This window comes from Eptatretus burgeri, chromosome 2 (assembly GCF_056783735.1).
Source record: "Eptatretus burgeri isolate ZD-2024b chromosome 2, Ebu_testis_v1, whole genome shotgun sequence".
Lineage (NCBI taxonomy): Eukaryota > Metazoa > Chordata > Myxini > Myxiniformes > Myxinidae > Eptatretus > Eptatretus burgeri.
The window spans coordinates 145756161-145887510 of NC_140962.1; the positions used below are offsets into that span (position 1 = coordinate 145756161).

A 131350-nucleotide genomic window follows, 5' to 3' on the forward strand; every position below is an offset into this window, starting at 1 on the left:
AAGGATTCATGAGGTGTGGCAAATGAAATGCAATTATTTACAAAAAGAAGACAGTGCAGAGCTAAACCGACATAAGACTTCTACAATCTTCTTTTGCAAACATTACAGGTGCCATCAGACACACACCCGAGGAAATTTTAGATAGTTCAGAAAGAGGAGAGGCAGTTGAGGAGTTTTCGACCTCATCCAATACCTGACGTGGCCGATGGACCTACGCTTTCCATTCACTTAGGATGGGGTTGGATGGAAGAAAACTGGGGGTGTTTATAGTGCGTGAGTGGGAGGTGTAAATGTGATGTAGAAGAGGAGGTATGAAGGAGTGTGAATCAGTCATGCTGTTTTCTTTTCTGCATTTACAGTAGACGAGACAGTAGATGGATGAGATAGATGCACGAGAGGATAGCTTAACATGGCATGTGTGGAAGAAAATAATTATATTAATGTATGCTATTAGTCGAATTGGCTGTCAGTGTTCCTTCCCTTTGGCCAAGAGTCTTTGCCCTAAATGTTGACAAAAATTGTCTTGTTATGGAACGATGTGACCTGGGCTGACAACAGCAAACTTTTGCCGTAATTACATCATGTGCTTCTCACCTAGAAGACACGTACTGCAGTTACAGTTAAGAGCCCCCACCACTCTCCCATGAAAAGCATATAAATGCCTTGAAATGTAATCTTGTTTTTGTGCAAGCACGTGAGGATGTATACCATCTCAGTGGGTTGCACTCCAAGAGAGTGCAAGCACCTGTGGATGTATACCTCCACAGTGGCTTGTACTCCTTGTTACTTAAGTTGCTACCAAGTATAATAAAACTCTCTGATGTAATGTACTTTCATGTTGTGGAAAATAAATTAATCTGAGTCTTTGATTTGAGTCGGTTAAACGGTTAACTAAAAAAGTAAGATAAATAAAATAAAACGAGTTAAAGTTCCACAACAAAATTGAGGAATTATAAACGATCACAACGAGACTTCAGAAGTCAACAATCAGGCCGAATAAAATCCTCAACAGTTGGTGCCGTGCTGAATCTGCCAAGGCTGTCCCTGGAGGAATGGCAAGTGCTTGAGCAAAGGTAAGCAGAGAGCGTTCTTGGACAGTGGGCCGGTCTTAGCGGGTAACACATTTCGAACAAAGGAAAGTACATGTCAGAGAATTTTATTGATAGAAAGAAGAGGAGTAATTAAAGTAAACGATAAGTGTATATATCGTTGTTTTAGAAAAGTGCTGGAGGAGAATAGGAGTAATTAGGTTCCTCTTGGCGATAAAGGTCAGAGTGCAGAGGGCACAGTGCAAGAAGAGGGTCGACGAGGAGCCAGAGTAATTAAATGGACATGACGAAGCGACATGCCACAGACCGAGCAGAGGATGCGCCGGCTGAGAGAGGCCGAGGAGCATCGGCTGAGAGACGCCGAGATAGGGTTAGAAAGGACAATGGTGAAGTGGAAAATAGATAAGTATTATAAGTTACCTGTTTGTAAGAGTTATAAGAGTTACCTGTTTGTTCATTGAACTCACTGGAAGTTTGTTTGCAGTGAGGTTTGTTATATTGTATGGTGTGGAGGTTTTACGGATTTGTAAATGCAATGATTTGCACGAAACGTTTTGTAGGGTGCAGGAGACGATTGACCGCCTGGGAGCGTGGCTGGTGATTTGCATTGATCTGCATGTGGTGCTGAGTGAGTGGAGAAACGGAACGTGTATGAATCCAATAGATTTCACTGCAATGAAACGTGCTCTATTGTGGATTCTGGTTTTGAAATGTTTGGGAATGCATGTGTGATGGAATTTGGATATTGAGTGTGAGAACCCCCAATGGTTTGTGCTCGTGCTGCGTTGACCGGCTGGGAGCGTGGCTGGTGAAATATGCATACTCAGTGGAGGACACCCTGAGCACTGAAGTAGTCGGCCAGAGTGGGCCATGGGTCCAAGCGACCGAGTTAGTGTAAAGTTAGTGTAATACTAAAGTTAGTGTAATACTTTTAACAACTAAAGAAACTTCAGGCAGAGAGTTAAGGCAGCCTGGCTGTTCGTGGTTCTGGTGCTTATAAAAAAACCCAAGGTCACGAATCTCTTTGAGATGGCTTTCTCACTGTTTCATAAACTTTGTATGCTGTTTTGGCTTTGAACACTGTATGTTGCATTCATGATAAATGGATGCTCTCCTCGGAGCATCATTTGAATACCTGTAATAATAATAATAATAATAATATAATAAAAATAATAATAACCAATTGTACTTTAAAAATGTGATTTAAAATGATATAGAAACGTGATTTGGAATGATTTTAAATAATTTGATGATGTTTAGCACGTGGGGCGATTCACGGAGAATAGATGATGCCCTCGGATGGACGTTTTTATTTTTTTATTTTTTTGTATACCTTGTCGAGGCTCGTATGAGAGCTAACATACAACGCACATCAAGGGGGCATGAGACAGGAGGGGAGCGAGTGGGAAGGACAAAACAGTGGGGAACAGACACATTAGGAGATCTGTGGAAGGGAGAGGGATGGGATGGGGAACATGGGGAAGAGAAGATGGACATTACAGGGACTTTCAGGAAGGAAAGCAGGGGAATTGAAGGAAGTGGATTATTTGGGTGGATTATCGGGGGTAGAAAAGATCAAGGATTTGGATGGGGGATGATAAGAGGTTGTGGTAAACAGCTGTTTTGAAAGCCTGGAGGGAAGAATGGGAAAGAATAGAGTGAGGGAGTTTATTCCAAAGGTGGGGAAAAAAAGGAATGAAAGAGTGAAGGTGAGCAATGATTCGTGATTTTGGTAGTTTTACCAGAAGGGGGTTGATGGCGGACCTTGAGTGCCCTGTGGAAATGTGGTGGGGACAAATCGCAGAGAGAGCAGGGGGGCAAGCTGGAGAGGAGTCGGTAGAAGACACAAAGATCACCGACCAACCTGCGGTGATTGAGTGAGAGGCCCAAAGACTCAGCTTCATTGCGGGAGATGCCAATGATCCGAAATGCCCTGGTTTCGACAGCGTGAAGCCGAGAAAGGTGGGAGGCAGGAGCACCAGCCCAGAAGGGAGAGCAGTACTCCATCAGGCTACGGACTAAAGCTTTGTAAGTGGTCAGGAGCTCAAGAGGGCCAAGGAAGGACTTTGCACGATGGAGGATTCCCAGTCGGCAACTGGCTTTGGAGGCGAGGTTGGAAATGTGACTTTCCCAGGAAAGGTAATGGCAGATAGTGAGACCCAGAAGCTTGAAAGAAAAGACTTCTTCCAGAGGATTGTTGAGAAAGTGGATGGGGGGGGGGGTTTCTAAATGGTCCTTTCGAAGAGACATAGTGAGAGTGTGAGATTTGTCTGGTTTGAAAGACATGTTCCACGTGTTGGACCAGTTTGTGATTTTATCCAGATCTGCAGTGAGCGAAGAAGCTGCTGCTTGCCGGTGTGAGGGATGACAGATGGTATGGCTGAGGGTGGAGTCATCAGCAGAGACATAGAGGATTTTCCAGAGAGTCAGAGAGATCATTGATGAAAACCAGAAAAAGAACAGGGCCCAGAACGCTACCTTGAGGAACTCCAGCCTGGACAGGAAGAGGGGATGAAGGAACTCCATTTAGGGCCACACGTTGACTGCGACAGGAGAGGAAGTCTGCGAGCCATGAGTGGAGATGGCCTTGGATACTATGGGAAGAGAATTTGGTGAGTAGGGCAGGGTGCCAGACTGTGTCAAAAGCACGTGATATGTCCAGGGATACGGCTAGGATTTCCTGTCTGGCATTGAGGCCCTCCATCCATTGATGGGAGAGCAGAAGCAGCATATCCAAGGTAGAGTGACCTGGTCTGAAACCAAATTGAGGATCGGAAATCAAGCCATTGGAGAAGAAGAAGGATTTCATGTCTGAAGCAATGATGGATTCAATAACCTTGCGGATGATTGGGAGAAGGCTGATTGGTCTGTAGTTGCAGGGAATTGTTTTTGCACCTTTTTATGCAGGGCAGTGATGTTTGCAGATTTCCAAGCAGATGGCAGATGACCTTGAGCAAATGAGAGGGTGAATAGAACAGAGAGAGGGTGAGCAAGAGCAGAAGAGCAGGCTTTGAGGACACGTGGGCTGATGCCGTCTGGACCGGTTGCAGAATCTGAGTCGAGGTTTGAAAGCAAGCTCTCCACCTTGTCAGGAGAAAAGGACACAGAGTCCAGGGACAGTTGGGTGTGACTGGGTAAGGTGGGTTGAGAAAGTGATGGGTTTAGGACACAAGATTTAGCTGCAAACACCGAGTTTAGGCATCAGCTTTTTCACGTGCGGTATCAGCAGTGCGGCCATTTGAGGTAAGGGAGGGAATGGAGGGGAACATACACCAGAAACAGGTTTTATTAGACGCCACCAGGATTTTGAGGAGGGAGAGAGGTTTGAGAGTTCAGACTTGAGATGAGAAAGATGTTATTTTCTCGCTCTCCTGAGGGTAGATACACACTTGTTCCGAGCTTTGTGGAAGGAACTGAAATTGCCCTCAGTGGGTTTGCTTTCCATAAGGCAAAGGCAAGTTGTTTCAGGACAACTGCCTCGCCACAAGCTTCAGTAAACCAAGGGTGGGAGGAAGGGTAGGACAACTGAAGACGAGAGGGGATAAATCTGTGCATGAGGGAGAGCAAGTTTCTTTGAAAGAATTCCCAGGATGAGTTGATGTTTGAGAAATTAGTGATAGGAGACCAGTCTATAAGTTTGATGGCTGCTTGGAGACCCTGCCAGTCGGCTTGAGTGAAATGCCAGACTCGACGGCGGTGAGGTGGTTCTCTGATAACAGCCAGAGAGATGTCCATTTGACAAGGACGTGGTCAGAAGAACCGATTGGAGCGGAGAAAGAACAGGAGATATTGTCAGGGAAATTTGTCAAAATCAGATCCCGAATAGATGGAGCACCATTGGTTGAGATCCGGGTCTGGAAGTTGACCGATTGAGTCAGTCCCAATGAGTCGCAGAAAGCTTTTGCTGAGGTGCCATGACAGGTAAGAGAGGTACCTACACTGAGCCAAGTGGCACGATGACAATTGAAGTCACCACATAAGAGGAAGAGAGAGTTTGGATGAGAAGATAGAAGATGGTCCATGTTTTCGGATAGTGAGGTGTAGATGGAGTCATCACTGTTAGGTGGACGGTACAGTACACATAGAAACATGAGGTGGGAGTGGAGGGGAAGCCGTAGCCAGAGGTATTCCTCGGGGTGTGGGGGAGTGAGAGCAGTGCATGGAGAGTGAGGAATAGAGTCTTTGATGAAGAGAGCAACACCTCCACCAGGACGAGGCTCAGGTCTGTCATACCAGAGGAGGGAGTAACCGGGGAGAGATACTTGGGAGTCAGACACGTCTTGGGAGAGGAAAGTTTCTGTTAGGCAGATTATGTCTGGTTTGTCAGTGGCAGCCTGTATGGAAAGATCTGAAAGGTTTGAGCAAAGGCCCAGATATTTGAGGTCCACACTTTTTATGAAGAGGTAGGGGAGGAGGCTTTGGGTGCAGGGGGTGGGGGAGGGGGAGGGTAGGACAAGGGATGAGGGGGGAGGAGGGTTGTTGAAAGAGTGTGGGGGATTGCAGAATAGCTAGGGGAGGGGGCCGAATGAGGAGGAGAAAAGGCTCTGTGGTGCTGGGGGAGAGAGGGGGACAAGAGAGGGGGAAGAAGGCAGTTGAGGATTTGAGTTGGTGGAGTGAAGAGATGGAGGTGAGAGGGCAGTGGAAGGAGGCAGCTTAGTGGATGAGAGGGGGGAACTTGAGATGAGAGGGGGAAATGAGAACTTTGAGAAGGATGAGTGAGGGGGATGAAAGGTGGGAGAAAAGTGAGGGGGGAATTTTTGAGAGAGGTGAGAGGGAGGCTTGGAGGGAGAAGAGTGGGATGGTTGCCTTCAGAGTGAGAGTGAGGGGTGAGAGGGGTGAGTTGGCACTGAAGTTGGAAATAAGAATGGTTGTTGGAAAGCGAACATTCATAGCAAACTGGGTTTTTTTTTTTGAAGTTTTACGTCAGAGATGCGATTTAACACAATTCTTGATGGATGCAATGAAGGCGAATCCAGAGAATGGAGAGAAGAAACGCTGTAACAGTTGGATTTTTTCGGCAAGGTATGAAGGAAAGGTCGAATTGAGAGCAGTCTGTTTAAATAGTAGAAGAGTAGTGCATTATGATACAGTAGAGTACCACATGTGTGAAAGAGGAAGATGAAGCATTATAAGAGATCGTTTTTATTATTATTATCATTAATGTTTGAGAGAGTTTTCAACAGATTAGGTCATGGAAGTGTTGTAGAAAAAATAGAGTAAGAAGAAGGAAAGGAGAGGAAGAAGAAGAAGAAGATGAAGAAGAAGAAGAATCGAGAGTCATGAGTGAGGAAGGAGAAAGGTAGCGTTTTTTTTTTTGTTTTTGTTTGATTTAAGATAAGAAATATAGTGATTAGTTTGGAGGGATGGGGCACGTCAGGAAAGTGGGGAAGATAGAAATTGAAGGTAATGGCGAGAAAAAACAAAACACGATCGTACACCGAGGGGAACCGGTAGGCCTCAATCCTCAAGGGTAGGCCTCAAGCATCCGGTAAGACAAAGTCGACAAAATCTCACAAAATAGCATGATTTTTGAAACAAAACTGAACTAGGAACACATAGTAACATGTAGGTGAGAGAATAAACAGTTAAAACGGGACAGATAACGACCGGAAACTTAACTTTGAGATCGTCAGCAGAGAGCCCCGAAAGAGACCTGTCAACGCTCCAAACCCGGAACCGGAAGTCTTCACCTTACCGTTCACATCATGCCTTATCTCCTCGCTCATCGTCTTCCCCTCACCACTCACATCGTGGCTTATCTCCTCGCTCATCATCTTCATCTCAACGCTCACATCACGACTTTTCTCCTCTCTCATAATCTTCATCCAACGCTAATCATCTTCATCTCACCGCTCATCTTCTCCATATTTGCACGTACCAATTCCATTTGCGCTTAGAACTGGGCCATTAAAAGTCCCATATCGAACGGTGTTGGCGATGCTGTCCTACTGCCCTGCAGCCTTAGTTTAACAGGTGCCAACTTTCCGGGGGCTGAACGTGGGGATTATCTTCCACCTCTGTGAGTGCTTACTCTGTGCCCTTCACGAGGTCCTCGTCCTGGGTCATTAATTCCTCATTCATATTTACTTTATCTGCAGAGCCCACCAGGATCTGCCCGTGTTGGTCTGCCATTGTTCGCACCAATCTATACGAATAAAAGGCTGTGTGTGTGTGTGTCCTCCATAACTCCAAAACTATAAAACCTGGCAGCCTGAATCTTTGCATGCACATCGAGAAAACTCCAAGGATGTGCAGAAGTGAAAATTGGGTGTTTGGTTGAATTAAAACACTCCTTTTGAAGATAATTAACGGCCGTATTTAATTATAATCTTTATCAGACACCTCACTCTCAATGGGGGTCTTAAGGCATATTCTGGGTTTCAGTGCTGGGGATTTAATTCGCCATTTTGTTCAGCCTGCTCAACAATGCCTTGATTTGGAACAGGCGCAAGGGTTTATTAACGATAAAGCGCTCAAAAAGTTTTTTTTTCCATCACTTTCCTCAGTGATATCATCAAAGGCCTCATCTGAATACCTACGGATCGATGTATAAATCGCTTTTGTAAGTGCTATAGTTTTCAAATGCGGAGCTTGGAGTGATTTCTGCATTATATGATGTGATATTCCACAATTTACTCTCACGGACTAATTTAAGTACATAATTGAAATATAATTTGAGTTTGGAGGATCTGATCACATGGACTAAATAACTTGAAAACTTGGGTGAAATCTGAAAATGTTAAGTAATTGGCAATGTTTAGATTTTTGCCAGATGTGCCCTTACCAATCAGCTTGCTATCGCTTGCCAAGCCAGCCGTTCCTTATCAACCATTTTAATTGGAGTGTTTGCTTGAGTGCTTAAACCACTTGCCGAGCACCCTCCAGTCGATAGCAGTACAGTTCGTGTCCCGATTGGGATGTACAGTCGGTTGTTGCTACAAGGTAGAGGTACATGTGGTTACATTTCCACAGGTGTTTGTGCATCCCTGCATGCTTGGTTACGGGCACTGTGGTGGCAAAGTTTCATCCCGTATCCTATGTTGTTGATTGGAGGTGGAGGTTTTAACTTTAAACCTCAGCAGCCTATGAGCGATCACATTTTCCTTTGTCCTCGTGACAATTTCTAAAGCAATTGTTTATTTTCTATGACTGGGTGTGCTTTACAAAGGTTATATTGTTTCTATTTGTGAGTTTCAAATCAAAATACATTTGATAACACCCGATTTCCGAGCCGTTTGCCGTATAAATGTGTTTTCTCAATTTGAGCCAAATTTTTTCCACCCATCACATGACGATCACCAGCTCTATATAAATATTTATGTTTAGTCACATCTTGTTGAAATGTTTATAATCCAATGTTGTATATTTAGTTTGTTTATTGAAATTCCCCCAAAACAATGGTGAAAGCTAATCATGGTTTCTGGGTTGTATGCAGTACATGCTGTAGTTGGTAATCACATTGACTCCAATCAGCCGATTCCCAAAAAACTGCTGAAATTGGCCAAGCATTAATACTGTGTGTGTGTGTGTGTGTGTGTGTGTGTGTGTGTGTGTGTGTGTGTGTGTGTGTGTGTGTGTGTGTGTGTGTGTTCATAAAGCATAACATATTCTCTCTGCTAACACTCCACCCCTCCCACTCCCTCCTCTCTCTCTCTGTCCCATCTTCACTCATCCCCCTCCTAGTGGAGTGCAGCACTCTCCCATACATATCTCTCTGTTTCTGAATGTGTCCGGATGGGGTTTGTCTTTGTGTGGTGTTTATCTCTGGATGGCGTTTGTTTCCGGATGTGTCCAGGCAGTGTTTATGTCCGGTATTTGTCTCGGAACCAGTCTGCTTGGTGTTTGTCTCCGGACGTGGCCTGACGGTATTAATCTGCGGATGTGCTTGGGGAAAAATGAAGTTTATGTCTGGACGGTGTTTATGTCTCAATGGGAGTTTGTCCCCAGACGTGTCCGGACGGTGTTTGTCTCCAGACGGATTGGCTCCGGATGCGTTTGAGTGATGTTGGCACCGGACGTGTCCTGGCGGTGTTTACGTCCAGACTGTTTATTTCCTGACAAGTCCGGATGGTAGTTTGTCTCCAGACCATGTTTATAGTATGACCAGTAGAAAATGGATTTCACATATTATTTTGCTTCCATCTTCACTGTTATGCTATGTATATTCACTTTGATGAGACAGTATGAATCGTAATTAACGCTCCACCACATGTCTGCTTTCCCTTCCTCTCACCTCGTGCTGCCTTTCCTCCTCCCACTCCTCCTCGCTCCCCCTCCCTTCTCTCTCTCCCTCCCTCCTCTCTCTCCCTCCTTTCTCTCGCCCCCACCCCTCTCCCACCCGTGAAGTGATGGGTGGTATTTGCTGGTATTTAAATAAATTTTTCACTTACCAGCTCTTAATTTTGAGGTGTCTGAAGTGCACCTCAGGTTCGAGTCTCGTTCCTGACACCAAAATGGTGTTCAGGGTTGGAGTCCCACTCCTGACGTTAAACTGTTATATTTGACATCAGGGAGTGTCCCACCCGCACTCCTGACAACTAAATTGTTACGGCCCTGATTTCAGGTCTACAATGAGGGGGTATCATCAGTTACCTTCGAACTTACCATGCCTGAAACTGCCAAGTACAAATAGCTTCGTGCCGCGGTGAGTCACTCAGCCACCAATCGCTTCAATACACCTATGTCCTTCCTTCCATCTGTCTGTAAAAATGAAGAAGAATAACCTTTCTAACATACCGTGTTTCATTCATTTCTATTTTGGAGGTGTTTAGCTTTTACAGTGGTGTTGTTTACTTTTTACCCCGTGGGGTCTTCCACCCCACAGGGTCTTCGTGCCACTCACATTCTCTCTTTTCTTGTGTACAGTTCATTTGAACGTCTATTTCTCCATTATTAGTGAACAGAACCGAACCAAACTTGACAGATATATTCTAGATACCATTCCACAGGCATTAACTGAGCCCAAAGTGCGATTGTGGCCCTTTGGGCCCATTTTCTTAAAATTGTTATTAAAAAATTGTCATTAAATGCACTGGGCAATGTCCAACACAAAATTAAGTCGTAAATAATGAAATGAAATGAGCCTCACTCTTGTGAGGTGTTCTGGTTTATTTTTCTGATGCAATGAAAATCTTAACAAATCTCAAAACTATCTGTCGTCCGTGCTATCGCTCACCTGAGAGTTGAACGAATGAACTCCCACGGGGTATGTTCGCAATTCGAACTTGTTTATGTTAGTATTTAGTTTTGCATCTGGGCAGTAAGGTCACCCAGCCTGTTGGGGAAATAACCATCAGTTCCCCCATGGGGCTACTTTTTAAGTGGTACAACCGCTTCACTGCACAGCTTCCTTTGCACACCAGTGCGATTTTTTGGGGAATGTTTGACAAAATAACAAATAATAAACATTGGAGCAATGCCACTGGGCTGGAATAATGATACTGAGGAAGAAGTCGATGTTGGACAGAATCATAAAAATGTACCAATGAACCATTGTTATAGCAAATATCTATTTTAGGGGGCAACCCCTCCCCGCCCATAAATTCCTTTTCACCCCGACTTTTTAAATAGAGTGAACAAACTTTGGTGCATCACGGGTGATGAAGGTTGTGGTGAAGTTTCATTGAAATTGTGTGTGTAGTTTTGGAGAAAACAGCAAATACATAGTTGGTGGGTGGGCACCCCCCCTCCCCCCGCCCCCGCAAACTTAAGAGCCCATTTTTTTGAATGCCGTGAACAACCTTTCATACATCATGGTTGATAAAGGTGGTGGGTAAGTTTCATCGGAATTGTGTGTGTAGTTTCAGAGAAGAAAGCAAATGCATACTTTGGGGGACAACACCCCAAAGACCTCCTTAGACCCCGATTTTTTTTTTATTATCATTGGTGATGATGGTTGTGGTCAAGTTTGATCGGAATTGCATGTGTAGTTTCTCAGGAGAAAGCAAATACCTATTTTGGGGGGCAACCCCTGTTGACCCCCTGAGGGCTCAATTGTTTTAATGCCAAGAACAGACTTTGGTACATACATGGTGATGAACGTTATGGTAAAGTTTCATCGAAATCGTATGTGCAGTTTCAGAGAAGAAACTAATGTAAAGAAAGAAGTTGCAAGTATTTGTGGACAGAAGGACAAACAGATGGACGGACTGACGGTTGATGCGGCATCACATAAGCTCACCTGGAATGTAGTTCCTGGTCCCAATGGATGGATGGATGGATGGATCGGTACTCTCTGCAGTACCAGATAGGTACTCTCTATGGCTCTGTAGCGTTAAAGCTATGACGTACACATTGCTAACGAGGCAAAAATCGAATTCTCAATGCCCAGGTCAAAAAACCAGTAAAGACCAGTAGCTTACTGGTCAACTGGTACCAGTTGAAAACCAGTAGCCAACTGGTACCAGTAAAGCCAGTTGGTTTCTTACTGGTTTTAATATGGAAATTGGAATAGAGTGATATATTACCAGTTGAAATACAATGTATTTAACTAACTGGTATCAACTGGGACCAGTACATTGTAACTGGTATCAACTGGGAGACCAGTACATTGCAACTGGTATCAACTGGGACCAGTACATTGCAACTGGTATCAACTGGAACCAGTAAGACTTTCACTGGTACAAATATGAGCTACTGGTTTTTTCAACTGGGAAATTGGAATTCTGACTGAATTTAACTGGTACCAGTTGAAACCAATAGAGACCAGTTAAAGACCATTTAGAACCAATAGAGACCAGTTGAAAATGTGTACTGGTTTTAACTGGTTTTTCAACCTGGGTGGCTGGCCTTTCAAATAATACTATTGAAGCTTGGCCACCTTGATTGGTACTAATCTGCCAAATTTGACCCTTTAACTGATGGACTATATCATACAGACATATATCACCTTGAATTATTCATTTATTTGTGTACACTCGAATTAGCATCAGCACTAACACCACACAACTTATATTTTTTATTTTATTTATGCACACTTTACCATGTCCACAACAAACGAAAGAAATAATGATATATTTATTTATCTACATTTTATCATCACCACAACGACTGACATACGACCTGGAAATTTTTAAAAATGAATTCTCCATCATTTTCAGTTGTACTAGCGACATACCACTTTTAAACACCATTAATTTACAATTAACCTTTTACAATTGTACGACCAACATTCCACCTTACATTATTTATTTATATATTTATGTACACTTTACCAAACATCTCCACTTCCAACACAAAACTTTAAATTACTTATTTATTAAATTCACTTTTAGCATCTCCACTACTTACACACAACTTTGAATCACTTATTTATGAAACATACTTTACCAACCATCTCCAGGACCAACACAGAACTTTGAATTACTGATTTATTAACTACAAGCCAAAACCCCGTCACAGACGGATGCTTCAGAGTTGAAGGTTGACTATTGGCACGATGTGTGATGCACTCTTACAGGTATGAAGTTTCTTTCACTCCAGGTCACAGCACCGAGAAAAACGTGACGCGACCGCTAAGAGGAGCACAAAATTGGTGCTTCAGTATTAACATATAGATACTTTTATCATCTCCACTACCAGCACACAACTTTGAATTACTTATTTATGAAATATACTATTATCATCTTCACTACCAGCACACAACTTTGAATTACTTATTTATTAAATATACTTTTATCATCTCCACGAATAGCACACAACTTTGAATTACTTATTTATTAAATACACTTTTATCATCTCCACTAATAGCAAACAACTTTGAATTACTTACTTATTAAATATAATTTATTTATCATCTCCACTAATAGCACACAACTTTGAATTACTTATTTATTAAATACACATTTATCATCTCCACCAGCAACACACAACTTTGAATTACTTAATAATGAAATATACTTTTATCATCACTATAAACGCACAACTTTGAATTACTTATTAATGAAATATACTTTTATCAACTCCACTACCAACACACAACTTTCAATCATTTATTTATTAAATACACTTTAATCATCTCCACTATAAACAGACAACTTTGAATTACTGATTTATTAAATATACTTTACCCATCTCCACTACCAACACAGAACTTTCAATTCCTTATTTATTCAATACACTTTTATCAACTCCACTACCAACACACAACTTTCAATCATTTATTTATTAAATACACTTTTGTCATCTCCACAACAAACACACAACTTTGAATTACTGATTTTTTTCAATATACTTTAATCATCTGCACTGCCAACACACAACTTTGAATTACTTATTTATTAAATATACTTTTATAATCTCCACTACCAACACACAACTTTGAATTACTTATTTATGAAATACACTTTTATCATCTCCACAAACAACACACAACTTTGAACAAGCCGGTAGGCAGACATGGGTAGTCGATCAAGTCGAATTTAGTCGTTTTTCAGCCGTTACTAGCCAACATAATCGTCCATAGCAACGGTTCTTTCTCACACATAACGAGGACATACCATGAACCTACCATACCAGTTTCATGTATATCTGACTCAAAGTCTCTGAGATATAACGAACTTCGTTTTTTTTAATTGTTTTTGACCAGGGTTCATTCAAAGTGTATCTTCTCCGACAGTTTTCATAGGATCCGGCTGAAAACTTTTGACACTATGAATGAATTACAGCCCATAGTCGCTCATGGCCCGTTTTTTGATTTTCGAAAAAAAAAAAAAATTTGAGATTTTTTTGAAAATTTCAAAGGTCCGTTGCTCGGCAATGGATGGGTCCATAGCAACGTTTCTCATTTGCACACAACGAGGTCATGGTATGAAACTACCAACCAAGTTTCATCGAAATCGCCATTGTATTAACGGAGCACTGGACCGAACAGACATACATACAGACAGACAAGCCGGAAGGTGGACATGGGTAGTCGACTACCCAATAGAACCTGACACGATGGGCCCGTTCAATGGGGAATGACCTGAGGATTAAGCACAAGAAAATTCATGATTCCAGCTTCAAGGGTTAATGCTGCAGATTGTTTTTTTGTTAAAATACCCCCACATTGAGAGGTTTTTTGGCCGTTGCTTGGCAAAGGAGGGGTCCATAGCAACGGTTCTTTCTCACACATAACTAGGACATACCATGAACCTACCATACCAGTTGCATGTATATTTGATTCATAGTCTTGAGATTTAACGAACTTCGTTTTTTTTTATTGTTTTCGACCAGGGTTCATTCAAAGTCTATCTTCTCCGACAGTTTTCATAGGATCCGGCTGGAAACTTTTGACAATATGGCTGAATGTACTGCCCATAGTTGCTCGTGGCACGATTTTTGATTTTCGAAAAAATATTTTTTTTGATTTTTAAAACATTTCAAAGTCCCGTTGCTAGGCAACAGTGGTGTCCAGAGCAAAGGTTCTCATTTGCACACAACTAGGTCATGGTATGAACCTACCAACCAAGTTTCATCGAAATCGTCATTGCATTAACTGAAATCGCCAATTTAAATTCTGTTCATAAAGGAAGAAAAAAAAATCTCAAAATTTTTTTTTGATTTTTTTTTTTTTCCGACGAGATCGACTACCCAACAGACAGACAAACATATCGACGAAAATACTGATAATAAGGGTAGGCTAGATGGACTACCCAATAACTGATTTATTGAATATACTTTTATCATCTCCACGACCAACACACAACTTTGAATTACTTATTTATGAAATAAACTTTTATCAACTTCACGACGAACACACAACTTTCAATCATTTATTTATAAAATACACTTTTATCATCCCCACTATAAACACACAACTTTGAATTTCTGATTTATTAAATATACTTTACCATCTCCACTCCCAACACAGAACTTTCAATTCCTTATATATTCAATATACTTTTATCATCTCCACGAGTACACACAACTTTGAATTACTGATTTATGAAATATACTTTTATCAACTTCACGACCAACACACAACTTTCAATCATTTATTTATGAAATACAGTTTAATCATCTCCACTTTGAATTACTGATTGATTAAATACACATTTATCATCGCCACTACCAACACACAACTTTGAATTACTTATTTATGAAATAAACTTTTATCATCTCCAATAAACGCACAACTTTGAATTACTTATTTATGAAATATACTTTTATCAACTTCACAACCAACACACAACTTTCAATCATTTATTTATTAAATACACTTTTATCATCCCCACTATAAACACACAACTTTGAATTTCTGATTTATTAAATGTACTTTACCATCTCCACAACCAACACAGAACTTTCAATTCCTTATATATTTAATATACTTTTATCATCTCCACGAGTACACACAACTTTGAATTCCTTATTTATTAAATATACTTTTATCATCTCCACTAAAATGCACAACTTTGAATTACTTATTTATAAAATATACTTTTATCAACTTCACGACCAACACACAACTTTCAATCATTTATTTATTAAATACACTTTTATCATCCCCACTATAAACACACAACTTTGAATTTCTGATTTATTAAATATACTTTACCATCTCCACTCCCAACACAGAACTTTCAATTTCTTATATATTCAATATACTTTTATCATCTCCACGAGTACACACAACTTTGAATTACTGATTTATTAAATACACATTTATCATCTCCACTACCAACACACAGCTTTGAATTACTGACTTATAAAATACATTTTTATCATCTCCACTACTAACACACAACTTTGAATTACTTATTTATTAAAGAGTTTTATCATCTCCACTCCCAACACACAACTTTGAATTACTTACACTGAACAACAAATTTAAAAATTTTTTTTTTACTGGAGATGTGTAAAGTGATTAAGACTAATTTGGGTACGCTGATTTCAAAAATCATAACCGTTTTGCTGTATCACGTCAGGATTTTCAGTAACAGAAATATTCCCATTGCCTAGAAGTCAGGATTTCAATGAAATTTACATATGTCTTTAACATGTCTATTTCGTACAATTGTTGTTAACTTGTGTTATATTTCTTTCTTTCAGATAAAGATGAGTAGGCGTTCCTGTACCAATCATCCGGACAACTTCTGTTATGTCTGTGGTCGGTATACCAAAAAAGATCAACAGCGAAGTATATCTACAGCAGTGAAAATGAAGGCCGCCTACTTTCACTACTTCGGGTGTAAGGTGGGGGACCAAGAACAGAGCTGGGCACCACACATCTGCTGCACAAGCTGTCACACAACCTTGACTCAGTGGTTGGTGGGCAAGCGCGCGAGCATGCCATTTGCGGTGCCCATGATATGGCGTGAGCCGCAGAATCATCATGATGATTGTTATTTCTGCTGCACAAGCATCGCCGGCTTCAACAAGAAGAATAAAGGTCACATCAAGTATGCTGACTGCGTCTCTGCTCGTAAACCTGTGCCTCATGATGACGAGAACCCCGTTCCAACACCTCCAGCTGATCAGAACATAGCTGTAAGCAGTGGTGAAGAGGATGGTGATGATGAACCTTTTGAACCCGACACTCAAGAATCACACCTTCTGAACCAGGGAGACTTAAATGATCTTGTAAGAGATCTCTCGCTGTCAAAGGCGAAGGCAGAGCTGCTTGGATCAAGGCTGCAGCAGTGGAATCTACTTGAACCTAACACCAAGATATCCTTGTTCAGAGCACGTCACAGAGACATGGCTGAGTTCTTTGAGATGGAAGACACGATGACATTCTGCAGTGACATCAACGGTCTGTTGAAAGAACTTGGGTGTGATCACGATCCTGCAGACTGGCGCCTCTTCATCGACTCGGGGAAGAACAGCTTGAAGGCTGTTTTGCTCCACAATGGCAACGAGAAACCATCAGTCCCACTGGCTCACGCGTTCGGCATGACAGAGACCTATGAGACTATGCGGCAGCTGCTTGATTCCATCAAGTACAATGACTTCAACTGGCACATCTGCGGAGACTTGAAAGTGGTGGCGCTGTTGTTAGGGCTGCAGTCAGGCTACACGAAATACATGTGCTTCCTTTGTCTCTGGGATAGCAGAGACGACAAGAATCACTGGACGAAGAAAGATTGGGAAGAGCGAAAAGAGCATGTACCTGGTCGACACAACGTGAAGCATGTCGCCCTTGTCGACCCAGCCAAGGTTTTCCTTCCACCACTCCACATAAAGCTCGGCTTGATGAAAAGTTTTGTACGGGCAATGGATCTGAATGGGCGTGGGTTTTTATACCTCAAGGAAAAGTTTGGCAACACCTTGTCAGAGGCCAAGATCAAGGCTGGTGTCTTTGTCGGACCGCAAATCCGACAGATTATGAAGGACGAAACTTTTCCGACAACTCTAAACCCCAAAGAGCTGGCAGCGTGGAGGAGCTTCAAAGCTGTGACGGACAACTTCTTGGGGAACGAGCGCGCGGACAACTATGAAGAAATAGTGCAGCAGCTGCTGGAGTCCTTCAGGAAACTTGGCTCCAGGATGTCCCTGAAAATCCATTTCCTACACCAGCACCTGAACTTCTTCCCTGACAACTTGGGAGCAGTCTCGGACGAGCACGGCGAGCGATTCCACCAAGAGATTTCACTCATGGAGACGCGTTACCAAGGGCGGCACAACCCGAACATGATGGGCGATTTCTGCTGGTTCCTGCATCGTGAAACTGACACAGAGCAGCACAAACGCAAAGCCAAATGCCTAAAGCATTTTTAATTACATTCTAGTGGAGTTTTTCTGTAATTTCTATAATTTTGAAGCATTCATGATGAAATAAATGAATAAATGAATTTTTGTAAATTTCATTGAAATCCTGACTTCTAGGCAATGGGAATATTTCTGTTACTGAAAATCCTGACATGATACAGCAAAACGGTTATGATTTTTGAAATCAGCGTACCCAAATTAGTCTAAATCACTTTACACATCTCCAGTAAAAATTTTTTGTTGTTCCGTGTTATTTATGAAATACACTTTTATCATCACCACTACCAACACACAACTTTGAATTACTTATTTATTAAATACACTTTTATCATCTCCACTATCAGCACACAATTTTGAATTACTTATTTATTAAATACACTTTTATCATCTCCACTACCAGCACACAACTTTGAATTACTTATTTATTAAATACACTTTTACCATCTCCACTACCAACACACAACTTTGAATTACTTATTTATTAAATACACTTTTATTAAATACACAACTTTGAATTACTTATTTATTAAATACACATTTACCATCTCCACTCCGAACACACAACTTTGAATTCCTTATTTATTAAATATACTTTTCTCATCTCCACTCCCAACACACAACTTTGAATTACTTATTTATGAAATACACCTTTGTCATCTCCACTACCAACACACAACTTTTAATTACTTATTTATGAAATACACTTTTGTCATCTCCACTACCAACACGCAACTTTGAATTACATATTTATGAAATACACTTTCCTATCTCCACTTACCACATATATATTTCTTTAGTTGGTTAATCAGTGATTTCAATGTAAAATCTACACGTCCCATTTTAAGGTGTGGTTGGAGGGTGTGTCTTTGATGAGGATTTGCCTCCTTGTTCATTTCATTTTCCCTCATTGTACTTTATTATTTATCATTGTCTTCAAATGATAAAATCGGCATTGTTCAGGAGAATTGTTCAGGATAATTCGAGAGATAGAGAGATAGAGAGAGAGATAGCAATAGAGATAGAGATAGAGAGAGTTCAATGTTGACGTCACATCAATCATTTTTCAATCTTTGTTACTTTAGACAATACAAGGAAAACAATTTCAAAGATGATGTGGAATTTCCACAAGTATTTGTTACAGAACCAAGTGGCTGAGAGTTTGTGGTGGACTTGAAAACTGGAATAGAATGGAATAGTCACTACAAGTACATGATGTCAATGCATTCTTATGTGACGTAACGAAACTGATATACTGTAATATGTGCTTTGCTTCCTTGTTATCTGGTCTTCGTGCAGTTTGAAAGCAGCTTCATCAAGAGAGGTAAGGGAAAGATGGTTTTGTTATTGGATTGTGAAATAAGTAATAGATTACGTTTTGTTTTAATTTGAAATGTTGATAACCATGTTTGTTAAATAACAAAGGAGGAGGTACATTTATAAAATAGAACAGCACTCGGTAGTGCACATACTTTTCTATAGTGCGAGGCAGATTGCTAGGCAGATTCGTTTACGTTTTGTATCCCACTGATAAGCCGGATTTGGATTCGGACCTAAACCAAAATTTAATCCGTCAGTTCTTGTTACCTAACCAACTCTTTCACCAAGTTTTGTCCGAATCTGTACGTATCTTTTTGAGATATCATGGTATATATCTGTTTTAACCCTGTCACTCAATGGTGAAGAATCACTTTAAAATTCCTGGATCAGGGTTCGGATTTGGATCTTCACCAAAATCTAATCAATTCGTCCTTGTCACACACCCATCCTGTCAACCAAATTTCATCCGAATCTGTACAAAACATTTTGAGATATTCTACACACAAACAAACAGATAGACAAACAAACAGACAGACAAAAAAAAACAGATAGACAAACAAACAGACAAACAAACAAACAGACTTTTTCCAGAGTCTTTTAATTGAGTGTATCAAGAAAATCATCCATTGGTGGGAAATCACCAAACTCGGTGAGCCTGGTGTTGGCTTGATGGTTTAGATGGCTGGTTTGGGATCTTCAGGTCCTAAGTTTGAGCCCTGTTGGCTGTTGAATTAACACGAGGTGGAGTTGACTCTGTCATCCTTCCGAGGTCGGCAAAATGAGTACTAACTTGCTGGTATCCTGTGTCAGAGTCGTGACCCATCCAGGATTGTGCCCAATAGCTTAGGAGACTGCTTAGGCAGCACCAACGCTCTGCACAGAGTGTGATCCCAATGGATGTTTGGCTGGCTTGAGATCTTAGGGTATCGAGTTTGAGTCCCTGTCGTGTCATTTAAATAACATCACGTGGGTTGATCCAGCCTGACAGCCTGTCACCCTTCCGATGTCGGCAAACTGAATGCCAACTTACTGATAGCAAGGGCACTTTCTTTCTTTTGAGTGCAGCCTTATGGCTGCTGGTTGCATCATTGGTTAGGGACGGAGTTATGCTGCTGATGCAGTGTCTCAATTATCAGTACACTGGTATTCATTTTGCCGACCTCGGAAGGGTGACAGGCTGAGTCAATCCCACCTGGTATTAATTCAGTGGAAAATGGGGCTCGAACTCAGGACCCCAGGATCCCAAGTCAGTCACCTGAACCACGAAGCCAACACCAGGCTTTCAGCAAGGAGGACGAGAGGAGATTGGGACCATACTCTGTGCAGAGCATTGGTGCTGCTTAAGCAGTCACCTTGGCTATAGGGTACAATCCTGGATGGGTCACCACTCCGACACAGTATACCAGCATGCTGGCACTCATTTTGCCGATCTCAGAAGGATGACAGGTCGAGTTAACCCCACCTGGTATTAATTCAACAGCTGAGCGGGCTTTGAACGCAGGACCCCAGGATCCAAAGCCCACCACCCGAACCACCAAGCCAACACCAGGTTTTTAGCAAGGGCTCTGCATCAGCGGCACTGCTATCCTTCCAGAAAGTGATGCGATAGAGCATGGACAAACAACGCTGTGAAGGCAATGGCAAACCATATGGTGCAACCCTTTCGAAGAATCTGTTTATGCACCACGAACATTGTGTAAAGAGCATGGGACATGAAAAAAAAAAAAAACAGTGGAAAATCTTACGTGGGTGTTAACCTGTCTGAAATAATTAACAGCTGTTTCATGGCACAAGACAGTTCCTATACTTAGTTTGGAGGGGGGAGCCCGGAGGGTGGGGCTAAGAAACACAGGGGTATGCGAGAGTGTGGGACAGTGTCGTTGAACTTGAGTGAAACGACACGTTTTTCTTGTTTTCCTTGTTTGTGTTTATTTTTATATATTTTTTCAGTTTGTTCCGTAAGTTTATTTATAACTTTTATCACTCAAGTTGGTTCCTAAAGTTGATTTCTAACTCACTGTTTATGCCAAATGTCTACTTCACTCAATTTGTACATGAGGATCACACAATGACTAACACGAGGAACCTCAACACTGGAGGAGGTGATGAGGCCCATAAAGCCTGCACAATCGTGACAACATCCTTGTTCATTGCCCCTCTATCCACACTGTTTCTCGGTATCTATCCAATTCTAGATCACACCCATGCACTCCGCTGTCACCATCTCTTTTAAGGAGTCCATTCCATTCATGAATTACTCGCTGTGTGAAATATCTCTGTCTTAACGTTATCGCGTTAACTTTCCTCTCCACTCCCAATTTGTGACCAATGGTCCTTTCACTCTAAATTCTGATAAAAATAACTTATTCTCTCCATTATCTGAAATATCTCCATCAGATCCCCTCAGCAGTGTATGAAGTCCTGTCTCCATCAGCCCTCCTCATAGCTGAGTTCAGATAGCCCCAGAATATCAATCGAGTTGTTCAACACTGAACCCTCTCCATGGCAGCTACGTCCTTCTTCTGATGTGTTGACCAAAACTGAGCACAACCTCTACATGAAGCCTCATTAAATTCATGTACAGTGTTAACACTACCTCTTTTGATTTATAAGTTCTCACCTGATGAATACAACTGAAAACACCACCAGCTTTACCTATAGCTGCCTGACCTTATCCCAATGCCCCCTCCCCCACATCCCCATTTCACTCCACATCCAACCTCTCTACCCCTGTACAATAATAATAATAATATGAACATTTCTATTGTGGCGGTATCTGTTATGTCATCTCATGACGTTCATGGCATTGTACAAAATTATTCGCTCAGCAAAAATATTTAAACATCCGAGTCTATAATAATAAATGTCGTGTGTGTGTGTGTGTGTGTGTGTGTGTGTGTGTGTGTGTGTGTGTGTGTGTGTGTGTGTGTTTGTGTGTGTTTGTCTGTGTCAATGAGTGCGTCTCCTCCATAACTCCATCCCAAACCATGAAACTGAGCAAATCAAAACTTTGTGCATGCATACTAAGGGAACTCCAAGGGAGTGCAGGAATAAAAACTGGTTATTTGGGTAAATTTAAACACCCTTTCGAAGATAATTAACAGGCTTATGAAACTAAAACAAGAAAAAGGGAATAACCTTTTGTCAGCCCGCCTTCACATTTTTGATTGGTATTGCTATCAAGTGGTATTGTGGTATTGCTATCAAGTGGTATTGTGGTATTGATATCCTTTTTGAAATGTCTGGAGACGCTTGGAGACAGTTACACATTTATAATTAAATTTATCCTTGCACTGCCTTCAATTCCCCTCCCCTCATGCTTACCTCCTCCCAAACCCCCTCCACCCCAATACAACACTACTAACACTTCTGGAGGTCAAGGAGATGAAGGGGTGTCAAAGAATGTATGAATTGAACAAATGAACACTTGTTGTTTTTTTTTAGCTGTCTGAACTGCCACCAAGCTTAAAAATTTGAAAGTTTAAAATTTAAAATTTTGTTTAAAAATTTTGTTTAATTTAATTTTTAATATAGACCACAGTTTAAAATTTTGAAATTCAACTCAAGTGAAGAGATTCTAGTTTATCACATTTTAGTTGTAAAATGTGTGCAGAAAGTAAATAAAGGCACAAACACTGGTGCAGGTTTTTCAACAATTGAAGGAAAACGCCCTTCTTTCCCTTCCCCTCTCCTCATGCTTAACTTCCCAAACCACCTCTCCCTCAACCCCCTATGGACATCTCCAAGTAGTGTCCAGACATTTCTGAGCATCTCCCGATGCTGTTTAGTATGACCCATTTGAACGTGCTCTTTTAACACACCCCATTTCATTTAATGCTGTAGTAATGTCAGCAGATGGGACAATTCCACCTTCCCCCACTTCCCCTCAAGTCCCCTTACCAAATGCAAGTCAACTCCCCCCACCCCCACTCTCCTTCCCCTCTAGCACCCCCATGCTTAACCTCAAGTCCCCTATCAAATGCATCAAGAACACCCCTTTCCCTCCCCACTTCCCACCCCCTTCTCGCACCCCTCCCTCCAAGAGTGCATAACAGCATGTGGGAAGGTGTCTATCTCCCCATCCTCGCTACCCCCATCCCTTCCTTGTTCCCCCTCCCCCACCCCTTCCTCACCCCCCACCACTTCCTCGCTCCCCCCACCCCTTCCTCACCCCCCACCACTTCCTCGCTCCCCCACACCTTCATTGCCCCCACCTCTTCCTCGCTCCCCCCCTTACTCGCTCCCCCACGCTTCCTCGCACTCCCCCTCTCTCCTACAATAAAATAATAAAATTTTTGTGAGGTATTTGGTAGTATTAAGTAGATTTTAGTGAAAAACATGGCATGATTTAAAAATAATTACTTCTGCCTCCAAAGGTGGGCAGAGGTGATGTTTTCACCCCTGTCTGTCTGTGAGGAGGATATCTTAAAAAGTTATGGATGAAATCAGACTAAACTTGGTGGACAGCTTGGGTGTGTGACAAGGACAGATTGATTCGATTTTGGTGAAGGTCTGGATCCAGATACGATAATTTTTTGTGATTATTCACCATTGAGAGATGGGGCCAAAAACGATACACAGCATGATATTTCAAAAAGTTATGGATGGATTATAACAAAACTTGTTAGATGAGTTGGGTTAGGTTAGGTTAGGTTAGGTATGGGAGTATGCATCGGAGCAGTGCGTCGCTGCGTCCTCTTTTTGCCGGTACTCCAGGGGCCTCCATCTGGTCATCCCCCAGGCAGATGCCTGTTCCATCCCCATCTCCTTGAGATGCTGATCAACTTGCTGCAACCACGAGGCACGTGGTCGGCCCATTCGCCTCCTCCACTCATGAGGCCTCCTCGCTAAAGGCCCAGTCACACCTTGACGTTTTAGCCAGCTTATGCCAATTTTTGAAAAATTTGTCTATAACGCTGGCACACGTCGAATACGTTATGGGTAAGTTTTGGAAACATTGAGAGCATGCTGAAAAACACTGCCATACGTCGTAGTACGCTGGCTTTCATCGTTGTACTTTGTGGTTGTCCTCAAATTTTAGCATGCTTGAAATTTTACGACTTATGCCAGCATATGACTCACAAGTTCCGCTACGCTGGCCATAAGTTGTAGTCACGTTATGCGATCGTTAACACACGTTAATTGTAAGTTAATCATAAGTCGAAACACGTCGAGGTAATGTTTAGCGTACCCGAAACTTATTTCTAACCTATGAGTAACGTGTTGTAGGCACGTTACGCGATCGTTGACACACGTCGACACACGTTACTTGGAAGTTACTCATAAGTCGAAACACATCAAGGTAATGGTTAGCGTCAGTGTTCCAGACTCCCTGTTTTTTATTTTTTATTTTTTTTCTTCGGTATGACGGTGATGTTGACACTTCGATTTCTAGTGCGGTTATGATTTAAATCGTTGAGCGGCAGCCTATTAATTGTATTATATTATAACCGCACTAGTTTAACTTGTGATATATCTGTGCATTAGTGAAGTGTCTTAAAAATTTTTTTTTGATGTTGATAAATATTTGCATTGTGGTTGGTATTTCTTTGCAATATTTGGGATCACAAACCATCTTGTTTTTCTTTTGTTTCGTTTTTTAGTGGAGTTACATTCCTGTGTGCCGGAAAACATTTTTATCAGAACTTGTTTTGAAGGTAGACTTAGGTACTGTGAGATAGTTTAAAGTAACAGAATTCAAAATGACCACCATTGGCATAATGCATGTAACAGATTTTGACTTTGTGGTGGAAAATAACTCAATTCCCACAAGTTGGATCAGCATACCAAAGGAGAATCTTTAATTTCGTATATACGGAGGAAGAACATTGAATGCTTGACTGAAACATTCAAATGGACTTCACTGAAACAGATGCCCGAAGCAATTCTTCTTCTACACAACTTGACATTCCAAAGAATGGGAAGGGAGACATTTGGCAACTGAACTACAGGGTTAGCTGATAAGCATTAGGCAAAATAACTCAAACTGCAATACGTGTCCACTGGGTGAAAGAGAGTGACATAATCATGGCAAAAGTTGCAGTGTTATCAACCAGGTCACCCTGTTTCATTGTAAGACTTTCCTTTTATCAATATGTAGGTCAAAAGACTCTTGGGTAAAGGGAAACATGACTGACAGCCAATTCGACTATATCACAAAATTTAAATTTATAAAGTACCAGCAACAATTATAATTGAGAGTACATGAATATAATTATTTTTCTTCCACAACTTCTTCCACATACTAACTCGATCAAGGTATCTTTAGTTGGGGTTTTCAGCATACAAACTCATTTTACGATGTTATAAGTCTCTATGACACTTGGAAAAACAAAAATACAACTTGTATCGAGATCAGCTCCATCTTGTGTTTTTTATGTTATAGTTTGTAATGCTGTCATCTCCGTCTACTCATTTTGGTCATCAGCCTTGATTTATTTTTCACAAGTTACGCACTTTGGGAGTAATTTTTGTTTTCTTCCACCATCATCTGGCCATGGCTTTCGCAGTGACTGTGATTGCCAGGTTCAGTCATTGATATCATTTTTCACTTTAACAAAATGAGAATAACATGTAAGTGATGTATCTTGAACATGAAATTGCTCCTTGTCTGGCGCAGATATTTCAGATTATTAGGCATTGGGCAGCTATAATTGTCAATTGATAATGTATATGTTGTACATTATCAAGTAAATTCTATGAAGGATGATTGCAATAGTGAATCTGGCTGTGATAGAGACTTATAGCATGGTAAAATGAGATCAGCATGCTGAAAAACCCAAGAAAAGGCACCTTGATCGACTCTGTTTGTGTAAGAAGTCAAAAACTGTAACATGCAGTTTGCCAACGGCAGCCATTTTGAATAATTCCCCTTGGTGGAATTTCCGAACCATTTTCCTAAGTACGTGTAAACTAGCACGTTTTCTATAAACTGTCTCAGAGTATTTAAACACACCTTCAAAACAAGTTCTGATTAAAAAAAATACCTTTTCAGAGTCACAGGTTTATAACACCACTCACTACTAAAGGTGTTTTGTATGAACAGAGGAGATATAAACATGATTGCTACCCTTGCCAGAGGAGAGGATGTTGCCTTTGGGTCCGTTTGTTTGTCTGTTTGTTTGTTTGTTACTTACAAAATCGGAGATTTTTTCAAGTATATTGGTCAGTTGATTTTGTTATTCTGTCTGTTTGTCTGTCTGTCTGTCAATCGCCTACTGGTCACAATTCCAAACCGATCGTCATGAAACACCAAGTTGTGGAGGTAGTCTCAACTGAAAAGCCTATTGATTTTGAGGTCAAATTTCTAAAATCGTTATTTTTCATCCGATTGACTTCAAATTTGCACAAGATTTGCATATTGCATCAATGGATTGGGAAACCAACTATTTTTGAGGTCACAAGGTCAAAGGTTTACTCAAAGTAAAACTTCTAAAAACAGAAATTTTTTATCTGAAAAATCGTCAATTTTCATCCGATTGACTTGAAATTTGAACAGGATTTGCATAGTACATTACTGAATTGGAAAAGCAACTATTTTTGATGTCAAAATGTTAAAGGTCAACCAACTCAAGGTCAAACTTCTAAAATTATCAATTTTCAACTGAAAAATCATCAATTTACATCCTATTAACTTGCAAGATAAACAGGATTTGTAAAGTCCATTACTGAATGAAGAAAGCAACTATTTTTGATGTCAAAAGGTCAAAGGTCAAACTTCTAAAATCATCAATTTTCATTTGAATAACCTGCAAATTAAGCAGCAATTGCATAGCAACACCACTCACTTTGATTTATTTTTGCATTGTGGTTGGTTAGTTTTTGCATCATTGAATTTGGAAACCAAAAGGTCAACTCAAGGTCAAACTTCTAAAATCATCAATTTCAATCTGAAAAATAATAAATTTTCATCCGATTGACCTGAGCTTTGATTAAGATTGTCAATTTTAATCTTAATGAAATGGATAATTTGATGTATCTATGGCAATCTTTGGAGAGGGGGGGGGGGGGATGGATCGTATTTTTATTGTTTGTTTGTCTGTTTGTGACTGGCAAAATTGATGATTTTTCCAGTATATTCATTGGTCTATTTTGTTATTCTATCTGTCTGTCTGTCTGTCTGTCTGTCTGTCTGTCTGTCTGTCTGTGTCTGTCTGTTTATCGTCTATAGGTCATAATTTTAACCGATATTCACAAAACTTCACCACATGGTAGAGTTTGTCATGTGGAAGAAGACTATTGTTTTTGAGGTCAAAGGTCAACAGAGCCCAAAGGTTAACAGCATCGGTGAGATTTCTAAAATCCTCAATTTTCATCCGATTGACTTGAAATTTGAAGAGGATTTATATTTCAGGTCACTGAATTCAACCACCAATTATTTTGGAGGTTCACACAGGCCAATAGGTCAACATAGGCCAAATTTCTAAAATTGTTAATTTTCATCCAATTCACTTGAAATTCGAAGAGGAGTTGCATATTTGGTCACTGAATTCAACCACCGAAATATTTTTGAGGTCAAATTTGTTTTATGGATTTTACAAGTTACATGCTCTGCATGACGTCTTCTTATCACTTGCAAAATCAATAAGGACAACAAGGAAATCCAACACAGGTGGAGGCCATTCAGCACATAATGCCTGTGCAAACACCACACCAACCCAAGATCCAAGAAATAAAATGCAAAAAAAAAGCTTTTAATTAATGAAAGGAAAAAAAATATTGTTTTTTTTTTGTAATTTTTTTATTTCTTCCCCTCGGATAGGGGGCATGGGCTTGGTTAAAAACACACATCAACCACACAACCCCCCTTAACAAGACCCCCACCAACAGCACTCCGTACACAATCACCAATCAATACTCAAACAACCTAAAAGTCTTGTCAACATCCCCATACCCCTCTATCTCCACAACTTCCAGGTACCTATCTAATTATAATTTAAACTTGTCTACTTTTTATACTGCCTGACCTTTCCAGGGACACCATTCCATGCATTAACTACTCTCTGAGTAAAAGTCCCCTGGCTTATGACTGTCTTACCTCTTCTCTTCTTTACTCTCAGGCTATGGCCCCTGGTTCTGTCACTGTCTACTCCGTTGAATAATTCATCTGCACTTATTTTATCTATATCTTTCATTATCTTAAACATCTCTATTATATCTCCTCGTAACCGCCTCCTTTCTAGTGTATAAAGCCCTGTCTCCTTCAGCAGCTCCTCATAGCTGAGTCTAGCTAGGCCCGGAATCAATCTAGTATCCCTCCGCTGAACCCTCTCTACGGCATCTATGTCCTTCTGGAACTGTGGTGACCAAAACTGCACACAATATTCTATCTGTAGCTTCAATAAATTCCTGTACAATGTTAACACCACCTCGTTTGGTTTATAAATGATGCCCCCCCCCCCCAAATACAACCTAAAACCCTATTTGCTCTACCTGTAGCTGCCCTGCACTGTGCTGCAAGCTTACCTCCCATGTCTGTTACCACCCCTAGATCCTTCTCCTGTGTGATACATTCCAAAATTACCCCTTGCATCCTGTTATCTCTATCTTCATTGTTCTTTCCCATCCCCAACACCTTACACTTGCTCAGGTTAAGTTCCATATGTCAGTCTATTGCCCAATTCATACAAGTATCAATACTCTCTTGTATCTGTTCACCACTCCATCTGCTATCCACCTCACCTCTAAGCTTTGTGTCATCCACAAATTTTTAAAGCTTACTCTTTACCCAATTGTCCAAATCGTTGATGTAAATGTTTCATAGTAATGGTCCGAGTACTGACCCCTGAGGTACCCCGCTTCTTACATCCTCCCAGCAAGACATCCTCCCACTCACAGCCACTCTTTGCTTCCTATCACTAAGCCAGTTTGCAATCCAATTAGCTACCTGACCAGCCATTCCACAATCCCTCACTTTGGCTGACAACCTTTGATGTGGTACCTTATCAAATGCCTTCGTAAAGTTTAGATATACTATGTCTACTGCCTTTCCCTTATCCACCCAACCAGACACTGCTTCATAGAACTCTAAAAGATTTGTTAAACAGGAACTACTTTTGGTAAAACCATGCTGACTACCTTTAATTAGTTTGTATTTGTTTAAATGGTTCCTCAACCGGTCTTTAATTAATGTCTCCAACACCTTCCCCACAACTGAAGTCAAACTAACAGGACTATAGTTTCATAATTATTCTCTGGATCCTTTCTTTAATAATGGTGTTACATTTGCTACTCTTCAATCCTCCGGTACCTGTCCTGACTCCAGTGAGCTATTGAAAATATACGTTAACATCTCGCTTACCTGCTCAGCCACCTCCCTCAATACTCTCGGGTGCATATTATCTGGACCCGGATCCTTATCTACACTAAGATTACCTCGCTGTTCCTTTACTTCCTCCACTCCAACCTGGATCTTCTGTAAAAGCCCTTCCTCAACTCCTCGATAAATACTCTCAGCTATTGCCAATTCTCCTGACTGTTTTCTGTAAAAGTTGAAGAAAAATACCTGTTTAACAAGCCTGCCATCTCACTTTCATCACGAACCACTCTCCCAGTGCTATTCATCAATGGGCCCACACTGGTCCTAACCTGTTCTTTTCCCCTGATATACTTTAAAAAAAGCCTTGCTATTATGTTTAATATTCTTAGCCACGTCCTTCTCATACTCTCTTTTGGCTTGCCGAGTTATTTTCTTCACTTTCCTCTGTTTACTTCGATAGTGATATAAATCTAACTCCAGTCCTGTTATTTTAAACCTAATAGATGCCTTCTGCTTCTCCTTAATAGCGTTCCTTATCTCACTGCTCAACCACCCTGGTCTCTTTCTGCTTCTAGTTTTCCACCTCATTGGAATGTACTTACTCTGCACTCTTACCTACACATTTGGTCCTTGAAGGTTTCCCATTTCTCTGATGCCGATTGTCCTGTTGTTCATCTCCCAATATATGTCACCCAATTCACTCCTCATACCCTCAAAGTTTGCCTTCCTGAAATCTAATAGCCTTACCCTACCATCCTGAACTCTAACCCTCAACCGAATCTTTGCACACACAATGTTATGGTCACTTGCTCCCAAATCGAAGCACTCCGTACACAAAATCGAAGATTTTTCAAGTATATTGGTAAGTCGATTTTGTTATTCTGTCTGTCTGTCTGTCTGTTTTTCTGTCTGTTTGTTTACCGCCTACAGGTGGCAATTTGAAACCGATCCCTCACGAAACTTCACCACATAGTGGAGTTTTTCATAAGGAAGAAGCCTTATGTTATTCAGGTCAAAAGGTCAAAAGGTCAGCGTAGGCCAAAGGTAAACAACATTGGTGAGATTTCTAAAATCCTCAATTTTCATCTGATTGACTTGAAATTTGAACAGCATTTATATTTCAGATCACTGAATTCAACCAGGCAATTCTTTTTTTATGTCAACATAGACCAAAAGGTCAACATAGGCCAAAGGTCAACAACTTAGGTGGGATTTCTAAAATCCTCAATTTTCATCCGATTGACTTGAAATTTGAAGAGAATTTTCATATCAGGTCACTGAATTGAACCATCAATTATTTTTGAGATCAACTTAGGCCGGATTTCTAAAATTGTCATTTTTAATCTGATTGACTTGAAATTTGAAGAGGAGTTGCATATTTGGTCATTAAATGTGTTCCATGAGGAACAAAACATTCTCCTCCTATGATATCATCGGTTTCATGGTTTGGCAGCCATATTGGATTTACCTTAAAACCTACAAAAATCTTCTTCTCTGGAACGGCTGAACAGATCGAGACAAAACTTCACACATAAGACCGCCTATCCACGAGGAACAAAACACTCCCCTCCGATGATATCATAGGTTTCATGGTTTGGCAGCCATATTGGATTTACCGTAAAACTTACAAAATCTTCTTCTCCAGAATGGCTGCTCAGATCGAGGGGAAACTTCACACAAATGTTCCCCGAGCCTTGGATGTACAATTTGTTCAGGAATCATTGATAGGTCACATGGTCTGGCAGCCATATTGGATTGAGCAAAAATCTTAAAAAAAATTCTTTCTCTTGAACCGCTTCATCAATTGATGTGAAACTTCACAATTATCATCTCGTGGAAATGGGGAAATCTGTTTTTTAAATTTCAACCTGATCGGACACATGGTCTGGCAGCCAGAATTGTTTAATTCCTCTGATCTGGGATGTTTCTTTCAGCAACAAAGCTCACTTTGCTGCACCTCGATGGGTTTGAGGGTTTAGGGGTAGCAGCTGAAATGGGAATCCTATCCAGGTTCCTCCTGATGACTTCATCTTTGCTTTTTGCTTGTTCAGGTTCCTTCTTATAATTCCAATGCAGGACTGTACCGATTTGGTCTTCCATTTGATTTGAATTGAATTCATTTTAATCCCATTCTGAATTCAATTGAATAATATTAATAATATTAATAATAATAATAATAATAATAATAATAATAAACGTCATGGGTCAGGGTCAAGCGTCCAATCAAAGCTGGGTTGCACCAAGGCGGGACGTCTTGGTACATCACTGCCAGAAGTTATAAAGTGGCATTTCTAGTTATGTCTATTATTAATTACCTAACACATCAGTACACAAACACCACACAAAATTTACTCCACAAAACTACACAAACACCACACAAAACAAGTCCTGGCGAGGGTCTGCAATCTCTGATTGCTCTTTTTCTTGTTCCTCCATGTGTTATTATCATCAAAACACACAAACGTGCATTTTACTTGTTTTGAAATGTTTCCTTTGAGGGGAACATTCACACAACCATTGTGATCTAATATTATAGGTGGAAGGAGTGCTCTGATAGTCCCACAACTGAGTATAGCATCACACCATTACATTGGAGGTATCCTGTTTTTCCAGGATAGAGCTGAAATTATAGGCCGAGCATGATTGATCGCATTCGCACCAAGAGTCTGGAGTCAAAGTGGGTACTTCTGTTCCACCCAGTTACTATGGGGGTGATTGGCTTATTATTGGCTTATCACTGACACACACATACACACATACACACATACACACACACACACACACACACACACACACACACCAAATTGAGGCTCCAGCTCTCGTATTGATGTCATTACTTTCTGGTGATACAATGCACCAGGACCAGTCAGACCCTCTTTTTCACAGCATGAAAGTCAAAGTGGAAAAGTATTAGAATATGCCGAGAGGAAGAATGAGGGATAGGTCAGGGAGCAGTGCCACTAAAACATACTTCAGATCATCTGCTTTAATCGGACTTCGATAAAATAGGAGATACGAGGATAGCTCTGCTGATTGCATGGATGCTATTGTTCTGTTTGTTCTGTTATTGATCCCCATCGAGATTTGATTTCGCGAAAAGTGCTTTTCTGGTGCGGTCGTTAAATGGAGGGGGATGTTGCAGGATGTCAGATTTTTTAATGTAGACTTAAAGCTGGCTCATAGAGCCAAGTATGTCTGAGTATCTCCTGATGCGGAATTGTTATTACACCACGTAAAAAAAAGTGAGGTTCAACAATTGGTTCATGTCCGCCCATCCGTCCATCTTATCAGTTTATTATCGAGGAACAACTTATGTAAATTTAATGTTATATTTTGAACGCGGGTCAGAACATGAATGTGAAGACACGTCTTTTGTTTTGACATACTTTGTCTTTGAATCCATCCCAACAGAGAGGAGTGAGATCACATTTTTACTGTTTGCCTGCCTGGTGATCATACAAAATTGACTTTCATTCCAAACAGAAAAATTTCTCTTTTTAAGGATGTCATAATGGACACAAACAACAGACACGAATAACTAATGTACCGTGCTAAATAGGGTGGTATAATAGACGCTCAGGAAAACGGTTGTAAAACCAGGATTTTTTCATTTATATGCCTTTAAATCTCTTTAAATCTGTATTTAAATTGAACTATAGACATGAAGACTGTATAAAACACATCACCTTCATAATATTTCCAAGAATCATGCAATCTATCGTAAAAAGCATGAGAGGGCATGACATGTGCATTGGGGTGAAGAAAAGGCGGCCATTATGGGTACGTATCATCATCATCTCCATCAACTAGACTTTTTCATCGCCATCATCACCGCCATCGCATTATTGGATCAAGTTTATAATCATGATTGTTAAGGACAAGTTTAATGATCTTAATAACTCAAAAAAAAACTTTATTTTATGTTATTCATACAGGTAAATAAGCTTGGTGTTGGCTTAATAATTAATGTGGCTGGCTTAAGATCTTAGGGTCTTGAATTGTCTGAGTTTCATGCCGTTAAATGCCGTCGGGCCATTAAATAACATCAGGTGGGTTGCCTTAGCCTTTCATCCTTCCTAGGTCGACAAAATGAGTACTAGCTTCCAGGAAACAGGGGGCAATGCATCAGCAGCACAGCCGTGCTCCCAGCAATGATGCAACCAGCAGCCACAGGCAGCATTCAAAATAATAATAATAATAATAATTCAAAGAAAATAAACTTTACTTTATGTTATTAATACAGGACAATGCACAAACATGTTAATTATGGGTACAGTTTGGACCAATTTTAAAGATGAAGTTCCCAACCATATTCTCCCCATTACCCCCTAAATTTGTGGATTTGCAGTTCATGGGTATGTTTTTTTTTTCGAGAACGTAACTCCTGCGAATGGCAAGGCCCTCCGATATATACCTTAACACTGAGTGGGGCATCATGTTCTATTAACTATCTAGTTTTAAGGTAATAGTTCTCAATGGTAATTTTCCTGATGTTTTTTCCTTTAAAGTTTTTTTTTTAATAACTACCCCTCTAAATGTATAGGTTTCAACTATTCTTCACTTCCTTTTCAGATACAAGGAAATGGCTTTTTCTTTGAAGACTGGAGGTTGTTCATATGATATTAAATGCACTGTGTGCCTTGATTTTTACAAGGAGCCCATTACTCTGCCATGTGGCCACTCATTTTGTCATGTCTGCATCAAGAAACACTGGGAAAGCAAGGAAGCAGCCACAGCCTGGGATTGTCCGAACTGCCGTGCGGTATATCCAATAAAACCAAATTGTAAAAAGAATGTGACCCTTGCCAGCTTGGTGGAACAGATGAAGGCGAGGCCGGGAGAAAAAGTGAAGGAGCTGAGATGCACCGAGCATCGGAGACCAATACAACTCTTTTGCAAGGACGATGAAAGCTTGATGTGTGTGATGTGCATGGCTGGACAACATCAGAACCACAAAGTTGTTGCTGTGGAGATTGTTCATGATGAACTCAAGGCAAGTAATAAGTGAAAATGTTTTTTTTTTGTTTGTGTAAGTTATCCATATGAATTTACCTCTAATAATATAAACACATATTTTCAATGGGAAGTTGAAAGAAAGAATAGCCTCAAAAGATGACCCCTATTGGTGAATGTCAAATTCTGTGATCATGAAAATTTGTTTAAATTTTCACTTTACTCAAGGCAATCTCCAGAAAATCTTGTGATGTTGGAGTATCAGAACATTCCTCGCAAGTGTGAGTTATTTCATGGAAAGACAACATTCCTATGACACTTTCCCCTCAACTGTTGTCGATCAATTGGCTGGAGAAACAGCACAGGATCAAAAAAATGTCTTTTAAATTAACCAATTGAGAAAAAAAGGTGGGTATTGATTTTACAGGTAAAAATGAAGATTTGAGAGCCCACCAAATTAACAATTTTGTGCTGAGATCTTTTCTAGCACCGGGCCTAATGATATCGACCCAGAGCTCTGAAAAACCTTGGAGATTAAATGTGAAGCTCTGCTCAAGAATAATCTGTCTGCACAGCATTTTGATGTGTTGAATAACGAGAATTGTGTTGAATAAAAGATCTAGGTGATGCTACTTTACCATCCCAGGTGTATTCCTGAAAACCACACACAAAAACCTGTTGTTGTTGTTGTTGTTGTTGTTGTTGTTGTTGTTGTTGTTGTTGTCAAACTTCATATTCAAAGATAAAAAAGACAAATCAAGTTCGAGCAATCACCAAGAGAACCAAACAAAGGAGGAATGACACCACATTACGATGCCACAATATGACACAGCAATCCTATTTTGGTTTAAATCACCATATCTTTTGCCATTTTACTTTTGTTGTGGGATTGTGATTTTACAATGTCAAAATATATCGTGATGTAAAGCAGAAGAGGATTGTGGTATCATATTGTGGCATCATAATGTGGTGTCATACTTCATTGTTATTCTTCTTCTTCATTCTGCTGCTTCATCCATCACAATCCCACAACAAAGGTAAAATGTCAAAAGATGTCTTGATGGTAATCCATCAGAGGATTGTGGTGTCTTGTTGGGGCTTCATAATGTGGTGTCATTCCTACATTGTTACCCTGTGCTGGCGAAGTCAAAAGCAGGGTGAAACGATCGGTAACGTGTGTACGTTGCATGTACGTATGGCGTATGTCATGTCTGCATTTTGTTAAGAGCATACATCGAAAACCGTTCGGCGTAGGAAATTGAAACTTTACCACATGTTACATGACCATGTTTGAAGAGGATTTGCATATCAAGTCACTGAATTCAACCACAATTATTTTTGAGGTCAACATAGACCAAAAAGGTCAACATGTGCCAGAATTTCTAAAATTGTCAATTTTCTTTCGACTGACTTGAAATTTGAACAGTATTTTCATATCAGCTCACTTAATTCAAGCACCAATTATTTTGGAGGTCAACATTGCGCAAAAGGTCAACATAGGACAAGTGTCTAAAATTGTCAATTTTTATCTTATTGAGTTGAAATTTGAACGGGATTTGCATATCAGGTCAATTAATTCAACCACCACCTATTTTTGAGGTCAACATCGGCCAAATTTCTGAAATTTCAATTTTCATCTGATTGACATGAAATTTGAACAGGATTTGCATATCAGGTCAATTGATTCAATCACCACCTATTTTGAGGTCAACATCGGCCAAATTTCTGAAATACTCAATTTTCATCCGATTGACTTGAAATTGGAACAGGATTTGCCGAAAAATGATGATCATATGTTATGTGATCTGGCAGCCAGATTGTTCTAAGGGGAAATACTTTGAAAATCTTCGGAGGAGAAACCGCCTAACCGACCAATGAAAAATTTAAAGAATTTATCAACAACCCACGGGAAATATCGTATGATAAAGATGACGTCATTGGTCACGTGGTCTGACAGCCATATGGTATCAAAGAATAATAACGTTAAAAAAACAAAAGTTGGCTCATAGCAGTCCTTCTCAAGACTGCACAGGATATGTATTCTATGAATACCATCTAGTTTGGTTGTGTTTTTGAGATTTCATCCCTCTATGTTTTTACATTTTTTGAACGTTTTTTTCTTGTTCTTATTGCCATTAAATCCATCCGTTATTAAATTCAGCTTATTGTACATTCTACCACTCCCCCACCCCCCCTCAATCCTGGCTTTTGGTTCAGTCCACTGTATGGATTACCACATATGCGAAATTATGCGAAATATCGTTTTATTAAAAAAAAAATTACTTCGTTTTTTATATTTTGTTCTTTTGGTCTGGATTAAATCCATCTATGTTATTAGATAGTTTAATACTTTTTTCAGTTGATTTGGGGGAGGTTTGGATATGTATCACTTTTGGAATGGTACTGTCCATCTCCCCCCCTCCCCCTCCCTTACTCATGATTGCAGCCTGGTTTGGTTGAGTCCACATTTACGTTCAATTTATTTTCCTAATAAAACGATAAATGTTTTATATATCTTTAAATTTTGGATTTTGTGCACTAGCCCAGAGACATAGTAATTTCCTCGCATTGGAATCACCATCATGGCTTCAGCAGTTATTGAGGAAGGTCGGGCTACAGCTTTACAATGTTTTGAGAGGGGAAGAAGCAGAAGAAGTATAAAATGGCGTTTTTAGCAATCTCCCGATGTGGTATTTTAACGATGCATTCTGGCGTCTTTTTAAGTCTTGTTAGTTCAGGAAACACTCAAGAATAAAAGGAGTGGCTTCACTCTATCGTAGTTTTATAAGAGTATCATTGTGTACACATCTGAATGGGCAGCCATTTTTTTCCTCACATCATCCCTCTATATGGAGTACTACCATACTCCATGGTATTATGTTTGAAGAAGACCAGCATATTAATCTGCACAAGACTTAAACAACAGGGCATAACTGGAAACCAATGTTTAATAATTTTTCTCCCCAAACAAAATGGCTGTTTGAAATATACACTGATATTGGCAAGGACACCAGTCTACAAATGAGCGCAAACAGGTGTTTACATTGATAGAAAAAGCATTCATAATCAGTCATAACTGTTGACATCAAAACTTTCCTTTACTCTAACAGTCTGATCTCAAACCATCAGTTTGGTTTCTGATCCGATCACTTCACCTTTGACCTCCTTCTGCTGCTCTCCCAACAATGGATGAAGGCTCTGAATTTCAGAATAGAGATCAGTAATGTATCTCTGGACATGTCTCAAGCATTTGTCCAAGTCTAGTATCCTGTCTTCCTCTCCTCCACTTTTGTAGTCATGCCTGAGTCTCAACGGGATCCTCTCCATATCGAGACTCTCAGGCCCCTAAACAGTGTCTTAGGCCCAGTCATGTTCTTCCATTTAATCAACGACATTAGTATTTCTTAATTTCTGGAAAATGCTCCTTATATTTTTCCTTATAACTCCACCCTCTGCTGCAGTGCCCCTCATTCTCCAGATGGGCAGGCATTGGCCACTTCCCACTCTGAAGATGTGAGAAATTAACAGAAGTGGAAACAGCACTTGGAATATGTCTTTCAACCCTGGCAAATGTCAGTCTCACTTTGTCTCTTTAAAAGGCCTGTCTGATAAACCATGCAATCTACTCCCTTAAAAAAAAAAACACTTGAAATTCATTCAGTTCTTCAAACATCTGAGCATAACCCTCAGCCACAATCCCTCCTGGGCCAAGCAAATATCTGAGTGGCTTGCAAAGCAATCCCATGATTGGGCATTCTCCATCTTGCCAAGGCAAATTAGAATTTTTAACAACCTACAAGGCCTTCAGCTGCATCTCGATGGAATATTGCTTTCCTTTTGGCTTGTATTCCTATTTCACACCTTTTCCAACTTGATTCCATTGATGCCAAAGTCCTCAAAATGATTGGAATCTCCTTCAGCCAAGCCATATCTCTAGTCGTGTTACTCTTGCACTGCAGACAGCTTGCTTGCTTCTCTATCTTCTACTACATCCTTGCTGGCTTTTAACCCTCTCCCATTTCTATTCTCTGTACCCTCCCTGCCACAAGCTTCTGCCACTAACCCACTTCGTGTGAAAATCCCAAAATCCAGGCTCACTGCTCACCTCTCTCAAGGAATGACTTAAAACGATTGAGGATACCCAATCTGTGGTTGCCTTTGCAGCCCAAGAGATGTCTTTGCCAGGGGTGAAGCCCAGAAGTTAAACCCTGAACCTCTTCCAGTGGCTGAACATGGAAATATGTGGGTTCATGAAATGATCCTTTTGGTGTGAGAGCGAGAAATTTGCCAGGAATGCAAGGTGTGATCAATTTCGTTTTTCCAACAATTACAGAGTGATAGACAGTGATACAGCTGCTGTATTTGTGTCTTCATGGAATGCAGTACTGTACTGTCTAATGTGGAGTCATTTGTGCAAGTGCAGTAAGTCAAAAAGCAAGGTTTGATGATATTCCTGGATGCAACAGTTAGCGAGCTTCATAAGCAAAGCAGGATGCTACATTATATTGATTGCCTAAGATATGTCCAGGCCATGTGATATCGACATATATCTTGTCCTTTTGTTTGAGATTCAAGCCCTCTTACTATTTCTGATGGTGAAGCAAAATCATCTACAAAGTTGAATCACTGGCATATAATCCAAATTGATGATCCGTGATTATGTTCTTTGAAAAGATGGAAGACACAAGCATCAATAATTGTTGACATGATTTCACTTGCAATTCAAAGTACACTTACTTGTCTTCTGTTGAGATAATCTCTTTTTGCCCCCATATTGTTAATGGGAGTGATCTCAGATTTCCAGCAGACAGGTAGTGACCAAAATAAGAAAAGGACAGGTTTTTGTAGAGAACAGACAAAGGAGTGAGAATGTACACGTGATTTGTGTCTTGATTTACTTTCATATGATGAATAAATTTCTAAATTGTGAATCCATATTATATTTTACCATTTCCCAGTTGTTGCTATATTTTACATGAGGAGAATAGAAACCAATATTCACATTCATTTTTATGATTTCGAATACCTTGACTTGTACACAGATCAATTTGAATGTCCGAAGTGTCTCCCATCTTTATGTAATGATGTAAGCATATACCTGTCACATTATGGCAGCCTTCAAAACCATCCACGTATCAAGCTGCTAAGATCCTGTTTTCCAGTTGATTACAGCTGTTACATCATCCAAAACTACGTCCTTTCACAATTGGCTCTAGATCCACCTCTGCTTTCTTTAATAATCAATTCTTCACTTGATAAATGATGGTGATGAGCTTTCCTCTCATACAGTTCTATAGATAAAGAAGAGTTTATCTCTAATTTTGAATCTATAAATGTCTACAGTTCACTTTTGTTTTGCATATACATTCTGAAATCATTTTGTGCAGTTTGTGTGTTATCGTTTCCACATAAAGGTGAAAAATTCTTCTTTACACTGTGCAGGGCGTTTTGACTGCAAAGTGTCCTGAACTATCAAAGTCAAAGCAGCACCTTGAGTCCCAACTCCATCAACTGCAGCAGGAGGTTGAGAAAACACAGGTAACGAAGTACCGAGGAATAGATGGGATTGGATGGAAAGAGAATTAGCATCTGGAATAGATTATGGTCTCCATTGGGTGTCAGTCACGTTAACTCAAACTACACAATCTTAGTTGCATCTCAGCCATCTCAGGCCACCTCTGCCCATTTTACACAGTGGCCAACAATCACCTGATTCAATCACAATTTCAATCCATGACTATTGAGGTCAAACTTATTCTTAAATCCAACCGAACAAATATGTGAAAGTTGTTTTCTTAAAATGCTTTCAAGTTATTCTTTAAAATGCTGTTTTTGGATAAAAATGTCAGCAAATGGAAGAGCATGATACAGAGAAAACTAGAAGGACACTCGGTAGAGCGCATACCTCCGCTACATAATGCCTGATCCATGAGAACATATCAGGCCCCAATACATTTTTGAAATATCATGTTATACAGAACTATATCGTTCTTAGCCGCATCTCTCAATGAGCGAAGAATCAGTTTAAAATTATATAATTATTGTATCCAGATCTATATTGGGATCTTCACCAAAATTGAATTAATTCTTTTTCTAGTGGCACTCCCAACCTCTCTACCAAGTTTCGTGTGAATCCATCGAAAACCTTTTGAGATATTGTGCTATATATCGTTTTTGTCCCCATCTTTCAATGGTGAAGAATCGCTTAAAAAATTCTCAGATCCGGATCTGAAGTTGGATTTTCACCAACATTTAGCATTGCCATTCTTAGCCGATCACCTATCACAAAAAATAATTCAAAACGATTGCTTGAAAACTGTGGCCAAAAATCATGTGACAAACAGACAGCCAAACAGACAAACGCCAAAGACCAACATACTTGGCAAAATTTTTTTTTCACCAACTAACAAACAGACAGACAGGAGTGAAAACACAACGTCCTTCCACCTAGAGTGGCGGAGGTAAAAATGGAAATGTATTGACTGGGGAAGTGGGGCAAAATGTGGAATCTGTAAAAAAAGTGTGGAATCTGAAAAAAAGTGGAATCTGTAAAAAATGTGGAATCTGTAAAAAAATGTGGAATCCAGATTTGGTCATTGAATTCAACCAGATTTCGCAAGTATTGTTATGTATGAAATCTTCCTTGTTACGAGGCAGAAAACAATTTTCGCTAAGTTTCTTGGTCTGGAGCATTTGTTTGTCTGTTTGTCACACGATTTTTGGCCACAGTTTTCAAGCAATCGTTTTGAATTTTTTGGTGTGTGAAGGTGACCAGCCGAGGACAGCAACACTTAATTTTGGTGAAGATCTGAGAATTTTTAAGTGATTCTTCACGACGAAGAGATCGGGTCAAAATCTATATATAGCACAAGATCACAAAAGGTTATGGATGGATTCACACAAAACTTGGTGGACAGCTTGGATATGTGACAAGGACGAATTAATTCAATTTTGGTGAAGATCTAAATCCGGATCTGGATAAGAGAATTTTTTTTAGTGATTCTTCACCGTTGAGCGATCGGGCTAAACATACATATATATATATATATATATATATATATATATATATATATATATATATATATATATATATATATATATATATATATATATATCTTCTTCCTCTTTCGGCTTGCTCCCGTTAGGGGTCGCCACAGCGGACCAACTGTCTCCATTTCGCTCTATCCTCCACATCTTCCATTGACACTCCAACCACCCGCATGTCCGCCCTCACCGCATCCATGAACCTCTTCTTTGGCCTTCCTCTTCTCCTCCTGCCTGGCGGCTCCATCTTCAACATCCTTCTCCCGATATACTCCGTTTCCCTCCTGTGCACATGTCCAAACCATCTCAATCTCGCCTCTCTCACTTTGTTTCCAAACCATCCTACCTGCGCTGTCCCTCTAATATACTCATTTCTTATCCTATCCATCCTCGTCACTCCCAACGAGAATCGCAGCATCTTTAACTCTGCCACCTCCAGCTCTGCTTCCTGTCTTTGTTAGCGCCACCGCCTCCAAACCATACAACATAGCTGCTCTCACTACCGTCTTGTATACTTTCCCCTTCACTCTTGCAGCTACCCTTCTGTCACAAATCACTCCTGCAACTCTTCTCCACCCACTCCATCCTGCCTGCACTCTCTTTTTCACTTCTCTCCCACACTCTCCGTTACTTTGGACAGTTGATCCCAAGTATTTAAACCAATCCACCTTCCCCACCTCAACTCCTTGCAACCGCACCATACCACCACCCTCCCTCTCATTTACGCACATGTACTCCGTCTTACTCCTACTGACTAACATTCCCCTTCTCTCCAGTGCGTACCTCCACCTCTCAAGGCTCGATTCAGCCTGCTCCCTACTCTCCCTACAGATCATGATGTCATCCGCGAACATCATGGTCCATGGAGACTCCAGTCTGATCTCGTCCGTCAACCTGTCCATCACCATTGCAAACAGGAAAGGGCTCAGAGTCGATCCTTGGTGCAATCCCACTTTAACCTTAAACCGGTCCGTCATTCCTACCGCACACCTCACCGCTGTCACACTGTCCTCATACATATCCTGCACGATCCTCACATACTTCTCCAACACTCCCGACTTCCTCATACAATACCACAACTCCTCTCTTGGCACCCTATCATAAGCTTTCTCTAAATCCACAAACACACAATGTAACTCTTTCTGGCCTTCCCTATACTTCTCCATCAACATTCTCAAAGCAAACATCGCATCAGTGGTGCTCTTTCCTGGCATAAACCCATATTGCTGCTCACAGATCATCACCTCTCCTCTCAACCGAGCTTCCACTACTCTTTCCCACAACTTCATGGTGTGGCTTAACAACTTTATCCCTCTGTAATTTCCACAGCTCTGCACATCACCCTTATTCTTGAAAATCGGGACCAGTACACTTAATCTCCACTCCTCCGGCATCCTCTCACTTTCCAAGACTTTATTAAACAATCTGGTTAACAACCCCACTGCCATCTCTCCTAAGCACTTCCATGCCTCCACTGGTATACCATCTGGGCCAACCGCCTTTCCACTTTTCATCTTCTTCATAGCAGTCCTCACTTCATCCTTACTGATCCACCCCACTTCCAGATTCACTATCTCCACCTCTTCCAACCTTCTCTCTCTCTCATTTTCTTCATTCATCAGCTCCTCAAAGTACTCCATCCACCTTCTCAACACACTCTCCTCGCTCGTCAGCACATTCCCATTTGCGTCCTTTATCACCCTAACCTGCAGCACATCCTTCCCAGCTCGGTCCCTCTGTCTTGCCAATCGGTATAAATCCTTTTCCCCTTCTTTTGTATCCAACTTCTCATACAGCTCGTCATATGCCTTTTCCTTGGCCTTAGCCACCTCTCTTTTTGCTTTTCGACGCCACTCCTTATACTCCTGCCGACTTTCTTCATCTCTCTGACTATCCCACTTCTTTTTCGCCAACCCCTTCTTCCTTATACTTTCCTGTACTTCCTCATTCCACCACCAAGTCTCCTTATCTTCCTTCCTCTGTCCAGATGTCACACCAAGTACCTTCCGAGCAATCTCCCTCACAACTTCTGCTGTCGTTGCCCAATCATCCCACCCATCTTTACCACCATCCAACGCTTGTCTCACCTCCTCCCGAAATTTCACGCAACAGTCTTCCTCCTTCAGCTTCCACCATCTGGTCCTTGGTTCAGCCCTCACTCTCTTCCTCAACCTCACCTCTAAAGTCATCCTACAGACCACCAATCGATGCTGTCGAGCTGCACTCTCCCCTGCCACCACCTCACAGTCACTAATCTCTTTCAGGTTGCATCTCCTACTTAAGATGTAATCCACCTGTGTGAACTTTCCTCCACTCTTGTATGTCACCCTGTGTTCCTCCTTCTTCTTGAAATACGTGTTTACCACTGCCATTTCCATTCTTTTTGCAAACTCTACCACCATTTGCCCTTCCACATTTCTCTTGTTGAGACCGTACCTCCCCATCACCTCCTCATCCTCTTTATTCCCTTCCCCAACATGTCCATTGAAATCTGCTCCAATCACCACTCTTTCATCCTTGGATACACTCTCCACCACTTCATCTAACTCACTCCAGAAATATTCTTTATATTCCATCTCACACCCCATATGTGGGGCATATGCACTGATGACATTCATCATCACCCCTTCAATTTCCAACTTCACACTCATCACTCGGTCAGACACCCTCCTCACCTCCAATACCCTCTTGACATGATCTTCCTTCAGGATTATCCCGACACCATTTCTCCTCCCATCTACACCATGGTAGAACAGTTTGAAACCACCTCCAATGCTTCTCGCCTTACTCCCCATCCACTTGGTCTCTTGTACACACTATGTCCACCTTTCTTCTCTCCATCATATCAGCCAACTCTCGCCCTTTGCCAGTCATCGTCCCAACATTCAGAGTTCCAACTCTCACCTCCACACTTCTACCCTTCCCCCTCTCCCACTGCCTCCGGACTCGCCTTCCCCGTCTCCTTCTCCTCCTTCGCCCAGCAGTAGCACAATTTCCACTGGTACCCTGCTGACCACCGGTACCGGTGGCGGTCGTTGGTAACCCGGGCCTCGGACCGATCCGGTAGGGAAATTCGTTTTGTTGTCCGCATAATGATTTGGCATAGGTTTTTACGCCGGATGCCCTTCCTGACGCAACCCTGGTCGCCTCTTACGACACACAGGGATATGGTACACCTATTCTAACCGGGGCATACACCGGGCCCAGTACAACTGGTGCTCATTTCGCCGACCTCGGAAGGATGGCAGGCTGAGTCAACCCCCTGGTGTTTTCGACTTGGTATATATATATATATATATATATATATATATATATATATATATATATATATATATATATATATATATATATATATATATACATACATATATTAATTCGGTGTCCCAACGGGGCTTGAACTCAGGACCTCTTGGGTCCCAAGCCACTGCCCTTACCACTGCGCCAACACCAGGCATATATATATATATATATATATATATATATATATATATATATATATATATATATATATATATATATATATATATATATATATATATATATATATATATATATATATATATATATATATATATATATATATATATATATATATATATATATATATATATATATATATATATATATATATATATATATATATATATATATATATATATATATATATATATATATATATATATATATATATATATATATATATATATATATATATATATCAATATCATGATATCTCAAAATGTTGTGGACGAGTTATGACAAAACGAGGTGGATGAGTTGGTGAAGTGACAAGAACAAGCCGATTCGATTTTGGTTAAGGTCTGGATTCAGATCCGACCTATCAGTGGGATACAAAATTTAAACTGTTCAGCCTGGCGGAGGAATGCGCTCTACCGAGTGTAGTTCTGTTTTGCCAAGTTTCACTCAATGAGTGATTTTGCACTTGTTACTTGCAAAATCGAAGATTTTTCAAGAATATTGGTCAGTCGATTTTGTTATTCTGTCTGTTTGTCTGCCAATCACCAACAGGTCACAAATTAAAACTGATCTTCACCAAGTTGTAAAGGGAGTCTTAACTGAGAAGCCTATTAAATTTTGAGGTCAAAGGTCTAAGGTCATCTTGAGGTCAAATTTCTAAAATTGTCATTTTTCATCTGATTGACTTCAAAAATAAAAAGCAATTTCATAGTGCATCACTGAATTGGGAAAACAACTATTTTTGGGATCAAAAGGTCAAAGGTCAACTCAAGGTCAAACTTCTAAAATCATCAATTTACATCCTATTAACTTGGGAAACCAACAATTTTTGGGATCAAAAGGTCAAAGTTCAACTCAAGGTCAAACTTCTAAAATTATCAATTTACATCCAATTAACTTGAAAGTTGAACAGGATTTGTGTAGTCATCACTGAATTGGGAACCAAATTACTTTGAGGTCAAGGGTCAACTCAAGGTCAAATTTCGAAAATCATCAAATTTCATCTGAAAAATCGTTAATCTTAATCTGGTTAACCTGAAAATTAAGCAGAAATTATATAGTGCATCACTGAATATGGAAACCAACTATTTTGAGATCAAAAGGTCAAACTTCTAAAATCATCAATTTCAATCTGAAAAGTAATCAATTTTCACCTCATTGACCTGAGCTTTGATTAAGATTGTCAATTTTAATGTAAATGAAGTGGACAATTTCATGTATTCATGGAAACCTTTGGAGAGGGGGGTGGATTTTGCAAGTATCGTGTTCGCCATTTGCATCAGAGATATTTATTGTGTAGGTATGTCCACCATCTCCCGAGGTAGAGCACCCTCCCGGCTCTTCACCTGCCACGCTTCCAAAATCAACCTGTGTCGTTTTTTACATGTAGTATCTAGGACACGGTTCCCATCAAAGTCCAATTTTTGGCCAGATTGCAGGCAATGACGTGCTATGGCTGACTCGGTCACCTTTCCAAGCCTAATTGCTCCATAATGTTCATCTAGCCATTGTTTCAAATTTCTTACAGTTTCACTAATGTAGAATTGGTCACAGTCTTTGTATGATGAATGGTAAACTACTCCAGATTTATCACCAGTTGGTATTGGGTCCTTTAGTTTTGAGATGACATTACGGATGGTGCGTCGAGGCTTGCAGGCTACACCAATCCATGCACCATGTACTATTCTGCCAATACTTTCAGAAAGGCCCAGGTAGTATGGCAGTTCACAGTGCCCAAGTGTGTCTGGCTCCTTCCGTTCTGTCCTTTTTGGTTCTTTCAAGGTGGGGAGTATCCCCTTGCTGTACCCATTTTTGAGTGGGACTCCTCTAACAAGTCGGACTATATATGTATAGATGTATATTGTATATGTATATGTATGTATGTAATCCATTATTTCCTTCTCAATGCACTCCTGCAATGTTCTAATCCTTTTTCAAAAATGATCCATTGTTTTCTTTTGTGTCCTGCAACATCATAATCCAATGTTCTCTTTGGTTTTAACCTTTCTCTGACAGTTTATTCTTGACTTCTAACTCGAATTGCAGAATGATTTCTTTCTTTCAGTATTCAGGTAAAGGTACTGTGGACAGGATGGAGGAAAAGCGAACGGAGTTGTACCAATTTGTGGATAAATTTGTGGATCTGATGAAGAGTACGGTGATCAAAAGGCAAAAGGAGAAGATTGTTCTCCTCCAGAAGCAGATGGACGAGGTTAAGGAGCAGTTGAACTCTCTCCATGAAGCAAATTCCACATTGAAAACAGCACTCCAGGATCTTGAGACCATTTCTTTTCTACAGGTAGGCAATTCTTCTTCACCTTTAAATCTCAATATTTCTTGAGTTCAATCTTTTTTGGACGAGAAAAGATTGAAGAGTCCATTTTCATGGGCAATTGGGATCAGGTGAGCTCTTTGCCGAGACAAGAATGATTATATCCATGGGTGTGAGGAATAAGAAATAACGAGTCACAACAAAAGCTTTTTTCTGCTGAAAGAGAGCAAATAGGCTGCAAAGGAAGGAACTGTTACTAATAACATGATTTGTAAGGTCATGCAGGAAAAAACTAAACACAGAAATGGAAAAAATTAATAATATTGTTACCGTTGTGGGGGTAGATGGAAGAATTTAAGAGGGAATATAGCATTGTGTGGAGTTGCTTGGTCCATGGACATGTAGGAGGAATCTCGATGTAACTAAGTAGGGAACCTATGAGCTTAAGTGTTATGTGTCACCTCACGGGGGGGGGGGGAGGGGTGGTGTGGTGGTAATTAGCCTAGAGAGTAAGAATAAGTTTCCCAGTATGTGATTGCCCTCTGTGATTTTCCCTGTGCTTTTATATTTGAATATCGGCAAAAAAGGTGGGGAACACGTTCCTAAAAACCACAACAAATGGGGAGAAAGCCCCGCCTCTAAAGGTTGACAACAAGCGAGGTCATTCCCCGAGAGATGATCGATGGGCGTGATGTCAGAAGCTTGCCGAGCAGGCAGAATCCCCGCCTTCCCAGGTTTCATGCGAGCAGGCCATGCCGCGGAGGCGGAGGATATAGGCGTGATCAAAGAGGAAGGTTGGCTTGCGCATTGTGGGAGGCTTCCTCCTGAATAGGATGAGAGATAGGCAGAACGCATGCACGAAGTCAGTGTGAGGAACGCATGAATCGGAGGGCGGAGTTCAGGGCTGGCGCATTTTGGAGAGCAGAGGGTGAGCGTACACCAAGGAGAATGTCATGGCCATTGAATTAGTGTTGAGGTAATTGGGGTCTCGTGGTGAAGAAAGATGCTGGCCTTTGGCTCTTGATTAGGTCGGTGAGGACGATCAGAGCATAGGAAACCATTACATTGGGGCTCTGAGCCTTGGTGTGGAGTGCCACTCATGGATTGCCTGTCATGTGTTTGTCCTGCTATGCTATGAGAGACACCCAGGATAAAAGAAAGATTGAGAGATAGAAATGAGGCCTGAGGTCTCGACGCAATGTAGTCAAAGCTGGAGACCAAGACAGACAGAAGCACAAATTTGACATGACAGAGTCATGTAGACACGGACAAGATATAGGAGTGAAAAGCAATTGATAGACAATACAGTAATGAAACAAGGGAATACTAGACAGATCCAGTGCAAATTTTCAGCTGTTAAAGAAGTTTTCAGGAATTGTAAAAACCACGTCCACACCAAAATGATGCACATGGTGTTACATTGGCTACTCTCCAATCCTCGAGCCTGGTACCGTTCCTGACTTCAATGAGCTGCTAAGGATATAGGATGACATTATGCTTATCTGCTCTATCACGTCCCTCAATACTCGTGGAGACATTGTCTGGCGCTGGAGCATTTTCTTCTTTTAGCTTTCAAAGCTGCTTCTTAACTTTCCTCTCCCTCGAACGCCTCTAAAAGCCTTAATTTTCCCTCTGGATAGATTATTTCAGCCATATATAATTCCCCTTACTGTTCTTATGTAAATGTTGAAGCAAAATAACTAGTTGATAATCCGTAAGCATGCCATCTCACTATCACCACCAACCAATCTCCTCGTGCTCTTCCTCAATTGGGCCATGCATTTCCTTACCCATTCTTTACCCCTTATACACTTAAAGAACGTCTTGTTATGTTTAATATTGTTGGCTTTGTCCATCTCATATTCTCTTTGCTTTTCCTCATTATCTCTCTAAACTAACCTCTGTTTGTTCACTCTCACCAGCAGCCCTATAAAAGCATCATCTGAACATCTTCCTGTTTGTACGATCTCCATCCATACAGAATCCTCGACATTAATACCCATTAACATTGACCAAAGCCAGATTACAGAGAGAGATTTTAACATGCATATCCCTTTCCTATCACATGATACCATTGTAGCCTTCTCTTCCTGTCCTACAATTACACTCCTCTTTATACCACGTTTCGCTTACTGCTACCATGTCATACACTTCGCTACCTACTTTAGCTTTATGCTCTTCCATCTTGTTATTTAAACTCCTGGCATTGGCTTAAATATTGTCGTGTGGGTGGCTGGCCCAGGTTAACCGCTCCCCCCCCCAATTGTGGTGCTGAGTGGTTCCATATTAAAAGGAGGTGGACACGTTGATCCTCGGAGATTTTAACACGTGCTTGAAAGGCATGGGACGCAATGGCGGAGGTGCGGAGGAGCACGGGGAATGAAACGGATGCACAGGGGGTTTATACTCGAACCAACGACAAATATACGGATGCAGCTTCTTCAAAATGAACATATTTAATGAAAAAAAGCATTTTTTTTTTTACGAAGAACAATAATTCAAAAGGTAATGATAATAATGATAAAGTAAATAACTCCTATGGTAGAGGCACCTCTCACACAGACTCAAATATAGACAATGGGGAAACAAAAGAAAACCCTTCCTTTCAACTGTTCTTGTACTTAGCTTGGCCCAGAGCTGGTCTTCCTGGAACCTGGAATCGAGGCGCCTCCAGCAGCATGTGCATATGCGCGCAAAATGCTGCATATGTGATTCATTGTTACCTTCGCAAACTTTGTTGCGAAGGTTATGTTTTGATCGCTGTGTATTTATTTATTTATTTGTGAATATGTGTGTTTGTTTGTTTGTTTGTTATTCGCATAACTCCAAAAAGTATTGAACTGAATCGCAGCAAATTTGGTGCGATGATTGGTTATTATCGAAGGACCATTTGATTAGATTTTGGGAGCGATCGGGTCAAAGGTCAAGGTCAAGGTCATGAAAATGTCAAAATCGTCTTTTTACCATAGCGCGGTCAATTTGTATCTAATTTGCATGCAACTAATGCCAAAATGTTCAGAATTCAATGCCCCATCTTGTGATATGTGACATGACACGTGACGTAATAACCCTTATTAGCGGTTGGGAGTCAAAGGTCAGGGGGGGTCACGACATTGCAAAATGTGCGGTTTTAGTCATAACACGGTCAATTCTTATCCGATTTTGCATGAAACCAACACCAAAATGTTGACTGTTCTGTTCCCCACACTCTAATACCAATTACAAAATTAAGCTTACAAAGGTCAAGGTCGAGGTCATTAAAAGGTCAAAATCGTCATTTTGCCATAGTGTGGTCGATTTTTATCCAATTTGCATGCAACCAATGCCAAAATGTTGTGAATTCAATGCCCAATCTTGTGATATATGATAGGACACAATGACGTCATTACCTTTGTTAGCAGTTTGGGTCAAAGGTCAGGGGGTCAACGACCTTTATTATCATAACGCGGTCAATTCTTATACAATTTGCATGGAAGTAGATTCAAAATGTTTAGAATTCAATTCCCTATCCAGTGATGTGTAATATTTGACAGTGACTTTATTGGTGAGTTTAAAGCATTGGGGGGGGGAGGGGTGTCACTGAACTTATTTCTTATAATGTGACCAGTTGTCATCAGATTGACTTGACACCGACACCCAAAAAGGTCAGGGAGTTCATACAGAAATTGTACAATGTACGTGAATCAGTGTCAAACAGCAGCAAATTTAATGTTTTTAAGCCATCACAACACATATGAGATTGCAGATGTGGTATGGGATTAAATACCCTCACAATCAATGGTTTCTGGGGGGGGGGGGCAAAATGTAGCGTTGGCGAAGGTATGCGCTCTACTGAGTGCCCGTTCTAGTTTCATGATGAAGTAGCGATAAGTTTCTCTTCCTTGAATCCTTTAGCCTGGTGTTGGCTTCGTGGTTTGGGTGGCGGCTTGGGATCCTAGGGTCCTGAGTTCAAGCCCCGTTGTCCGCTGAATTAAAAATACACCAGGAGGTTGACTCAGCTTGTCATCCTTCCGAGGTCGGCAAAATGAGCACCAGTGCACTGGTCAGGGGGACACTACATCAACGGCATAGCCGTGTCCCACACAATGATGCAACCAGCAGCCACCGGCTGCACGCGATAGAGAGAGATGGAACCCTTTGCCATGGGTAATCAAGGTTGCACCAGTTTGGAAGGATTTATTTGTCTCCAAACACACATGGAGTGTCCAAAGAAAGCACATCGTTTTTTTACAGGTCACAATTTTTAACCGATCTTCATGAAACTTCACCACATGGTAGAGTTTGTCAGAAGGAAGAAGCCTATTATATTGTTTTTAAGGTCAAAAGGTCAGCAACTTAGGTGGTATTTCTAAAATGTTCAATTTTCATCTGATTGGCTTGAAATTTGAAGAGGACTTATATTTCAGGTCACTGAATTCAACCACAAATTATTTTTGAGCTCAACATAGAAAGGTCAACATGGGCCAAAGGTCAACAATGAAGGTAGTATTTCTAAAATCCTCAATTTTCATCCGATTGTCTTGAAATTTAAAGAGGACTTATATTTCAGGTCACGGAATTTAACCAGCCAATAATTATTTTTGAGGTTAACAGAGACCAAACGTTCAACATAGGTCACAGGTCAGCAACTAATGTGGTATTTCTAAAATCCTCAGTTTTCATCCCATTGCCTTGAAATTTGAAGTGTTTGCATCTCAGATCACTGAATTCAACCACCAATTATTTTTAGGTCAACATCGGGCAAAAGGTCAACATCGGCCAGATTTCTAAAATTATCAATTTTCATCCGATTGACTTGAAATTTGAAGAGAAGTTGCAAATTTGGTCATGGAATTCAACCACGAATTATTTTAAGGCCAAATTTGTTTTATGGATTTTGCAAGTATCGTGCTCTGCACGACATCTTCTTCTTGTTTGTTTGCTTGTCTGTGAGCAAGATATCTCAAAAAGTTATGGACGGATTTGGATGAACCTTGGTGTACAATTGTGTGCGAGACAAGGACAAATTTATTAGGTGTTGGTGAAGATCTGGATCCAGATACTGGAATTTTTTAAGCGATTCTTTACCATTGAGAGAAAGGGCCAGAAGGGATATGTAGCACAATATTTCAATAAGTTGTGCATGGGTTATGATAAAACTTGGTGAATGAGTTGAGTTGGTGACAAGAACAAGCCGATTAGATTTTCGTTCAGGTACGGATGCAGATCTGGCCTATCAGTTGGATACAAAATGTAAATTGTTTAGCCTGATGCAGATATGCGCTCTACTAGTGCCATTGTAGTTTTCATTATTTCAATACATTAAGAGACATTAATTAATCAATCAAAAGTTAATTCACTGTTTTCTTCCTTTTCAGGGTTATAAGGATGTCATAAAAAGGTAAGACTGTGATGGTTGTGTCCATCACATTGTCATGCACATCATCATGTTTTTCCCCTCTCTGTTCCTACTTTAGAATCATCATATGTTAATTCATCCTCCAATTATATTTTGTTTTCTATGTCTCCAAAAAAAATAAGAAATTTACAAAAATGTCCCTACTCTTTCCCAATGATGATTTGATGTCCCTTGTTATATCATACTAGCAGAGTACCCACCCTATGGGCGATCTTGTTCGAAGCATGCAACACGTTCTACCGACATATACCTTTATTTGAGTGGTGAATAGGTGACTGTGTCGTGGCAATTTTTGAACACCTTGAAAGAGAAAGAACTTTATAATTCAATTAAAGCTGTTTATTCAATGACGAAATAAAAGACAGAAACATGTGCACATGGAAGATAGCCTGGAGCGAATCTCAAGCAGTCCTAATTTTACATGGATTACATCGAATATATATATATATATATATATATATATATATATATATATATATATATATATATATGTGTGTGTGTGTGATCTAACCAAGGCGTGGTTGATATATCAAAGGAAACTAACGAAACAAAGAGAGGCCTTTTGAGAAAGCGCAGATGGGTCTTGTGAAGTTAAAATCACAAACACAGCATGATAAATAGTCTCTTATGGGGCTTTGCACTCCAGATGGTCAGAATAGAAGGAGTAGCCAGGCCATCTGTGGGCCAATAGATAAGAATGCAAGGTTTTACTGCCCTGGAGGAATGTGTACACTGTGAACAAACCTCCCTTCTCGCTTTTCCCAGTATATAATTATTAAATTCCTTCCAAAGCACGAGCTAAGGCTAACTGGCATTTGACCTCATAAATTCAATGAAAAATTAAGTTTACGACAACGGACAGCTCTGCATAGGCAAAATAAAAAAATAAAAACATGGGTTACGTGAATTAAGCAAAACCATACCTATTGCTTATAATTCAAAACACCGCACTGCACAGGAAAACGTGGGGACAGGAATACTGCAATGTAAATGGTGGAAACTTGTAATGCCCTTCCCCACCTTGAGGTGGCGCTAGACGATACACATTTACAGAGAGAATTTGTATCTCTGCCCCCCACCCCCCCCCCCCCACACACACACACTCTCTAAAAACACCCCCACACATTAATTGGGGTCATGCTGATCCTATGTAGCAAGTCTGGATGTAATGGATGTATGGAGGTGGAGCATTGCGACACACACACACACATCAATAGATTACACGCACGCACGCACGCACACACACACACACACACACACACACACACACACACACACACACACACACACACACACACACACACACACACACACACACACACACACACACACCAGTCCGTGAATTATAGTAAGGGTAACCTGAGTTCATAATATGTGAGAGACAATGAAGAAAATAAAAGTTTATCAAGATTCTAATCCATTTGTTTTGACCATTCTCCTATTGATATGTTCATTGACTTATAGATTCTCATTAAAAGATGGAGTAAATATAAATTCCATCCATCATTCGATTTCCATCACAAGTTTATGGATAACTTTTGTATTTGAGGTATTTAAAAAATATATATTATTTTACAAACCTTTTCTCCTCCAATCACCTCCTGACCTTCCTGAAGTTGTTTTTCTTTTTCATACCAAGGCTCGAGTCGGTGTCACACTTTCAATCTCTGAAGATAGCACAACCCACAGTGCTGGACTTCTCTGAGGAGGAGAAGACTCTGGACTTGCTCACCCAACAACATGACACATTTTTGAAGAATATAATGAGTGAGTGACACAAATAGGGGATTTTATAAGCAGAATAATTATTTGGGGAACATATGATTTGAGAGAAACAGGGAAGGTAAATATAAATAGAAAAGTGAAAAAGGTACAAATGGCAAAGATTGGTCCTCATGTAATACATGACTTTCAAATTGACGAAATGTACCCCATAATGATTGGTGAACATGTGCAGAAACCCTGAGGAACAGCGGTGTCTGGGGCACCATGAAGTATACCATGTGTGCGAGATAAGGATTGTTTCTAAAATGGCTCACAAAGCTTCTAAAATAATCCAAATTTACATGAAAAAGTACTTGCAAGAAGGACCGTGCCTATGCACAACGAAAAACTTGGAGAACGTTCTCATCTCACCGAAGGGGAAGCTGCTCGTATTACAAACTCCTGACCATGTGTGCCATTGCAAGGCCTGAGTGGACAGACGTGTGGTTACCACCACTGAATGGACTTTGAACACAAATCCCTGACGGATCACCACCATTGAATGGACTTTGAACCTTGTGGGAGTACCTTCCATGAACATAGCAGGCTTGGTGATTTATCTAATGGTTGTCTGCAATTGGAAAGACGATGTTGTGCATAATTACCAAGTAATGGTAACCAATTCATTGGTAAAGGACGTCTTTGTGACATGAAAATACACAAAGCTTGTGCCAGCTATATTTAGGTAGGAGCTGTATGTATCAGGTCGACTTCCCCGATGAAGTCACCGTATCTGGCTTGGGTGTTTCTGAACAGCGATGGAAGTGACATCTGGGATGTGAATGGACATGGTAAGTTTAAAATGATGATATTTACTATAAATCATCTTGGGAGGGGTAGCTGGGAACTATGGGAGCTGAGGACTGTTTTTAAATATTGTTGTGGACTCGGGGTTCGAGGCTCGCAATGAGGGGAAGTACTCGGATCCCTCTCGAACGACAGGTCCTGAGGCCACTGAGCACAGATGACTCCACACACCGGCAGGTTGCAATGCGACAAAGAACGCTGATTGGCACTGCCAATCTGGGCAGGGTTACACTAACTCGCGTGATACCTTACCTGTGGACCCCCAAGTCAATTGTGGTCTCGTGACCTCAGCTCACTTTGATTATTTTTGAACAATTCAGTGAGTGTGCTCTGGCTAATAAGAGCAAATTATTGGGGTAGAACTTCTTGGCTAAGTTAATGTGCGGACCATGCTGGACCAATGAAAGAAAATATGAAACGAGCTGGGTACATATATAACAAGCAATTTATTATAAGCAAGAGCAAGGAAAGTTATGTGGAGCAAGAGGATTTATTCACAATTATGTACAGCAGAGAAAGCAAAGGGATTCTTGGGTGCAGAAAAAGAAATGCAATTATTATTTACAAAGACAGAAGACACAGAGTAGAATTAACTCTATATAAAACTTATACAATCTTAAATTATGCTACACATGTTACAGATGCCATCACACTCACACTCGCACCCGAGGGGGCTAGAGTTAGCCAGAGAGATAAATCAGTTGAGGTGGAAATGACCTTGTCAATACCTGGTGCAGTCAATGGACCTATGTAGCCCAATCGCTTAGGAAGGAGGATAAGGGAAGAAAACTGGGTTGTCTATGGTGCGTGAATAGGAGGTGCAAAAATGTAGTGCAGTGTGATGCAAGAAGAAGTGTGAAGAGGTGTGAATCAGTATGCTCTTTCAATGATGCGTCCACACTGGACAAGATACAGGTGGGAGAGAAATTAGTGTGAAGACAGCTTACAGGGCGTGTAAGAGAATCTGTATGTGTGATAAATATTGTAGGGTCGTGAATGTGCATTGAACTCCATTCAAGAGGTGTTATTTAATGGAGTGCCAGGGCGACCCAGACGTCATTGAATGAAGCTCAGTGCATATTTGTGCTTCGGGTTATACGCCAAAGCGTTCTGTCCTTGTAATGTCCTTCATTCCCCCCAGCATCCATCCAAAACTCTGTGGTGAGCATCCAGGAAGCTAACCAGGTGCGTGGGAAGGGGGTGCTGAGGGTGCTGCAGCACCCCCTAGCTGCAGGCAGGAGGAGCACAGCACCTCCTGTCTGAAAAAAAGTCTTTTTTATAATATATATATATATATATATATATATATGTATATATATATATATATAAAAACGATATAATAAATAATTTTGCTTTTGGGGAAGAAAATACAAGTTAAAAAAATGTGTTTGTTAGTTTTTAGTGATCACAGACATGTACATATTGCTACGGGGTTAGGGTTCACGACGTCCCTAACACCATCGCTAAAACACGCATGTGGGAACATCGCAGTGTGGACGGTTCCGCGGAGGAGAGAGAGAGAGAGAGAGAGAGAGAGAGAGAGAGAGAGAGAGAGAGAGAGAGAGAGAGAGAGAGAGAGAGAGAGAGAGAGAGAGAGAGAGAGAGAGAGAGAGAGAGAGAGAGAGACACACACGAGAGACACACGAGAGACACACGAGAGACACACGAATGACACACGAAGGACAACATGGCGCAAAAAGGCATTTCAGATTTTTTCAATAGGCCTACAAAAAAAAATGCTAAAACATCCAGGACAGAATCAGAAGGTGCTGATGCAGCACAGTAGGGTGAATATACTGGTTCTGGCTCACTTTTCCCCATGTAAATGAATGGGGGATTTTCAGCGATTCATATTTTTTTTTCCCTAGAAATAAACCCCCTTTTTATCCCAAGGTATATTTATTTGTCTCCCCTTTTAACCTGGGGACACTTTTTTTTTCCAAATAATCCATACAATAAGATAAAGATTTGTTAAAGGTGATTCGAAAGAAATATCTAAAACGTCTAAGCCTCGGGACACTCTTTATCAAATAACCGACGCATATTATTTAGCTCACTCATTGAACCTATAAAGATTTGTTCATTCTCAAATTCCTTCAATAGTTTAATTTTCTTTGCACAATAATCCCCATCTAAAATATTGAAAAACAAAACATTTTAATCTTTATATTTTTTAAGATACCCCTTTTGTGCTATTACGAAATGATAAACTTCTCTTAATGCTCTTGTTTGACCACCTCCTGAGCCACATATCATTTTGAGATTATAGTAAATTGTTTTTTCATTGTTCAATTGATAACCATCAAAGTTTTCAGTCCATTCAAGGATATTTATTTTTTTCTTTACATCCTCTAACTTACTACTTTTTAAATTGATTCGCTTATTTGTTTTATTCACCTTTGTTTTAGTTATTTTTTCAATAAGACTTATTTGATATTTTTCACATTCATTATGTTTTCCATTTATATACCAAGACTGAGATTTTCTCCACTCTTTAGTTTGATTAATACTTGGTTTGACCATTTATATATTGCAAAAAAAACGCGGCGGCAGCACTTAAAAAACCCTAACCCATCTTCCCATCGTTAAAACACAATCTATTCTATTCACTCTATCATACAATATCCATATGGAACACAATCTATTCCATTATCTAAAATAAATCTCTTATCATCAAAGGCTCCTAATGCCTTTTTATTTACTTCTTCACTATATATGTTATGTTTATAACTTCTTATTGTATTCATTTTCCTATATTCTTCTTTCTTATTCATCAAACAGTTATAATAATTTCTAAAAGTTATTGATTTCTTTATTACATATTTCTTTATTCCCTTTAACCTCTTATCAATCTGATCACCATACTTATAAGCATATGCCTTTGCTCTCAATCCAATAAACTCACTCATTACTTTTCCACCCAACTCATCCTTAAACTTACCAATAACCTTTTCATTCTTTTTGGAAAATAACTCACTCTTCTTGCTGAAATTACTTGTATCATATACTCCAATATTTTTCTTCATATCTTTATAAACATCATCAGTTTTTATATCTAGGATAAAACTATCAGTGTCCATATACAACAATGAAACATTTTCACCATACTCTTTCTTTAAGTCATTATACAAATAATCATACATCAATATCTTTGATAAATCAAGAACTGCTGTTCCAATATAAATTGGTTTATCCATTACAATACTTTCCTTTTTCATATGAATTGCAGAAAAGTTCTCTGAAAAAACCTCTTCTCTCTCAAAACTTGGTTTATTTATCAATCTCGAAGCTTCTTTCCAAGATGTTGCGAATCTAATGTTTTGCCTGTTTCTAACATTTTCCATAGTCTTTCCAAATACAGCATTATTCATTAATTTATAAAAGTCCCCTTCAAATTTTACTTTTGTATTTGCTCTCATATCTGTATTGAATTGAATATACTTTTTCACCCAAGGACTTTGTTTAAATTTTAAAACTCTATGAATTTTAGCTACTCTCAATCCTTCTCTCAAAAACTGTTTTAAGCTTCTCTGATGCAAAACATATCCCTCTTTATCATAGAATGTTGTTAATAACTTTTCTGTTGATTTGCCTTTAATATTAAAACTTTTATGATAATCACTGAACCATTCTTTCTTTGGGGTTTCTTTCTCACATGCAAAAGGAAGGTCTTTATGCTTATTATGAAGATCACTCGGGTACCTCAAATCAACTTCAAAATAATAACCTTCTTCTTCGTCATTCAATTCCTCTTGAGAAGAAATAACAATATTCATCAAAGCCTTTTCATAATCCTTTTCTTCCACCCACTCTAATTTACCATAAGGCAGAGATTGAGTCATTGCCCATCCATAAAAATTATTAGCATCAAAATACATCAAATAATTACTATCTTTTTCACTATCATAATTTGGAAGATATTTATTATTTGCTTTAGCATATCTTTTTGAACATACTTGTGATATTCCACCTCTCTTGGACTTCTCAATCATCAAAAGCATATCAACATCACTGATTAAATCTATATCTTGTTTTGTCATTTTCAACATTGCACTTCAAGCTAAACCAGGAGCTGTGAAATAGTGGGTAGGATCAAATCCATAACAATTTTTATTATGACAGAGTGATCTAAAAGCTTCAAACACATCAGCTAACAATAAAACATCTGTTTTTAGATATAAATCATGATATTCTCCAAGGTTCTTTATCTTAAATATTTTCCATATTTCTTGTGCGTGTTTATATTCTTTATCACTTATCGCTTCTTCATAAAGGTTATTATAGAAACTTTCTTTTGAAGGAAGTTGTGTTTCTTTAAATCTCATAAATGAATCCATATAATCATAAGGATAAATTCCCTTACTTGTAAGAATTTTCTCTTTACTTTGAATTGCATTCCTTGTTTGAATTTCCTCTCTCGTGAGAATTCCTTCTTTAATCAGAATTTAATCTTTAATCAGAATTTCCTCTTTAGTTAGAATTTCATTCATTGTTCTAATTTTCTTTATAATTAGAATTTCATCTTCAGTTAGAATTTCTTCATTAATTTCCTCATTAATTAGAGTTTCCTCTTTACTTTGAATTCTCTCTTTAATCTGAATTTCCTCTTTAGTGAGAATTTCCTCTTTTGGAAAGAATGAATTAAGATTTGGAAAAGAGTCCGTGGAGCTTAGATTTGATGCGAGGTAGGCTAGTGGTGTTCCCATAAACTTGTAAGAATCTAGAAACCTAATACGAGTTAAAGGTTTTGTGAATATCATTTTTGTAAATGAAATATACTTTTGACTTGTGTTTATTATGGCAGAAATATTCCCTGGTGTTTTTGAAAGTTCATTTATAAATAGATGTGTATCATAGTTGGCGCTGTTGTGAAGAAAGACTGGAATAAAAGAAGGTAATTTATAATTAAGATTACAACAGGAATGAGCGGGACCTCTATATTTACCAGTAAGATGACAATGATCCCTAACTTTAGACTCCTTAATTTCCCCCTCACAAATATGACAGATATTGTTCTTTCTAAATTCTAATTTTTCTTCTTTAGTTAATTTCATCGGTTCATTTGTTTCTTTCATTAATTTAGTGAGTCTTATACAATCCTTTTCTAATCGTTTTACAAACTCTTGTGAAGCTTTTTTTCCACTATAATGTTCAAGTTTGTTATACTTTTCTCCAACAGATGATTTGATATAATAACAGAAACCACAAGGAATATGTTTTTGATATTTATTTGTATATGATTCTTTTGGATTAGGAGAAGCAGTATTTATCTTTTTAAGGATACACTCAAAATCAGCGTATATCACAAATGGGTGCATGATAGATTTATTATAATCTTCAAAAGAAATCTTTTCACCAGGTTTAGGCATTGTAATTACAGCTGATTTATGATTACTACAATATTTTGAATGTTGTTCTTATCGTTCTTTTGTATGAAATGAATTAAGACATCGCTTACAAGGATATATTTTGTTTGCTGTTCTGAATACCTGAGAAGAGATTAATCTTGATAAATTATTGATGTATGTGTAATGTGAATTATTTCCAACACTAAAATATAAAAGATCAATGTGTGTTTCTTCATTTTTATAGTTGTTTGAAATTTTTAATATTTGAACTTTGTTTGTATCTGTTAATCCATATACATTAATAGAAAGATTATTCTTTTTCTCAAATTTAGGAATATCTGTTAGTGGCATTGGGAATTTAAAATCGTTAATGTCCAAGGTGTTCTCATATTTCATATATTGTTTTACTCTTTCTGAATTACATTTTGGTGGATGAAAGTGAGCAAGAACAGACCAGAGAAAACATTTATTATCATTGTTCTTAATATTAACAACTGCCTTCTTTAGTTTTATTTCTTTTGGTAATTCAATATAAGAAGAAGCTTTAAGAGGGCTTGATTTTAGAATGTGTATATCTAAAAATATGATTTTTTAAATATTGAATCCACTTCCTCCCACTGTATTATCAACATCCTCCTCTTGTTTTGATAGTTCTTCATAAACCCCACTATTCAAAAAATCTTGAAATGATGTTATAAAATGAAGATCTGTTCTCATATAAGGAGTTTGTTCTTCATCTTGTCTTTTCATATTCATTTTCACTCCCATATAAAACTTTAAAGTTTTCATTTCTTTTAATGTCTTTTTAATAACTTTTTCAACATCAGGTTTCACTATTTCAATTGATTCAGCTATTGATGATGGTCCGGGTTCTCCAAATTGAAAAATCCTTATTTTTATATGCCCTTTAAATGCCCCATCAGTGTTTTCAATATAATAGTCTCCCTTTACTTTAAACTCATTTTTCTTGTGTTTTTGTTATTGAAGATGTCTATTATAACTACTCTTCAAAACATCCTTTGAGCAGATATCACAATGTTTTCTTTCGAACTCAAGAGGAGATATTTTATGAAATATATTAAATGTGTGTTTGTTGGTTCGGAGGTGTTTTCTATAATGTTTATATTTGTGATTACAAACATCGCAGTATGTTGTATTCACCATATTTATATAATAAATCTTTGCTTAAACTAAAATTTTCTTGATGAAAATTTCATTTATTTTACAGGTGAATCTGTGCTTAAAACCATTTTATCCTCCAACTTTTTCACTTAATAAATACAATGTTTCAAGACACAAAAGACAAGTTTCAATCAATCTCTTCATTTGTTAAAGATACTGAGAAATATGTCAAGGATGTAAAATTGAACAAAGATAAATATAACAACTATTGGATAAAAACAATTATGGTAAATAATATGAGTTCTTCAATTTCCTTCAGTGGAAGGGCTTTTAGTATACCTGGTAGAACATCAATTAAAGTATCTCTAACAAAAGTTTCTCCTCTTCTTCTGGTAATATATTCAAAACTAGAAAAAGCAATGAAACAAGAAAAAGTATCAAAAAACAAAAACCTTATGGATGAAGCTTTAGAAAGAAAAGATAAGACCATCTGTAATATGCAAGGAGAAATTTGTATTTTTTTCAACAACCCTAAAGATGTAAATCCTGATGAAATAAAGGATGTTAATATATCAGGTGAAATGACATTTCGTTCAATAGTAGTTAACGATCATTTTAAAATTACCTTTAATATGAAAAATGTTGTCGTTGAATCTGGTAATGAAAAAAAGTATATAGATATCGATGGTAATATTATTAAATATGAGTCAATATACAACTGAAAGTATAGATGAATTTCAGTTTAAGTAAAGTTTTACTTTATAAATATGCTAGACTTTCCTGATTCTCCATTTGACAAATTTGAGAATTGTCCTGCGTGTGAAAGACGGGGATTAAACACAGAGTCAAAAGCCTATAAACAATGTATATTCTGTGATTATCTTCTAATTAATGATAATAAAAAATATAAAAAGGAAAATAATTCTTTTAGATTTACACCAAAAATGAATTACTTTACAAGATTGATTAGAGAAATGAATGTAAAGTATGAGGGTGATAACACACCTTTCCTTACAAGGGAAGAAACTGAATGTATAAGAGAAATGTTCAAAGGATTGTTGTTATATATTATTCATGGATGTAATTTTCAGGGAAATATCAACACAAGATATTGTATAAATAAAATAATGGATTATCTTGAAATTAAACCTGAACTTTGGATAAAATCTAGAGTTTCTAAAAAAGCAAATAATAAATTAAATAACCTGTTTTCCAAATATATAAATGAATGATTTTTTACCCATTTGGGAAAATAAGATAAAATTTAACAACCATAAAAATCTCCCAAATTCATTAAGATGTCTCATAGTTGGTTCAAGTGGATGTGGAAAAACCTGCTTACTTTTAAAGATGCTCCTCACTCCCAACTTTTTAGATTATGATAATTTAATAATTTTCACAAAGTCGAGTTTTCAACCAGAGTATCAACTACTCTCACAAGGTTTTAATGCTGGTCTTCAAAAAGAAGATATAATCGGTTTATTTAAACGTCAAAAAAACCTAAATGATTATAACATTGAAGATATAATTCAACTATTTTGTGATACACAGAGATGTAAAAAGAAATCAAATCCTATAACTTGTATTCTTAGTGATAATACGGATGATATACCGACTCCCCAAGATTTGGATAAATCAAAAAAGAACCTCGTTATCTTTGATGATTGTGTTAATGAGAGAAACCAAACGGTAATGGACAGCTACTACACAAGAGGGAGACATTCTTCTTGTAATTGTATTTATCTTAGTCAATCGTACTTTCAACTTCCTTGTCGTTCCATCAGAAACAATGCCAATACTTTTATTTTATTCAAGTTAAATTCAATAGATATCAATAATTTTTGGAGAGATAATTGTTCTACATTATGTAGTTAAAAGAAATTTGAGGATTACATGAAGCACACGACTGAAAAATATAAATATATTGTTGTGAAACAAGATGAGATATTAAGGGATATATTTTTTGTTTTATAAACAATTACATATATAAATGACAACTATTACTGTAAATCTTGTGGGTAATTCTGCTTCTGGAAAAAACTTTCATAAATCAAGGTTCTTGTGTAGTACAAATGAGAATATTGTCAATTTACTTAAAAAAACACCCCGTGATATGCAATGTATCAACAACAACTAGAGCAATAAGACCTGGAGAAGTAAAAGGTGAAGATTATCACTATATTTCAGTGGAGGAACATATGCGATTGAGGAATGAAGGTCAAATATTTGAGGAGGTTTCTCTTGGTACAACAAAATATTCACATTGTAAGAGTGAGTTAAGGAAACTAAAATCTGGTGGTCTTGGGATATTAGAAACTAATCCAGAAGGAACGAGACAAATTATTAAACATCTGAGCGGAGTGAAGATTTTATCATTCGGTTTTGATGTTGATGAAGAAACTCAACGCAAACGTATGAAAAGCAGAGATGCAAGTATTAGTGAAGAAGAAATTACAACTCGCATTAATGTTAATAAAGAATTTGATGAAATATTTAAAGAAAAGGATTTATTTGAACACATCTACTTGGATGATGAAGAAAAGGAAAATTTCCCTGTTGATCTTTACAATTCATTAAATGATATTTTACAATAAATAAATGGATGCAAAAGAAAGAGCAAGAAGATTTAAGGAACATCAAGAGTTGGTTTCAAAAGTTGTAAAACAGCAGGAAGACATAAAGAAGAAACGCAGACAGAAACTAACGGGCGAAGAAGCATTTGAAAGAAAACGAGAAATTTTTTAAACCACTTTTAAAAACTTCCCAAGAAAAATGAAAGATGTCTCCACAGTTCCCACAGTAGAATATACTCCTAAAAAACTTCAAATGTTAAAAGATTTTGATCAAATGACGGAGGAAGAATTAGAGCATTTAGGAGAATTAAAGGTATATGATGATGAAGGTTTATTTCAACAACTGGAAGAGATTAATCAACCGCCTGATTATATTGTGAATGTTCTTCAAAACAATGAATATTCAGCGGATTCAAAAACCAAAGCAGGACTCATTCCAAGAGAACAACCAGCAATATTTCATCTTGTTCAAGAAAAGGTGTTGATATTTAATGATGAATTAAGGGTCTTGGGTTCTGCTCAACCCCCTGTTAAACTAACTCCGAGATTAATGTTTCTTCTCACAAAAGATGGAAGACAAGGTTCAACTGCGAGGGATGAATCAAAGTATATTGATAAACCATTGGATATGAAAAATAATGATGATAGAGTATATATTGATCTGCTGAACACTCTAAATTATAGGGTTAGTATTTCTAGTAAAAGTAGGAAAAATGAGAAGGAGAAACACATTATTCAGGCTTTAAGTATCCTTGGTTCAGGTATTAGTTTTCTTCCAAATGACCCATCACAATTAGTTAATAGACTGTTATTGTTGTTAGGTAGTAAGAAGGCTGGAAATAACAATTGTTTTAATGAAGCATCAGCCATTTTAGACCAGTTGATGAACATGAAAATAATTAATAAATCTCAATATAAAGACATTTTATCTCATATTAAATAAGATGAGAAGCACAATCCTGAGTTTTAATTTCACAACAAGCGACCACACATCTTCATTCCCATACCCACTACAACTTGACCCAACAAAAGAATATGAGGCATCTTTATTGTCCATGGAAACTTATAATACCTTATTTAATATAACTGATAAAAATGACAAGTTTAGTTATAATCCCGGAAGTGGATACAAAACGATAACAGTCTCACCCGGAGCATGGAGATTTCTCAAATATCTTCCGAAATTGCTCGTCTTATGAAAGAACAGGGTGATGAACCAAAAAATATTGTTATAGACATTCAAAAACATACTTCAAAATCAACGATTAAAGTTAAAAATAACTACAAGGTTGATTTCACAATTGATAATTCATTTAGAGAGTTATTGGGTTTCTCCTCAAAAAGATTGAAACTAATGGGACGTTTTACAGTGATAATGTCATTCAAATATCCTCAGGAATAAATTCGGTGTTAATTCACTGTGATTTGATTGATGGTGCTTATAATGATGGAAAAAAAACAAATGCAATATTTTCATTCAGCGCATACTCAACCCCAATTGGTTATAAATTCAATATGGAACCCAAAAATTTGGTTTATCTCCCTGTCTCAGGAAAAACCATACACAGAGTAAATTTTAGGATAACCGACCAAGATAATCGTATGATTTCTTTTAATGGAGAAGTTATATCCATCAGAATTCACCTACGTGAAGTTTTCCAATAAATAAATACGATGGTTATTGTGAGGAAACACGAGTTGGGAAAATATAAAATAATTACAGGGGATGGGATGTTCCTTTCCCCATACTAGAAGGGTGAAGGTATGTATCTTGGTAGAGGATACTATAAACCTAAGAGACAAAGGGGTGTTTGACATCAATTTAGAGGAGATGGGATAATTGATACTCTAATGGGTATTGGTTCAACTATTCTTAAACATAAAGATCTAATTGGTTCAACTGCTTCTGCTGTGGGAAATGTAGCAGGTGCTGTAAAGAGCATAAACGATGCCCAGAAGGAATCTCATAAATTACAAGCAATAAAAGAAATTAAGAAAGGCAAAACTCAGTTGTCCCCCCAAGAACGACAGAAAATAATTCAAATACTTGGATCAGGGTTTCAAAAGTTTTAACATCTTTTTTCCTAAATAAATACAAGTATGGAAGCAATTGATAGTATCTATGATTTGGATGATACTATTATTATCTCAAACTCCACTAAAAAAGAAGATTACTTCAAGGTAAATGCAATAACTGGAACAGACTGGAATACGAATGGTACAAAAAGTTTTGAAATAAATAATCAACAAACCTATTTGAATCTATCCGAAAGTTTCTTGTTGTGTAAATTTTAATTCACTAAGGCTGCGACTAACACAAACGCTACACTTGTAAATGATTTCTTCTGGAAAATGTTTGATAGTGTGCATTTGTATATTGGAACACAAGAAGTTGAAGCGGTTGATTATGTCTCTGCTGTATCTGAAATGATGAAATTTACACTCTATACATTCAGTGATAGAATGGGAAAGGGGTCTGTCGAAGGTTTTATTCCTGATATGTCAACGGGAACAAACACAGACCCTGGATATACTCAAAGGAAAGGAATGTATAATGATGATACAAAAGCAGAAAATAGTTTTACTGTGGCAGTTCCTCTTAAAGGTATATTTGGATTTTGTGATCATGATAAAGTTCTGTATGGTCTTAAAATTAGATTTCAACTACAAAGGAATGATAATGAAAATAGATTGCTTTTTGGTGTTGGTAGTGCTTTTGGTAAACAGAATAAATTTGTAATTGAGGAGATGAGTTGGTATATCAGTGAATATACTCCTAATCTTAAAACAGAAGAGATGTTGAATCGAAGACTTAACTAAAAGAAACCACTCAGTGTATCATACCTCAAAAGAAGATGTCAACACGTTAAACTCAACCAAACTACTTACACGTGGAATTTGGGTGTTCTGGAAGGAAAACCACGATATCTGTGGATCATTTTTAAAAAGCCAGATGGTGATACTGCGACTGATAAGAATAATGCATTGAGTGATAATGCTAAGGTGAAACAACTTCGCGTTTCTCTAGATGGAACATTTTATCCACAAGATAGATTGGAAATTAATTGGGAAAAAAATGATTTTGCTGAAGCATACAAGTCTTACCAAAAGGTGTGTGAAAGTAATGGAAATAAAGAACCTATTTTGGATATGACAGCATTTAAAAGTTTGTATACAATCTATGCGTTTGACCTGAGCGCTCAAAAGGAAACTATAAAGTCTAATCGAGTGGATACTTCCCTATACATTGAAAGAGGAGAGAGTGAAGAAGTTGATACATATTGTTTGCTTTTGGAAGAAACAGAATTGCAGATTAATACAGATAATGGTGTGATGATTAGTCTCACATAATTTTTTGTTAAATAAATGAGTGGTAAAGTATCAACTGGGGTATATCTTAATCAAATCAATCTTCATAAATTATTATCTTGTGTTCAAAATCAAAAGCCTTGTACGATTAACGTTAATACAATTCAGAGAAAAGGAGCAGTAAGAATTGATGTTTTGCTCACAAGAGAACAGGTTAAAATCTTGAATGACACTGGCTCACTTAAAATTAAAATGACAAAACCAATGTTGAAAAAATATTCAATAAGAGAGACGAGTGGAGGATTTCTCCCATTTCTAATTCCTTTATTTGCTGGTTTAAGTGCGGTTGGAGCATTGACGGGTGGTATTTCAACAGCGGTGAAAACTGCCAATGAATGGAAGGCTCAACTCCAGGCTCAAAAAGAATTGGAAAGACATAACAAAGAGTTGGAGAAACAAATTAGTGGAAGTGGTGTAATTGTAGATTTTGCTGAAAAAATTGAAGGTCTGCCTGATAAAGCGAGATTGTTAGTTGGAGATTTGCTTTCTTCTATAGCACAAGCAGGTGTAAAATTAACGAAAAGAGGTAATGGATTATATCTTTCTAATAAATAAATGAGCATTGATGAGTGGTTGGAAAAATTTGGAAAGAATACAACATCAAATTTACAACTTGACAAATATTGTAAGAAATTAAAAATTCATAATGTGGTTATTTGTATGAGAGATGAATTAACAAATGTGCCGAAACATACAAAGAATATTATTATGAACTTAGAAGATAATAATGGGAACGGTTCTCATTGGGTTTGTATTTTTAATAGTCAAGACAAATATTATTTTGATAGTTTTGGTCTTCCACCACCTGTTGAAGTCATAAAATTCTTACAGAATAGTGTTTATCAAACATTTCAAGTCCAAGAATTAAATTCCAAGTGTTGTGGTCAATTATGTCTTTATGTGTTATTTCAACTCAACAAAAATAAAAAATTTTATGATATTATTTTTAATCTAATATAAATGACTTATTGGTAAAGATGGTTCTATCTTTGGTGTATCTCAAGAACTGGATATTGATTTATCAAATTATTACACAAAGGCACAGGCTGAACGACATAAATATAATATAACCAAAAATATTAACATGAAAAATGCTTATAAATTAAAAAATTATCCAAGCCCGACTGACGCGAATGACTTGGTGAGATTAAGCGATTTATCACAATATATATCCTTAAATAAAATGGCCGTGTATTCCAAAGATACAGAAGTGTTGATATTATCTCCAGGTCATACAGAATTCACAGTTCGAATTAAAATAAATTTTTATAAAGAAGGGCGTATCGTTTGTATGAGAATTGAACAATGGGGGTATGATATGAATGATTTAGGGTATAATTGGTCATTTAAAATTAACCTCGAAGACCTGGAACAATTAAATCAGTCTCGTAAGGAAGAATATTATCCACTTGGTATCGAGAATGAGTTTTGTGGGGCCATGATTAGTAAACAACAAATAAAAGAATTTAATAAGGGTAAATATAATAATGGTTTTGCCCTTGTTTATATCATGAAAACAGAAAAAACAGGATTATATATAATAAGTAAGGAAATACAAAATGATTTAACTATGGGAAGATGGGGAGGTGTTTCGTGTCATAATATTTTTCTAACATATATTTCTAATACATAAATGACAGCAAGAAGGCTTCAAGAAAATTAAAATTTCTGTGTCCAAGCATACCGTCAAGAAAAGGGTATTCGGTATTTTAATAAATATGTTCTACAACATAAGAATGAGGTATTTTCAATAAAAGATTGGCATTATGCTGATGTTGAGAAACCGACAACTTTAGATTTAATTAGAATGTTAAATAATGAAAAAATTATAAAGTTAAGAAAAGGTAAGGCTCTTTTAGAAATTCAAAAGAAATTTTATTGGTTTCCTGTTGTAAAAAAAATTTTTTTGGATACAGGAATAACAAGAAATCCTGATGAATATATGTATGATATTCTATGGGGTGTAAGCGATTCAAGGATAATAAGGGATGAGGAAGGAGTTGAAGAAGAGAGGGAAGAGGAGGAAAAGGAGAAGAGAGAGAAGGAGGAGAGGGAGAAGAAAGAGAAGGAGGAAAAGGAGAAGAGAGAGGAGGAGAGGGAGAAAAAAGAGAAGGAGGAAAAAGAGAAGAGAGAGAAGAGAGAGAAGGAGAGGGAGGAAAGAGCGAGACAAAATAAATATCAAAATATGGAAACCAGTGAGATTAAAAAAAGATTGGTGGTATTACAGAAAATAACTCAACCCACCGAGGAGGAAAACAAAGAATTGACAAGTCTATTTGCAATACTTTCGACAAGAATATTGACATCGACAAGATATTCATTTTAATTCAAGTTTTTCATTTTTTTTCTTAAATAAATGGAGGAGAGAGTGAAGGCATTTCTAAGGATTCTTTATGTTTTAAAAATTAAGATTCAAATGTGCATGTTGGAAACTAAAAAGGTTTTTGCACTCTGCAGGAATTTTTCTCATAAATAAATGAGTTATTGTCTCAAATGTAAAAAGAAAACTAATACTAAAAATATTTCATATATTAAAAGTAAAAATAACAGGGTTATACAAAAAGGTATATGTTCGGTGTGTGGTTCAAAAAAAATCAATTTATCTCCAAACACAAACTAGGAGGAGATATACAAAAGTTTTTATCAGGAAGTAAATTTACAACTACTGGAATACCAGGGGAATTACATCTACCAGGGTATTCTTTCTGTGGTCCAGGCACAAACTTGGATAAAAGATTAGATGAGGCAGACAATCCTAAATCATGGAGTAAACCCATCAATAGAGTTGATAAAGTGTGCATGAGACACGATATTGATTATGGGAATACCACAACGTTGGAAGAAAAGCATGAAGCCGATAGAGAAATGTTGTATAATTTGTCTCTGATACAAAATCCAACCTTGAGAGAAAAAGTTGATCGGTTCATTGTGAAGAAGATGATCAGTGCTAAATTGAAACTTGGACTTGGAAATTCAAAAAACTTATAGGCTCTAATGATGTCATTAAGACTGAAGAGCAATTAGCTGATGAATTACATAAACCAATATTCACAAAGTTTCAGAGAAGGAAAGTTTATTCCAAGGAAGTAGATTATATCTGGTCTGCTGATTTGATTGAACTCAATAATGATAAGGGGTACAAGTATGCTTCAACCGTTATTGATTTGAGGAGTAGATACGCATGGGTTGTACCATTAAAAAAACAAAACAGGTAATACTCTTATGTTAGCCTTTCATCAGATATTTAATAAAAGTAAGAGAAAACCTAAAAAATTGTGGACTGATGAGGGTAGAGAGTTTTATAACAAGACATTTATGAATTTTCTAAAGAATAACAGTATTACATTATACAGTACCTTTAATGAAGGGAAGGCAGTTGTTGTTGAACGTTTTAATCGTACCTTAAAAGAGAGATTATATAAAAAATTCACACAACTCGGTTCACAACAATGGTCATCTTTTATTCAGGATATTGTGGATAAGTATAATGACACGATTCACACGTCAACAAATATGAAACCATCAGAAACATTTACAAAATTAAAATATGAAAAAGAGATTAATGTCAGAAAACCTAAGTTCAAAGTTGGTGATATCGTAAGAATATATAGGTGGAAATTTCATTTTGAAAAGGGTTATATTAAACGATGGACGAACGAACTTTTTAAAATTGTTGATGTAATAGATACGGTTCCTTGGACTTATAAGATATATGATTTGGAAGGGGAAGAGATTTTAGGTTCATTTTATTCACAGGAATTACAAAAGACAAAACTAAGCAGATAATACCCATGGGAGCAATGGGATGTCCCTGCACTCCCTCCTACTATACACCGTTGTGGACACTCGAGGGCCAAGTCCGAGGTGTATAACAGTATATAATGTGTGTCAAGGGGGACGTTCTTAGATCTGTGAACCCCAAACACAGAATCCTCAACTGAATAGTCAAGGCTTAACTTTGTTTGTTGGTGTGTGTGTGTATGTATGTGTGTGTGTGTGTGTGTGTGTGTATGTGGGTGTGTGTGTGTGTGTGTGTGTGTGTGTGTGTGTGTGTGTGTGTGTGTGTATGTGTGTGTGTGTGTGTCCCAACCCTCAGATTCAAAATCTCAACCCCAACCCTCACATTCAAAATCTCAACCCCAACTCAATCCTCGCCCAACACAATGTCTTTTTTAAAATGAGATTTCCACCTATATATATATATATATTTTTTTTTTACGTTTTTTTTTTTCTCTTCTTCCAATTCTGTCTTTTAAGGCTTTCAGGTTTGATGACGTAGAAAGGGGGAGTAAGCCTGCACTTTCTTCCCAGAACGAACAATGTATATTTTTAATGTCTTTTTTCTCTTCTTCCAATTCTGTCTTTTAAAGCTTTCAGGTTTGATGACGTAGAAAGGGGGAGTAAGCCTGCACTTTCTTCCCAGAACTTTCTTGATCTTGCTCCCATCAAGCACCATCCGACAAAGAACTACATCGATAGGTTTAGATCCTAAAGAGTGATAGCAACTCCAAAAGTCTCCAAAATATAAATAAATAAAATAATAATAATAAATAAATAAATAAATAAATAAATAAAAGTCTCCAAAAAAGTTTCAAGTCCCCAACATAAACCCAACTTTCCAAGTCTTCAAGGTATAACCACATTCCCGTTGAGTTTCCAAAATATGTATCACATTGTGAGTTATCAAGCCAGAACCCACATTTCAAGTATTCAAAATAAAACCAACTTACAAAGTCTCTTAAGGATAACTCATTTCCTGATTTTTTCAAAATTTGTGAGTCTCCAAGGTAGGCCCCATATTTAGAACCATCTTGGCAGAACCCTTTTCCTGAGTCTCCAAGGTAGTTATTTAAACCATCAAGGCAGAACTCATTTACTGATTTTTTCAAAATTTGTGAGTCTCCAAGGTAGGCCCCATATTTAGAACCATCTTGGCAGAACCCTTTTCCTGAGTCTCCAAGGTAGTTATTTAAACCATCAAGGCAGAACTCATTTACTGATTTTTTTCAAAATTTGTGAGTCTCCAAGGTAGGCCCCATATTTAGAACCATCTTGGCAGAACCGTTTTCCTGAGTCTCCAAGGTAGTTATTTAAATCATCAAGGCAGAACTCATTTACTGATTTTTTCAAAATTTGTGAGTCTCCAAGGTAAAACTTGTATTCTGGCTCATCAAGGTATAACTTGTTCAGTGGGTATTGTCTTGATAACTCACAATGAGTACTATTGCTGTAAAACTCTTTTTCAGGATTTTGCTGGTCTCCAAGGTATAACTCTTTGGTTGGGTCATCAAGGACGAACTCGTTCTGTGGGTCTTGGTCGCTCACAAGGTCTTCAACCAAGTCAAAAATTTCGCCCCAAGTTGTAGCAAAAGCAGTATTTTCATTTCGTATTTCAGATACAATTTCCTGTGAGAGAAAATAATAATGTATTAATCAAGTGATTTAATTATTAAATGAGTATGCTTCAATCAAAGTTTGAAAATAGGAAAATAAAAATCTTACCTCAACAGATAAGAGGTTTGAATCCAGTTCATCAACTTGAAGGTTTAGTTCCATACAAGTCTGAGAGTTCCAAGGAACCCCAAAGTCATCCTACTCAAGATCTTGCTCGTTCTGTGGGTCTTGGTCGCTCACAAGGTCTTCAACCAAGCCAACAATTTCGCCCCAAGTTGTAGCAAAAGCAGTATTTTCATTTCGTATTTCAGATACAATTTCCTGTGAGAGAAAATAATAATGTATGAATCAAGTGATTTAATTATTAAATGAGTATGCTTCAATCAAAGTTTGAAAATAGGAAAATAAAAATCTTACCTCAACAGATAAGAGGTTTGAATCCAGTTCATCAACTTGAAGGTTTAGTTCCATACAAGTCGGAGAGTTCCAGGCAAGCACACAGCACACCATTGTCAGCAAAAAAATATGTTTAAAATGGAGCCTGGGCTTGAGGCTTTTATAGGGAAAGGCTGGTGGTTGTGGTTTCCTTTGGAAATTCCCTGGGCAAGCCCAGGCAAGCCTTCGTTGGGAAATTTTTCAAAACCATAACATGCTGTAATTTTCTAGTGATTTCTTTGTGAGTCAGAGATGAACTGGAAATGATGTAAGAGTAGGTAGGGCTTAGCAAAAGTGGGCGGGGCTTAGGAAAAGTGGGCCTGGCTTAATAAAATACCTCATGAAAAATGGGCGGGACTTAACAAAAGTGGGCGGGGCTTATAAAAAATTTTCACGGTAAGTGGGCGGGACTTAGAGGGAAGTGGGCGTGGCTTAACAAAAATAACCTGTGACTCAGGAGGTGGTCAAACAAGAGCATTAAGAGAAGTTTATCATTTCGTAATGGCACAAAAGGGGTATCTTAAAAAATATAAAGATTCAAGTGTTTTGTTTTTCAATATTTTAGATGGGGATTATTGTGCAAAGAAAATTAAACTATTGAAGGAATTTGAGAATGAACAAATCTTTATAGGTTCAATGAGTGAGCTAAACAATATGCATCGGTTATTTGATAAAGAGTGTCCCGAGGCTTAGACGTTTTAGATATTTCTTTCGAATCACCTTTAACAAATCACATTACCACTTTAGTACTTGAACAAATCTTTATCTTATTGCATGGATTATTTGAAAAAAAAAAAGTTTCCCCAGGTTAAAAGGGGAGACAAATAAATATACCTTGGGATAAAAAGGGGGTTTATTTTTAGGGAAAAAAATATGAATCGCTGAAAATCCCCCATTCATTTACATGGGGAAAAGTGAGCCAGAACCAGTATATTCACCCTACTCAGCACCTTCTTCTTCTTCTTTGCCCACCATCACCGACGACGACCACCAGGCTGTTAGCTCGTGCACCGCTGCAGTCGGTGTAGGAGTTTGCGGCTAACACACCCGAGATAGCCAACACACAGGAGGAACCGCAGCCATGTGTTCCACCATTTGCATAACGCATCAGTGAAACACCCCAATAAATCTGCTGATGTTCAAATCTGTATGTTCTTAAATTAAAAATGAATTACTTATAAACAGCAGGATAATTACATTGAACGTAATTTTTGTTTATCTTTCCTTCTTTCAACAGAGCCGGTGGAACTCAAAAAGTTTGAAATTGATCAGAACAGCTTGAGAAGTCTTTGTAAGTGAATGGGGAGTTAAATGAGAGAGAGAGAGAGAGAGAGAGAGAGAGAGAGAGAGAGAGAGAGAGAGAGAGAGAGAGAGAGAGAGAGAGAGAGAGAGAGAGAGAGAGAGAGAGAGAGAGAGAGAGAGAGAGAGAGAGAGAGAGAGATAGATATATCCTATGTGACGTCACAAAACTGGCATACTGTAGAGAGAGAGAGAGAGACACGATGAAGGGATTGAAGACAATGATATTTTTTCAATGTCATTCTTTGGTTCTTTTCTATTTCCATGATCTTTTAAAATTCCCATTTTCTTGGCTTTAACCCCTTCCCTTTCTTTTAATTTTGTTTCCCTTTTTATTCAATGTGTTTCACTTGTTTCTTTTCCCTCAAACACAGTTCACATGCTCATCAGAGTTATAGTTATCCTGCGTTTTGAAAGTTCACTTTTTGAATTTTTATAAAAAGTCGGCAAGGGTGAAAATATGAAGAAATTTCAAACAAAGAATGGATGGATCACCAAAACGAATTTTAAACATAGAATGGATCACCCAAACAAATTTCAAACAAAGAATTGATCACCCAAACTAATTTCAAGCAAATAATTTATCACCCAAACTAATTTAAAACAGAGAATGGATCACCCAAACAAATTTCAAACAAGGAATTGATCCAGCCAAACTGATTTCGAACATAGAATGGATCACCCAAACTAATTACAAACATAGAATGGATCACCCAAACTAATTTCAAACATAGAATGGATCACCCTCTCCCACTCCTCTCCCTTTCTCTTCCACTCTTCTCGCTTGCTCTCCCACTCCTCTCCCACTCCTCTCCCTCTCTCTTCCTATCTCTCTCCCAGTCCTCTTCCTCTCCCCCTCTCTCTCTCTCTCCCTCTCTCCCCCTCTCTCTCACTCCTCTCCCTTTCTCTCCCACTCCTCTCCCTTTATCTCCCACTCCTTGCCCTTTCTCTCCCACTCCTTGCCCTTTCTCTCCCACTCCTTGCCCTTTCTGTCCCACTCCTTGCCCTTTCTCTCCCACTCCTCTCTCTTTCTCTCCCACTCCTCTCTCTTTCTCTCCCACTTCTCTCCCTTTATCTCCCACCCCTCTCTCTTTATCTCCCACTCCTTGCCCTTTCTCTCCCACTCCTTGCCCTTTCTCTCCCACTCCTTGCCCTTTCTCTCTCACTCCTCTACCATTATCTCCCACTCCTCTCCCTTAATCAAACACTCCTATCCCTTTCTGTCCCACTCCTCTCGCTTTCTCTCCCTTTCTCTCCCACTCCTCTCGCTTTCTCTCCCACTCCTCTCCCTTTCTGTCCCACTCCTCTCGCTTTCTCTCCCTTTCTCTCCCACTCCTCTCGCTTTCTCTCCCACTCCTCTCCCTCTCTCCCACCACTCTCCCCTCCCTCTCTCTCCCACTCCTCTCTCTCTCTCCTTCTCTCTCGCTCCCACTCCTCCTCTCTCTCTCTCTCTCTCTCTCTCTCTCTCTCTCTCTCTCTCTCTCTCTCTCTCTCTCTCTCTCTCTCTCTCTCTCTCCCACTCCTCTCCTTCTCTCTCTCACTCCTCTCTCTCTCTTTCTCTCTTCCACTCCTCTCCCCCTCTCTCTCCCACTCCTCTCCCTCACCCTCTCTCTCTCTCTCTCTCCCCCTCTCTCTCTCCCCTACTCCCACCCCTCTCCCTCTCTCTCTCTCCCTCTCTCACACACTCCTCTCCCTCTCTCTCCCACTCCTTTCCCACTCTATCCCACTCCTCTCCCGCTCTCTCCCACTCCTCTCCCTCTCTCTCACACTCCACTCGCTCTCTCTCTCCCACCCTTTTCCCTCTCTCTCTCCCTCTCTCTCCCACTCCTCTTCCTCGCTCTCCCACTCCTCTCCCTCTCTTTCCCACTCCTCTTCCTCACTCTCCCACTCCTCTCCCGCTCTCTCTCCCACTCCTCTCCCCCTCTCTTCCACTCCTCTCCCTCTTTCCCCCCACTCCTCTCCCCCTCTCTGCCACTCCTCTCCCTCACTCTCACACTCCACTCCCTCCCTCTCTCTCCCACCTATCTCCCTTCCCCACCACTCCCCCTCTGTTAAGGGAACTGTTAAGGACTGACAGTTTACTTTTGAATTTAAAACGGCTTCCCGAGAGTGTAGCATGTACAAATCTGATTTGAAGTGAGCCGACGGGAGGGGTGTAAAGGTCGCTGCATGTGCAAATATGCATGCAGGCAGGCCTTTGCCAGGTAAATAGGGTGAGTTTTAAATGCTCCTACCTGGTTTTATGTAGAAACCAGTGGTTAAAATGAAAATGTTGCTGTTTGGGCATGTTTTATCACCCTCCGCTTCCCCTCCCATTATGCTGCCTCCCCTTCATCATGCCGCCTTCCCCTCCCCTCATGCTTTCTTCACTTCCCCTCATGCCGCCATCCCCTCCCCTCATGCTGCCTTCCCCTTTCTCACGCTGCCTCCCCTTCCCCGCCCCTCACGCCACCTTTACTTTCCCTCACGCCGCCTTCCCCTCCTGCCACCTTCACTTGCCCTCATGCCACCATCCCCTCCCCTCACGCTGCCTTCCCTTTCTCCCGCTGCCTTCCCTTCCCCTCACGTTGCCTTCCCTTCCCCTCACGTTGCCTTCCCTTCCCCTCACGTTGCCTTCCCCTCCCCTCACACTGCCTTCCCCACTCCTCATGCTGCCTTCCCTTCCCTTCATGCTGCCTTCTCTTCCCCTCATGCTTACCTACGAACAACCCCCCCTCCCCACTATCCACCCCCATGGATATCTCTAAGCGGTGTTCGTGTGCTGCATTAATGTGCCGTTTTATCGTACCCATTTTGTTCAATCCTGCACTACCCCCCCCTCCCCCCCGCTCCCTACTCATTTCTCCACAAGTCCCACCACCAATTGCAAGTTGAGAACCCTTCCCTCTCTCTTTCCCCCTCAAATCCCCATCCCAAAGGTAGGTCCAGAACCCCCTCCCCTCATGCTTACCTCCTCAAAAACCCTTTTCACCTCACTCGTTTCCCTCCCCCTCCACTCCTCTTCCCCCCTCCTCTCTCCACCATCCTCCTCGCTCCCACCCCACCCCCTCCCGGAGTGTACAGCAATATTTGGTGACACGTCACTTCCTCACATCCCCCCTCCCTCACTCTTCCCCTCTTCCTCTCCCCCTCCCAGCTTCCCCACCCCTCCTCACTCCCCCTCCCGTCTCTTTCCCCCATGACTTTCTTCTCTCTCCCCCCCCTCCTCTCTCCCTTCTCTCCACCCTCTCACCCTCCTTCCCTTAATAACCCAGTCAGCGAAGTGACGGGTTTTATTTGCTCGTATTTAATATTTCAAAGGTTCAAAAAAAGAGATAAATGTGTTTGTTTCTCTAACAAAGTTCTGGACCTGTCTCCTGTGCACAGATGGACGAACCCCGAGTCTCGACCAAAACTCTGCAAATCCACGGATCATGATCTCCCAGGACCTCAGTAGGGCAACTCTAACCAGGACCAACCAGCCCTACCCAAAACACCCCCATCGGTTTGATGTTTATCACCAAGTTGTTTCCTCTGAGAGTTTCTCATCCGGCCGTCACTACTGGGAGGTCGATGTGAGTTCGAGTCATTGGTGCAGAATCGGAGTCTGTTTAAACTCCATGGGGAGGAAAGGGAAAGGGAATGAGTGCTGGTTGGGAGGGAATCCTGAGTCGTGGTGTTTACAGAAACGGGATAACAAATATACAACATGTCACAACATGCAAGGGACCTTCCTGTCGGTACCGGGGGACCCTAAACGGGTTGGGTTCTTCTTGGATTGTGAGGCAGGAGAGTTGAGGTGTTTTGGGGATTCGGGGGTCCTGCATGTGTTCAGGGGGAACTTCATGGTCCCCGTTAAACCTGCTATTGGGTTTTATTACTACGCTGACGACACCGTGCGTTTCTGCTCCTTGTGATGATTCCGTTCTGTTCATGATGAAAGTTTATTTGTTGAGATATACAAAGTGAAGGTTATTTTGGGTTCAAATCTATAAAATAATTTACTTGTGATTATAACGATGTATTTACGATCTGATTGCTGATTTGTTAATAAAGTTTATAAAATGAAATACATTTTTTGTACACGATTGGATCTTAGTTTTGACCCAGGAAACCCGTAACCCAAGCGGCTCCGACTCTTCATTCAGCACCTCGAGGGCCCCCAAAAGGATATCTAAAGTCTCCGCAAAGATGACTGCATCATCTGCAAAATCCAGGTCAGCGATCTGGACATTCCCAAACGATGCACCGCAGCTTGATCTCTCCGACATCCTCCCTAGAATTCAATCCAAACAAGTGCTGAAAATTGTGGGGGTCAGTACACACCCCTGATGAACTCCAGTGACAATGGGAAATAAGTCGGAGGTGGGATCACCACATCTCACAGCACTCTCAGTACCAGAGTACAGTTCAGACATCAGATTGATCAGTTCTGGGGGCAATCCACGAAGACCAATAATCCTCCAGAGGGCATCCCGATTCACTGAATCGGACGCTTTGCAGAGATCAACAAAGGCTGCAAGCAGCCCCTGCCAAAACTCTCGTCTGCGTTTGGTGAGGAACCAAAGAGCGAGGATACGGTCAATCATTGACCTCTTTGGTGTAAAGCCTGACTGCTCTGGACGCTGGTGCTCAAGCAGATGGTGGCGAACCCTATCAAGAATTATCCGAGCACAAACCTTGACCCGGCACTGTGAGCAGCGTCACCCCTCGGTAGTTGTTGCAGTCATGGCGATTACCCTTCCCTTTTCAGAGAGGGGCAACAAGGCCCTTCTTCCAATCAGTTGGGATGATGCCTGTGTTCCAGGCAGAGCACATAACTGCATGCAATGACACGAGTGCAACATTTCCACCAGCCTTGAGAAGTTCAGCATGGATGCCTCAGATCCCTGGATCTGATCCCTGGATCCCTCAGAAACATTCTTTCCCCATGAGGGGAGTTTCACACTCGTTTGATTAAAACCTTTGCCGTTTCAGCAGTTTGGGTTGAAAACCGCACCCATGCTGAGTTTCATAAAAGGCTTGATTCTGTATAGACCAAGCAGAGATTGTCTCAGACAGTCACTCCGCACGTGCGAATAAACGATCTTTTACATGTAACAAGGAGTGATTTGATTTTTCGCTAACACCTTCAATCAGAGTTGAGCAGGCGCATCATAATTATTGAGTTAAAGGTACAATTTGAGTCTGGGATGTCAGAAGCTGGTAATGTCAAAAGAGCCAAGTATGAGTGACTGATTGCGAAGATGCACAAAGAAGGATACGCTAATGACTTATTTAATGTGGAAATTAGAGTATGGGGATTAGTTGGTTGGTCAGCCGATAGCATCGCAAAAAATCTCAGCCTGACAAGTGGAGACAGAACGAGACTTTTGAAGGCGTGGTGATCGGCTGCTGAAAAGGCATCATCATGGATCTGGTTTGAAAGAGAAGACGCTGACTGGTCATCAGGAAAACACCTCTCTAATCACAAAGCTTCGCAGTCTTGATTGGAACGTGGCTCATTTTTGAAGTAAATGGTTCTAACCACCCCCACCTCCCGAAATATAACAATAATGGGAAAAAGTAAGGTGGAAAGCATAAGTACAGGAATAGGTCGTAGAGAGAGCTGCGTGAGGCAAGTGTGTAGAGCTTTAATATTCGACTCCTTGCTCGAATTGCGGCATTTCCAGATGATACAGCAAGTGGAGTACAATGCGGTAAATCCGGTTAAACCAAACACGAAAGACAAAACAATGGCAACGAAAGCAGATGCGGCGGAGGAGGTCTCACAAGAGGAGCGAGTCACAGTTGTGGACAGGCACGCGCTGTTGTGCACAGTAACTGAGTCGTTATAAAACTCGAGGTACATCGTGACCATAGGGCAACTGATGCTGAGGAAGAACCCGAGGATCTCGACCAGAAAGAAGAATTTTAGGGCGCTTTGCCTACTAGCCATCAGAGCGACGTATGTGTATGGCCAAAACACGGCACAATGTCGGTCAACGTACATGATCCAGGTGCTGAGGAACTGATGTACAAGCGCGAACTCCAAACAAAACATTTGCCACAGACATTCAGCAAACGTGATCTCTATGCGATGTGCTAGCGTGTTGTTAAGGATGCAGCATATCCCAACGATTCCCCAGCACGCATCGGCTAATGATGAAATACTGATGTAGAGCAGCATGGGTTTGTGGAACCTGCGGCATCCACATGACATGATAATGCCCGCGTTGAAAAGGAGTGAAAGGAACGCAATGGAAGTAAAAATTCACAACAAAACGATCCTTCCCTCATCCAGAGAGAACTTCCACAAAATGACCGTATGTGGTGTCCGCCCCAAAATTGTAGTGTTCATTGTTGTCTTCCTGTATAAACACATTGTGTTGACATGCGAATTACTTTCAAAAATCATTCCCATATTTGTAAACATTGCAGGCCAATGGTTATTAAATCTTCAGGATTTCAAAACATGGTACAATACAATAGTAATCACCACGTTTATATCGCCTGATGTTAGGGTTAGGGTTAGGGTTAGAACTACTCTTGATATCTATCTACATATATAAAGTTGAAAGTGAGTCTGTCTGTGTGTCTGTGTGTGTTTGTCTGTGACCTATGCACGCGAAAAGTACTGGACTGATCCTCACCAAACTTCACATGCTGACAGAACATGCACCCGGGAGTGTCCCGATGCAAAAGAATTGTACTTCCGACTTGCGGTTTCCGAATTATGACATAATCACCTGATTTCGTAACGTTAATTTTTCAAGTTCAGCCGATTGACATGGGGCCAACGCCACTTGCAATAGAATGAAAAAATAATGCTAGTCAATTGAAGACAATGACTTCCGACTTCCCGGTTTCCGAATTATGACGTCATCACCTGATTGCGTAACGTTAATTTTTCAAGTTCAGCCGATTGACATGGGACCAACAGAATTTGCTAGAGAATGAGAATTCATTAAGTCGCAAATGATGACATGAAACCAGCCTCACATTGTTGAGGCATTATGGTTTTTTTATCTGATGCGGCAATAAATCTTAACATTTTTGAACTCGAGTCTTCTGCATATAAAACATGGCGGGGAAAATATAATATTACAGTAGAGATGAAAAAAAATAATAATGGTGGCAGCCTCTACAATTTTACAATTAACTGTGACATATACTCCTTCAGACCTGCCGTCATCCACATGATTCCTGTGCGGAGCACGGGTATCCCTGCTAGTATATATATATATATATATATATATATATATATATATATATATATATATATATATATATATATATATATATATATATATATATATATATACAAACATATAAAACGAAAGAAGCACTTTGACACCATGACACGACTGTGACGTCACGTACATAAATTATACCAACACATCACCTCCAAACTTGGAGGCATCCATATGGTCCTCAAGACTTTGCAGACTGAGATTAAAGCCTATGGTCACGAAGAGATGAAAACAGAGATGTCGATCTAGATTTTGCCCTTGTTGTGGGCTCATCAGGACAACACACTGCTGATCGTTTATTTGTGATCATATAAGGCTCATTAACATAACTGAATCAAACCCCTGAACTTGACGAGGCAGCAGAGCACAGATCGAGTCCCATCACAGTGCTTGCTGCACAACCTGCCAGCAACAAGTGTCACCTGTCACACGAGCACATTGTCTCTGCCCTGCTGACCACCAATTAGGAGGTTTTCAGCCAGGGATATCAAATTCAACCAAAGAAGCACGATTGGTCTCCAACTATTAAAGACACCCAAATGTTTCTAATCTTTCAATGTAATCATTAGCCTGTGCTTGCAAAGCGAAAAGCGGGGTTAAGCAATCGGTCACATACGTGCGTACGGAGAACGTCCGTACGTGTTTGCATTTAGTTATTCCTTTTTCTCTGAATGTGTTTGTCGGATCGACGTGAAATATTCACTAATCGATTGAAACTTAGCTCCTGTCCCATGGGGAATGTGTGATTTTTTTAAAATGATGTCATCATTGCATACGTAGACGTGGCATTCGTTCAGTATGAAAAATTTTGAGGGTCATCTCGGGATAAAATGGTCAACAGAAAAATGACGTCATCGGTCATGTGGTTTGGCAGCCATTTTTTAGTTTGTTTTAACCTTCAAAAATCATCTAAAATGGCTGAAGAGATCACGTCGATCCTTCACAGGAATGAATGCCTATCCCTGAGGAACAAAAAGTTCCCCACCTATGACATCATAGGCCACATGGTTTGGCAGCCATATTGGATTTACCTTAAAACCTTTAAATACCTTCTTCTCAAGAATGGCTGGACGGATCGAGGGAAGACTTCACACACATGTTCCCCAAGCCATGGGGATGCTAGGATGTTCATGAATAATTGATAGATCACATGCTTTGGCAGCTATATTGGATTGAAGGAAAATATATAAAAAAAAATTCTCTCTTGAACTGCTGCATCAATTAACGTGCAACTTCAGAATTATTATATAGTCTGGATGGGGAATAAACATTTTAAATTTCAACCTGGTTGGACGCATGATCTGTTAGCCAGAATTATTTGATTTTTTTGAATCAGCGTTATTTTTGATTTTTTTGATTTTTTTTGAACAAGGCTCACTTGGCTGTGCCTGGATGGGTTTGGGGGTAGAGGAGTAGCAGTTGAAACTCGAGTCCAATCCAAGTTCCATCTCATGACTTCATGTTTGCTTTTTGCTTGTTTGGGTTCCTTCTAATGACTCCAATGCAGGACCTATTATATTTTATTTGGTCTTCCATTTGATTTGAATTTTATATTTTTTTAATGCCATTCTGAATTCAGTTGAATAAAGAGGACATCATAGGTCAGGTGTCCGATCAAAGTTGGGTTGCATCAAAGTGGGATGTCTTGATGCCTGGTCATCACTGCAAGCAGTTATAATTGTGCTCAGCTGGTTTAAAAAAAAAAAAAAACCCAGAAGAAGACGAAGTACAATTTGGCGTTTAAACGATCTCCCGATTTATACTTTGTTGATCGATTGTGGCGTCTTTATCAGCCTTGGTAGTTATGAAAACACTCAATAACGAGAATAAAATCTACTTTGTAAAGGCTTCTGAATGTATTGTATAGTAGACTTTTCAAAGGATAATTTGTACACATTTATCTCAGAAGTGTACACAGGTGCAATAACAAATTTTCCACCAGAAGAGTTGGCTCGCATCAAGTCTTTCTGAAAACTGCGCAGGGTAAGTATTCTATGAATACCATCTCGTTATTATCATAAAACGAGTTCTCTCTCTGGGAACTTCAACACAGGAGGAGGCCATCAGACCCGTCAAGTCTGCACAATGTTTGCCATCCAATGGTTATTTGTTCATATACTCTATCCTTTTTGGAAGGAAGCAGCACGTACCATTTTAAATTCTCTGATGTGGATCGAACGACGTTGGAACCACCGACCTCCCAGATTCAGAGAGGACGCTCTGACCATGATGCCAAAACCCGAGACAAATTATGATGATGGAATGAGGGCTAGATTAGATCACACCTGGGCACTTGAATTTGATTATCGTGTGAGAGCGACAACCGCACAGCAAACACACTCTGAGATCGGGTGCAGTGCATTCTGGTATCAAAGAATATCCCAGAAGAGCAAACTACTTGCAACCACCAGCTGAGGCAGGATCTTGGATTTTGTTTCGGATCTTGACGCAATACCTCGTCCATTGTCTTCGTTAACAGACACCGTATAGGATCTTTAACCTCACTGTATAATGCCAGCAGACAGGACACCCTGCTGTGTGTGTGTGTGTGTGTGTGTGTGTGTGTGTGTGTGTGTGTGTGTGTGTGTGTGTGTGTGTGTGTGTGTGTGTGTGTGTGTGTGTGTGTGTGTGTGTGTGTGTGTGTATACTTTTTAAAATATTAAGTTTCTCTTCAAACAACACCGACTTTACATTTGTCAACAACAGACTCCAGCAGATAGTTGGGATACTGATGGGTTCGAATCCGGCACCCGTTATTTTCCAGTTTCATCCTGTCGATGTACGAATCTGATTGGGTCCCGAACATGAAAATAAATCAATGAATATCTGCGACAAGATGTGCAAACATCTTCAGATGAATTGATGGATTTATATTTGATCGGCTTCATGATGATAACTGTCCAAACGAGTGAGAATTAAAATGAAAAAGAAACTCACAATTCAATCTCTTTTATCGAATTACAGATCGATATCAATAAAAAGTATATTTCACCCTAAATTGTTTGATAAACGAGATGTTTTTCCATCCCACATTGTACCCATTCTTGGACAGAAGCATTCCGAAAAAGTTCTTCGATGGTGCAGGTACAGGTGAATTCATAATACCAATGCGAGGAACTACACACTGCACAAAACCTATCATACAACACACACACACACACACACACACACACACACACACACACACACACACACACACACACACACACACACACACACACACACACACACACACACACACACACACACACACACACACCTTATCAACAGATAACACACAAACACACCTTATCAACAGATTACATACACACACCTTATCAATCGATTATATACACACACACACCTTATCAATAGATTATATACACACAGCTTATCAATAGATTGCACACACACCTTATCAATAGATAATAATATACACACACCTTATCAATAGATTATATACACACACCTTATCAATAGATCATAAATACACACAGCTTATCAATAGATTGCACACACACCTTATCAATAGATCATAAATACACAGCTTATCAATAGATTGCACACACACCTTATCAATAGATCATAAATACACAGCTTATCAATAGATTACACACACACACACCTTATCAATAGATTATATACACACGCACCTTATCAATAGATCATAAATACACAGCTTATCAATAGATTATATACAGACACACACACCTTATCAATAGATCATAAATACACAGCTTATCAATAGATTGCACACACACACATCAATAGATTACACACACACACACACACACACACACACACACACACACACACACACACACACACACACACACACACACACCTTATCAATAGATTATATATATATATATATATATATATATATATATATATATATATATATATATATATATATATATATATATATATATACATGATCCATGATCATCCATGATTATATATCGTGATACACACACACCTTATCAATAGATTATATACACACACACACACCTTATCAATAGATCATAAATACACAGCTTATCAATAGATTGCACACACACACATCAATAGATTACACACACATACACACACACACACACACACACACACACACACACACACACACACACACACACACACACACACCTTATCAATAGATTATATATCGTGATCCATGATCATCCATGATTATATATCGTGATACACACACACCTTATCAATAGATTATATACACACACACACTTTATCAATAGATTAATTGAGCTCATCACACATTTACTAACACAGGGAGCTGCGTTATCGGATTAAAACAATTGTTTTTAATCGAAAACGACACCAAATGTAGTTTATTGATTACAATAAAAACGGTAAAAACATGATGAACGAGAACCTCACTCGGTAGAGCGCACACCTCTGCCAGGCTGAAGAGTTTATGTTTTGTGTCCTGTGATGGGACTGACCTACCCAACTCATCCACATAGCTTTGTCATAACTCGTCCATAACGTTATGAAATATCGAGCTATTTTTGTTTTTGGCGCCATTTTTCGATGGTGAAGAATCACTTTAAAAAATTTATCGTATCCTCGGATCTTCACCAAAATCGAATCATTTCGTCCCCTTATCACACACCCAACCTGTCTCCCAAATTTTGTCCGAATCCCTCCACAAGATTTTGAGATATCCTTTTCACAGTTCAACACACAAACAGTCAGACAGGGGTGAAAACATAACCTATGTTCACCTTTGGTGGTGAAGGTAATAAACTATTCAAATAAATATATTTTAAATCATTTTCAGTGGTTGCTAGGAGATACATTAATCAAGGTAGAAATTTGTTAAAATGACATTGTATAGGTTAGCTTAACAGGTCGATTCAGTGGATGTATAATGGACATGTACAGGTAATCTGTAAGGTAAGGTGTGTATTATTTAATGCATTATCATAAAATAAAATATGTGATTAACATTATGATGTTAATCCTGATGTTCAACACGACCGATTAACCCGATCATGATGTTCAACACAACCAATTAAACCACACATCATTACTATGGAATAACAAGGTTAAATCAGGTTTGGGGGTGATGGATAGTAAAATCGCTTCAAACTACAAGAGTTAATCAATCAAAATGTTTGAATTGCTGTAAGAACAATACAAATGAAATTAATTTGTCACAGAGTTCATCATCTCCATTCGAATAGGAGAAAATAAATATCTGGAACATATTGGTCAGGGAGAATAATTAAAAGATCCCAAAATGGCCCTTTATAGGTACACTGCGGGATTCTTACCTTCAGAACAGAGTGAAGACTTGTACCGAGACGTCACCACGTGATGAAGATTACCGAAAGAGAAGAATACTTGATTGAAGTTTCATCCGCAATAACCCGGGCAGGTTACCAGGTGATCGATCAGCCACACATTTGAAACGACTGTTACCTGCTTGTACCTTCTCTCTATGTTTCTGATAAATATCAATCAGGAATCAATCAAATTAATCAATTTCACTTCGATAAAACGATGTTGAGATAGACAATCCACAATCAACACTAATTACATCTGTAATTGTGGACTTGATCATCAGAAAACTCGGTGTTTATAAAAGGTATTTCACGTTTGAAGGTAATTTCCCTTGAGGTGTCATGGTGCTGAACCAGCAGTAAATTTTAGATCTTGGGGGACTGTGGGACATCAAGTACGGACGATGGAATCCCATAGTGAGAAACCAACGGATCTCCCAACACAAAGTGCTTAAAGAGCATATTTTGATCTTAAGGCCTGGTCACACCTTGACGTTTTAGCCAGCGATGGCAACGTATTAAAACGTATGTAAAACGCTGGCTTACGTTGAACTTTTGATGTTTTTTTTTAAAGATTCGGACGTATTCATAGCAACTTGGTCTAATGTATAACGCATTGGTAACGGACACAGAACGTTTCGTTGTGTTATAGATAACTTATACCAACGAATGCTGAACCTGTTGTCGGCCTACACAACCGATGCCCAACGATAGTCTAACTTAGGCATAGCGCGTTGCACGCATCGCCGACGATGTCGTGACGTAGCCTATTAAAAGGCTGACGCACAACGATTCGAATCATAACTGCCGTAGAAATGGAAGTGTCAACATCGCAGTCACACCTTGGCGATCTTGCCAGCGTATGCCGACCTAAGAAAAATGTGTCTAAAACATTGTGGCACGTCAAATACGGTATGAGTAAGTTTGGTATATGTGAGTAGAACGCTAAAGTACGCTATCTTACGTCATAGTAAGTAGAGTACGTCAAGAAATTTTAAACATGTTCAAAATTTTTGGACGTACTCGGCGTATGACACGTTCCGCATGCGATGGGGATAAGTTTTACACACGATATGCGGACGCTTACACACATCCATAAAGGCTACTTATAAGCTACTCATAAGTCGAAACACGTCGCGGTAATGTCTTTTTTATGCGAAACTTATTTCTAACTTATGTTTGAAGTGCTTTGAACCAATTCTTTATGTAGTCCCAACACACATCGACATATGTAGACGTATTCCAATGACGTCTTCCGGTCGACAAAAAAAAATAAATGAACGTGTTTCTAGCTTACAACTGCCATATAAAGACGTGTTCCCAGCGGTTTTGGGAATTGGTATATAAAAATGCTGCTCATAAAAGGGGAACCCAACAGTGTTTTCGAGTCCTTTTTGAGTCGATGTCCATGTCAGCAGTAACAGTATCAGTATCAGTATTAGTATTAGTATTAGTTTGTTCATGTTGGCAGTAGTAGGTGAGTGTGAGGGGGAGGGTGTGGGTTATGATGGATCGTCCTTGCGTCCGCGTGTCCACGGGTAGGAGACATTTTCACCATTGTTCGAAGTTCTTCGTGGCTAATTTTTTATGGGGCTTTTTCAACAATGAGCTATAGCTTGTTTTTACGATTTAGGTCTATTCATAACGGGTTGGTCAAATGCACAATGAACTAATAATGTGCATAGAGCGCTTTGATTACTTATAGATACGATATACCAACGAATAATTATCGCGAAGCCGGCGTTCACAAACTATGCCCAATGATAGCCTAACTTATCCATATCGTGCGGCAGTTTATCTTTGCCGGTGACGTGGGGTTTGCTATTCATAGGCTGCCACTCAACGATTTAAATGGCTGCATCTCCACTATTGAAAGTAGACGCTTGCGCTCAACAATTGGATTTTTTTTACACTCAACGACTTTTAAACGGTACCACTCAGCTATTTTCATTGTTTACAATGAACGATTTAAATTGCTGTCACTCGCTTTTGTTTTTTGACGCTGGGGTTTTGAAATTTGAAGCGTTTCTATTGAAAGTGCTAAATCGCTCAAACTCCACTATTGAAAGTAGACGCTTGCGCTCAACAATTGGATTTTTTTACACTCAACGAATTTATACGGTGCCACTCAGCTATTTTCATTGTTTACAATGAACGATTTAAATTGCTGTCACTCGCTTTTGTTTTTTGACGCTGGGGTTTGGAAATTTGAAGCGTTTCTTCTGAACGTGTTAAAACGCTCAAACTCGACTATTTTAAATAGACGCTGCCGATGGACAATTGGAATCATAGCCAAGCTAGACATCGAAGTGTGAACATCCTCGTCATGCCGAAGAAAAGTTTGAAGAATGCTGCAAATAAGTGTCCTGGCCGTTGCCGTGGACGCTGACGCCAGGACGATCCATTATACCGACGTCTTTCAGCCTATGAGTAACTTAAAAGTAAAGTCTGTCGATGTGTGGCAACGATCGCGTAACGTGCCAACAACACGGTAATCATAGGTTAGAAATAAGTTTCGGGTACGCTAAACATTACCTCGGCGTGTCTCAACTTATGAAGAACAAGGCGGCAGATGCCATGTCGCGCAGGCCAGTTGGCACCACGCGACCTCCACTCATGAACCTTCCAGATGACAATGCCACCATAGCGACCCACCTCCAACCAAGCACGCACACCGACGTCCTGTCCCTCCTACGCCAAACTGAGCCGGAATATGACGACGACGTCGAGGACAACCTGGCATGGTGTGCCGCGGGCCTCGAATCATTGCGATCAGTAACATGGGATCGCGTCAGGGAAGCCACCAGCAGCGATGGCGATATGCACATATTGGAGGGAATGACAATGAACGGCATCCCCGACTCAAAAATCGAGATGCCAGAGACAATTCGCGACTATCACCAGTACCGCGAGAACATTACATCGACAGATGGAGTGATCCTATACAAGGACCGAGTAGTCATACCACCCTCACTCCGCGGCGATGTGCTGAGCGCCCTACACGCTGCCCACCAGGGCGTATCAATGATGACCGCCCGCGCAGAATCCTCTGTATTCTGGCCAGGCATGTCGGCCGACATCAGCGCCACTCGGAAAAACTGCGAACACTGCCACCGGATGGCACCATCACAGCCTGGAGCGCCACCAACTCCACCTATTCCGGTCGTTTACCCATTTCAGGCAGTGTGCTCGGACTTCTTTGTACACAGGGGTGCACACTACCTTGTGACAGTGGACAGATACTCGAACTGGCCGATCATCTCAAAGTCGACGGGTGGCGCCGCCGGACTCATAAACCACTTACGTCGCGCCTTCGTGATGTACGGGACACCAGAAGAGCTCGCGTCGGATGGGGGACCGGAGTTCACCTCCACCGAGACCAGGTCATTCCTGCACAGATGGGGCGTACACCACCGCTTGTCATCGGTGGCCTTCCCTCACAGCAACTGTCGCGCGGAGATTGGAGTTAAGACAATGAAACGACTTATCACGGACAACACCAGCCCGCAGGGAGAACTTGACACTGACGCTGTGCAGAGAGCGATACTACAATATCGTAACACGCCTGACCCTGACACGAAGATCTCCCCGGCAATGTGTGTCTTCGGCCGCCCGATACGCGATTTCATCCCAATTATCCCCGGGAAGTACAGACCGCACGACACTTGGCATGTGACCCTGAAAGCGAGGGAGGAGGCCCTCCGCAAACGTCATATCCGCACAGCCGACACCTGGGCAGAACACACCAAACGCCTTCCGCCACTTGCTGTAGGGGACCAAGTCCGCGTACAGAACCAGACAGGATTCCACCCAAAAAATGGGACAAGACAGGCAGTATCGTGGAGGTACGCCAACACGACCAATACGTGATCAAGATCGATGGCTCGGGCAGAGTCACACTTCGGAACAGGAAATTCCTGCGCAAGTTTAGCCCAGTTCGCAATGACCAGCTGCCACCCCAGTCTATCTATGATGATCTAGCAACCCGAATCACTGTACCTGCACCCGTTGTAACACCGCAACTGCCTGACCTCGACAGCGAACCCGTGACATCTGCGACGCCAACGGGGCCCACGCCGGCACTGACGTCAGTATGCACACCCCGGCGCAAGACGACACCCGTTTTAGACACGCCAGCAGCACCAGGACGAGGCACACCGAGGTGCGCGATCCTTCAGACGCCACCATCGGCCCCTGAAACCCCGAGAGCCCCATCCCCACTGGGGCCCGATGTGACACCACCAGCACCAGCGATAGGTCAACGCCGATCCACCAGAGCGACCAGCGTGCCTGCCTGGCACAAGGACTACTCCATGGAATAGTCACACGATGGGCGATATAAACTTTTGTTCATTCATTAAACTTAATATTTTCTCAGCCTTTATCTATTAACATAATAAAGACTCGGAGGGAGATAGAGAACATTGTACTTTACGGTAATTCTACATATCGACGGTCCCCTGGGCCAGTGCGCATGCACAGCCTGACCCGGAGCCAGGGATGTTGTGGGTGTTTCAACCTGTTCAATACTTGTTTGATTATTGTCGTTCCACGCTAATAAAGTGGTCGAACAAATTGAACTCTGTTCTTATTTAATTAACTTATAAGTAGCATGTGTTGACGTCTGTCAACGATCGCAGACCGTGCATACAACTTGTGGCCAGCGTAGCGGAACGTGTGAGTCATACGCCGGCATACGTCGTGAAATTTCAAGCATGAAAAAATTTGAGAACAACCAAAAAGTACGTTTAAAGCCAGCGTACAACGACGTATGGCAGTGTTTTTCAGCGTGCTCTCAATGTTATCAAAACTTACCCATAACGTATTCAACGTGTGACAGCGTTTTAGAAAAAAAAAATTCAAAAATCGGCATACGTTGGCTAAAACGTCAAGGTGTGACCGGGCCTTTACCAACATGTAATGAAGCCGCTTCAAAGTGCTTAATTAATAGGCCGGGGGCCAGTGTGATCTACCTTGCACCGCCCCTGCGACAATTTTTTTGCATTTTCTTCCTTGGATCTTGTGAAAATATATTAGTCTGGTGTTCGCACAGGCATGCTGGGCTGAATGGTTTCCACCTGTGTCAGATTTCCTTGTATTATGTGAGGGTTTCCACCTGTGACATTCGCCGATTCGCCATTGCTTATTCGCCGTTTTTTTTTTTTTCCATCCTCTACATGCTCATGAATGCTGGAAGGTGCAACACGTACCACAAGAGCTCAAAATGTCAAGAAAAAAAAATCTTATCAAGAGGAGACTCTGCCACTCAAAAGACACAAAGGCAGAGACGCGATGATGCCGATAGGCCACAATAACTCAGACAGGCCAGAAAGGGACACAAAGGCTAGACAAAGTTCCAGCTTCAGAAAGGAAGAATAGGCAAGAGACACTGAGGCTCAAAAAGAAGACAGAAACAGAGTGCGTGATGCTGATACAAATCGAAGGTGTGCTTTTAATAATTCTTGTGAAGAGTTTGTCTGCTGAGCCAGTCTGGGAAGCATGACTGATGAGTGCTGTTTTTTATGCTTATGCTTGTTTACTTTATTACAACAATTTGGCCCTGCTCCCGTACGCTGCATGGGTACATTGTTAGTGCACAATATAATTATTTCATTGTAACAGATTTCACCTCGTGGATGTGGTGCTGCTCTTCAGGTTGTAGTATGTTGTCCATATTCATTGAAAAGGGATTTCAACCATTGTATTTCAATGTCCAGGTGAATCGCAAAACCGCCGTGTTATCCGAAAACGTGTGATGGGGCGATATTTAAAACGTAAAAATGGGGGTTAAGTTCCAAATGGGGAAGATTAGAATCTCTTATGATTGAAGACCTTCATAAAAACCTCAAAAAACCCCATAACCTGCATAAATAAAACATATAACAAATAAAAACATTAAAATAAGTTACTTTTTAATAAGTGATGTCATGATTGGGGTTGGATACTGAACATATTGCTTGTGGCAAGCTGTCCAGTTGAGGTTGAAGGCTCAGAAGCTGAAATGGAGGCCAATTCGTTTGGGAGTTTTTTGAAGAACTTCATAATGGAGACTTGAGTGGCAGCCTTCATTTTCTGTTTGTAGACCTCCTTGTAACATTTCCGGACATTGTCCATCTCCCTCCGCACCTTGGAACTTATCATGCAATTTAGACCGTGTTCATCAAAGATGGCCATGGCTTCATCGAGCAAATTGAAACCTTTAGCTATGACCTTCATCGTGAGGGTTTTAACTGGCAAAACCTCCTCGGGACTTGATTCTGATTCCTCTCTGATGCGCTCCTCCTCCAGAGCCAGAAGATCTTCATTGCCCAGCTTCTCCCTGTGTGAGAGAAGGAAATCCTCAACATCATCTTTGTCGACTTCCTCAAATCCCACTTGCAGGGCCATGCCCTGTAACGTATTATTCTGACTTGTAATTGTGTTGTTGTTGTTGTTGTTGTTGTGGTTTATCGGATGCGCTTATTTGTCAGACACGATTGAATTGTCACCACGTCAATAAACGCTTTTCCGCTTCCGGCACGATGGAGTCTGCATGAGTTTGTTACATGGTGTCAGAAGTTCGTTTGATATTTACGCCATCAGCCGCCATCCGCATCCATAAATATGGCATCTCCGAACTTTGATCAACCCTCGATCGACTGGGACAGTCTGGATCTCTACCAGAAGTTTTGCCGGTTTAGAAATCACGTCAGTTTTGTCTTGTCAGGGCCGCTCGCAGACATAACGAAGCCTCGTCAAGCAGGATGGCTCGAAACGTGGATCGGCGAACAAGGTCGTAAAATCTACCAAACTCGAGCTTGGGAGGAAGGAGAGAAAGACGACCCGCAGAAAATGCTGGACAAATTCAAGAACTATGTACAGGCCAGAAAGGACAAAAGAGTTGCCAGACAGCGACTGAAACAAAGGCGCCAGCGGAGTGGTGAGTCTTTTAATCATTTCATAAAAGATCTGAGGATAATTCTCATGGATTGCGATTGCCAAGACCCAGACGACATAATCGTCGATTGCATCATTGATGGCAGCCATGATAAGAGGGTCCAAGAGAAATTGCTCGATCGGGGTGAGGAGCTCACACTAGCTAAAGCTATAGAAATTGGCCAACAGCTGGAGCTCTCGCAGAAACATATGAGAATAGTCTGGGATGAAGATGCTCTCATCTCAGCCCTCAGATCTGAAAAGGAACGAACTCAGCACCAGACTCAATGTTTTAAGAGCAAGCCTGATAGGCGTACACAAGCCACTCAGCTGTTCAAAGCTAAGAATCGGTTCTGGAATGACGGTCCCTGCAGCAGATGTGGCCAGTCAGTGCACAGTCAAGCCAAGTGTCCAGCAATTAATTCTAGCTGCTCCTACTGCAAGAAGCCTGGTCATTGGCTTGCGGTGTGTCAGAAGAGGCTGCGTGACTCAAAGTCCCTTGAGGTAGAGATCAGTCTAGATCATCCTCAAGAATGAGTCAAGGAATCTGAAATTTTAAGGATCTGCGCTCTACAACCAAGCAGTATTACGGCTTCTCATACGGCTCGTGGGCACAGACCGTCATGTTGCTGGGTCAGCCAACTCGGTTCCGGATTGACACGGGTGCAAGGTGCAACACACTAACACTCAACAACTACTAGTTAGTCCAGCACCTCGTAGGCAATCTACAATTGTCGCAGAAAGTTCTAAAAACATACTCAAACCACACTATCCATCCTGTAGGTACCGTAACTCTCTCTCTCTCTCTCTCTCTCTCTCTCTCTCTCTCTCTCTCTCTCTCTCTCTCTCTCTCTCTCTCTCTCTCTCTCTCTCTCTCTCTCTCTCTCTCTCTCTCTCTCTCTCTCTCTCTCTCTCTCACACACACACACACACACACACACACACACACACACACACACACACACACACACACACACACACACACACACACACACACACACACACACACACACACACACAAACAAGACTGTTAGAACCAGTTTTGAGGTCATTGACCTCGATCAGGAGAATGAAATATCAGGTACAACCTCAGAAGCCCTATGCCTCATTGTCAAGCTCGAAAAGTTGTCTCTTGTTCAGCCTCTAGTCAATGTGTCTCAGAAAGCAGTAATCACTGAGTTTCCAGTTCTAAGTTGCCAAGACAACTGAAACTCTTCCCAGAACTTATCGGATCAAGCTTGTAGAAGGGTCACAGGGAGTAGTTCATGCTCCTCACAGACAGCCTGCAGCATTGAAAGAGAAAATAGTTGACAAGCTACAAGAGATGGTCACCGAAGGTCACATCGCGAAGGTAGAATGACCGACTGAGTGGGTGAGTTCCATGATAGTAGCTCTTCGCAATGGCAAAATCCGCATCTGTATAGACCCCAAAGACTTAAACAAGTGCACAAAACGTGAGCACTACCCAATGAGAACTGTTCAGGAAGTTTTAGCTCAATCCCTGGAGCCAAAGTATTTTCTGTGCTTGATGCCCGCAGTGGGTTCATGCAAATTCGCCTTGATGAGCATTCTTCATTCTTGACCACGTTCAATACACCTGTGGGGAGATACTGCTGGCTGCATCTCCCTTATGGATTGAAGTGCTTGCCGGAGATATTCCAGCGAATCATGGACCAGATGCTAGAAGGCGAAAGAATGGGCAACAGCGGTAATGGATGACATTTTAGTTGCTGGTCGTGACATTACCCACCATGACTGTGTACTGAAGCGAGTTATGCAACGAGGCACAAGTTATAACCTGCAACTAAACTTCCGAAAATGCCTAATCCGGCAATCCTCAGTCCCTTATGTAGGCCACCTGCTTACTGCAAAAGGAGTGCTACCAGATCCACTCAAGACGAAGGCAGTTGAGAAAATGCCACATCCAACAGACAAACAAGGCGTCAAGCGTTTCCTTGGATTTGTTCAGTATTTAGGGAAGTTTATTCCCAACCTAAGTGACACAAGCAAGACTCTGCGTAATCTCTGCAAAGCTGACGTGGAGTTCTCCTGGCAGTCAGCTCAGGGGCTGTCCTTCGAGAAGCTGAAGCAAGCATGTATTTCGGGCCCAGTCCTTCAGTACTACGATGTAAGTCAACCGATTGAAATACAAGCCGATGCCAGCCATAACGCTGTAAGAGCCTGTTTGCTCCAGAATGGCAACCATACAGCATTTGTATCACGCAGTATGACCGATACTGAGTGTCGCTACGTCATGATTGAGAAGGAAATGCTCTCAATCGTCCATGCAACAGAAGCATTTCACTAATATATCCTTGGAAAATTAGTAGTGGTATACAACGACCATAAACCCCTTGAGGAAATCTTCAAGAAGCCTCTCCTATCTTCTCCCATGCATTTACAGCACATGTTGCTCAAGCTTCAGCGGTATGATTTGGAGGTTAACTACTGCCGTGGTTCTGAGATGGTGCTTCCAGACACGTTGTCCCGTGCACATCTACCAGACACCGACTCAGAAGCTGGTAAAGACCTTGATCATGAGTGGGAAATACCTCGAAATCCAGGAAGCTATTCTGAGCGAAATGAGCCTTCTCTGTGATGTCATTGCAAGTGGATGGCCTGACTCCCGAAAGGAAGTCCCAGCACAGGTCCGTCCTTACTTCGACTCCAGAACGCAATTGGCAGTCTCAGACAGTGTTGTCTGCAAAGGCATGTGCCTTGTCATCCCGCCAAGCCGCAGGACCAAAATGCTGAGCTTGATTTTTGAATCACACCTTGGAGTGACCAAATGTAAACAGCGTGCTCGCAAGGTCATGTACTGGCCCTCAATGAACTCTGACATCGAAGAAACTGTACGGAATTGTTGCAAGTGAGCAGAGTATCAAAGAGCTCAGCAACTGGAGCCTCTCTTGCCAACTTACACGCCTGATCTTCCATTCATAGAAGTTGGAAGTGACGTTTTTGACTTCGAAGCAAAGCAGTATTTGTTCACTGTCGATTATTACTCCAAGTTTGTGGAGGTAGATTTCCTCAAGGACATTACAGCTCGCTCTGTGATCGAAGCTCTCAAGCAGCAATTTTGTCGACATGGTATTCCAGAGAAGCTGTGAAGTGATTCCGGAAGTCAGTACATGTCAGAGGAATTTTCTCAGTTTTGCAAAGAATATGGCATAACCCATGACATTGTGTCCCCCAAGCACCAACGTGCCAATGGAGAGACAGAAAGAGCGATCCAGACGGTGAAAAGGCTCTGGAAGAAGTCAGCAGATAAGTACTTAGCCCTGCTAGACTATCGTACCACTCCACTGGAAGGAATAAACTTGTCCCCGGCTCAGCTCCTAATGGGAAGACGCCTCAGAAACACACTGCCCTGCAACCGTAGTCTTCTCATGCCTGCTCGGTATGACCATCACCTTGAGAGATCACACCTCGACGCACCGAAAGAGAAACAAAAACACTATCATGACAAGCCATCTATGTCAGGTCTGCCACCACTTCAGCCGGGAGACAACCTTAGGATGCGACCAAACCCGGAGGCCAGGCATTGTATTCCAGTTGTAGTTAAGGCATGCCACAACAGCCCCAGGTCATATTTGGTGAGGACCCCAAACAATGTGTACCGGCATAACAGGCTCCATCTCCGCAGAGTGCCTCATTCAGCCAATGTTGGCCCGGTGGAAAGTCAGCCACCCCTCGCTTTTACTCTTCCCAGGACATGAGGGACTTCCCTGATCCCACCGCTCAACAGGACACCCCAGTGGAGAACTGCTGCAAGTCCCCAAGTCCAAGTGAGCAAGAATTTGAATCCCAAAGTTTCCCAACAGTGTCATTGCCTCGAGCCACTGCATCTCCTAGAAATAGCAAGTTCATCACTCGGAGCGGCAGAGCTGTCAACCCTCCCAGACGTCTGGATCTTTAAATTTAAATCAATAGGGTCTGTTGAGTTGGGGACTTGCCATATTGAGTGGCAAAAAATCATGGCTACCACACACGTGTCACGTGAACTTCTGGGCTATTTCCATGGATTCGATGATGTTTCTAAGAAGAGGTACTGTGAAAAACTGAAGCTGCGTGGTCTTAGTGAAGATCATTATATTATTTCAAAGGATAAATGGACAACAGAAAGGAAATTTTGGCCTCAAATCGTTTTCCCTGACATCTATCTATGTTCACCTTGTTGAAACGCCGAGTCCTTACACTCAAGCCAGCCTGAAAGCCTTCAAGAGTATGGACGCTTACTCATGTTATGTCGCCGGGTTTGTTAGTGACATAATCTCGACGAAAGCTCACAAGAACTGTATTATCGTGAGGGCAAAGATAAGCCTGTTTTCTTTCATTTCACTATTATTGTATTATCGTTGTTGCTTGTTTTGTTCAGCAACCAGCATCACTTTTTTTTAACCTGACTGCTGCCACAAGTTAATTTCAAGTGAAGCTCTTGTCTAAATGCTGAGTTTGTAGAAAATCTTCGTTCGTCAGTTTGCTTACAGATACATTATATTTTTTCCATGACAAACATCCGGTGTAATGCCACACTGCTGCGGATATTTCCAAGTGCTCGTTTTTTAATGTATTATACATATCGATGTGACTTTCTGTCGTGAAAATGTAATACTGCATTTTTTTTCAAACTTCTAAAATGCTTCTACTGAAATAACGTATGAGAAATTAGTTACATACCGGAGACAAAATGAAGGCCGCACAACCAGTCATGTTCGCCAGGTCGCCATTTTTCTCTTCTCAGACCCGATATCCAAAGATTTCGGCGGGAAAGCGGTAAAACTGCCCTCCAGAGCCTTTAGTATATCGCTGAGTACATCCCGGGACACAACAGCTTTGACCCATTTGCAGAAAAAAAAAATCGCTTGCTTGGAAATAACGGTGTCGTTCAAGTGGAGACTATCGGTTGTTATGGATGTGGTAATAGCGAACGCAGTGAGCTTCATACTTAACGCGTGCACGTGAGAGAATAGGAAACAACATACAACATACAACATACATACAACATACATACAACATACATACAACATACAACATACAACATACCCCCTGGCTATTTGGATCCGTGCCGTTAGCTATGACATTTTGCTTCCGGTTGTTGTTAAACGCTGTTTACGTATTGAGATGAAAGCGAGAGAAGAACCATCAGAGTTTAGGCTTTATTCCATTTGATTGGAGCCGCTTCTACGGGCACACCAGGAAATACAAGCGCAGCATGGAGTACAAGCAGTAAGGTACACACGCGCAACTAATCACCGCAAAATAAATCAGTATTATATATCAATCAGTGTTCTCACCATTCAATGAGCACCAAGTGAGCCGGCGACATACAATGGCAATGCCCCAGGGACAAAACCCCGCGGCCGAGCCGACCCTCAGCTTTATCTCTTCTGTGCTCGAGCCGGGCATCATGTGATCACACGTCACGACCTTCCATTCACCACATTCTCCCCGCCTTTAAAATGTAACTAGAGGCCCAGCTAACGCACCATGATTACTTCAGCGCTACAGGAGTATACATTTCAAGCAACGCGAACTATCTAAACTACAGAAGCATACATGCCAAGCAGTGAGGATTATTGTGAGTTGTAGGAGCATGGTAATGAGCATCGATATATTATGTAACGAGCATATAGGAGCATGAGCATCGAGGATGCCGATAATCCCCTTTACAGATTGAGTCGGCGAGGGGGTATTATTCGCCGGCCTCTCCGGGAGTAGATGGCGGTTTCACTTGAGGGAGGCTTCCGATCCTTTTGGTGAGCCTCGACTCGTGCCGGAGATGACTCCCCGATCGCCCCCGGGTGGAACGCGGTAGCTCCGCCGTCTCCCTTCTCGGGTGGAGTCCCTGGGGGAGAAACACCTGGGGGGGGGAATGTCAGAGGGAGGTGTGCCAGATGGTGGTGTACCGGCGGGGGGAGTCCCTGAGGGAGCCAAATGACGAACCGACACGGTGGTCTCCCTGCCATCCGGGAGCCTGACATGAGCGTATTCTGGATTAGTATCGATGAGCTCGACCCCTTCCACCAGGGGTTCATACTTGCTTTGTCGTACCGGGCGTTTCATGAACACTGTTCCGGGATGGGTTAGCCAGTCGGGCACCGATTGGCCGTCAACATAACGTCGTTGGTGAGTAAACATTCGGTCGTGAGGAGTCGCATTGGTGGACGTGCAGAGCAAAGAGCGTATGGAATTCAGAGCGTCGAGAAGGGTAACCTCCCACCGCTCGGGGCCCAGTCCTCTTGATTTCAATGCCAGAGTTACGGCTTTCCAAATAACTCCATTATAACGTTCCACCTGACCATTACCCTGTGGGTTGTAACCCGTCGTTCGACTAGTTTCTATGCCGTGCTCTAATAGGAACTGTTTTAGCCCGGCCGACATGAAACACGGCCCTCTGTCTGAATGTATGTACGAAGGTTTCCCAAACATAGCGAAGAGGTCAGACAGACATTTCACGACAGTGCCCGAGGTCATATCCGAGCACGGAAACGCGAAAGGGAACCTTGAATACTCATCAACAACAGTGAATATGTATCTGTTGTCTGTCTCGGTCGGCAGGGGCCCTTTGAAGTCAATGTTTAGTCTCTCGAAGGGAGAAGTGGCCTTGATCAGTCTGCCAGAAGCCGCACCATAGAATCTGGGTTTTAGTTCAGCACAAACAGGGCATGAAGCATTCATTTGTTTAATATCTTCAATAGAATAGGGCAGGTTCTGTCTGCGTACGAAATGTGCCATTCTGGTTACCCCCGGGTGGCACAGAGACACATGGAGGTCTTGCAAAGCCCGACTGATTACCGCCGAGCAGTAGACCCGCAAGAAGGTGTCTGCAGCAGGGTTTTCCCTCCCGGGCCGGTAGACTATGTCGTAACTATAGCAAGCTCGGTCTATCCGCCATCTCATAATTTTTTCATTCTTAATTTTCCCGTTATTTTTCCCATCAAACATGAATGCCACGGATCGTTGGTCCGTAACGAGCGTGAAGTGGTTTCCCAGCAAATAATGTCTCCATTTGCGCAGCACTTCGACGATGGCGTACGCTTCCTTCTCTATCGCTGAGTGTCTCTGCTCGCTTCCAGAGAGTTCTCGAGAAGAACGCGACGGGTCTCCCAGACTGATTAAGCATAGCAGCTATGGCGTGATTTGAAGCATCGGTTTCCACCACGAAGGGCACCGAGCTATCGATCGATAAAACCACGGCATTACTGATATCGTCTTTGAGGTTGTGAAAAGCTGTCACAACAGCGGCATCTGGTGGAAAGTTTTTGCAATGCACTAGGGGATGTATTTTCTCGGAGTATTGCGAAATCCATCTCGCATAGTAAGCAAACATGCCGATCACCCGGCGCATCGTCTGCAGGTCCTGTGGTGGTGGTAGCTCACGGAGCGGGCGCAATCGTTCAGGATCAGGCTTAATTGTGCCGTCGGCTATTGTGTAGCCGAGAAGGTCAATTGACCTTGCCGAGAATACGCATTTCTCATAGTTGAGAGTCAGATTATATTTTCTAGCAATGCCCAAGAATCTGTCCAGATTCATATCTTGTTCCCCCTGATCCCTACCGCACACTGTGACATTGTCCACGTAAACAAAAGTGTCTTTGAGGTTTTCATCTGAAATGATGTCGTCCATAACTCGTTGGAAGCAAGCGACTCCATTCGTGACACCGAATGGTATCCTTCTGAACTGGTAGAGGCGCTTCCCTGCCTGGAATGCGGTGTAAGGTTTGTCTTCCTCTCGGATGGGAATTTGGTGATAGGCGCTTCGCAAGTCGATGGTGCTGAATACCTTATAATTGGCCACGCGTTCGACCATCTCGTCTATGCGCGGCAGGGGGTAGGCGTCGAGTTGGGTGAAGCGATTGACCGTTTGGGAATAATCGACAACCATTCGTTTCTTATGGTTCTGACTGCTGGTTACTAACACCTGTGCGCGCCATGGTGAATCGCTCGGTTCTATAATTCCTTCTTCCAGTAATCGCTTGGTTTCCGAAGTGATGAAATTCATGTCAGCAGTGGTATATCGCCGCGATTTGATCGCTATCGGTTTGCAGACCGGCGACAGGTTAGCGAACAGCTGGGGGGACGTCACCTCCGCGGTGGTCAACGCATTTAAAATTAGACGAGGCTTGCTTCCTCCAAAGGGTATTTCGACGCTCGTGTGCAGCTTGAGGACATTATGACGCTGAATTACGTCTGCGCACAAATCACGAAGCACCAGTACCCTTACATCCCGATGCGTGTACCCTTTTACGTCCAATTCAACATTGCAGTTCCCTCGTACGCGGGATTGTAGTGAGGTGGCGGCCATGCATACCGTATTGTCTGTCGGGTGGATTATCCATTTCCTGCCCTTCACTAGCGAGCTGTTGACGAAACTTTCAGAGCTACCGGTATCAATCAGTGCCTCAGCCATATGCCCGTTAATTCGTACGTTGATGATAGCCTTGGATAGATTCCCCGGGGAGGCTGCAGTTAATTTATTTTGCGAGTAGAGAGCCGCAGAAGTGGGTTTATTTCTCCTTAGAGTAGATTTACATACCCTGGCATAATGCCCTTTCTTGTCGCAATTCATGCATGTGGCATCTCTGGCGGGGCATTTTTGACGAGGGTGCCTTTTGTACCCACAAAAGAAGCATTTACCAACCGGAGCAGTTGCTGAGGAGTTTGACGTGGCCTGGGTATCCGGCTCCTCGGGTGTTTCTCCATCCCCTATGTCTGGCTGTGTCTGTGCCAGTGGGGTTCCTTGGGTTCCCATCGTAGCAGCGTTCATTAGCAGCATCGGTGTCCCAAATGACTCAGATTGCTGCTGAGCCGTATCCATCGCTCGAGCCTGATCGACTACCTTGTCAAGAGTGGGTTGCGCTTTCTCTAGTAAGCGTTGCCGTATGTGGGCTGATCTGAGTCCTTGGATGAATGCCTCCCGTGTCGCTTCCTTTCGGTGTTCCTCGGCGCTTACGGCCCGGAAGCTGCCGTCTTTTCCCAGCTGATTCAGAGCTTGCAGGAACTGATCGATTGTCTCCCCGGCTGCTTGCTTGCGTGTGTTGAGAAGATGTCGTATGTATACCTCGTTCTTGCGCTTCACGTAGAGCGCCTGCAGCACGTCGATCGCTGCTTCGTAAGTGTCGCACTCCGAGAAGAGCCTGTACACGCTGGGCGAGACATGATTCACGAGAGCGGCAAATTTGTCAGCTCCCTCCTCGATGATGGTCAGATAGTGTGAGAAGGAACAGAACCAATGCGACCATTTCATTTCTGCGTCAGTCGCGTTTGGATCTGCGTCGAACCTCTCTGGTTTGTAGATCTTGTCCATCGTTGGTTGAGAGAGCCGAGAAAACGAAATGGAATAAATTGAGATGAAAGCGAGAGAAGAACCTTCAGAGTTTAGGCTTTATTCCATTTGATTGGAGCCGCTTCTACGGGCACACCAGGAAATACAAACGCAGCATGGAGTACAAGCAGTAAGGTACACACGCGCAACTAATCACCGCAAAATAAATCAGTATTATATATCAATCAGTGTTCTCACCATTCAATGAGCACCAAGTGAGCCGGCGACATACAATGGCAATGCCCCAGGGACAAAACCCCGCGGCCGAGCCGACCCTCAGCTTTATCTCTTCTGTGCTCGAGCCGGGCATCATGTGATCACACGTCACGACCTTCCATTCACCACACCTTGCAGATCATGCACTATTGGTTCTCCCCAGGCTGCTTGAGTCTGTGACATGCCCACCATTACCAGTACTTTTCAGGTGGTGTTCGTGGTTCTTACTTCAACACAGGGACTGGCAGGATGGCCTTGAGCCCTAGACCTCGTCGTAAACTCGAACAGCATGGCATACCTAATTAAACATCCTAATTACCCTTTGAATGCATACCCCCCCTCAGACGTAACAATATAGACAGTCTGCTTTTTTCCTTGTATAATTTCATGAATCGGTCTTTCATTAAATTTTGTCACCTCAAGTTGTGCCGCTCTAGGCAACCGCCTAATTTGCATTATAGTTGCACAAGTCTTTCCTGGACTTGATCTTTAAAATTTTCATTTGCTCTGCCCATTCCCTGTTCCTGAACTCAAGCAATCCATGTCTCCTGTAATCAGTACTCTTCCGTTTTCACAGGCCTTTTAGAATTATTCATGAACTCCTATTTCTAACTCCTCTCTGATCCCAGGAGCTTTATAAAAACTCCTATTTCTAACTCCTCTCTGATCCCAGGAGCTTTATAAAAGCATCCCACAAGTATCTTACTATTCTTACAATGTCTAATCTGAGGATGGTGTAACCTAATAAATATAATTTGTCTGTGCTTGTCTGTCTGTCTCTGTATGTTCACATTTTCTGCAAAGACAGCTGGGCCACCGACCACCACATTTGGCATAAGATCTTGTCCAACCTGGGGATTGTCTAAAGGATATTTCATCCAACACCTCAGCCTTTAAAAGACCCTTCAAAACCCAAAAGACCATTAAGACCATTTGACTCCTAAGACCATTTAAGATCGCAAAGACATCAAAGACTACGAAGACCTCTAAAAGCATTTAGACCTCTAAAACCTCAAAAATTCTTCAGACCCTTTTGACCCCTCAGACCCTTAAGATCCCAAATACTCTTTAATACCTCGAAAACCCTTGAGACCCCAAAGATCATTTATGCCCCCAAGACCCATATGACTGTCTGTCCATGAAACCGTTTGACTATATGTCTATTCATTATGTACTGTTTAAATATCAGTTGCACCCTGACTACGTGTATGTCTATTAATTACCTACTATTGGAATGTACATTTTAGACTGTTCAGACCCCTTTGACCCTTGAAGACCTTTTAAGACCTCTAAGACCCTAAAGACCTATAAGATCCCTCAAGACCCTTAATACCCCTTTTACCTTAAGTACCTTTTTGACACTTTAGATACCTTTAGATCACTTCACACTTTTGACCTTCTACACACTTGATACCTCTAGAATCTTAAGACCCCAAAAACCCGTGAGACCCCTTACACCCTTCAGACAGATTAGACAGCTTGGACCCTTGACCATTTATAGCGTAACACAACTTGGACCTTTTTAGACCCTTTTCACATGCTTGAGAGATAAGACCCTTTCGACCCCTAGACACTAACTTCGATGAGAACGTACTTTTTTTGGCCATTTAGAAGCTTTTAAGTGCACACCACACAAACATCTATAGTGTTCTTGCAAAACACAGACTATACTTTTCCACAAGTAATGCGCAAGACACACCAATCAGTGTCATGATCACCAACCAAGATCATGGTTTTATATCACAAAAACAGTAAAAAAAATAAAAATAACATATTTACAGAAGAATTGTAAAAACAAAACAAAAAACCAGCTAAAAATTCCTCGAACCCTCACGATCATTCCACAGACAGTAAAATATAACTTTGACATGGGTATGCGTCGCATTTTAATCTCCCATATATTTACAATTAGCATTTAGCAGTCGGCAAACATTATAAAATTCAGGTAAACTGGAAAAAATACAGGTCACCTAGAATAACCTGTACGAAGGTTACGTGGTATAAAATTTGAACATGGGCCCAAGAATGACAAAATTGGTGAAAGTTCATGAGAAGCTCCACTTGCCAGGCAGCATGACTGGATAATAAGCAAGCAATCAGAAAACATTACAAAGACCTTTATAAAAAACATCTTGTTCCATATTGAATCAATTGTTAACGATGTGTCCATTTATAAACTCTGAATGTGTTTCAAACTTCTGGTTTCATCACAGTGAACAGCATTGGTGTTGCGACAATTGTTGAGATACAAAAATTTTTTTTCTTTCTTCCGAATCATATTTACCGAAGAATTGAAAAATAAAACTTTGATCTCTCTTTGACCATCGTTAGCATCTCATTCATTGAACATTTGAATGTCCTTCATTCATTTATCAGTGAGCCACAAACAAAAGTCTCGATGTATCAAGGAGTGGTTAAGATCGAGGAGATGTTGTTCTGGAATCAGGCACAATCTAGTTCATAACAAATAGACAAAAATCTTCATCAAACCGATCAAGGCAAATTATATTAATGAACTCCATTCAAAAGTAAGTTAATTGTTTAAATCAAAGCACAAATTATTCCTCATCAAACAGAATATATTTGTTGATTTTATTTTTATATGTTCAATCCAAGTCCTCATGATCGTTCATGAAGCAATTTCATGGATGTAGGAGGAAAGTGTGAAAAGTTTGACCTGAAATAAAAACGTTAAAAAACACAAAACTGAGATTTTCTTCATTAAAAAAAATTAAAACATTTCAACAAATTTTTCGAAAATTGAAAGCTTTTTTTCTATTGTGGCTTAAAAATTGATCATCACTCTGATTTTATTTTCTGTCGAAATTAGGGAAATAAGTTTTCACACACTCCCAATGTGCAGAGCGGTCTATATCTCTTGATGCAGGCACGTTAAGAGGAGGTTTCCGTACTTTGTTGCACTTTAACCTTTTCATCCCGACAAAAACAATTGAACGCTCTCTTTTAGAGTGTGATTATTTATCGCTCTCACAAGTATCACCACTTATTTAAAATATTATCAACAATGTCGAGATAGAATACATATATATATATATATATATATATGAATATATAAATATATATATAAATATATATATATATATATATATATATCTTCTTCTTCTTCTTTCGGCTGCTCCCATTAGGGGTCGCCACAGTGGATCATCCATTATGATCCGCATAGTGATTTGGCACATGTTTTATGCCGGATGCCCTTCCTGACGCAACCCTGGTCGCCTCTTATGACACAGGGATATGGTACACCTATTTTAACCGGGGTATACACCGGCCCAGTATACTGGTACTCATTTCGCCGACCTCGGAAGGATGACAGGCTGAGTCAACCCCCTGGTGTATTAATTCAGTGGCTCAACGGGGCTTGAACTCAGGACCTCTTGGATCCCAAGCCGCTGCCCTAACCACTGCGCCAACACCAGGCTCCATATATATATATATATATATATATATATATATATATATATATATATATATATATATATATATATATATATATATATATATATATATATATATATATATATATATATATATATATATGAATGAATATGAATATATATGAATATATATGAATATATATATGAATATATATATATATATATATATGAATATATATGAATGCCTGGTGTGTTGGCTGGTATATATATATATATATATATATATGAATGAATATGAATATATATGAATATATATGAATATATATATGAATATATATATATATATATGAATATATATGAATGCCTGGTGTGTTGGCGCAGTGGTTAGGGCAGCGGCTTGGGATCCAAAAGGTCCTGAGTTCAAGCCCCGTTGGGCCACTGAATTAATACACCAGGGGGTTGACTCAGCCTGTCATCCTTCCGAGGTCGGCGAAATGAGTACCAGTATACTGGGCCGGTGTATACCCCGGTTAAAATAGGTGTACCATATCCCTGTGTCGTAAGAGGCGACCAGGGTTGCGTCAGGAAGGGCATCCGGCGTAAAACCTGTGCCAAATCACTATGCGGAGCACACGGATGACACGCTGTGGCGACCACTAACGGGAGCAGCCGAAAGAAGAAGAAGAAGAAGATATGAATATATATGAATATATATATATATATGAATATATATGAATATATATATATATATATATATATATATATATATATATATGAATATATATATATATATATATATATATATATATATATATATATATATATATATATATATACTTACATATTATGTTATCACAACTAACATCACAAACATTGTTCCCCAGAGTGAATCATGAATTGAACCTCTCCAATATCGTCGTGGTTTCATTCCCCCTTTAACCTTGATATGACTGATCTAAAAATCAAGTAATTCCTAAAATCTTTATTTTCAGTGGGTCAATGGATTTTGACATTGTAAAGGAGTACTCATTGTTTAAAGAAATAATTCCAGGATGATGGATGTTTGATCATGGTGGAGAATTTAATCCACAGCGGATGAAATGCCTTCACGAACACCACACGGATTTCCTGAGTCCTAAATCCAAATATCAGGGGATTTAAAGTGGGTGGAGTGACGATGACAAAAAGGTCCAGGAACAATCCGTCCGCCGGTCGTTTTAGAATATTTTTCATTCCCAAAATGAAAGTGCAAGTCACAAACTGCACCGATGTCACCATGAGCTGCGTAAGGCAAGTGTGTAGAGCTTTGACATTCGACTCCTTACTTGAATTGCGGCATTTCCAGATGATACAGCAAGTGGAGTACAACGCTGTAAATCCGGTTAAAGCAAACACGCAAGAGAAAACGACGACGAGGGAAGCAGTTGTGATGGAGGAGCTCTCACAAGAGGAGCGATCCACGGTCGTGGACAGGCACGCGGTGTCGTGCACGATCACCAAGTCGTTACAAAAGTCGAGGTACAATGTGAGCATCGGGCAACTGATGCTGAGGAAGAACCCGAGGATCACCACCAGAAAAACAAGCTTCAGAGCTCCTCGCCTACTAGACATCAGAGCGACGTATGTGTACGGCCAAAACACGGCACAATGTCGGTCAACATACATGATCCAGGTGCTGAGGAACTGGTGTACAAGCGTAAATTCCAAACAAAACATTTGCCACAGACATTCAGCGAACGTGATCTCTATGCGATGTGCTAACGTGTTGTTAAGGACGCAGGATACCCCAACGATTCCCCAGCACGCATCAGCGATTGATGAAATACTGATGTAGAGCAGCATAGGTTTGTGGAACCTGCGGGATCCACACATCGTAATAATACCCGCGTTGAGGAGGAGTGAAAGGAATGCAATGGAAGTAAAAATCCACAACAAAGCTGTCCTTCCCTCATCCAGAGTGAGCTTCCACAAAATGACCGTACGTGGTGTCCGCCCCAAAATCGTGGTGTTCATTGTTTTCTTCCTGCATAAACACATTGTGTTCACACGTAAATTACTTTCAAAAATCATTCCCATATTTGTAAACAAGACAATGCTCTATTATCCTCAGGATATGAAAACATGGGGCAAAGACAATGATAACTAGCATCCGTTGAAGACAAAGTCTTCGATATTCCCCGCCATAGTAAAATATATATATTTTTAAATCTGTAAACATCAAAAGGCACGAGTTCACCACTTGCTTGATATGTGTACCAAATTTCGTAAAGATATCTTGAGGGGATTTGTAGTTAATCTCCGGAAACGAAATGTGATGGACAGACGGACGGACAGACGGAACCCATTTCTATATCCCCTGCCAATTTCGTAGGTTGGCGGGGGATAATAATGAATGTCTATTTTATAGCCATCATTGTAACAATAACCAGCTGTTCTGGAGAAGATGTTTGAAGGTTTTAGGGTAAATTCAATATGGCCGGCAAACCATGTGACCTATCAATTAGAAATTAACAAACTTCTGAAAGGATGTCTTGGGGAAAGTGTATGTGAAATTTTGCCTTGATCTGTCCAGCCGTTCTGGAGAAGAAGATTTTTAAAATTTATTACTTTTAAATCCAAGATGGCTGATGAACCATGTGACCTATGACATCATAAATTTACATTCTGCCTCCAATCCTCCACTGGAATACGTGTGTGAAATTTCGTGTTGATCGGATAAGGTGTGTTTTTCTATCCAAGATGGCCGCCAAACCATGTGACTTGTGACATCATAATTTTTACTACGTATGCAGACTTGATGGAAGATGATAGTTGCAAATTTTCGCTTCGTTAAGTTATGTGATTCCAGAGAAAACATTATTTAATATTTTCTTGAATCCAACATGGCTGCCAAACCACGTGACCTATCAATTAGAAAATATCAAAAGGCACCAGTTCACCACTTGCTTGATATGTGTACCAAATTTCGTAAATATATCTTGAGGGGATTTGTAGTTAAGCTCCGGAAACGAAATGTGACGGACGGACGGACGGAACCCATTTCTATATCCCCCGCCAACTTCGTTGGTTGGCATGGGATAATAATCCACACGTGTGTATCGCCTTCAGTTAAATGTCCTTAATAAATATTTCAACGCATTACTATTGTTACAAACAGGGTGGGCCATTTATATTTGTCACATTTCTATTGTTTATTCCTAAGGAATAGCTGTATATTTGAACAATTATTATTTTTCTCTGTTGCTGGTGAAGCCCTGGCATTTTATATAATGGGACATTACAATATGCCAAAACGAAATAAAATTGTGGAACTCTATCTGTACTGATAAATGTCAGTGTCTCAGTGTGTCAGTCTCTGTGTGTGTGTGTGTGTGTGTGTGTGTGTGTGTGTGTGTGTGTGTGTGTGTGTGTGTGTGTGTGTGTGTGTGTGTGTGTGTGTGTGTGTGTGTGTGTGTGTGTGTGTGTGTGTGTGTGTGTGTGTGTGTGTCTTCCATATCTCCAAAACCATAAAACCTAGCAGCCTGAAACTTTGCATGCAGACGAAGAAAAGTCCAAGGAAGTGCAAGAGTGAAAATTTGGTGTTTGGGTTAAATAAAACACCCATTTTGAAGATAATTAAGGGCCTTATTTAATTATATCCTTCATCATGCACATCCTTGGAAACCACACTGTCCCTCAATGGGGTCCGAATTCACCCTTTTTTTTTGGCCTGCTCAACAATGCCTTGACTTGGAACAGGCCACACCGATTTCTTAATGATGAAGTTTTTTTTTTCACTGTCTTCACTCATATCATCGAATGTCTGTTCATCATTCCTACAAATCGCTGGATACATTGCAATAATATAAACACCTGGAGACGTCATCGTTCGTGGCTTTATTTCATTTCCGCACATCATAACAATGAGAATCTCTTAAACTAAGCCGAATTACAAAATTTAAGCTCCAGATTTGAACTTAGCAGCAGTTCTAACTACTAAAAATGTGTTCATTTGTCCATTTCAGACATATTTGCCATTTCGACGTATCCAAGAGGTGCTTAATATGATGGATCGGCGATCGCTAATCACTTTCCAAGCCTGCCATTCCTTACCAACCGTTTTGTTGGAGTGCTTCCTTGAGTGCTTAATCCACTCGGGGAGTGCTCTGCAATATTGGCACTGTCATTGAAAACTATATATTGATCGACTTGAACAATGTTCGGGGGCCACGCGCCCACATTTGGCCCTGTGTTCTGCGGTGCATCAGGCATTGGATGGCGAGCAGAAAATGTGCAATTATATTTTACACCACATTTCTCCTTTTGGTTCGATCTTCGTGCATTATACGACCCATCACTTCAGGATGGATAAATACATATTAAAAGAATAAGGGCACTCGGTGGAGCGCATACCTCCACCCCATAATGCCTGATCCACGAGAACATATCGGGCCCAATACTTTTTTGAATTATCATGCTATATATCATTTTTGGCCCGATCTCTCAAAGGTGAAGAATCACTTTAAAAATCCGAGTAGTCCGATCCGGATCCGGACCTTCACCAAAATGTAATCATTTGTCCTTGTCACACACTCAACCTGCCCACCAAATTTCATCCGGATCCATCCACAACTTTTTGAGGTATCCTGCACACAGGCAGACAGACAGACAGACAGACAGACAGACAGACAAACAGACAGAGAGGGGTGAAAACATAATCTCCTTCACCTTCGGTGGTGGAGGTAAAAATAAAACGTTTCCTTTGTAAAAGTTTCTTCAACAGTTTCATTGGAGTGCTTGGTTAAAACAATTGGTGAGTGCTCTTCAAGCTTCAATGGTGATACCTCAGTTCGACGCCATGATTAGGAAGGCAAAATAAATTAGATAACAACAATGAGTAAAATATGTTTCAGTTTTTACAAAGCAATGAATCGCCACATCACAGCAGGATAGCCGAGAGTTACGTATGCTCGCTCTAGGCTTTGTAGCCTGGTTTTGAATCATGACCCAGCTATAGACCGTCATCCTGGTGTTTCACAGGCAGAGTGACGAATCAATGTGTGTGCATCTCTCGGATAGACATTAAACTGGGTGCCACATTTGCGGAATCTTTCCCCTCCCCTCTCTCACCACGATCCCACCCCTCTTACTATCTCCTACATCTCTCCATCCCTCTCTTTTTCTCTCTCTCTCTCTCTCTCTCTCTCTCTCTCTCTCTCTCTCTCTCTCTCTCTCTCTCTCTCTCTCTCTCTCTCTCTCTCTCTCTCTCTCTCTCTCTCTCTCTCTCTCTCTCTCTCTCTCTCTCTCTCTCTCTCTCTCTCTCTCTCTCTCTCTCTCTCTCTCTCTCTCTCTCTCTCTCTCTCTCTCTCTCTCTCTCTCTCTCTCTCTCTCTCTCTCCTCTCCCACCTCTCTCTCCCACCTCTCTCTCTTCCCTCTCTATCTCTCTTCCCTCTCTATCTCTCTTCCTTCTCTCTCTCTTCCTTCTCTCTCTCTTCCTTCTCTCTCTCTCTCTCTCTCTCTCTCTCTCTCTCTCTCTCTCTCTCTCTCTCTCTCTCTCTCTCTCTCTCTCTCTCTCTCTCTCTCTCTCTCTCTCTCTCTCTCTCTCTCTCTCTCTCTCTCTCTCTCTCTCTCTCTATCTCTCTCTCTCTCTCTCTCTCTCTCTCTCTCTCTCTCTCTCTCTCTCTCTTCGCTCCTATCCTTCTTCCTTTCCTCCTCTCTTCCTCCCATCCTCTCCCCATACATTCCCTTCTCTCCCTCCCTTCCCTCCTCTCTCTCCCTTCCTCTTTCTCCCTCCCCTAAATATTCACGTGAGTGAAGTGACGGCTTGTATTTGCTTGTCTTGAATACTGGTGCTCCACAAGGCTGTGTATTATCACCCCAACTGTTCATTCTGTAAACCAATGGATGCGTGGCTCTCAAAATCCTGGATAACTTCATAACTACTGGGATGACACTGCAATTGTTGGTTATCAATCGTCCTTTGTTTCGTACCTCGATGAGACTGACGCATTCAATAAGTCGTGTGGGGAATTTTGTCTCATTCTGAATGAGTGAAAACTAAAGAGATTATTTTTGACTTTTGAAAAGGAGTCCTGTAACACAATCACAATTGGATTGGACACAATCATGAACCTGTCCTGTAACCATAAATGGTGAAAAGTTGTAAATTGTTAACAAATTCAAATTGACAGGGCACTATTATTGATCACAGCTAACTTTTGATGGAAATCCCGATGCTGTGAACAAGAAATCAGTGCAAAGATTGTATCTTCTCAGGAATTTGAATGAATTTGGAGGAAGGTCACGCATAATGCGGAAGTCGACGAATTGCTTGCTGATCAGTGTTTTGTCATTACCCTCGCCAAAGGATTCGGAGAGGGTGTTGCACTTGGGTCTGTTTGTTTGTTTGTTTGTTTGTTTGTTTGTTTGTTACTTGCAAAAATCGAAGATTTTTCAAATATATTGGTTGGTCGATTTTGTTATTCTGTCTGTCTGTTTGTGTGTTTGTCTGTCTGCTCGTCTCCTACAGGTCACAATTTTAAACCGATCTTCACGAAACTTCACCACATGGTAGAGTTTGGCAGAAGGAAGAAGCCTATAGTTTTTGAGGTCAAAAGGTCAAAAGGTCAACATAGGCCAAAGGTCAACAATCCAGGTGGTATTTCTAAAATCCTCAATTTTCATCTGAACAACTTGAAATTTGAAGAGGATTTATATTTCATGTCAATTAATTTAATCAGCCAATTATTTTTTTGGTTAACATGGAGCAAAAGATCAACATAGGCCAAAGGTGGTATTTATAAGGTGGTATTTCTAAAATCCTCAATTTTCATCCAATTGATGAGATTTGAAGAGGAGTTTCATATTTGGTCATTGAATTCAACCACCAATTATTGTTGAGGTCCAATTTGTTTTATGGATTTTGCAATTATCGTGCTCTGCATGACGTCTTCTTCTTGTTTGTTACTTGGCGAAAATTTTTTTTGCCAAGTATGTTGGTCTGTTCCGTTTGTTACTTGGCGAAAAAATTTTTTGCCAAGTATGTTGGTAGGTTCTGTTTGTTGGTTTGTTTGTTGGTTTGTTTGTTTGTTTGTCCGGTCGTCTACAGCCCAAACGGCTGGACCAGTCGTTCTTAAATTTTTACACCTGATAGGCAATCCACCTGAGACGGTCCGCGTCCAAACCCCGTCTTAATCGGACTAAACGTCACGTCGTGACGTCACACAACGTGAAAACACATTTTTGGACATAACTCAGTAACCGGAAGTCGTAGCGACTTCCTGTTGAGGCCAAAACAAACGTCAATGGAATATCTAAACGTTTTAAAATGCATGTTAGTACAAATTATGCACAGTTTTCGCAAGCGTATGACGTCAAAGTTTTGCCTATTGACGTCATTTTTGACCCAAGGTCAAGGTCAGGGTCACCCAAAACATGAAAAACACACATATAAAATACATATTTTTGTTTTACAACATATTTCAAACCTGATAACGGGATCGTAAAGCTGGTTGAAAAGCAATGTTCCTCGGTATTTTCAAATATTTTCTACGATCAGAATGAAGGCAACAAGCACCGATGATAAGTTGTTGAATGTCACATGGTGGCTTTAAATGAGTTGTGAAAATTTTCTATCTGCTGCCGTTACCATGACAATGCGCACCTGATAATTGTTATTTGTGACGTCGCGTGATTTTATTAATGTACGAACAAATAAACACCACACATTCCATGGCATTACAGCTTGGACCACCACACGGAAAGGTCAACTAATTCGCCAAGTGTCGTGCTAAACACGATTTTTCATTTGTTTGTCAGTCCGTTTGTTTGTCCACACAGAACTTTCGTGTTTTTCTCCACAACTGCTTGTTGTATTGAGAATAAATTTTCAGCATTGGTGCGACTACTCATGTGGAATGCTCTAATGATAATTATGACGTCATAGATTAAGTGGTGTGGCAGCCATGTTGGAAAAATGGAAAAACTTTGGACCTCTGTATCTCTGAAACCATACCAAGGAAAAAATTGAAACTCGGCACGTAGCAAGTACTCCTCATGTGGAATGAGTGTGATTTTTATGACATCATCGGTGCCTTCGTAATGACCTCATAATTGCATATGTAGAACGCCACATCCGATCAGTACGAAAATTTTCGAGGGTTATCTAGGGATTAAATGGTCCACAGAAAAAAAAATCATGATGTCATCTGTCACGTGATATGGCCGCCATATTGTTTTTCTTTTTTAAAAACCTTCAAAAAACCTTCTTCTCTGAAGTGGCTGAACAGATTGAGGCGAAACTTTACACGTATGACAGCCTGTCCATGACGAACAAAATGCTCACAAATATGATGTCATTGGTCACATGGTTTGGTAGCCACATTGGATTTTCCCTAAAACCTATAAAAATACACCACTCAAAAGAAGTCCTGGTGAGAGTCTGCAATCTCTGATTGCTATTTTTACAGCGCGTGCGCTGTATACAATTGCACCGAGTTTGAAATCTCCCCGGTGTCTACCACGTCTCTGGTGTCCCCCCCCCCCCACCCCACGTGCCTCAACACAGCCAATGACGGCCGTCCGGTAGATGGAAATGGCGTAACCATTTCCTAGACGTAACCTAGATGGAAATGGTGACAATTGACGGAAATACCCGAGTATTTCAATGGAAATTTGTGAAACTAATGTGTTATATATGTGAAAACCATTGAATTTATTGCTTGACGGAAAAAACCAAGAAACGCTCCCCTCTCATGTACGAACGAACGAAAGACGTCATTTCTGCCACCATTGCATTTCGCGCTGAACGCCGAACGCCGAACGCCGAAAGCTCAGTTCTTCTTATGCCATCTTTCTTTTGCGGCCCCCTGCCACGCTGCATCGAACAATTTCATTCCATTCCATATATAAATGTGCTTATCACAATAATAACAAGATTTTTACATTTCAAATATTAAGTACGCTTTTTAATTGTTTTTCAATTGAAAAAGCATAAATTGCATATTTTAACATTAGTGTATTCATTTGCTTACCACACGCGCTGCATTGAAGGATTTCACTTGTTCTTCTTTAATTTGTTTACTTTGTTATCCAAATGTGTGAAATAAGTGAAGACTGAGAAAGGTCATTTCACTGGCATTCAAAGTGGGTGGGCCTTCAACCAGAATGGAGTCTTTATTTGCGAGTATTTGAAACGAAATTGATGCATGTACAGTAAATACCATGAAAGTCACTTGTTGAACGGACTTTTTGAAAAACTACCATCAGGGAGATGCTTTAGTTCTACATTTATTAAGAAGAACATTTTCAAAAAGTCATTTGTACCATGTGAATTTCAAGTGTTAAATTCAAATTCTTCACCATTTTGGTGTTTAGTCCATCTTCCATATTTTACATGTTATTCTGATTCTTTTTGATGTTTTATGTTTCTACTTGATGTTGTGAATTTACGGTGTCACTGAAAAGGAATTTCCCTGGATACGGGACAATAAAGATTGTTATTATCATTAAAACTGCTTTTTAAAAAATGATCGTTAAAATCATAAATTTATTAAAACTGAAATACAGCACTGTATATACCTGAACACTGTTTGGGGTATCGTGTTCGATGAACTCTGGTGTAATTTGTTTTGTGTCTCAGCACTTTTCCTCGTCCATTTGCTTTGTTAATAAACACTGTAGGATCTTTAACCTCCACCATCTAATGTGAGCAGACACAACACCCAGCTTGATGTTCATCGAGGAACAGAATACTTTGGTGATTTGCAATTATGGCGTTGGGTCACAATCACACAGTTTAATGCCACGTCGGGAATCAAACCATGATGAGGCGGCTCAGATGTAACTGCACTACCTCTGTACTATACTGTCTGATACGGACAGTAAACATTCCTAAAAAGCTCTTCTATGGTACAACTACAACAGAATTCATCAGAACAATGAGAGGAAGAACACACAGTGCAGAACATATCAATCAATTAAAGAAAACACACAAACATGGATACTTTTAGACATGCCGTTGCACCTTCCGAAACCCACATATGAAGAACCCCTACCTTCACAACCAACAACACACACACGGGTCAAAAAAAAGGTAATTATATCAATCTTTCAATACCTCCGCCACCAAAGGTGAAGGAGATTATGTTTTCACCCCTTTTTGTCTGTTTGTCTGTGTACAGGATATCTCAAAAAGTTGTGGACAGGTTTGGTGTGTGACAAGGACAAATTGATTAGATTTTGATGGAGATGCAGATTAGGATCCGACTACTGGAATTTTAAAGGTGATTCTTCACCATCGAGAGATTGGGCCAAAAAAGATATATAGCACGATATCTCAAAAAGTTGTGGACAGATTCGGACGAAACTTGGTGGACACGTTGGGTGTCTGATAAGGAAGAAATTATTGCATTTTGGTGAAGATCTGGTTCCGGATCCGGATCTGATAATTTTTTAAGTGATTCTTCACCATTGAGAGATAGGCCCAAAAAACGAGAGTACTGTATGGCATGATATTTCAAAAATGTATTCGGCCCGATATGTTCTCGTGGATCAGGCATTAAGTGGCAGAGGTATGTGCTCTACCGAGTGCCCTTCTAGTTTATAATGTTTTTACTATTTGTGTTGTTTTTAAAAAATTTTATTTAATCTCTCATCCCATCATTTTCCTGCCATTACCACTTATCTTTGTGACTACCTGAACACTAAAGCATGCATTTTTTACAGTAACCATAAGTAAAGTGATGAGTAGTGGACATCCAGTAGTTTTATTTGAGGTTATCCTGCCGCTCCTGTGTGTATTCATCTCTACATTACACCTCTGTGTTGTATCACCAACATATTGCATCACACATTTGCTACAAGTTAATAAATAAACTATGTTTGACGTTTTACAGATAATTTATTATTACTTGGTTTATTTTAACTTGTGATATCTCGTCATTACTGAACAAATAATCAACAAATCTCCGTAAAATGTGGTTACTTTGAACACTTTCCTCACATTTTTACAATTTCATAGAAAATGCTAATACAAAAGATATCCATCATAAGCACAGTTTGCAGGCTGTATAATTACATTTATTTTGCACTTTTTAAACCTAAAATATGTTTTTAGCAAATGTTTTTTTTTTGGCCTTATGTTCAAAGTTACCCCATGGTTGGGGCAACTTTGAACAGTATCCGAATATTCTTTCTTTCAAAGTTGCTTCATAACTGGGGTTACTTTGAACATGAAATATTTTTTAAAGTTTATTTACCATACACTTGATCAAACACTAATCCTTTTGGCTATGACAACAAATTAAAGCATCTGCATCATCTGCAGAAATTATTGGAAAACTGCAGCACAGTTTGACCAGTTTTAGATGAGTACGACCGAACAAGCATACATAACTTAGTCATGTCAAAGGGAAACCCCCATGCTGACCATGCTGAAACAGCTTTCACTTTCTCTACAAGAGTACCTTTTCATCCTGCTCACAAAGCGCTGTACAAGCAACATAAAATGTTTTGTGGTGCAACATTGAACACTATTCAAAGATACCCCCAAATGTGTTCAAAATTGCACCATAATATCCAAACTTACGTTATCACAAAATAATAAACTAAAGGGAAAGGTAGTGTTGTACACATCTTCACAAGAAATTTTAAGGGAAGGTATGGTTACATTCAAGGCTCTTGTGCCAATACACATACCTTTGAACAAGTATGTGTCCACAGCGAGAGAGAGAGAGAGAAAAAGAGAGAGAGAAAAAGAGAGAGAAAAAGAGAGAGAGAAAAAGAGAGAGAGAAAAAGAGAGAGAGAAAAGAGAGAGAAAAAGAGAGAGAGAAAAGAGAGAGAGAAAGAGAGAGAGAAAAGAGAGAGAGAGAGAAAGAGAGAAAGAGAGAAAGAGAGAAAGAGAGAAAAGAGAGAGAAAAGAGAGAAAGAGAGAAAGAGAGAAAGAGAGAAAGAGAGAAAGAGAGAAAGAGAAAGAGAAAGAGAAAGAGAGAAAGAGAGAGAGAAAAGAGAGAGAAAGAGAAAGAGAAAGAGAAAGAGAGAGAGAGAAAGAGAGAGAGAGAGAGAGAGAGAGAGAGAGAGAGAGAAAAGAGAGAGAGAAAAAGAGAGAGAGAAAAAGAGAGAGAGAAAAAGAGAGAGAGAGAGAGAGAGAGAGAGAGAGAGAGAGAGAGAGAACAAGTAAGAAGACAGCTTACTGATGAAGTAAGAAGACAGTGTGAGATTATCTGTAAATGTTTATGTTTTATCGGCTTGGCCCTAATAAATGCACTCGGTATGGCGCCTGTATCGCTTGCTCATCCAGTGCGGCAAACTCCATTCCACAAGCTCCAACCCATAAGCTCCGTTTCATAACTCTGCCAATCTCAGGCTGCAATTTTGGAATTCACTGCGGAACTAACACAAAAATAAATGAAAATAATTTATGTTAAAATAAGTATTACGACTTCTAAAATATTATTATAATTATAACATACCTCTTCGAGGTAATTGAAGAAATAATAAACAAAAAACATTTTCTGTAAAACATTTAAAGTTGCCCCATTCTTGAGTATAGTGGTGGATTTTACATACAAACACACGCCGAAAATTATCATTAGATGAAAACAGCTAGTCACGAATTTATTAACACAGGGAGCCACAGTTATCAGATTAAAACAATTGTTTTTAAAGCCAAGAAATGACAACAAATGTCATTTATTTATTGCAATAAAAACGGTTAAAAAATTATTTTGATGAACAATTAAAATCAATACATTTTAAAACATATTCAGTCGTTGTGAGGAGATGCAGTAATCATGTTGGAAATATTTTTAAATGGCATTTTCAAAATTTATAGTTCTAAATATATAATTCAGTGGAAGTAAAATGGACGTGCTGGTTTATGTGAAGGTAATCTGGAAGGTAAAATTTGTTGTGACATAATGTGTTGCCAAAAAATAAAATTTGTGACTGGAATTATGGATCGACACATGTATACACAATGGCAGCATGTGCTTTTCACAGCGCGTCACTGCGTCCACTTTCTGCCAGGACACCATGGGCCACTGTTTGGCCATCCCCATCTCTGAAAGATAGGACATTACAGGCACCCACCCAAAGGGACTGCTTCAGGTTAACCCTGAGGAGCCCACTGTCTGGTAGACGACACCTCAACACCACATTGCCGCAAACCTTTGTGTGTTTTGCATAATTAAGTTATATATTACATACACCACCGATCAAAAGTTTTAGAACACCTCCATTTTTCCAGTCTTTACTGAAATTTAAGCAGTATAATGTTTCAATGTACTCTGATATTAAAGCATAGAACAAATAAACAATTGCAGATAAAAAATAAATCATGGAATCGTTTTGTTGAACCAAAATTTAATCTAAATTTTTGACTCATCAAAGTAGCCCGTTTTTGCGTTTTGGGGTTTAAGTCTAGAGACTGCAGGCCATTCCATGATTTGAAAGCAACCGTCTTGTTCTTTTCTTCTAAGGTAATTTTGACATAGCCTAGAGGTTCGTTTTGGGTCATTATCTTGCTGTAGGATGAACCCCTGACCAACTCGGCATAGACCAGAGGGTATTGCATGGTGATGCAAAATTCTGTGGAAGCCCTTTTGGTTCAGGGTGCCAGTCACTCTGTGCAAGTCGCCGACTCTGGATCCCGCAAGAGAGCCCCAGATGAAGACGCTTCCTCCTCCATGTTTGACAGTTTGTGCAACACACTGAGGAACCATCCTTTGGCCTACTTGATGGCATACAAAAACTCTGCGTGATGAACCGAAGATTTCAAATTTTGATTCATCGGTCCATAAGACTTTCTTCCAGTTTTCAGTAGTCCACTGGTGGTGCTTCATGGCCCAGGCAAGCCACTTTTTATTATTTTGCCATCTTAGCAATTGCTTTCTTACTGCTACTCGACCTGTCAAACCCACAGCTCGAAGACTTCTCTTCACAGTTGAAACTGAGACTTCCTGACTTCGACCAGTGTTCAGCTGTGCTTGAAGCTGCTGTACTGTGAGCCATCTACCACGCAAGCTATTGACTATCACAAACTTGTCTTCTGATCGTGTTATGGCTTTGGGTCTGCCAGACCTCTTCCTGTCAGAGTTTCCTTCAGTTTCCTCCAGTTTCCAAGTGCCTTTTGATGGTATAGGAAACTGTACTAACTGACACCTTGGCTTCTTTGCAATTTCTCTAAAGGAAAGACCCACACTTTTAAGGGGTATAATGGTCTGTCTGTCTTCCTTTGTTAATTGTCTTTTTCTCACCATTATGACAGCAATATACTACTTCCTGCAGTGCAATATTATCTTAATAATGCTTCAGATGGTGTAGCAACACAGTCTGTTCCAACACTGCTTTTATACTGACAGTGGGTTTGTTACTAATCAACATAAGTTAGGACACCTGAAGGAATTGTTTGCATCAACTTTCAAGGCTTAATTAACTTATATTGCTGCAGAACAGCTGCAGTTGCCAACCCATGACTTGTTCCCTGAAAAGGGCCTTTTCAACAACTCTGAAATTTACATTACTTTTCAATTTTTAGTCACCTAAACATGTTTTTTTTAACCTCTTGCAGTTTACCGCTGAGCTTTGTACCATTTCGGGTTATTCACTGGACTTGAACTGCTTACATTTCGGTAAAAACTGAAAAATGGGGGTGTTCTAAAACTTTTGATCGGTAGTGTGTACACACACATATATCTATACAGTGGGGAGAACAAGTATTTGATACACTGCCGATTTTGCAGGTTTTCCCACTTACAAAGCACATAGAGGTCTGTAATTTTTATCATAGGTACATTTCAACTGTGAAAGACGGAGTCTAAAACAAAAATCCTGAAAATCACATTGTATGATTTTTAAATAATTAATTTGCATTTTATTGCATGAAATAAGTATTTGATCACTTACCAACCAGTAAGAATTCCAGCTCTCACAGACCTGTTAGTTTTGTCTTTAAGAAACCCTCCCATTCTCCACTCATTACCTGTATTAACTGCACCTGTTTGAACTCGTTATCTGCATAAAAGACAGCTGTCCACATTCAATCAATCAGACTCCAACCTCTCCACAATGGGCAAGACCAGAGAGCTGTCTAAGGACATCAGGGACAAAATTGTAGACTTGCACAAGGCTGGGATGGGCTATAGGACAATAGGCAAGCAGCTTGGTGAGAAGGCAACAACTGTTGGTGCAATTATTAGAAAATGGAAGAAGTTCAAGATAACAGTCAATCTCCCTCGGTCTGGGGCTCCATGCAAGATCTCACCTCGTGGAGCCTCAATGATCATGAGAAAGGTGAGGCATCAGCCCAGAACTACACGGCAGGACCTGGTCAATGACCTGAAGAGAGCTGGGACCACGGTATCAAAGAAAACCATAAGTAACACACTACGCCGTCATGGATTAAAATCCTGCAGTGCACGCAAGGTCCCTCTGCTCAAGCCAGCGCATGTCCAGGCCCGTCTGAAGTTTGCCAATGACCATCTGGATGATCCAGAGGAGGAATGGGAGAAGGTCATGTGGTCTGAGACCAAAATAGAGCTTTTTGGGTTAAACTCCACTCGCCATGTTTGGAGGAAGAAGAAGGATGAGTACAACCCCAAGAACACCATCCCAACCGTGAAGCATGGTGGTGGAAACTTCATTCTTTGGGGATGCTTTTCTGCAAAGGGGACAGGACGACTACACCGTATTGAGGGGAGGATGGATGGGGCCATGTATCACGAGATCTTAGCCAACAACCTCCTTCCCTCAACAAGAGCATTGAAGATGGGGCATGGCTGTGTCTTCCAACATGACAACGACCCAAAACACACAGCCAGGGCAACTAAGGAGTGGCTCCGTAAGAAGCATCTCAAGGTCCTGGAGTGGCCTAGCCATTCTCCAGACCTGAACCCAATAGAAAATCTTTGGAGGGAGCTGAAGGTCTGTGTTGCCCAGCGACAGCCCCGAAACCTGAAGGATCTGGAGAAGATCTGTATGGAGGAGTGGGCCAAAATCCCTGCTGCAGTCTGTGCAAACCTGGTTAAGTACTTCAGGAAACGTCTGATCTCTGTAATTGCAAACAAAGGTTTCTGTACCAAATATTAAGTTCTGTTTTTCTGATGTATCAAATACTTATTTCATGCAATAAAATGCAAATTAATTATTTAAAAATCATACAATGTGATTTTCAGGATTTTTGTTTTAGATTACGTCTTTCACAGTTGACGTGTACCAATGATAAAAATTACAGACCTCTACGTGCTTTGTAAGTGGGAAAACCTGCAAAATCGGCAGTGTATCAAATACTTGTTCTCCCCACTGTATATATATATATATATATATATATATATATATATATATATATATATATATATATATATATATATATATATATATATATATATATATATATATATATATATATATATATCTTGTTCTTCTTTCGGCTGCTCCCGTTAGGGGTCGCCACAGCGGATCATCTGTATGATCCGCATAGTGATTTGGCACAGATTTTACGCAGGATGCCCTTCCTGACACAACCCTGGTCGTCTCTTATGACACAGGGATATGGTACACCTATTTTAACCGGGGCATCCACTGGGCCCAGTACACTGGTACTATATATATATATATATATATATATATATATATATATATATATATATATATATATATATATATATATATATATATATATATATATATATATATATATATATATATATATATATGTGAAATTGTGTGTATGAAATATATTATATTAAATATATTATTGTGTGTGTGTTGGCGTGTGTATATGGTATGTATTAAATTATAGCCTGGTGTTGGCGTAGTTGTTAGGTTAGCGGCTTGGCATCCAAAGGGTCCTGAGTTCAAGCCCCGTTGGCCACTTGAATTAATACACACAAGGAGGTTGACTAAGCCTGTCATCCTTCCGAGGTCGGTGAAGTGAGTACCAGTGTACTGGGCCCGGTGTATGCCCCGGTTAGAATAGGTGTACCATATCCCTGTGTCATAAGAGGCGACCAGGGTTGTGTCAGGAAGGGCACTGGCGTAAAACCTGTGCCAAATCATTATGCGGATCATAACGGATGATCCGCTGTGGCGACCACTAACGGGAGCAGCCGAAAGCAGAAGAAGAAGATATATATTATTGATATTATATAATACATCTATATATTAATACTGAAGGACCAATTTTGTGCCCCTCCTCGCGGTCGCGTCACGTTTTTCTCGGTACTGTGACCTGAGAAGTTTTGACACGGTGTTTCTACGTCAAAGTAGACACGTGCACATATCAGGGGATTTCTACACAAGGAGTAGTGTACACCAAAAATGTCGTGTACAAGGACGTTTTGGAGGCCTCATTTGGTAAGGCCATGGAGTACATCGACTGGGATCTGGCTCTTACAAGAGCCGCATATGGTTGTCATATTGGGCTTATGGAACGGAATCCGTCTGTGACGAGGTTTCGGCTAGTATATATTATATATGTATTTATTATATACCTAATATATATATATATATATACATATATATATATATATATATATATATATATATATATATATATATATATATATATATATATATATATATATATATATATATATATATATATATATACATATATATATATATATATATATATATACATATATATATATATATATATATATATATATATATATATATACATACATATATATATATACATATATATATATATATATATATATATATATATATATATATATATATATATATATATATATATATATATATATATATATATATACTAGCGATACCCGTGCACATGCACGGGATAGCAGCACAACATAGCTGGTAGCAGACAACAGACCGTACACGGGGAATGCCAAAAATACGCATTGTGCAAAATGCAAGTGGTACTATGGAACGCCAAGACTTCCCAAACATTGTCGGCATGTCCGCTAAATGCCACAGCAATTTCATAGGGATCGTGTGACGGCGAGCAGAGTTTTTAGTGTGCAAGCTTGGTATTATAATAGAGATATATATTAATATATATATATATCTATATATATATGTATATATATATATATATATATATATATATATATATATATATATATATATACATATATATACACATATATATTAAACATTTATATATACAGTATATATATATATTTATATATACAGTGTATATATATTTATATATATATATATATATATATATATATATATATATATATATATTATATACAAACATATATATTATAAATATCGTTAAATATTATTTACATATATATATATATATATATATATATATATATATATTCCACATATATTACGTATTATATATACTAGTGCGTGCCCGTAGGTGTGTGCCCGTATGTGCCTGGCCGTACATGCAAAAAAATTAAAAACTTTCAAACCGCGTGCTAGAAACAACAACCACACATGCCGTTTCTTCGCTCTCGCATGCCCGTACGTGCATGCCCCTTACGTGCGTGGCCGTATGTGCAAAAAAAACCCAAAAAACTTTCAAACAACCACACAGGCCGTTCCTTCGCTCTCGTAAACGACGACTGGATTGGGGCATTGTGTTTATCTATAAATGCTCGTCTTCGTCCTCTCTCTCCCCCCTCCTCTCTCACCCCTCCTCCCTCACCCCTACTCTCTCGCCCCCACTCTCTCGCCCCCACTCTCTCGCCCCCACTCTCACCCCCTCTCACCCCCTCTCACCCCCCTCTCACACCCCCGCTCTCCCCCTCTCTCGCCCCCTCTCTTGAATTGAGACGCCCCCTCTCTCGGCTATCTATAATTAGAGATAGATAATCTATATAACTCTCCCCCCCTCTCTCGCCCCTCCTCTCTCCCCCTCTCTTGAATTGTGACGCCCCCCTCTCTCTCCCTCCTCCTCTCTCGCCCCTCCTCTCTCACCCTCCTATATCAAATACAGAACGATATCAAACCTTGAAAAGGCACATACTCAGGTCCTCAGCGTCAATTGTGACATCATACCAAACGAAGAAGAAGAAGAATTGTGACGTCAATCGTGCATAAATAAATAAATAAATAAACATTAATTGTGACGTAATTCGTGACGTCATAGCACCGTGTCCTGTCATTGGTTGACAGACGTTATTGGTCATTATTGTTTGACAGACATTGGTCATTGTATCACGTTATTCTTTTTATTACTGCCAATTATTGTGCTATTATTATTATTAATATGCTGTTATCATTATTCTGAGATATCTTTGGGAAAAATGGCATGATAAGGTGGAACGACACTTTAGCTGCGATATATACACCTTTCCAACACTGAAAAAAGCAGTAAAATGGCCGTAACTTGGGAACTGCTCGTCCGATTGATATCAAACCTTGAAAAGGCACATCCGCGGGTCCCCGGCAATATTCCTGGCAAGTTTCAATCATATCGGTCCAGTGGTTGTCGAGAAACGGCGGTCACAGACAGACAGACACACATACAGACACACACAGAGATTGCTGGAATTAAAGATAGATTATATAGAAATATATTATATATTACATTCATGTATAATATATATATATATGCTATATATTATATCTATGTTTATTATATGTACATACTAGCTGAAGTACCTGGTAATACCCGGGAAATTTGCCCTATTTTCCTCATGCTAGTTAAACTGAGGCATTAGTTGTATGGAGAAAATTAGGAAGGCTTCTTTTATTCCTCAGATTTATGGAAGGAAGGCTTTATGCTGCCGTAATCCTCAGATAGGTCATAGTTGAAGGCGGCCTTGAGCCACTCAATGTTTCTTGCAGCAGTGGAAACTGTCCTTGATGTCCTGCCAAAACCCAGACCAAGAAAGCTGGAACGTGAGTTTTGTGCTTCTCTCGCCCGTCGGTGTGACGCTCTATTTGCAGTTAGGCGACGCTCTGTCTCTGCAGCCGACTCTGCTTGCCTGGCTCGTTCTCGTTCTCGTTCTCTCTCTCTCTCTCTCTCTCTCTCTCTCTCTCTCTCTCTCTCTCTCTCTCTGTCTCTCTCTCTCTCTCTCTCTCTCTCTCTCTCTCTCTCTCTCTCTCTCTCTCTCTCTCTCTCTCTCTCTCTCTCTCTCTCTCTCTCTCTCTCTCTCTCTCTCTCTCTCTCTCTCTCTCTCTCTCTCTCTCTCTCTCTCTCTCTCTCTCTCTCTCTCTCTCTCTCTCTCTCTCTCTCTCTCTCTCTCTCTCTCTCTCTCTCTCTCTCTCTCTCTCTCTCTCTCTCTCTCTCTCTCTCTGTAGCTGACTCCGCTTGCCTGGCTCTTTCATGAGCAAATCGATCAGTAGTTAGCTGTTGACGTGCACGTGCAGTTCGAGAATTCAAATAACAGGAGAATGTGTATGTTTAAAAAGTCAATGAATACGAACATTTTGTATTTCAAAAAACCCTAGCGTTTTTAACCATGAAGCCTTTTGTTATGATTAATACGCCGGCGCACTATTCGAAAGCCATTTTTTTTTCCTAATGGAAATTTTATTTATTTTATTTATATATATATATTTTTTAATATATATATTTTTTCATTTTTATGGAGAGCCACTTAGCGCATCCTTGAGCTGAATGTAAGTTCTATATATGTGTAAAGTTTCATTAAGACCGGTTCACTGGTCTTGGAGCTTATTCATCACAAAAAAACAGACAGACAGACACGGACAGAAGGACTGCCATTTATATAGTAGATATATTATACATATATATATATATATATATATATATATATATATATATATATATAAAATATTATATACATACATATTATATATTATAAATATCGTTAAATATTATTTATATATATTATATTACACATATATTACGTATTATATATATTATATGTACATATATATATATTATACATATATATATATATATATATATATATATATATATATATATATATATATATATATATATATATATATATGTTGGTATTATATATATATATATATATATAAATATATATATATGTTGGTATTATATATATATATATATATATATATATATATATATATATATATATATATATATATATATATATATATATATATATGTTGGTATTATATATATATATATATATATATATATATATATATATATATATATATACATGTTGGTATTATATATATATATATATATATGTTGGTATTATATATATATATATATATATATATATATATATAATATTTACATATTATATATACATATCATATTTACATATTATATACTATAAATATTGATAAATATATATATATATATATATATATATATATATATATATATTAACAGAGAAATGCCGAATTTTGTTCCCGTTTTGCGACGTGAAATCAAATCGGGTCCTCCTAAAAATTGGCAGGTATCTAACTTTCTATCGGCGAGGTGGCTAGATATGCTTTTGGTTATGAACTAACTGTTATCTATTGTGAATTTTGGGGTTGAAAATGGGCAGGACACAGTGCTGCGGTATCACCTTTGTTACTGCTTTTGGAGGGACAGGTAAAACGTTCCTCTTGAATTTAATTCTCGCAAAGATCAGATCGAATGGCCATATCGCTATTGCTACAGCATCAAGTGGTATTGCCGCAACTTTACTAACAGGGGGACGTACTCTACATTCCGCCTTCAAAATACCCCTGAATGCTCACAAACAAGATACACTAACCTACTCTATGAAAAAAGGGACAGCAATCGCTGGAGTCATGAATGAAGCCAGAGGAATTATTGTGGACGAGGCTCCGATGACACACAGGTCCGTGTATGAAGCGATCGATAGGACCCTACAGGATATTTGTGGAAATTCAAAACCATTTGGTGGTATCCCAGTAATGTTCTGTGGAGACTTCCACCAAATACTACCCGTTGTGAAGCAAGGAACACGTGCAAACATAGTCGATGCGACGTGGAAGTGATCACCGTTATGGCGCAACGTTACAACGTACTGACTGCATGACAACATACGAGCACAGCATACAAACGTCCCCACCGCTGCTAATTACGCCGACCTCCTCATGAACATAGGAGACAGTAATTACCCTGTTGAAAATAAACCGGACACCATCACTTTACCAGAAGGGATCCACCAGCATGAAACTCCATCCAAATTAATCAAGGAAATATATGTCGGATTAACAGGACGTGCTCCAAACGACAACAACTGGTTGTTAGAACGAGCATTACTCGCACCTCTAAATGAAACAGTGGATGCTATCAACTTTACCATCATTGACCGCTTCCCAGGAGAAGTCAAGATATAGAATGCAATCAACACTACACTCACTCCAGAGGAAGCGGTGCACTTTCCCGTTGAATTTCTGAATTCCATTGAAATATCAGGGATACCACCACACAAACTTAAGCTGAAAGTGGGCTGCCCAGTTATTGTTCTACGTTCATTGGATCCACCAAATATCATGAATGGCACCCGCTGTACAGTCTCCCGAATGAGCCCAAATGTGATTGAAGTAATCCTGATTAATGGACCGGCAGCAGGAAAACATGCATTAATTCCAAGGATACCACTTATACCATCCGACAGTGACCTGCCATTCCAGTTCCGCAGATTACAATTTCCCTTACGACCTTGCTTTGCCATGACAATAAACAAAGCACAGGGACAGACGTTCAGCATAATCGGACTAGATCTGCGTTCACCTGTTTTCTCACACGGAATGTTGTATGTTGTGGCATCAAGCGTTGGATCAAGATCAAAGCTGCACGTTCATTCCCCAGACAAGAAAACGAGGAACGTTCTGTTTAAAAATGTGCTGCAGTCGACGACCGAAGAGACACGTTCGTAACAAAAATGACTCCACAGAAACTGTAACGGACATATGCTTTCATTTATGAATTACCCATTGAAGATGGGTACTTTGCTCATATATTATATTATAGATATATTAAATATATTTTATATTATATATAAATATATTATACGTATATTATAGATATTTTGTATATGTATATAATATTTGAAAAAAATATATATATATATATATATATACATATATATATATATATATATATATATATATATATATATATATATATATATATATATATATATATATATATATATATATATATATATATATATATATATATATATATATATATATATATATATATATATATATATATATATATATATATATATATATACACATTCATTCATTGGGACCATACTCTGTGCAGAGCGTTGGTGCTGCCTCAGCTGTCTCCTTGGCTATTGAGCGCAATCCTGGGCAGTTCGCCACTCCGAAACAGTATAACAGCATGCTGGCACTCATTTTGCCAACCTTGGAAGGATGACAGGTCGAGTTAACCTCACCTGGTATTAACTCAACAGCTGAGTGGGATTTGAACTCAGGACCAGAATCCCAAGCCCACCACCCTAACCATTAATAGTCCGGTCAGTTAGGGTAAAAAAAAAAATGGCCAAACAGTGACAGGCTGGACAAAAGCACCACATTTGGCATGTAAATAGAGGGCGCCAAAGTAAACATTTTGAGAAAAGGAGACACGTCCGACCTTGACCTCGACAGTCACTTTTCAAGGTCAGAAGGTCACATTACACCAATTTACAATATAAGTCGATTTTGCTCAAAAATCTCTCCATAATTTATGAGACCACTTAGCAAGGATGGTGTAAATATTTCGCTTTTCAATCTACAGTATTATAATACACTAAACAAATCTAATAACGTTAGAATTTTACACCTGTTTTTTGAAAATCTAGAAATTTTGTGCATGGAGCTTTAAATTCCGATGCACATGCAAGAGAAATGCACATAAGAAAACATTCCAAACAGCATATTAACAGGATCAGAAACTAATTGATTAGTATAATAATGATACGAGCGATAATACCGAAAACTGGACACTGAGCCAGGAAACATCCCACAACGCGGCATGTGACGAATGGTCAAGTGGAAAAACAGCGACGTGTACCTGGACACCGTTTCATTCAGGTCACCCATGACCACGGGTGGATATGCTTAACGGCAATGAAATGTAAGTTGTAATCACGTTTATTAGCTCCTATTTTTGTTCCTGTTGCAAGGGCACTTGCAGAGGCTCGTGCAATCCAAATGGGCATTCTTACACTTGCAGACGCAGCATTCTTTTGTGCATCCGCACTTTATGAACTCTCTGCAGGCTTGGGATACGGGAGGGCATGTGGTCCACAGTGGAGTCCATGACGTTCCTCCAGTCACGGATATCCAGCCAAAATCAGCAGGCGAGAAGTGAGGCATATCAGGATTGTCACTCATCACCCATATACTCGCTTGAAGGATGGACCTCTTTAAGTGCTCTATTAAGGCTTCCTGAGTCGGCGGCAGTCTCTCGAGGGATGGTACGAGTTGTTGAAATAGAGTACTGCGTGTTTCATTCACACTGCCGGAACTCGAGAAAACGCTGGTACAGACGTATCTTAGTTTCCTGAACGTTAGATATAGCACCC

At 40.1% G+C, this 131350-nt stretch overlaps 2 protein-coding genes across 2 annotated transcripts; one reads left to right on the top strand and one right to left on the bottom strand.

Annotated features, from left to right (window-relative positions):
* The first annotated feature begins 19031 nt into the window (after positions 1–19031).
* Positions 19032–78624, top strand: LOC147033446 (E3 ubiquitin-protein ligase TRIM11-like). Its single transcript, XM_085871632.1, has 8 exons — positions 19032–19062; positions 33889–34309; positions 39712–39807; positions 46856–47089; positions 52420–52442; positions 54100–54227; positions 74510–74563; positions 77938–78624. The coding sequence occupies exons 2-8, from the start codon at positions 33899–33901 to the stop codon at positions 78465–78467; spliced, it is 1476 nt and encodes a 491-aa protein (XP_085727758.1). The 5' UTR covers positions 19032–19062; positions 33889–33898; the 3' UTR covers positions 78468–78624.
* A 1393-nt stretch (positions 78625–80017) lies between these two features.
* LOC147033447 (olfactory receptor 1L3-like) lies at positions 80018–80752 on the bottom strand. The gene has a single exon (XM_085851581.1). The coding sequence runs from the start codon at positions 80750–80752 to the stop codon at positions 80018–80020; it is 735 nt and encodes a 244-aa protein (XP_085707707.1).
* Positions 80753–131350: the final 50598 nt, after the last annotated feature.

What these genes read in the sequence shown, in the direction of transcription:
- LOC147033446 (XM_085871632.1), top strand. Translation starts at nt 33,899, where the DNA reads ATGGCTTTTTCTTTGAAGACTGGAGGTTGTTCATATGATATTAAATGC. An exon ending in TTGTTCATGATGAACTCAAG is followed by an intron (nt 34,310 to 39,711) that starts GCAAGTAATAAG and finishes TACACTGTGCAG; the next exon opens with GGCGTTTTGACTGCAAAGTG. An exon ending in AGACCATTTCTTTTCTACAG is followed by an intron (nt 47,090 to 52,419) that starts GTAGGCAATTCT and finishes CTTCCTTTTCAG; the next exon opens with GGTTATAAGGATGTCATAAA.
- LOC147033447 (XM_085851581.1), bottom strand. Translation starts at nt 80,752, where the DNA reads ATGTCATGTGGATGCCGCAGGTTCCACAAACCCATGCTGCTCTACATC.